The 144179-nt window shown below is 46.1% G+C and overlaps 1 protein-coding gene across 2 annotated transcripts; it reads right to left on the minus strand.

Moving 5' to 3' along the window:
* Nucleotides 1-9962: 9962 nt before the first annotated feature.
* Nucleotides 9963-62021, minus strand: LOC144888629 (globoside alpha-1,3-N-acetylgalactosaminyltransferase 1-like). Of its 2 annotated transcripts, none has more exons than XM_078767240.1 (9): nucleotides 61903-62021; nucleotides 60634-60738; nucleotides 38323-38358; nucleotides 32761-32793; nucleotides 24895-24927; nucleotides 19794-19829; nucleotides 19366-19500; nucleotides 14444-14729; nucleotides 9963-10453 (listed from the first exon to the last, which is right to left on the minus strand). In XM_078767240.1, the coding sequence occupies exons 2-9, from the start codon at nucleotides 60705-60707 to the stop codon at nucleotides 10037-10039; spliced, it is 1050 nt and encodes a 349-aa protein (XP_078623366.1). In that variant the 5' UTR covers nucleotides 60708-60738; nucleotides 61903-62021; the 3' UTR covers nucleotides 9963-10036. The 2 variants fall into 2 exon arrangements, with proteins under 2 accessions (XP_078623366.1, XP_078623367.1); XM_078767241.1 differs by lacking the exon at nucleotides 9963-10453 and adding an exon at nucleotides 12309-13534.
* Between the last annotated feature and the right edge of the window lie 82158 nt (nucleotides 62022-144179).

Consider the following 144179-nt stretch of genomic DNA (forward strand, 5'->3'; position numbering starts at 1 on the left):
ATTTTGGCAGTTTAACCATAAGAGGGTTGCTGGCAGATCTTGTGCGACCTGCAGGAATATTTGGGGGACAGAGCACAGACAGAGCTGGGGGAGCAAGGCCAGAGAGTAGTCGATAGAAGACAGAAAGACCACCAACCTGCCTGCGGTGAGTGAGTGAAAGGCCCTCGGAGTTAGCTTCATCGCGGGAGATTGCAATGATTCTGAAAGCTTTGGTTTCAACAGTGTGAAAACGAGCTAGGTGTGAGGCAGGAGCACCGGCCCAGAGGGGAGAGCAGTGTGCCAAGGAAGGACCTCGCACGATGGAGGATGCCCAGTCGGCGACTGGCTTTGGAGGCCAGCTTGGAAATGTGGTTTTCCCAGGAAAGATCATGGCAGATATTGAGTGACAGAACTTCTTGGAGAGGATTGTTCAGAAAGTAGATGGGAGGGTTGTCCAGTCGGTCTTTTCAGAGAGACATAGTAAGAGTGTGAGATTTGTCAGGATTGAAAGACATGTTCCACTTGTTTGACCAGTCTGTGATTTTGTCCAGGTCTGCAGAGAGTGAGGAGGCTGCAGACTGCCGATCTGAGAAATGAGCAATGGAGCGGCAGAGTGTGGAGTCATCAGCAAAGAGATAGAGAGGATTTTCAAGAGTCAGAGAGATCATTGATGAAGATCAGAGAAAGCAAAGGGCCACGAACACTGCCTTGAGGAACTCCAGCCTGAACAGGAAGAGGAGATGAGAGAAACCTCACCACGAGAGAGAAAAAAAATAAATTCAGGGCCACACGTTGAATACGACCAGAGAGGAAGTCCGCAAACCATGCGTGGAGATTTCCATGGATACCATAGGAGGAGAGTTTGGTGAGCAGAGCGGGGTGCCAGACCGTATCAAAGGCACGTGATATGTCAAGGGAGACAGCTCTGATTTCCTGTTTGGCATTGAGGACCTCCATCCATTGTTTAGACAGCAGAAGCAGCATGTCCAGAGTAGAGTGACCTGGTCTGAAACCAAATTGATGATCAGAGATCAAGTCATTGGAGAAGAGGAAAGATTTGATATCCAAAGCAATGATGGATTCCATGACTTTGCTGATAATTGGGAGAAGGCTGATTGGTCTGTCGTTGCAAGGATCTGTCTTTGCACCTTTTTTGTGTAAAGCGGTAATGTTGGCTGATTTCCAAGCTGATGGCAGATGGCCTTGAGCAAAAGAGAGGGTGAAGAGAACAGAGAGAAGGTGAGATAGTGAGGCAGAGCAGGATTTTAGGACCTGTGGGCTTATGCTGTCTGGTCCAGTTGCAGAATCAGAGTCGAGGATTGACAGAAACTTCTTCACCTTGTCAGGAGAAAAGGACACAGAGTCCAGGAGCAGCTGGGTATGACTGGGTATGGTGGATACAGAGAGGGACGGGTTTGGGACACAAGATTTTGAGGCAAACACAGAGTTGAGGCATTCAGCCTCGGTGGTGCAATACTTTTTGTTCAGTGCAATACTTTTCAGTGCAATACTTTTACAATACTACAGTGCAATACTACAATACTGCAATACTTTTACAATACTTTCAGTGCAATACTACAGAGAGGGACGGGTTTGGGACACAAGATTTTGAGGCAAACACAGAGTTGAGGCATTCAGCCTCGGTGGTGCAATACTTTTTGTTCAGTGCAATACTATTCAGTGCAATACTTTTTCACGTACGGAGTCAGTTATGTAGCCTTTTGAGGTAATGGAGGGGATGGAAGGGCAACAAACACCAGAAACAGATTTGACCAGGCGCCATCAAGATTTGGAGGAGCGAGACAGGTTTGAGAGTTCAGTCTTAAGAGTAGAGAGATATTGTTTCCTGGCTCTCCTGAGGGTAGACACACACTTGTTCCGAGCTTTGAGAAAGGAACTGAGATTTCCTTCAGTTGATTAGTTTTCCATGAGGTGAAGGCAAGTTGCTTCATGGCAACTGCCTCACCACAAGCTTCAGTGTACCATGGACGGGAGGGAGGGTATGACAACTGAAGACGAGATGGGATAAATCTGTGCATGAGAGAGAGCAGTTTGTTTTGGAAGAATTCCCAGGATGAGTTGATGTCAGAGGCAGTTGAGATGGGAGACCAGTCCAGATGATTGATGGCTGCTGGAAGACCGTGCCAGTCGGCCTGAGTGAAATGCCAGATTCGTCGGCACTGAGGAGGCTCTCTGAGAATGGCCAGTGAGATATCCACTTTAACAAGGAAATGATCAGAAGAACCGATTGGAGCAGGAGAACAGCAGACATTTGCAGGGAAGTTAGTCATAACCAAGTCTAGAAGAGAAGATACTCCATTGACTGAGATCCGGGCTGGGAAATTGACAGATTGTGTCAGTCCCAGTGAGTCGCAAAAGTCCTTTCCTGAGGTGCCATGGCTGCTGTGAGAGGAAGCCACACCGAGCCAGCTGGCATGATGACAGTTGAAGTCGCCACATATGAGGAAGAGAGAGTTGGGATGAGGGGATAGAAGTTGGTCCATGTTGTCAGACAGGGAGATGTAAATGGAGTCATCACTGTTTGGAGGACGGTACAGAACACATGAACAAAAGGTGGGAGCAGAGAGGACGCCGTAGCCAGGGGTACTCCTGGGGGTGGGGTGGAGAGAGGGCAGTGCAAGGAGAGTGAGGAAGAGAGTTTTTGATAAAGATAGCAACCCCACCACCAGGACGAGGCTCAGGTCTGTCATACCGGAGGAGGGAGTAACCAGGAAGAGATATTAAGGAATTGGAGACATCTTGAAGGAGGAAAGTTTATGTTAAGCAGATTACGTCTGGTTTGTCAGAAGCAACCTGTATGGAGAGATGAGTCAGATTAGAGCGAAGGCCCTGGATGTTTGAGGTCCATACCGTTAAGGAGGAGAGAGGGGGAGCATCGGGTACATGACAGGGGAGGGGAGGGATCGGGTAAGATGATGAGTGAGAGGGGGAGGTAGGGAGAGCTGTTGATATTTTTTGATTAATGTAATTTTATATGATTGTTATTATTTTAATATTGTTATGTTGTGGGGGTAGTGATATGTAGAGTCAAGTAGATTTGTGTTGGTGTCATGCTCCGACTGTCGTGAAGAAGTAGAACCACCCCATGTAATAAGTGGAGATCCTGTTTCGCCGAATGTTGGATTAAGTTGTATATTCGTCCCCGTCATGAGGGGGTGGGGCATGTTAACTAGATTATGGCAAAAGGGTAAATTATCCCTTGTAAGTCTTGCCCTATGTGATTTATCCTTTGTCCTTTATGGCACCACAATAGACACGAGTGAGAATGGCCATTACAACATAAATAACAATAAAACCCAACCGGAAGCCAGGCCTCAAGCACCAGGGCTAACAATCCCGCCTGGCAAGCACACATAGCTCAAGCAGGCCGAAGACACGCCCCGGAGACTCGTGATTGGCCAGGGCGGAGCAAGAAGTGACTCGCTATTGGGCGGGAGTCGACTAACCGGAAGGCCAGGTTAAGGAGGGACTCGCTGATTGGCCAGGGCGGAGCAAAAAGGACTCACCGATTGGGGTAAGAGGAGGAGCAATAAGCAGCGTGCCAATTGGCAAAGACCACCGCTGACGTCAGAGGCAGGCTGCACGCTGATAGGTGGAGAACTGGACAAGGTAGTGTTGGACTGCGCTGAGTGGAGGAGAAGTGCTGGTGATGTCACGAGACGGCCGATAAAAGAACTCCCTGGCCGACATTTTCGTTCTCTTCCCTCTTGCCCTCAGGTTTCCCGCCAACACCAGAGCCGCGTCAAGACTGCACGCTGGGGCCTGGACGATTGCCGACGAGGCACTGATTTGAGCTAAGTGCCACGATAAAATGAACATAATTTATTTTATCCAGTTTATCCTTTCCCTTTGTCTGTGTTATAAGTCTGGTGTCGGGACGTCCCGATTAGGAAATTTAGTTTTACCGTCGCGTTTCTTGTTATCAGCATTTCTTTTAATAAATCCTTTCATTCTTTTTCTGTGCATTCTCAATCCGTTTTTCGTGTGAGTTTATTTCCTGCAGGTTGGGACTGCCGGCAATCGCGACAGGTAAGCTTCAGCCTCCTCTTCTTCTTTCTTCCTCCACGCATATATAGTGAAATCCACTATTTGAACTGAATGCCTTTTGAGTTAAAGCTGGCTTTGGCTATCCGTGATTTCCCCGGTTTTAACCAAGGGGAGTCACGTGACAATATATATTTGTAAGTTTTATAAAATACTTTTATTATTGTAAACTTGACAAATTTCAGTCTTCGAACTGCCTTGTCCAGTGTTTATTTCAATAAACCGAAATGAAACGACACTTGTTTCACACCCATCTGAGGGACGACACGCAATGACGACCTGTGAAACATCAGGATGGCAGTTTATAGCTGGGTTGGGATTCAGGCTAGACAGTTTCGTGTCAAACGTGCGTATGTCTAGGTCTTGTCAGCCCCTGCCGAGAAGTAAGAATCAGCCGACGACTCCTCAATGCTGGACCAGCACGTCGTTGCATCCTTGGACGACTCAACACTGGACCAGCACGTCGCTGCATGCTTAGACGACTCCTCAATGCTGGCCCAGCACGTCGCTGCATCCTTGGACGACTCAACACTGGACCAGCACGTCGCTGCATCCTTGGACGACTCCTCAACGCTGGACCAGCACGTCGCTACATCCTTGGACGGAACACCATCCCGACACCACTGTGTGCTACAGAATGAGGTGTTTTTACAGCGGCCGGAGTGCAAATCCTGCCACCAACCTCCTTGAGAGAGGACCCAGTACCTTGGTTTGACTCATTTCGCCGATCTCGGAAGGCATGAACAGGCTGAGTCAACCCCACCTGGTATTGATTTCCACCGCTGAACAGGATTCGAACTCAGGACTTTAGGCATCCCAAGCTCACCGCCCTCACCATTAGGCCATCAGCACATTCAGTGTAATAATTTGTTGGGGATGTGGAGTGAATTTTGGCACGACCACAAGATGTTTTGTACTTTGTTTGTAAAAATAAGCTCACAGATAATGTCTCCAACACATTTATTACTCTCTGCATCCTCTTTACCCTCCCTCCCTCCTTCTGTGGCCAATGGTGAGCAAATATTTTCCAAGCTGAAGTTGATCAAAATATACATTTGTTTCTCAATGATGCAAAAAAACACTTGTTGGGCTATCCGTGAGGTATCCACCGGATTAAGAGGTGAAAGGCAATACACATACACAACCCAAGTTGGAGCACCACATTTATTTCAGAGTGATACTGCGCATGCGCATCACAGTAACTTTCACAGAACATGTCAAAATATCTCCCACCCCCGAAAAAATATTTCTTTTGACAGAGGATTCATGAATAACATCTTTCAGGTATGTTTTCTTGCATACATGTCCACTACCATCTCGATGTCTAACTCGATATCTTTGTGCACATACAACAACACCAAAGCATTGAGTCGGCTATTGTTGTTGTAATTTAAATGACAATAACAGAAACTACACCTAAAATACCTATTCAAATTTTTCACCAACGTTTAGTAACTAACACTCTTATTTTTAGCACAATGAATAAGTACACTTAAAAAAGTACCCTGAAATAATTTTCTTAAAGGTAATCGTTGCAGATTTTACGTTTCAATTTTTTAAACACGATGCAGTACTAGGTAGGCTTACAGTGAGTGCCTTCATAAAGTATTCACACCCCTTGACATTTTTTACATTTTCTTGTGTTATAGTCTGAATTTAAAATGGTTTAAATTGAGACTTTTTTTGGTCACTGATCTGCACGTGATACCCCATAATGTAAAAGTGGATTTTATTTTTTCTTTATGTTCACAAAATAATTAAAAACGAAAAGCTGAAATGTCTTGAGTCAATAAGTATTCAACACCTTTGCTATGCCACTCCAAGTTGAGCTCAGGTGCATCCAATTTCCTTTGATGATCCTTGAGATGTCTCTACAACTTGATTGGAGTCCACCTGTGGCCAATTCAATTGATTGGACATGACTTAGAAAGAAACACACCTTTCTATATAAGGTCCCACAGTTGACAGTGCGTGTCAGAGCAGAAACTCCACCATGAAGTCCAAGGAACTGTCCGTGGAACGCCGAGATAGAATTGTGAGGAGGCATAGATCTGGGGAAGGGTATAAACAATTTCTAGAGTATTTAAAGTTCCCAAGAGCACAGAGAGCTCCATCATTAAGAAATGGAAAGACTATGGAACTACCCAGACCAAACTGAGCAACCTGGCAAGAAGAACCTTCGTCAGGGAGGTGACCAGGAAACCAATAACCACTCAGACAAAACTACATAGTTCCTTGGCTGAGATGGGACAACCTGGCGGAAGGACAACAATCTCTGCAGCACTTCACAAATCCAGGCTTTATGGGAGATTGGCCAGATGGAAGCCACTCCTGAGAAAAAGGAACATGACAGCATGCCTAGAGTTTGCAAAAAGGCACATGAAAGATTCTGAGAGCATGAGGCAAAAGATTATGTGGTCTGATGAGACGAAAATTGAACTCTTTGGCCTGAATGAAAAGTGCTTTGTCTGGTGGAAACTGAGCACAGCTCATTACCGATCTAACACCATCCCTAGCTTGAAGCATGGTGGTGGCAGCATCATGCCATGGGGATGTTTTTCAGCAGCAGGGACTGGGAGACTTGTAAGGATCGAGGAAACAATGAATGGAGCCAAATATAGGAAAATCCTTGAGAAGCTGCATCAAAAGTGTGGTGAAGATTTACCTTCCAACAGAACAATGACCCCAAGTGTATAGCCAAAGCAACACTGGAATGACTTCAGAACAAGAACCTGAAAGTGTTTGAGTGGCCCCGTCAAACCCCAAACTTGAATCCCATTGAGAATCTGTGGAAAGACTTGAAGATTGCTGTTCACCAATGCTCCCCGTCCAACTTGACAGAGTTTGAGTAAATCTGCAAGGAAGAATGGGAGAAACTCCCCAAATCCAGATACCCAAGAAGACTAGAAGTTGTAATCACTGCCAAAGGCACTTCAATGAAGTATTGATTCAGGGGGTTTGAATACTTGTGTATATTAGATATTTCTGTATTTCATATTGAATTGTTTTGTAAAAATTTCGAAAAAAAAAATTCCACTTTGACATGATGGGGTATTACGTTTAGAGCAGGGAAAGAAAATCTCAATTTAATCCATTTTAAATTCAAGCTGTAACACAACAAAATGTGAAAAAGTCAAGGGGTGTGAATACTTTCTGAAGGCAATGCATGCCCGACGGCGTACATGTGGAATTGTTATTGCTGCTGCTCGGTCCATTTCATCCCGATTTAGCTTCTTCCGTGTTGTTTTTGTCGACGTGCTTTATGGCTCATAATGGAACTAAAATAAACAATATAAATACACACACGCACGTAATGGTTTGAGCTTTGATGGACGCTCTTACCATTCCACCGTTGAGATTGAGTTGTAATGCGTAGCTTGTTGCTACTTTCTGCGCATGCGCGCTTCACTTCGCCCACGGTAGCATTGCAGAGATTCCTAGTGTGATCTTCTTTGCTTATTAACATTTTGAAGGCGCATTGAATGAAAGGAGTGTTGTATATTATGTCAAACGTGTGGTATAAACATTTCAGATGGCCCGTCCACAACATCAAATGTCATTCATCACCTAAAAACTCACCTGCAGAAGTAAGTTTTCTCTTCCATTATTAGACGTTCTAACACGTTTCATGTCGAACTTTCTGACATTTTCATTACCTCCGCCATCGAAGGTGGATGCAGGTTATGTTTTCATCCCTGTCTGTCTGTGAACAAGATATCTCAAAAAGTTGTGGGCTGATTTGGACGAAATTTGTCAGAGATGTAGTGTATGTGAAAAGGAAGAAATGGTTCAATTTTGGTGACGATTCGGATCCGGCTACTAGAAATTTTAAAGTGATTCTTCACCATTGGGAGATAGGGTCAAAAACGATACATAGCAGGATATCTCAAAAAGTTATGGATGGATTTGGACGAACCTTGGTGGACCGGTTGGGTGTGTGACAAGGACAAATAGATTCAATTTTGGTGAAGATCTGTTTTTGACTTTATGGATTCGGATACGAGTATTATTTAATTTTAAGTGATTCTTCACCATTGAGAGATCGGGCGAAAAGCGATTATATAACATTGTAGCGGTTACCGCTGGATGCACACAATCGCCTTGCACCGGCCAGAACACGGCCAGACGCGCCGCTCCCGGGCATGCCCGGACTCACTGTTCCCGGGCACGCCCGAACCTCCCGGGCACGCCCGCTCTCGCCTTTCCAAGGCTCGCCCTTGACACCCGGGCATGCCCGGTATAGCTTTTGCCGGGCAAACTTCCCGACATAAATGTGTATATATATTGCTGCCCGATAAACGGGCTTGTCAGAATACCTGAGCTGTTTTGTTTCAATAAAGCAACTCGGACGAATTCCGTCTTTGGTCGCGTCAATTCTTTCGACTCGCGTTGGAGCGCAGCTCCTTCAACATGATATTTGAAAAAGTTGTCGATGAGTTATGACTAAACTTGGTGGATGAGTTGGTTAGGTGACAAGAACAAGCCAATTCGATTTTGGTTCAGGTCCGAATCCAGATCCGGCCTATCATTGGGATACAAACCATAAACTATTCAGCCTGGCGGAGGTATGCGCTCTACCGAGTCCCCTTCTAGTTTTTTCCATGTCATTTATTCCCTCATTTACCATTATATCACCCATTTATGTAATGTATTACCATTATATTACCCATTTATGTAATTTATTACCATTATATCACCCATTTATGTAATTTATTACCATTATATTACCCATTTATGTAATGTATTACCATTATATCACCCATTTATGTAATGTATTACCATTATATTACCCATTTATGTAATTTATTACCATTATATCACCCATTTATGTAATTTATTACCATTATATTACCCATTTATTTTACAGAGTACACATGCCCAAAAAAATCATCAAGCTCATACAAACAACCAGCTCATGACTCGTGTAAACCTTTTGAGATTAAAGGCTTACATGTAACCAAGGTCCATGACATATGACATTATGACGTGACACTTGACTTGAGACTTGCCCTCAAGACCTTGAGACTGGACTTGAGACTAATTTGAGACTTGGCTCAAGTGACTTGTTGACATCTCTGCTCGCGGCACAATCACTACAAGTTCAACCGCTTAGTTGCCTAACGCATGCGAGCATCGCATCGCAAAAGGGGTGACTGTGCTTGTAGAGTGCTGATAGTAGCAGACTTAGGAGGAACTGAAGAAGGGGGAAGAGAAGAGATGGGGAAGGAGGAGGCGGGAGCAGGAGGATGGTGAGCGGGGGAGTATGAGGGGAGATGAGTGGAGATCAGGAGGGGGGAGGGTAGGGAGCAGGTAGAGTGAGCAGGGAAAAAGAAGAGAGTGAGAGGGAAACAGGAGGAGAGCTGAGTGGGAAACAGTAGGAGGGGTGAGTGGAAAGCAGGAGGAGGGGTGAGCATGAATCAGGAGGAGGGGTGAGCATGGGTCAGGAAGAGGGGTGAGCGGAGAGCAAGAGGAGGGAGAGGGCAACAGGAAGAGACTGAGAGGGGAACAGGATGAGGGGTGAGAGAATATCAGTAGGAGGAGTGAGCAGGGAGCACGAAGAGGAGTGAGCGAGAGCAGGAGTGAGCAGGGAGCACAAAGAGGGGTAAGCGAGAGCAGGAGTGAGCAGGGAGCACGAAGAGGAATGAGCGAGAGCAGGAGTGAGCAGGGAGCACGAAGAGGGATGAGCGAGAGCAGGAGTGAGCAGGGAGCACGAAGAGGGATGAGCGAGTGCAGGAGTGAGCATGGAGCACAAAGAGGGATGAGTGAGAGCAGGAGTGAGCAGGGAGCACGAAGAGGGGTGAGCAGGAGTGAGAGGGGACAGGAGGAGGGGTGAGCAGGGATCAGTAGGAGGAGTGATCAGAGAGCAGGAGGAGGGGTGAGTGGGGAGCAAGGGATTTTGGTGAAGATTTTGATGAAGATTTTGGTGAGGCAGGAGGAGGTCAAGATTTATTTACATTCATGATTTATATTAATGGATGAACTTCAAGAACCGTTAGCGTTTTCCATGCAGTTTTGCGTTGTTTTTAGCGACAGAAAACACACGTGCAAAGTGCACCTGTGAAGGTAAGGCCCAATCAGATGCCCAGCAGTACTCGGGGGACAGCACAAGTGTGGGTGGACGTTTCAATGCAAAATAGTAGTTCATATGAGATTCCTCATTCCAGACGGCGGTTATGCCACGAGAGGCGTCATCCTGCAAGTTTGCCCAGCAATGACGGAGCATTGCAATGACAGACTCTGGGTGTCCCCCGTAAAGTGCACCACCGAAGTAGAACGTTCCCTGTGTTTGTGAAAGGTAGGCAAGTGAAGCCTTCCGTCGCTCGTATGGGAGGTGGGAACGGGAAGTTTGAAAGTAACCTGGGTGCATGAACGACACAAGATCTGAGAGGATCTCTGGGCCGACTTCAGCCTGGATTTTGAGGTATGAGGGAACAGAGAAAGAAAATTAAGGGTGAAACAACAGCGGAAGACACAATAATCGATGCTGGTCAAATGGAATTAAAAATAATGGAATAATGGACATATGACTGACCTTCATCATCTAGGGATAGAGTGTAAATTAAGAAAACATGTCCACATCTCCAATCTATCCATGAAACGCAACATCATGAAAATCAGAGCAAAATTAATCAAGTTATGATCAAAAAGGTGCTTTTTGTTAATTATGTTACAATCCGAAAAAAGTAGGTCAAGGACACTCATCAAACATCAGGTGCATAACTTTAATGCAGTTACACTACGATGAAAGAACCTCTTGGATTGCCAAGCGGCCTGACAATCCGCATTGGCAAAATTGAGCGATGACAAAAAAGTCGTTATTTTTTTTCAGACCGAGGGGTATGATAAACTCAGAGAAGAATGATGCAAATTGAGCGTAAATGCACCTTGCTCCAGGATATCTATAGAGGGTACCTTTGTTCCTGTCGGACAAACCTTAGAAGAGTTATGGTGAAAAATGTTAAAATGTCTATAATTAGGTAATGACCTTAAAATTAGGTCAAGGTCAAAAAATTGTCAACCACGCTTACTTTTTATTCCCATTATTTATGCAATTTTCATTCTGAAAGTCCCAACCGGCTCCGAGATACAGCTCAAACATTGGCAGAAAAAAAATAAAAAATTAGACATAATTGGCCGTCGACCGATTATGCCTCCATCCTCATTAAGTCTTTGCTTACTCCAACTTTGACCGAAAACCTCAAGACTGTTTGGCCTCAATATCTAATCTGTACATATGTATCACGGTACATGTTCTTAGTTTAGTTCAAATCCCATAGCCAATGGTATCACATAAACAGGAATTTTAATGTGACCTCTGACCCTTCACCTTTTAGTAACAAATAATCTATTGTAGCGGCTACCGCTGGGTTTTCACAATCGCCTTGCACCTATCAAGGACGCGGAGCGATCACCATGCCGGGCTCGTCCAGGACGCCCGGGCAGGCCCGCGCTCAACTTGCCAGGCCTCGGTCGGGACGCCCGGGCATGCCCGGGCATGCCCGGGCAGGCTCGCCCTCAACTTGCCAGGCCGCAGCCAGGACGCTGGGCCACGCCCCCTCTCGCCTTTCCTGGGCAAACGCTCCGGGATAATATGTATATATATTGCTGCCCGATAAACGGGCTTTTGAGAGTGCCTGAGTGTTTGGTTTGATTAAAGCAACTCGGATGAATTCCAGCTTTTTGTCGCGTCCATTCTTCCGATCGACGTGGGAGCCCCAGCTCCTTCACTATCATGGATGGATGCGCTGATGGAGGTTTTTACTATTTGTACCAAGTTTGATTAAAATCCCTTCAGCTTGTCTCAAGTATACTACCTTTGACCTTTGACCTTGATGCTGAAATCTAATCAGTTCATCTTTGCATTAAAATAAATACTTATACAAAATTTGGTCAAAATCCCATCACTGGTTCACAATTTAGCGTTGTAACATGATTTTTTATCCCAGCAGGACATATTACCGTTGACATCTTGACCCCATGATCCTAGTAGTTTATCTTTCCATCATATCTTTACATCATCATCTTTACATCATCACGGACGGACAAACCAAAAACATAATGCCTCCAGCGACTTCGTCGCAACGCACTATATATATATATATATATATATATATATATATATATATATATATATATATATATATATATATACTGTATATATATATGTATATGTATAAAAACCGAGAATGGTGGTTTGGTCTTGGGGACGAAGTAACTCTGAGGTACAGTCGTGGCCAGAAATATTGGCACCCTTGCACTTTTTTCAAATAATGCACCATTTATTCCAGAAAATTGTTGAAATAAAAAAATATTTTGGTATCCACATATGTACAGTATTTCTTTGGTTTGCAGTGGAACAAAACAAAAAAATCTGAAATAATTACTAAATCGCAGCGTATTCCACACAGACATCCTAAAATGGCCCGGACAATATTATTGGCACCTTTTAAAAGTTGTTCGAAATACTTCGATTTTAAGCAGGTGATTCGCCTTTAGATTGGATTTGAGCTCACCTGTGGTGCCTGCAATATAAAAATCACTCGTTCAACCAGTTTGAATAGAGAAAAGGAGTCACTGTGCAGTTTTGTGTCACTGTGTGCACCTCAATGAGCATGGAGAAAAGAAAGAAAACCAGAGAATTGTCTGAGGAGGTCAGACACGAGATTGCAGCCAAGCATGGACAATCTCAAGGCTACAAGTCCATCTCCAGAGACCTTGGTGTTACTTTGTCCACCGTACGCAATGTTATCAGGAAGTTTAAGGCCCATGGGACTGTAGCCAACCGCCTTGGACGTGACCGCAAGAGAAAACTTGATCGAAGATTACAGAAAATTGTTTGAATGATTGTTCGAATGGTGGAGAAAGGACCTCGATCAATTGCCAAACAGATTCAAGCCGACCTTCAGACACAAGGTACGACAGTTTCAACTCATACCATCCGGCGCCAACTCGATGAAAGGGAGTTCTATGGTAGGAGACCCAGGAAGACCCCACTGCTGAGAGAGAGAGAGAGACATAAAAAGCCTGACTGGAGTTTTCCAAAACACACCTGAACAAGCCAAAATCCTTCTAGGAGATTGTCCTGTGGACAGATGAGACCAAATTAGAGCTTTTTGGTAAAGCACATCATCTCTATGTTTACAGAAAACAAAATGAAGCCTTCAAAGAGAAGAACACCTTCTCTACAGTCAAACATGGAGGAGGTTCAGTGATGTTTTGGGGTTGCTGTGCTGCCTCTGGCACTTTGTGCCTTGAATGTGTGCATGGCATCATGAAATCAGAAGATTACCAAGGCATTTTGGAGCGCAATGTTCAACCCAGTGTCAGAAAGCTGGGTCTCCATCGAAGGTCATGGGTCTTGCAGCAGGACAATGACCCCAAACACACTTCAAAAAGCACCCAGGAATGGTTCAAGACAAAATGCTGGACTGTTCTGAAGTGGCCAGCAATGAGTCCAGATCTAAATCCCATTGAACACCTGTGGGGAGATCTGAAAACAGCAGTTGGGAGAAGGCACTCTTAAAATCTGGGATATTCAAACGGGATATTAATTATATGGATATTCAAACGAGGGATATAGATAATGATTTGGGAAGGGTAAATTGTGGGGCTATAAATGAGATTAGTCTCAAATAAAAGCATTCAAAGAAAATATCTATGGTGGTGACAGAATGTACACAAAAATCAAATGAAAAGGCAAACATCTCAATTTAGCTGCAGTTTGTTGAAATGCTGAATTCTGAATAAAAGGTGTCATCTCTTGGCAATTTGTGGGCTGCAGCTTAAATAACAGACTATGCCTCAATTTTGTAAATAAACTGGCTGACCTCTCTTCAATACATTGAACATCCCACATTACTTTTCAAAAAAGACAGGATTATTGTGTGTTGGAATTGTAACCAATTTCGAAATTCCTGTCTTGAAGTATTGATTGGAAGGAAATAGGACATTTATGTGGCATATTCTTTCCTCTGCAAACTACTTCAGCAAACATCTACTCTCCTTTAAAAAAAATCAGATTAGATGTTGAATTGCGGTCCAAGTTGTTCAGCTGCTTTGATTCAGCAATCCTATAACATCATATTTTCTTCGCTTATTGTATCGGTCATCATTGTAGAGACATCAACCCACACCGTGCTGTATCATTATTGTCTGCCACTCTGTCTGTATTGTTTATCAACCTCTTCACCAAGGACAGCTTGCTGCTAAATGCAGCACCTTTACGACTAATACGTGAGAACGGGAGTGTTTGTTGTAATCGAGTGTCATGGAGGTGTGGGTCCAACTCTGCCTACATTTTCAGATAAGCCAGGATTGGATGCATTCAAGCCCAAAAGTACTAAGTAAAATATATTTATGTAAAGTAACTCGAGGATGTATCATGAGTAGTGCCACACACCTTGAATAGCATATCGACATCGATGGTGAAGAAATAATCTGGCTTAAAGTCCAACTCATTGTCGTCAAGTATCTGCAGCAGCCGTGGCATACGATGGAGAGCATTTTCGCTCCATTTATTAAACTTCTCCGCCTTCATCATTTTCACTGTACGCCCAGCGCCACCGAGGGTCACATTTGGTGCTTTCTCACCCACACGATCCGTCAGCACCACAAAAGTCACGTTATAGCCGGGCATGAAGTACTTCCCAGCATTTTCCATAAACGGCAGCAGAAATGACCAATAGCTGCAGGTATTTAAGAAAAGTAGCATTAATCAAGATTTTGCAATCCAAATGTCTGTCCCATGAGGCAGACAACTCAAATTTTAATTTGTGTCACAGACATGCATCATCATCTCCATTTTTTTAAGATGTAGAAAAAAAAAACATCGAAAACACGACAAACTCGATGGTATTCATAGAATACTTACCCTGCGCAGTCAACTTATTGTGAGCCAACTCTTCTGTTTTTGAACATTTTTTTCTTTGATCCAATATGGCTGCCAGACCACGTGAGCGATGACTCATTAAATTTATATTCTCTAATATAATTGTTGCATAGATCACGCTCAAGACCTATCAAACTAATCAGACTAAGCATTGTCCCTGTCAAATTATGACATCATAATTATGGCAAAAATGATGTCATCATTAACAACATCTATTTCCCATATGGAGTTCCTTACAATGAGCCATGTTTCAATTTTTTCCATGCAGCGGTTTGGGAGATATAGAGGTGCAACATTTTTCAGTTTTTCCAAGATGGCGCCTGTACCACATGACCTATGACGTCATGATTATCATTAAAATATTCTACATGAGGAGGCGTTCCTATGGTGAAAATTTTGTGCCCATCAGACCAACAGTTGGTGAGAAAAAAAATTCACAATGATCAGATAAGTGTTGTACTTGTCGAATTATGACGTCATAACGAAGGCACCGATGACATCATCATCAACATATCTTATTCCCCAAGGGGAGTACTTGACAATGAGCCATGCTTCAATTTTTTCCATGGAGCAGTTTCAGAGATATAGAGGTGCAACTTTTTTCGATTTTTCCCAAGATGGCATCTGTACCACATGACCTATGACGTTATAATTATCATTAAAAAATTATACAGGAGGAGCCGCACATATTCTGAAAATTTCGTATCCATCGGCCTAACAGTTGCAGAGGAATTTTTGTTTTATTCATACTGATCAGATCAAGCGTTGTACTTGTCGAATTATGACGTCATAATTAAGGCGCCGATGACATCACCATCAACATATCTTATTCCCCATGGTGAGTACTTGACAATGAGCTATGTTTCAATTTTTTCAATCGAGCAGTTTGGGAGATATAGAGGTATAAGGTTTTTCAAAGATGGCGTCCACACCACGTGGCCTATGGCGTCATAATTATGAATAAAAAAATTCTAAGGGCGGAGGCACTTCTCGGGTAAACATTCGTCTCAATCGGACCAAGAGTTACCGAGAAAATGAATTTTTAAAATGCAGACACGTACGGCACACGGCACACGTACACACCTGAATGCTTAACCCAGCTCTTCGCTTCGTGAGCGCAGGGTAACTAGAATGGCACTTGGTGGAGCGCATACAGCTTAATATTATTATTTTTTGTATGTAAGATCGAGGCTCGTGTAAGAGCTAACATTAATCACAAAAAACATAAACGGATAATATATAAACCAGATAATAAAGGGAGCGGGAGACAAATGGGGAGAGGGAAGCACACAAGCACAGCAACGGTAGTGAACAGGGACATTGGGAGATCTGTGGGAGGGAGAGGGTTTGGGGGAGGGGGCAGAGGAAGGGTGGAGGGTGGGGTTGGGAAAGGCATACATCAAATGGACACTGCTTTGACTTCCAGGGAAGAGGTCTGGATTTCAAAAAGGGGAATCTGGGGTGAATTAATGGGGGTAGAAAAGATCAAGGTTTTGGATGGGGGAAGATAAAAGATGGTGGTGAACAGCTGTTTTAAAGACCTGGAGGGAGGAGTGGGATTGAAGAGAGTGAGGGAGTTTGTTCCAGAGGCGGGAGAAAAGAGGAATGAAAGAGTGGGGGTGAATAGGGAGTCTTGATTTTGGCAGTTTAACCTTAAGAGGGTTGCAGGCAGATCTTGTGCGATCTGTAGGAATATTTGGGTGACAAAGCACAGACAGAGCTGGGGGAGCTAGACTGGAGAAGAGTCGGTAGAAGACAGAAAGACCACCAACCTGCCTGCCGTGAGCGAGTGAAAAGCCCTCAGAAGCAGCTTCATCGCGGGAGATTCCAATGATTCTGAAAGCTTTGGTTTCTAGAGCGTGAAGCCGAGCTAGATGTGAGGCAGCATTACCAGGCCAGAGGGGAGTGCAGTATTCCATCAAACTGTGGATGAAAGCTTTTTATGTGGTGAGGAGATCAGGTGTGCTAAGGAAGGACTTCACACGACGAAGGATGCCCAGTCAGCGACTAGCTTTGGAGGCCAGATTGGAAATGTAGTTTTCCCAGGAAAGATCATGGCAGATAGTGAGACCCAAAAGCTTGAGTGACAGAACGTCTTGGAGAGGATTGTTGACAAAGTAGATGGGAGGGTTGTCCAGATGGTCTTTTCGGAGAGACATCGTGAGCGTGAGATTTGTCAGGATTGAAAGACATGTTCCACTTGTTTGACCAGTCTGTGATTTTGTCCAGGTCTGCAGAGAGTGAGGGGACTCTCTGCTCACTTTTAGTCCTTATTCCTCTTTTCTCCCGCCTCTGGAACAAACTCCCCCACTCCCTTCAATCCCACCCCTCCCTCCAGGTCTTTAAAACAGCTGTTCACCACCATCTCTTATCTTCCCCCATCCAAAACCTTGATCTTTTCTACCCCCACTAATTTCACCCCAGATCCACTTTTTAGAAATAACAACTATTTCCTGGAAGTCCTTGCAGTGTTCTTGTGTTTTACACTTCTCCCACCCCCCCCCCCCCCACCTTCCCACGCCTCCTCCCCCCAAGCCCTCTCCCTCCCACAGATCTCCAGATGTCCCTGCTCTCAAATGCTGTGTTTGTGTGCTTCCCCTCCTCTCCCCATCTTTTCTACCGCTCCCCTTATTATATTTGTTTTATGTGGCTGTTTGATTTTTTTTGTGTGATAAATGTTCGCTCTTTCACGAGCCTCGATCATGTACACAAAAAAAAAGGTGAAAAAAAATAACCACAAAAGGTCATTCACAATGAAAAAAGAAAAAGTAATATACAACCGGAACTCCTCAGACAAAGACCTTGAAAATGATCTGGCTTTTATGGTCCCTGGTCGAGTAGTTTAAGAGAAAATCATCAGAAAGACAGAAAAACGAAAAGAACTAGACAGGCTACCTACAATGGGCCATTATGACCAGGTTCCAAGCTGCCCAGCTTTGATACAACCCTGCTTTGATCATCTACGTCACCAATGATGTGCTCTTCTTCTTAAAATGCTTTAAAATATTCTGCCTGCCAGACCGTGCGACCGATCACGTTGAAAATTTTAACATGTTTTCCCCTTGACAACTAGATCATTCTTGCAAAGTTTGACTTGAATAGCTTTGGTGGTTTCAGGGCAATATTTATGTATTTTCCTTTGATCTAGCATGGCTGCCAGACCATGTGACCTATGATTTATTTGTGAACTCTGGTATCCCCAAGATTTGGGGAACATGTGTGTGAGGTTTCCACTCGATTGATCCGGCTGTTCTGGAGAAGAGGATTTTTAAAGGTTGCCTTCAAAAAAATCATACCTGTCAGACCATGTGACCTATGAGGTTAAAATTTCCAGCCTATATTCCCCAAGTCGAAAAGATCATGTGCATGAAGTTTTGCATTGATTTGGTCAGCCGTTCTGGAGAAGAAGATTTTAAACGTTTTAGTTTTTAATCCAACATGGCAGCCGAACCACGTGACCTATGATGTCATAAATTTACATTCTCCAATATAATTGTTGCATAGATCATGCTCAAGAAATTTCGAACTGATCAGATTAAGCATTGTGCTTGTCGAATTATGACGTCATAATGAAGGCACCAATGACGTCGTGGTTAACAACACGTATTCCCCATTCAGAGTACTTGACAATGAGCCATGATTCAATTTTTTCCATGGGGGTAGTTTTGGAAATATAGAGGTCCAAAGTTTTTCATTTTTTCCAAGATGGCACCGTACCATGTGACCTCTGACATCATAACCACCGTTTAGAGGCCATTTTTCCCCGCAAAGCGGGGGTTGGCCTTTTTCGGGGACCATGGTTGTTGTTGTTTTTTGGTCCCCTTTTTGAAGCAATGTTTTACAGCCGGTTGCCCTTCCTGCCGCCAACCCTGTTTGTCGCCTTTTTTACGACACACAGGGAATTACCAGTGAACTGGTACTCGATTAGCCGACCTCGGAAGGTATGACAGGCTGAGTCAACCCCCCTGGCGTTAATTCAGCGATCGGCCGGGATTCGAACCCAGGATCCTAGGATCCCAAGCTGGCACCCTAGCCGCTAGCCCAACACCAGGCTAGCCCAACACCTCTACGCTAGCCCAACACGCTAGCCCAACACCTCTGACATCATAACTATCACTAAAAAAAACCTACGTGAGTCGACATATAGAATGGTGAAACATTTGTTGCAATCGGACCAACGTTTGCCGAGAAAATGAATGTAAAGCGTGAAAGAAAATAATGTGAATAAAAACCATAACTTTCCCAGCATGGAATGCTTGGAACCCGGAAAAAGAAATGGTTACCAGGCTGCTTAGGCTTGGTACACTAATAACAAAGAGAATAAAATCAATAGGGCACCTGCCTATAAGGCTTGGTACCCTCATAAGCATATTATATTTATATAAAATAAGATAACAACCGAGTGCTACTTTCGGGTGCACTGGTAATCTTACTCTCCGACGACGAACACAGCGAGGACTATGGTGAGATTGTCCGGAGAGTGAAGGGCGTGAACAACAGCGGGATCAAACGTGCCATCCCACACAATGGGAGCCATCCAAGGAGTCAGTGTAAGAACATCAATTCGACTGCCAGGAAAAACAAGACAGACTTGGATAGCCATTTCCACCCATGAGATGACAACCCACAGTTTGCATTACAACAGCACAGTGAAGGGTTTGTTTTTTTAACTTTGGTAAGCAGCATTTTAAACTTGTGGGCTCTAAATGTGTTTATAAGTTACACGAGAGATATTTGATTCATCAACATTGTTGTTAGAAGGAGAAAAACTCAAAATGAATGAAACATTCCCTTAAACACAAAATGAAATTAATGTCACTCTTAATAAAATTAGTGATGCGCCAAAATAACCTTCACCTACTTTGGTTTAGCTGCTGTAAATTCGTCCATGTTGAACCTACAGGAATAAAAAGGAAAAACAACTGAGGCTTATATCTTGATTTCACAGCAAACTTGTAATTCGACTCACATAGTATGTACTGTAGATGCCCCTCAAGCAATCAATAAATTATTAAATTGTGCTATTTTTCCATGTTTGACGGATGAAGTGTTTAGTTGTTTTTTTCTCCTTTGTGTTTTTGGAGGTAATAAAAAACACGGCAGTGATTTTTTTTGCAGAATACACAATGTCAAAGTGATATCCATACTAATAAAGCAGCAGCAGCAGTGTTTATCAAAATCGATCCAGAAAACATTCTGCACCCGAAATAAAACATTTGGACATTTCATGATGGATTCAGAAAAACATAATCAAGGGGATGATTGTGGCTAGAACACAGAGAACAAGCGTTACGCCGAGGTCCCCCGTCGGGGAAGTGATGTGAGTTGACAAAGTGGAAGACGCAAGGCGGCCATCTTGGATTTTGACATGGCGACCCAATTTTCAATAGCTTTCTTCCTTATGCCTAGATACACCCACACACCAGGTTAGAAGTTGGTACTTCGCTTATTTTTCGAGATATTTCGCTCACAAGATTCAGACATACATGGCGGCGGCCATCTTGGATCTTGACGTGGCGACCCAATTTTCAATAGCGTCCTTCCGTGTGCCTAGATACACCCACACACCAGATTAGACGTTGGTACTTCGCTTATTTTTCGAGATATTTCGCTCACAAGGTTCAGACATATATATGGTGGCGGCCATCTTGGATTTTGACGTGGCCACCCAATTTTCAATAGCGTTCTTCCTTGTGCCTAGATACACCCACACACCAGATTAGACGTTGGTACTTCGCTTATTTTTCGAGATATTTCGCTCACAAGGTTCAGACATATATATGGTGGCGGCCATCTTGGATTTTGACGTGGCGACCCAATTTTCAATAGCTTTCGTCCTTATGCCGAGATACACCCACACACCAGATTAGAAGTTGGTACTTCGCTTATTTTTCAAGATATTTCGCTCACAAGGTTCAGACATATATATGGTGGCGGCCATCTTGGATTTTGACGTGGCGACCCAATTTTAAACAGCGTTCTTGCTTGTGCCGAGATACACCCACACACCAAATTAGAAGTTGGTACTTTGCTTATTTTTCAAGATATTCATCTCAAGTTTCAGACATACATGGTGGCGGCCATCTTGGCTTTTGACGTGGCGACCCGATTTTAAAAAGCGTTCTTCCTTGTGCCTAGATACACCCACACGCCAGATTAGACGTTGGTACCTCGCTTATTTTTCGAGATATTTCGCTCACAAGGTTCAGACATATATATGGTGGCGGCCATCTTGGATTTTGACGTGGCGACCCAATTTTCAATAGCTTTCGTCCTTATGCCGAGATACACCCACACACCAGATTAGAAGTTGGTACTTCGCTTATTTTTCAAGATATTCATCTCACAAGGTTCAGACATACATGGCGGCGGCCATCTTGGATTTTGACGTGGGTTGCACCCGCACACCAAATTCGAATGCGGTCCTTCACTTACGCACGCACCCATGCACGCCCGCACGCACGCACGCACGCACGCACGGACGGACGGACGGACACACGGACGGAGGGGAAAGCCATAGTCCCCCTTTCGCTCCGCTGAGCGACGGGGGACAAAAACGAGATCAGCAGATCGTTATGTTGATGTTCTTTTGCCAATCTCATCAGTAACTAAGTTTCTCCTGCCATGTTTTGAAGAAGAAGAAGACGAAGTAAAAGAACAAGTAAAAGCAGCGCTAATACTGTATTCACGCTGTTTCTCCCTATTCTGTTTGTTTGCAATCACAACAATGAAATGATGACAAATGGGAACAAAGCTGAAGCATTTTGCAACTTGACAAAACATCCACATGTACTATCCACATATACCACATGTATTGCTCTATATATACGTTTTGTTGTTCAAATACCATCTAAAAGAAGTAAAAAAATATCTCTTGGGAATTTCCTCAGACTGCCAACTAATTAATTACCTTTTTGCATTTTCTTGTGTAAATATGGAGGAGGAATGTCAGCCTTTCTTGGATATAGATAAACAAATACACTCAGTTATAATAATTACTGATTTCTTAAAATTTCAGACATGATTTTATGCTTCTATCAAAAAGTGAACAATTTTGCCATAACTCCATAAATAGTTATTAAAATCTTCAATTTCGCTCCTTATTTATGCTCTAATTTGTTAATTTTTTTGTCGTTACGAAAATCCGACCACTTTCTGTACTAATACAAATCCCCTTTACACTGTGACATGATTTGTTTTAAAATCTCACGTGGAGTTACAAAACCCTAACGCCAATAATAAATGAAGAGGTTCGGTTCTCACACGGAGGTTTATTGAGGTTACACCATTCGGTTCGAGGTCCAGCTGCCAATTGGCCATGAGCATGTGCAAAGTAGGTGGAAGGGAAGGAACAAACGCAAACACATCAGCAATGGTGTAACTGCCTCTTTTGTCTTCCTACAGGGTAATGAATAGACACTCACATGAACAACTAGAACGGCACTCAGTAGGGAGCATATACCTCCACCTGATTGGACATATCACTCAATGGTGAAGAATCACTTTAAATATTCTACGAGCTAGATCCGGATCTTCACCAAAATTGAATCGATTCTTCCTTGTCACACACACAACCTGTCCACCAAGTTTCGTCCAAATCCGTCCACACCTTTTTTCTCCATCCACCTGCTATGTATCGTTTTTGGCCCAATCTCCCAATGGTGAAGAATCACTTTAAAATTCTAGTAGCCGGATCCGAATCTGGATCTTCACCAAAATCGAATCATTTCGTCCTTGTCACATACGCTACATCTCTGCCAAATTTATACCGAATCCGTCCATAACTTTTTGAGATATTATGTTCACAGACAAACGGACAGAAAAACTGACAAACAGACAGGTGAAAACTTAATCTCCATCCACCTTTGGTGGCGGAGGTAATTAACAAAACCTTGAAGGGTCACAGTATCGTAGTGCGAAAAGGACATTATTCCGAGGAAACATTTTAAAGCCCCAGTGTCATACATAAATGGGGCAAGGAGACCTGGACTCTGTGTCCTTCTCTCCTGACAAGGTGGAGAAGTTTTTGTCAAACCTCGACTCTGATTCTGCAACTGGACCAGACGGCATCAGCCCACGGGTCCTAAAATCCTGCTCTGCCGCTCTATCTCACCCTCTCTCTGCTCTCTTCGCCCTCTCTTTTGCTCAAGGTCATCTACCATCAGCTTGGCAATCAGCCAACATTACCGCTTCACACAAAAAGGTGCAAAAACAGATCCTGGCAATTACAGAACAATCAGCCTGCTCCCAATTAACAGCAAAGTCATGTAATCCATCATTGCTTCGGATATAAAATCCTTCCTCTTCTCCAATGGCTTGATCTCTGATCATCAATTTGGATTCAGACCAGGTCACTCTACTCTGGACATTGGATGGAGGTCCTCAATGTCAAACAGGAAATTAGAGCTGACTCCCTTGACATATCACGTGCCTTCGATACGGTCTGGCACCCCGCTCTGCTCACCAAACTCTCCTCCTATGGTATCCATGGAAATCTCCACGCATGGCTTGCGGACTTCCTCTCTGGTCGTAGTCAACGTGTGGCCCTGAATGGATTTCTCTCATCTCCCTTTCCTTGTAAGGCTGGAGTTCCCCAAGTGTTCTGGGCCCTATGCTTTTTTTCTGGTCTTCATCAATGATCTCTCTGACTCTCTGGAAAATCCTCTCTATCTCTTTGCTGATGACTCCACTCTCTGCAGTTCCATACCTCATCCCTCAGATCGGCAGTCTGCAGCCTCCTCACTCTCTGCAGACCTGGACAAAATCACAGACTGGTCAAGCAAGTGGAACATGACTTTCAATCCTGACAAATCTCACACTCTTACGATGTCTCTCCGAAAAGACCGTCTGGACAACCCTCACATCTACTTTCTCAACCATCCTCTCCAAGAAATTCTGTCACTCAAGCTTTTGGGTCTCACTATCTGCCATGATCTTTCCTGGGAAAACCACATTTCCAAGCTGGCCTCCAAAGCCAGTCGTCGACTGGGCATTCTCCGTCGTGCGAGGTCCTTCCTTGGCACACCTGAGCTCCTCACCACATACAAGGCTTTCATCTGCAGCTCAATGGAATACTGCTCTCCCCTCTGGGCTGGTGCTCCCGCGTCACACCTAGCTCGTCTTCACGCTGTTGAAACCAAAGCTTTCAGAATCATTGGAATCTCCCGCGATGACGCTAACTCCGAGGGCCTTTCACTCACTCACCGCAGGCAGGTTGGTGGTCTTTCTGTCTTCTACCGACTCCTCTCTGGCCTTGCTCCCCCAGCTCTATCTGTGCTCTGTCCCCCAAATATTCCTTCAGGTCGCACAAGATCTGCCTGCAACCCTCTTCTGGTGAAATTGCCAAAATCAAGACTCTCTGCTCACCTTCACTCCTTCATTCCTCTTTACTCCCGCCTCTGGAACAAACTCCCTCACTCTCTTCAATCCCACTCCTCCCTCCAGGTGTTTAAAACAGCTGTTGAGCACAATCTCTTATCTTCCCCCATCCAAAACCTTGATCTTTTCTACCCCGGTTAATTTCACCGCAGATCCACTTTTTTCCTTGAAGTCCTCGCAGTATCCATGTGTTTTATACCTCCACCAATCCCCTCCGCCCCCCCCCCCCCTCCCGTGATATCTCAAAAAACATTTCGAGCAAGTTCAGACTAGATTTGTTGTGTCAGATCATATACACTTCTGCGTGCATGGCGTTGCAGAATTTGTGATTCCAACCCATCCAACTACTCTTAAGTCCTCAGTCCTTGTATTTTTTATATATTTATTTATCCCGAAGCTTCCTTCATCTGTAACTACACTCCCTCTACCCTTCCTTCACAAAATCTTACTCTTTGCAATCTACTTCGTCACAATTAATCTTGTATATGAAAACCAGTAAGATGACCAGTCAAAGCATAACGAACATTTCGTCAATTTGTTACAATTTCACTTGCAAAATGATCGATCATAGAAGTTTCACTTACACAGCTTTCAGCGATTTGATCTCGTCACCAAATCTGAAACAGAAACAATGTTCTTTCATTACTTTGCTTCACAGGATGTTCGTCATGTATAAAGTTCTGTTGTCTCTTTTTTTGGATACAGACTGGAAGAGTTAGAAAAGCTAGAACAGTCTTCTTCAGCAGAAAGATGCATGCAAGTATGGAATGCCATGACATCATCCGGCATGGTGAGTACTTTTACAAGCATCTACTTTTGTCTATGATGAACGGAATAAATAGAGTAGTTGGAAGTAAATTTAGATACAACATGGAATATTGAGGAGATTAATAATTATGCCAACTATGTTTTGTGACTAATCATGAAGCAGGAAGAGCGGAGAGAGCAACGTGATAAACAGAGACAGACACAGCTCACTTATATCCACCACTCACTATGGGGTGCTCTTCCGCAGAGACCAGTCGACATTACTCAAAGCTCTTAGACGTCTGTTTATTTTTCGTTATTTTGTTTCTTTAAAACTGCACATATGAGAGTCAGTTTGTTCAACATGAAACTTAAATCTCCCAGCATCCTTTGGGCTAGGGGTACACGGTATAAAACAAATTGACACAACTTGGAATTTCAGGAAAGAAGTTGGAGATTGAAAGAGGTGGATTTGCGGTGTTTTAACGGGGTTAGAAAAGATCAAGGTTTTGGGTGGGGGGAGATAAGAGATTGTGGTGAACAGCTGTTTTGAAGATCTGGACGGAGGAGTGGGATTGAAGAGAGTGAGGGACTTTGATCCAGAGGTGGGGAAAAAGAGGAATGAAGGAGTGAAGGTGAGCAGAAAGTCTTGATTTTGGCAGTTTCACCAGAAGATGGTTGCTAGTAGATCTTGTGCATCCTGCAGGAAAATTTGGCGGACAGAGCACAGACAGAGCAGGGGGAGTTGGCCGGAGAGGAGTCGGTAGAAGACAGAAGACCACCAACCTGCCTGCGGTGAGAGAGTGAAAGGCCCTTAGAATCAGATTCATCACGGGAGATTCCAATGATTCTGAATGCTTTGGTTTCAACATTGTGGAGCTGAACTCGGTGAGGCAGGAGCACCGGCCCAGAGGGGAGAGCAGTATTCCATTGAGCTGCGGATGAAAGGCTTGTATGTGGTGAGGAGCTCAGGTGTGCCAACAAAAGGACTTCGCACGACGGAGAATGCCCAGACGGCGACTGGCTTTGAAGGCCAGCTTGGAAATGTGGTTTTCCCAGGACAGATCATGGCAGATAGTGAGACCCAAAAGCTTCAGTGACAGAACTTATTTAAAAGGATTGTTCAGAAAGTCTATGGGAGGGTCGTTCAGACGGTCTTTACAGAGAGACAAAGTGAGAGTGTGAGATTTGTCAGGATTGAAAGACATGTTCCACTTGTTTGACCAGTTTGTGATGTTGTCCAGGTCTGCAGAGAGTGAGGAGCCGCAGACTGCCGATCTGAGGGTTGAGATATGGAGTGGCAGAGAGTGGAGTCATCAGCAAAGAGATAGAGAGGATTTTCCAGAGATTCGGAGAGATCATTGATGAAGACCAGAAAAAGCAGAGGGCCCAGAACACTGCCTTAGGGAACTCCAGCCTGAATAGGAAGGGGAGATGAGAGAATTCCATTCAAGACCACACTTTGACTGCGACCAGAGCGGAAGTCCGCAAGCCATGCGTAGAGGTTTCCATGGATACCATAGGAGGAGAGTTTGGTGAGCAGGGCGGGGTGCCAGACGGTATCGAAGGTCTGGCACCCCACCTTGCCCAAATTCACAATGACAAGAGGAAAATCAACACTGGATCCTCCAGTGCTTTGATGATGGTGTGGCAAGCATGCATGAGTCAAACAATGGGTAAGAAGGAAAGAAAGCAGACCTCCTCTTCCATGCCTTACCCTTGGAAATGTTTGTTCCATTAACAAAATTGATGAAATCCAAGCACACGTTAGATATCTCAATGACTTTAGGAACTCCAGCCTTCTGTGTTTCATCGAAACATGGTTACATCCAGGCATGGTTGCATCCCCCCAACAAAACTGTAGATATCAATGCATCCCACTTGATGGCTCATCCAAAAATACAGATAAAAGCCGTGGGGGTGGAGTGGTGGTGCAATAACTTCACAGCAAGGGCAGAAATCTGCAATTCGTGCTTTGAATTACTTTGTGTGTCCTTCAGACCTTATTACTTGCCCAGATAATGTAACCAAGTGCATGTATTTCTTGTGTAAATTTCACCCGATGCTGATGCCAACAAGGTACCTGGTGTGATCTATGACACGGTCCATGAAGGATTCATCACCAGACTCACCAAAGTTCATACTGGGTGACTTCAACCACTACAAATTCAATGGGATCTTGCCCCACTATTTTCAATGTGTAGACGAGGCTACACTGGGAAATAATGTCCTTGACCGCTATTACGGTTCAGTGAACTTGCAGGGGCGGATCCAGGAATTCCAAGGCGGGGGGGGGGGGGGGTGCATGAAACTATAGCGCTGGTGGGGAGGTAAAGGGGGGGGTCTGGGGGTCACCCCCACAGGAAATTTAAAAAATATTATCGTCAGAAACGGCATTTCGTGCGTTCTTGGAAGTTTCTACAGTTCCTTGTGTTCTTCCCTGGTCCAACAGTTCAGCAGATTCGCACCCCCTGCACCCTCATCCTGGATCGAAGGGGGGGTGCGCACCCCCTGCACCCCCCCCCTGGATCCGCCCCTGTGAAGGACCTTTACAAACCAATAGTAAGACCAGGTATTGGTCGTTCTGACCATAGCATTTTTCATCTTCTGCATAAGTACTTAAAAATGTAACCACAGAAAAAGGACATCAGGGTGTGGAGAAGTCCTCAATCGATAACTTGAGAACGTGTTTTGAAATCACTGATTAGGAAGTGCTTTTGAATAAAACAAAATATCGACGAGGCCATCAATATAATCAATAAATATGTGAATTTTTGTTTGGACCTTCATATCCTAGTACATAATGTAAAAATATATCTCAACGACAAGCCCTGGGTGTTGAAGGATTTAAAAGAGATCCTCTTTGTAAGGAACCAGGCTTTTCCAATGAAGGACAAAAAGAAACTTAAAATGCCAAAATTAAAACTATCGTTAACATTGAAAAACGCCAACGTAAACGACAAAAAAAGAATGGAAAACTGCTTCAGGACAAACAACCCACGAGAAGCCTGGCAGGGACTCCAAAATATCACAGGTTTCTCCAAAAAGGAAAAACACGATTCTTTCCTTCATTTAAGAAACGCAATGTTGATAAATTGGTTTAATCAATTTTACAGCCGCTTTGACTCGAATGATTTTAATGATCTGGTCTCAGCACAGTGTTATGGTCTATAACTCTATATGAAACAGAAGGCCAGTGTTTAGTCATCCAAGTCAACTCAGTGTAAAAACTGTTTAATAATTTAAATCTTCGCAAAGCAGTCGATCCAGATCAGATATGCGGCCGGATCCTTAAAGTATGCTCCAAACAGCTGGCAGTGCCCTACTCTGTTCTCTTCCAGCAGTCAGTGGATTTACATTCAATCCCATGGAGCTGGATATCTGCTATTGTTGTCATGGCCCCCAAGCGAGCACGGCCCTCTCAATTCAATGACTTCTGGTCGATTGCATTAACCTCATTGGTGATGAAGTGTTTGTACCAGGGGCAAATTTGAAAAAGAATGTTCTTCAAGATTGATTTGTATTTTAATAGACATTTCTGGGTTACTTTCTGTCGAGGAAACCGATTCTGACCATATTTAAACGATTTGGTAGCTAATTTAATCCATAAATAGTTATTAAAATCTTCAATTTCGCTCCTTATTTATGCTCTAATTTGTTAATTTTTTTGTCGTTAAGAAAATCCGACCACTTTCTGTACTAATAGATATCCCCTTTACACTGTGACATGATTTGTTTTAAAATCTCACGTGGAATTACAAAACCCTAACGCCAATAATAAATGAAGAGGTTCGGTTCTCACACGGAGGTTTATTGAGGTTACACCGTTTGGTTCGAGGTCCAGCTGCCAAGTGGCCATGAGCATGTGCAAAGTAGGTGGAAGGGAAGGAACAATCGCAAACACATCAGCAATGGTGTAACTGCCTCTTTTGTCTTCCTACAGGGTAATGAATAGACACTCACATGAACAACTAACAAAACCTGGAAGAGACACAGTATCGCAGTGTGAAAAGGACATTATTCCGAGGAAACATATGAAAGCCCCAGTGTCATACATAAATGGGGCAAGGAGACCGTGTTGTGGGAGGTACTACTGTTATGTGCTCCTCCCTAAACCCCAGTCACGGTGTACCTCCGAGCCCCGAAAGGAGTCACGGCAGAAAGATGTGCTATTATGTGTGCCAATGACCAATGGTGAAACCACACCAATCAGTTGTTACAAAAAACCAAGTATTGTATTAATATCACACAATAATAACAACTTGCACAAATACAATAAACCTCAATTGCACAACAAACACCAAATAATCCTATGATGGTACCACCAGTTTCTTAACTCAATAACTCACGGTACTCCACGTGAGCGAAATGTAACACCCCCTAAGTCACTGTCACGACACCAGGCCAAAGTCGATCCACGCTCCGGTGATCACAAGAAAAGGTCGTATTGAGACCTGAACACAGGACGGCCGACAGTCGATGCTGCCGAAGAGCCGCTTGGTGAGGTGTCGGGCCGACGTCGGTCAGGCAAAAGTTCATCCAAAAGGCGACTGGGAATTCACACCTTCGGTTCCCCAGACAACGACACTGACATGAACGAGCAGCGGCTCCAAAGCGGAAAACCACAAATTCCCAAGCGAAATCCACGACACACACGAGAAAACCAGGCTAACGGCTGGCGCGAGGTGCAATGACTGGTGCGAGGCGAAATGGCGGACGGGCCCGTAATGGAGGCGTACCGGCTATCCCGCGATGATTCACTTTTGGAACCAACCGCAAAACCCGTCACGCAGGTTTATCTGCCATAGCGATAACAACACTGTCAGAGGCACCCCCTTTTTTTTTTTCTTTTTTTTTGTATACTGAATCGAGGCTCGTGAAAGAGCTAACATTTACTTCACAAACAAATCAACCAGACAAACAAAACACACAAAAAGAGGGAGCGGAAAACAAGATGGGGAGAGAAGGGGAAGCACACAAACACAACATTTGAGAGCAGGGAGATGTGTGGAAGGGAGAGGGCTTGGGGGGAGGAGGCGTGGGAAGGGGGGGGGGGTGGAGGGAGAAGTATAAAACACAAGGACACCAAGGACTTCCAGGACAGAAGTTGGTATTTCAAAAAAGTGGAATTGGGGTGAAATTAACGGGGGTAGAAAAGATCAAGGTTTTGGATGGGGGAAGATAAGAGATGGTGGTGAACAGCAGTTTTAAAGACCTGGAGGGTGGAGTGGGATTGAAGAGAGTGAGGGAGTTTGTTCCAGAGGCGGGAGAAGTGAGGAATGAAGGAGTGAAGGTGAGCAGAGAGTCTTGATTTTGGCAGTTTGACCATAAGAGGGTTGCAGGCAGATCTTGTGCGACCTGTAGGAATATTTGCGGGACAGAGCCCAGAGAGAGCTGGGGGGGGGGGGGGGGGGCAAGGCCAGAGAGGAGTCGGTAGAAGATGGAAAGACCACCAACCTGCCTGCGGTGAGTGAGTGAGAGGCCCTTGGAGTTAGCTTCATCGCGGGAAATTCCAATGATTCTGAATGCTTTGGTTTCAACAGCGTGAAGACGAGCTAGGTGTGAGGCAGGAGCACCAGCCCAGAGGGGAGAGCAGTATTCCATTGAGCTGCGGATGAAAGCCTTGTATGTGGTGAGGAGCTCAGGTGTGCCAAGGAAGGACTTTGCACGACGGAGGATGCCCAGTCAGCGACTGGCTTTGGAGGCCAGATTTGAAATGTGGTTTTCCCAGGAAAGATCATGGCAGATAGTGAGACCCAAAAGCTTGAGTGACAGAACTTCTTGGAGAGGATTATTCAGAAAGTGGATGGGAGGGTTGTCCAGTCGGTCTTTTCGGAGAGACATCGTAAGAGTGTGAGATTTGTCAGGATTGAAAGACATGTCCACTTGTTTGCCCAGTCTGTGATTTTGTCCAGGTCTGCAGAGAGTGAGGAGGCAGCAGACTGCCGATCTGAGGGATGAAGAATGGAGCGACAGAGAGTAGAGTCATCAGCAAAGAGATACAGAGGATTTTCAAGAGAGTCAGAGAGATCATTGATGAAGACCAGAAAAAGCACAGGGCCCAGAACACTGCCTTGTGGAACTCCAGCCTGAACAGGAAGAGGCGATGAGAGAAACCCATTCAGGGCCACACGTTGACTACGACTAGAGAGGAAGTCCGCCAGCCATGTGTGGAGATTTCCATTGATACCAAAAGAGGAGAGTTTGGTGAGCAGAACGGGGTGCCAGACCGTATCGAAGGCACGTGATATGTCAAGGGAGACTGCTCTAATTTCCTGTTTGGCATTGAGGACCTCCATCCATTGTTGAGAAAGCAGAAGCAGCATGTCCAGAGTAGAGTGTCCAGGTCTGAAACCAAATTGATGATCAGAGATCAAGCCATTGGAGAAGAGGAAAGATTTCATATCTGAAGCAATGATGGATTCCATGACTTTGCTGATAATTGGGAGAAGGCTGATTGGTCTGTAGTTGCTGGGATCTGTTTTTGCACCTTTTTTGTGCAAAGCGGTGATGTTGGCAGATTTCCAAGCAGATGGAAGATGACCTTGAGCAAAAGAGAGGGTGAAGAGAACAGAGACAGGGAGTGAAAGAGCGGAAGAACAGGATTTTTGGACCCGTGGGCTGATGCCGTCAGGTCCAGTTGCAGAATCCGAGTCGAGGGTTGACAGAAACTTTTCCACCTTGTCAGGAGGAAAGGACACAGAGTCCAGGAGCAGCTGGGTACGACTGGGTATGGTGGGTACAGAGAGGGATGGGTTTGGGACAGAAGATTTAGAGGCAAACACAGAGTTGAGGCATTCAGCTTTTTCACGCGCGGAGTCAGCCGTGTGGCCATTTGAGGTGAGGGAGGGGATGGAGGGGGAACAAACACGAGAAACAGATTTGACCAGACGCCACCAGGATTTGGAAGAGGGAGACAGATAAGAGAGTTCGGTCCTGAGAATGGAGAGATATTGTTTCCTGGCTCTCCTGAGGGTGGACACACACTTGTTTCGGGCTTTGTGAAAGGAAATGACATTTCCTTCCGTTGGATTTGCTTTCCAGGAGACGAAAGCAAGTTGTTTCTGGGCAATAGCCTCACCACAAGATTCCGTGTACCATGGACGGGAGGAAGGGTAAGACAACAGAAGACGAGATACTACCCCGCCCTTTCCCGGGGAAACCAATATTCGCTCGTGACCAACGTCCACCAGCGTCCGCTCGACACCTCGAAGCCGATCGGCCTTTCTTTCCCGATCTCACTTGATCCGCCTCTTCTTCCTCCTCTTCCGGTTTCTCCCGATCCATTTCGTTTTTCTTTTAAAACACTAATTTTTACCTTTGAAGACAGTTATCTCCATTTCACACTCAAACTATAACAATAATAGTATATGAAACTAAAAATGCTTCCAGTGGATGAAAACCACAAAGACGGAAGTGACGAATCCGTAACACTACAGATACTTGTGACTGAGACCGAGTGGAATAAAACTGACGACATTAAAGTTGTCTTGGCCCTTCACTAGATTCCATGAGCCACTCATAACTACCCTCCCTCCACCCTTCCTTCACAAAATCTTAATATTTGTGGTCTACTTCGTCACACTTAATCTTGTAAACATAATATGAAAACCAGTAAGATGACCCGTCAAAGCATTACGAACATTTCGTCAATTTGTTACAATTTCACTTGCAAAATGATCGATCATAGAAGTTTCACTTACACAGCTTTCAGCGATTTGATCTCAACACCAAATCTGAAACAGAAACAATGTTCTTTCATTACTTTGCTTCACAGGATGTTCGTCATGTATAAAGTTCTGTGTCTCTTTTTTTGGATACAGACTGGAAGAGTTAGAAAAGCTAGAACAGTCTTCTTCAGCAGAAAGATGCATGCAAGTATGGAATGCCATGACATCATCCGGCATGGTGAGTACTTTTACAAGCATCTACTTTTGTCTATGATGAACGGAATAAATAGAGTAGTTGGAAGTAAATTTAGATACAACATGGAATATTGAGGAGATGAATAATTATGCCAACTATGTTTTGTGACTAATCATGGAGCAGGAAGAGCGGAGAGAGCAACGTGATAAACAGAGACAGACACAGCTCACTTATATCCACAACTCACCACTCACTATGGGGTGCTCTTCTGCAGAGACCAGTCGACATTACTCAAAGCTCGTAGACGTATGTTTATTTTTCGTTATGCTGTTTGTTTAAAATTGCACAAATCAGAGTCAGTTTGTTCAACATGATTCTTAAATCTCCCAGCATCATTTGTAATATGGTGTGCTGCAATGTTCGTGCTCCTACTGGTTTGCTGGAGTTTTGATGGTCTGAGTGACTCATCGCTGCCGATTACATACGATCTGCATTTTCTCCATCTGCTTGCTGATCCGGTAACATCTAAGCACATATACCTGCAGCCTTGCCCAAATTCACACCGACAAAACACGATTCTTTCCTTCATTTAAGAAACGCAATGTTGATAAATTGATTTAATCAATTTTACAGCCTCTTTGACTCGAATGATTTTAATGATTTGGTCTCAGCACAGTGTTATGGTCTATAACTCTATATGAAACAGAAGGCCAGTGTTTAGTCATCCAAGTCAACTCAGGGTAAAAACTGTTTAATAATTTAAATCTTCGCAAAGCAGTCGATCCAGATCAGATATGCGGCCGGATCCTTAAAGTATGCTCCAAACAGCTGGCAGTGCCCTACTCTGTTCTCTTCCAGCAGTCAGTGGATTTACATTCAATCCCATGGAGCTGGATATCTGCTATTGTTGTCATGGCCCCCAAGCGAGCACGGCCCTCTCAATTCAATGACTTCTGGTCGATTGCATTAACCTCATTGATAATGAAGTGCTTGTGGTGAATTATCACGAGATTTCTTCTCACTATATACAAGTAAAAATTTGAGAATTTGTGCTTATATAAAATGTTGGAAGCATTTCGTGTTAAAAGTGGTTAAACAAGTTTTTTAGGATAATTCGAGGGTGTTGAATTCAAAAATGCTGTTTAACCGGTTCAATTTTGGAGTCTTAACCTTCAAATTGTAAAAAACAAAATGGCCGCCATTTTCAGCATATTTTTTGCCATAACTTGTTTTAAGCAACATAGAAGGCTCAAAATAGTGGCAATACCCATGTTTGTGATCCTGAGGGTTCCAAATTTACTGTTACCTAAGTTGTAACTAGTTTGGTTTCGCCGCCATGTTGAATTCCAAGATGGCCGCCATATTGATCATCAAGATCATCAAGACTCTACAGTTACTTAGACGAGCATGATAAAGAGTTGAAGGAACAACTGCAGAGCACTTTGCAATCCAACGACTATTATTTTGCAGAGCTGCTGGATACATTCTCTACAGAGGACTTCCGTAATCACATGGATACCTTTAGTCACAAACTATAGGAAGACAATCCAAATTCTCAGTTCTGGTGGCAATATATGGACATGGTCAGCATTCTTTTGCTTTTCATCAGAGCACAGCGTGATGGTGTCTGGGACCTCCACATGTATGCCTTCAGGAGGATGCTACCTTTCTTCTTTAGGTATGACCACACTCATTATGCTAGATGGGGAACCATTTACCTGGCAGAAATGAACTGCCTTCCACCAGAAGTCCTTCAGGAATTCCAGGCAGGAAATTTTGTTGTAAAGGAGTCCGGCCGGAAATTCAATCAAGTATCACCTGATCATAGCCAAGAATGGCTGAATGGCACTGGAAAGAAGAGCGGTGGCATTGTGGGCATCACAAGAAGTATCTCTGCATTTGGCAGATGGGCACTATCATATAACTTGAGAACTTGCATATCGAGTAAAACTAGACAAATGCTGATGATCGAAGGGGAGGAAAGTGAGTATGTGTACAACGAGCTTACACCTTCCAGGAAAGGGCGTGACAACCTTGATGAGGAGAAAGTCGTCTCAGCTTTCCGACGATTCGATGTATTCAGTGAGGGAATGTCATCTTCTGTACTGCAGAATATTGCTACCAAGGATTTGGCATCGGAGAGCATTCAACATTCTTTGCTTAATGCAGAAAAACTTGGACAGGTGCAGCTGGATGAGTTTGTTGATCAGCGCCTTCTTCAGCCTCCTGATGGCACATGTCATATCAATTTCAATGCCGCTTTACGTAGGAACAAAGCACAGACTTTCTCGTCTCTGTATGCTGTAGACTGCAAAGAAAGCAAAGGCAAAGAAACGACCATCAAGGCAGATAGAAACATTCTACAGCGACTTGTGACAGCTTCCAAAGCAGGGCGTGTGATAAACCTGGACCTGATTCTGCAGTATGAGCTTATGCCTGTGCCAATTTCACTTGCTGCCATGAATGGGAGTCTACATACAGGCAGTAGCGGTAAATCTCGACTGGCAAATGGGTTGATTCAAGATGTCTCAACCCCAGAACAAGTGACATTAACTGGAAGTACTTGCTTAGTAATTGATGGTCAAGCACTGGTGATGGCTCTTGGAAAGCCCAGCGGAATAACCACATTTGGTGAATATGCAGATGCGTTTGTGAATTCAGTGTTTGCCATGGGGAAAAAATTTGAGAGAGTTGACGTAACTTTCGACCGATACCAGCAGGATTCCATCAAGACTGGAACCAGAATGAAACGTACCCGGGCCTCTCGACCAATACGTCGGGTAATAGAAAACCAAAACGTTCCTCTACCAGACAAATGGACCAACTTTCTCTCACTTGGAGAGAATAAGGCAAATCTAGCAGAGTTTCTTTCACAGCAGCTCATGACAAATGCGGTGTCTATTGCACCCACAACACTTGTAGTGGCTGGAGGATTTGCACAGATCACAGACGTGAAATCTTCAGATCCAGAGATGGACACATCATCCCTACAGGCCAACCATGAGGAGGCGGACACACGACTTGTTCTTCATTGCGTCGACACAAATGCTGAAACAGTGGTGGTTTTAGTGCGTGACACTGACGTGCTGGTCTTGTTAGCTGCTCATTTTGATAAGATGCCATGCACTCAGCTGTGGATGAAGGCAGGAACTCTTAAGAAGCCAAAATACATTCCCATCCACAAACTCCACCAGAAACTGCCACCTTGCCAAGTGGAAGCGTTGCTGCCATTCCATGCAATTACTGGTTGTGACAGTGTGTCACAGCTTGCTGGCCACGGCAAAAAGACAGCCTGGAAGGTGTTTCAAACACACAGCCAATTGTTGACAGATCTAGGCACAGAAGATATCACTGAAGAAGTAATCAACGATGCAGAAAATTTCATATGCCGTCTTTACAAGGTACCCGATGATGTGGACAGATGCGACAAGGCACGTGTAATACTCTTCTCTAAGGGTTGTCCACAGGAGACTCTGCCACCAACATCAGATGCAGTGAGACTACACATAAGGCGCGCACATTACCAGGCTTTTATTTGGAAGCGCGCAACCATCGCTACTCTAGTACTCCCCCAAGTAACAGACATCGGATGGACATACATCGATGGGAACTTGGTGCCGAAGTTGATGACGCTATCTCCAATTCCTAAGGCGTGTCGCGAGATAGTAACATGCGGATGTACCAAAGGATGTATAAATGGCCGTTGCAGCTGCAGAAAAGCTGGGCTAACATGCACAGGAGGATGTGCATGTGCATACAACAGACAACCAGAATGCAGAAACAGAACAGACTAAGATAGACAGGTAAACATTTGAGAATGCCAATATTGAGCTATACGGTATTTATAAAGTATAATTACTAAAAGACAGCCATTTTGGAACTTTACCCCTTTTTTAAATGCACTTTAGAAATGATTTAATATCATTTTTTTTGTTCTAAAGAAATTAAAAGCGCATTTGACCAGTGAAAGTGATGTACATAAAAAAATACACCCCAGAAATTACCAAAAATATGGCGGCCATCTTGGAATTCAACATGGCGGCGAAACCAAACTAGTTACAACTTAGGTAACAGTAAATTTGGAATCCTCTATCACAAACATGGGTATTGCCACTATTTTGAGCCTTCTATGTTGCTTAAAATTCAAGTTATGGCAAAAAATATGCTGAAAATGGCGGGCATTTTGTTTTTTACAATTTGAAGATTAAGACTCCAAAATTGAACCGGTTAAACAGCATTTTTGAATTCAGCACCCTCTAATTATCCTAAAAAACTTGTTTAATCACTTTTAACACAAAATGCCTACACTATTCAAAAATTCTCAAATTTTTACTCGTCTACTAGTGAATCACAAAGACACAATTCAATTTGCCTATCAACCAGGAAAATCTGTGAAAGACCTAGTCCTGAATCCATTTGCCTGAAGAATGCAGTGCAACAACACCTTGCTATCTGCATTCAACAAAACAGGTTATTCGATAAACTGCAAAAACCTGAACGTTAATCCATCTCTCCTGCTATGGATCAGCGACTTCCTACAGGATCGGACTCAGCAGGTACAAGTGAAGAATACTCCATCAGAACAGATGAACACAAGGGCCCCACGAGGATGTGTTCTTTCCCCGCTGCTTTTTATTCTATTTCACACTCAACGTCAGCATCTTTAAATATGCAGATGACAATGTGATTGTCGGTTTTCTTAAAAATAGTGAACTGGATTATGGAAACACAATCCCAAATTTTGTTACATGTTGTCGTGAAAATTCTCTTTTAAATTGAACACCCAAAAGACTAAATAGATGATTTTTGACTTCAGGAAATCTAAATCTCAGTTATTCCCAGTCACAGTGAACAATGTTGATGTAGTCAGGTTCACCAAGTTAACAAATATAATTTCGTTCAAAGTTTTGGGAGATTAGCAAATCTGTACAATTTTGGAATCATCAGAGCATGGAGAATCCGAAAATCAATGTTGGCATTTGCACAGACACCTGCATGGCCGCCATTTTGGATTTTCAAAATGGCCGCCATAAAATACATATTTTGCGCTATCTCGGCTTCTAGTCAACCTAGAAAGTTAATTAAATATGCTAATCCTATGTTTTCTGGGTCCCTCGGATGTGCATCGAGTTGTGTATCCTGACTGCTAACACATTAGTTGGTGGATGGTAAAGATCCTCCGGTGTCTTTCCTGAAGAGTAGCCAAGTTATCAGTGGCACCCTGGAATAAATTACAAATTCCTGCCCAGATCACCTTCAATCGAACATCAAACCTGGCCACCTTGTTCGTGAAAGACTTGGGCCAAAAACTTTTCCTGTCTGACCCTACAAGAAGGTGGCAATAATGTTGGGCTTTAGAGTAGGAAGAAAAGAGTAGTAGGAGAACAAATTTTACTTACCCAGGTGTCAGAAAAATATTTTCCTTGCATGTGTATCTGAAATGAGGGAAAAAAACCCAGATTATTTCTTTTTTTCTTGAAGGAAAGCATTGGTTAATCCCACCTTCCCCCACCACAGCCTCAATATATGTGCACATTGCCCTTGGTTATCTTGCCCTATCTACACCATAACACTTGCGCACATTGCCATATCTACACCATAACACTTGCTGACATCTTTCCCCACCTTAATCAACTGTGTACAGTGGCTTCAGAAAGTATTCACACCCTTTGACTTTTTCCATATTTTGTTGTGTTACAGGCTGAATTTAAAATGGATTAATTTGAGATTTTTTTTGTCACTGATCTGCAAATAATACCCCATAATGTCAAAAATGGAATTTTTTTTGGACATTTTTACAAGTTCATTAAAAGTGAAAAGTTTAAATGTCTTGAGTTAATAAGTATTCAACCCCTTTGCTATGACAATCCAAATTGAGATCAAGTGCATCCAATTTCCTTTGATCATCCTTGAGATGTCTCCACAACTTGATTGGAGTCCACCTGTGGTGAATTAAATTGATTGGACACTATTTAGAAAGAAACACACCTTTCAAAATAAGATGCCACAGTTGACAGTGCATGTCAGAGCAGAAATTCTACCATGAAGTCCAAGGAACTATCCGTGGAACTCCGTGATAGAATTGTGAGGAGGCATAGATGTGGGGAAGGGTATAAAACAATTTATAAAGTGTTGAAAGTTCCCAAGAGCACAGAGAGCTCCATCATTAGGAAATAGAGATCATAGGGAACTACCCAGACTCTTTCTAGAGCTGGCCGTCCGACCAAACTGCGCAACCTGGCAAGAAGGACCTTGATCAGGGAGGTAACTAAGAATCCAATGACCATTCTGACAGAACTACAGAGTTCCTTGGCTGAGGTGGGAGAGCCTGCTGGAAGGACAACGATCTCTGCAGCACTTCACAAATCTAGGCTTTATGGGAGATTTGTCAGACGGAACCTATTCCTGAGGAAAAAGCACATGACCGACCGCACGTGTGGATTTTGCAAAAAGGCATGTGAAAGACTCAGAGAGCATGAGGCGAAAGATTCTGTGGTCTAATGAGACGAAAATTGAACTCTTTGGCCTGAATGCAAAGTGCTTTGTCTGGCGGAAACCGAGCACAGCTCATCACCGATCGAACACCAAACATCCCGACCGTGAAGCTTGCTATGGGGATGCTATGCTTTTCAGCAGCAGGGACGGGGGCCGGAGACTTGTAAGGATAGAGGGAAAAATGAATGGAGCCAATCCTTGAGAAGAACCTCCAAAAGACCTTAGACTGCGGCGAAGATTTATGCTCCAACAGGCCAATGACCCCAAGCATCCAACTTGACAGAGCTTGAGCAAATCTGCAAGGAACAATGGGAGGAACTCCTCAAATCCAGATGTGCAAAACCGATACCGACATACCCAAGAAGGCTCGAAGCTATAATCACTGCCAAAGTCACTTCTACGAAGTATCGACTCAGGGGATTGAATACTTATGTAAATGAGATATTTCTGTGTTTCATTTTTTATGATTTTGTGAACAATTATAAAAACATGTTTTCACAATGCCATTATGGAATATTTTGTGTAGATCGGTGACAAAAAATTTACATTAATCCATTTTAAATTCAGGATGTAACTCTGCGATAATGAAAATCCAGTGAAATACTTGTCTAAGTCCAAGATCAAGAGTGAGGGACTTCTCAACATATGTTGTGAAAGGAGACTTGTTAACAGTTTGCAGGCTAACATAACTGCTGGCAGTGATGACCGGTTTCTTCCGCCTTCCCGCTTTCATTGGACAAGCTATGATAGAACCCCGCTTTCTTTGGACACGCTTTGATACAACCCCGCTTTGATACAACCTTGCTTTGATACAACCCCACTTTGATACACTCTCGCTTTGATACAACCCCATTTTCATCGGATACGCTTTGATACAACCCCATTTTCATCGGATACGCTTTGATACAACCCCACATTGATACAATCTTGCTTTCATACAACCCCAAAGAACTGTGAAGTGGCCATGTGCTGTGTGCAGGAAGGGTGTCGGAGTGAACTTCATTCAATGTACAATGTGCGCTGAGTGGGTTCATCAAAAATGCAGTGGTCTGAGAGGGTCATTAACCAGTGTGGCAGCTACATTCAAATGTAAGATGTGCACAGAGGGAGCTGCAGATGGAGGAAATGTTGAGTTGGATCTTGGAGACGGCGTGAAGCTGGAAGGTGTGAAAATATTTTGCTACCTAGGCGACATGCTGAATGGAGAAGGTGGATCAGACTCGGCAACGGTTGATAGAGTGAGATGTGCATGGAAGAAGTTTCGGGAACTGAGTGGCGTGCTGATGAGGAGAGGAGTGTCGTTGAAGCTGAAGGGAAAGGGGTATGCTGCATGTGTGAGAAGTGTTATGATTTATGGGAGCGAGACATGGGTAATGAATGTAGAGCACAAACGAAGGCTGGAAAGGGTGGAAATGCGAATGGTTCGGTCGATGTGTGGAGTATCGTTGAGAGAGAGGAAGACAAATGATGAATTATGAAAGATGATGGGAATAGAGCCTGTGATTGATGCTGTGAAGAGAAACAGGTTTTTTTTGTATACTGAATCGAGGCTCGTGAAAGAGCTGACAACCGCGAGGGAAAGACAGCACAGGGGGACCACGAGGGAAAGACAGCACAGGGGGACCACGAGGGAAAGACAGTACAGGGGGACCATGAGGGAAAGACAGTACAGGGGGACCTCGAGGGAAAGACAGTACAGGGGGACCACGAGGGAAAGACAGCACAGGGGGACCATGAGGGAAAGACAGTACAGGGGGACCACGAGGGAAAGACAGCACAGGGGGACCGTGAGGGAAAGACAGTACAGGGGGACCGTGAGGGAAAGACAGTACAGGGGAATCGCGAGGGAAAGACAGTACAGGGGGACCACGAGGGAAAGACAGCACAGGGGGACCACGAGGGAAAGACAGTACAGGGGGACCACGAGGGAAAGACAGTACAGGGGGACCTCGAGGGAAAGACAGTACAGGGGGACCACGAGGGAAAGACAGCACAGGGGGACCATGAGGGAAAGACAGTACAGGGGGACCACGAGGGAAAGACAGCACAGGGGGACCGTGAGGGAAAGACAGTACAGGGGGACCGCGAGGGAAAGACAGTACAGGGGGACCACGAGGGAAAGACAGCACAGGGGGACCACGAGGGAAAGACAGTACAGGGGGACCACGAGGGAAAGACAGCACAGGGGGACCGCGAGGGAAAGACAGTACAGGGGGACCGCGAGGGAAAGACAGTACAGGGGGACCGCGAGGGAAAGACAGTACTGGGGGACCACGAGGGAAAGACAGCACAGGGGGACCGCGAGGGAAAGACAGCACAGGGGACTGCGAGGGAAAGACAGCACAGGGGGACCACGAGGGAAAGACAGCACAGGGGGACCGCGAGAGAAAGACAGCACAGGGGGGCCGCGAGGGAAAGACAGCACAGGGGGACCTCGAGGGAAAGACAGCACAGGGGGACCGCGAGGGAAAGACAGCACAAGGGGACCGCGAGGGAAAGACAGCACAGGGGGACCGCGAGGGAAAGACAGTACAGGGGGACCGCGAGGGAAAGACAGTACAGGGGGACCGTGAGGGAAAGACAGTACAGGGGGACCGCGAGGGAAAGACAGCACGGGGGGACCGCGAGGGAAAGACAGCACAGGGGGACCACGAGGGAAAGACAGCACAGGGGGACCGCGAGGGAAAGACAGCACAGGGGGACCGCGAGGGAAAGACAGTACAGGGGGACCTCGAGGGAAAGACAGCACAGGGGGACCGCGAGGGAAAGACAGTACAGGGGGACCATGAGGGAAAGACAGTACAGGGAGACCGCGAGGGAAAGACAGCACAGGGGGACCGCGAGGGAAAGACAGCACGGGGGGACCACGAGGGAAAGACAGCACAGGGGAACAGTGAGGGAAAGACAGCACAGGCGGACCGCGAGGGAAAGACAGCACAGGGGGACCGTGAGGGAAAGACAGCACAGGGGACCGCGAGGGAAAGACAGTACAGGGGGACCGTGAGGGAAAGACAGCACAGGGGGACCGCGAGGGAAAGACAGCACAGGGGGACCACGAGGGAAAGACAGTACAGGGGGACCACGAGGGAAAGACAGCACAGGGGACCGTGAGGGAAAGACAGTACAGGGGGACCGTGAGGGAAAGACAGCCCAGGGGGACCACGAGGGAAAGACAGTACAGGGGGACCGTGAGGGAAAGACAGCACAGGGGGATCATGAGGGAAAGACAGTACAGGGGGACCGCGAGGGAAAGACAGCACAGGGGGATCACGAGGGAAAGACAGCACAGGGGGACCGCAAGGGAAAGACAGTACAGGCGGACCGCGAGGGAAAGACAGCACAAGGGGACCGCGAGGGAAAGAAAGCACAGGCGGACCGTGAGGGAAAGACAGCACAGGGGGACCGTGAGGGAAAGACAGCACAGGGGGACCGCGAGCGAAAGACAGCACAGGGGGACCGCGAGGGAAAGACAGCACAGGGGGACCGCGAGGGAAAGACAGCATAGGCGGACTGCGAGGGAAAGACAGCACAGGGGGACCGTGAGGGAAAGACAGTACAGGGAGACCTCGAGGGAAAGACAGTACAGGGGGACCGTGAGGGAAAGACAGTACAGGGGGACCACAAGGGAAAGACAGCACAGGCGGACCGCGAGGGAAAGACAGTACAGGGAGACCACGAGGGAAAGACAGTACAGGGGGACCGTGAGGGAAAGACAGTACAGGGGGACCACGAGGGAAAGACAGCACAGGCGGACCGCGAGGGAAAGACAGTACAGGGGGACCATGAGGGAAAGACAGCACAGGGGGACCACGAGGGAAAGACAGCATAGGGGGACTGCGAGGGAAAGACAGCACAGGGGGACCACGAGGGAAAGACAGCACAGGGGGACCACGAGGGAAAGACAGTACAGGGGGACCGCGAGGGAAAGACAGCACAGGGGGACCCCGAGGGAAAGACAGCACAGGGGGACCACGAGGGAAAGACAGCACAGGGGGACCACGAGGGAAAGACAGTACAGGGGGACCGTGAGGGAAAGACAGCACAGGGGGACTGCGAGGGAAAGACAGCACAGGGGGACCACAAGGGAAAGACAGCACAGGGGGACCGCGAGGGAAAGACAGCACAGGGGGACCGCGAGGGAAAGGCAGAACAGGGGGACCATGAGGGAAAGACAGCACAGGGGGACCGCGAGGGAAAGACAGCACAGGGGGACCGCGAGGGAAAGACAGCACAGGGGAACCACGAGGGAAAGACAGCACAGGGGGACCGCGAGGGAAAGACAGCACAGGGGGATCACGAGGGAAAGACAGCACAGGGGGACTGCGAGGGAAAGACAGTACAGGGGGACCGCGAGGGAAAGACAGCACAGGGGGATCACGGGGGAAAGACAGCACAGGGGGACCGCGAGGGAAAGACAGCACAGGGGGACCGCGAGGGAAAGACAGCACAGGGGGACCGCGAGGGGAAAGACAGCACAGGGGGACCGCGAGGGAAAGACAGTACAGGGGGACCGCGAGGGAAAGACAGTACAGGGGGACCGCGAGGGAAAGACAGTACAGGGGGACCACGAGGGAAAGACAGCACAGGGGGACCGCGAGGGAAAGACAGCACAGGGGACCGCGAGGGAAAGACAGCACAGGGGGACCGCGAGGGAAAGACAGCACAGGGGGACCGCGAGGGAAAGACAGCACAGGGGGACCGCGAGGGAAAGACAGCACAGGGGGACCGCGAGGGAAAGACAGCACAGGGGGACCGCGAGGGAAAGACAGCACAAGGGGACCGCGAGGGAAAGACAGCACAGGGGGGCCGCGAGGGAAAGACAGTACAGGGGGACCACGAGGGAAAGACAGTACAGGGGGACCGCGAGGGAAAGACAGTACAGGGGGACCGCGAGGGAAAGACAGCACAGGGGGACCGCGAGGGAAAGACAGCACAGGGGGACCGCAAGGGAAAGACAGTACAGGCGGACCGCGAGGGAAAGAAAGGGAAAGAAAGACTTGGCTGACAGCACAAGGGGACCGCGAGGGGAAGAAAGCACAGGCGGACCGTGAGGGAAAGACAGCACAGGGGGACCGTGAGGGAAAGACAGCACAGGGGGACCGCGAGGGAAAGACAGCACAGGGGGACCGCGAGGGAAAGACAGCACAGGGGGACCGTGAGGGAAAGACAGCACAGGTGGACCGCGAGGGAAAGACAGCACAGGGGGACCGCGAGGGAAAGACAGCACAGGGGGACCGCGAGGGAAAGACAGCACAGGCGGACCGCGAGGGAAAGACAGCACAGGGGGACCGTGAGGGAAAGACAGCACAGGGGGACCGCGAGGGAAAGACAGCACAGGGGGACCGCGAGGGAAAGACAGCACAGGGGAACCGCGAGGGAAAGACAGCACAGGCGGACCGCGAGGGAAAGACAGCACAGGGGGACCGCGAGGGAAAGACAGCACAGGGGGACCGCGAGGGAAAGACAGTACAGGGGGACCGTGAGGGAAAGACAGTACAGGGGGACCACGAGGGAAAGACAGCACAGGGGGACCACGAGGGAAAGACAGTACAGGGGGACCGCGAGGGAAAGACAGCACAGGGGGATCACGAGGGAAAGACAGCACAGGGGGACCGTGAGGGAAAGACAGTACGACAGCACAGGGGGACCACGAGGGAAAGACAGTACAGGGGGACCGCAAGGGAAAGACAGCACAGGGGGATCACGAGGGAAAGACAGTACAGGGGGACCGCGAGGGAAAGACAGCACAGGGGGATCACGAGGGAAAGACAGCACAGGGGGACCGCAAGGGAAAGACAGTACAGGCGGACCGCGAGGGAAAGACAGCACAAGGGGAAGACGAGGGAAAGAAAGTACAGGCGGACCGTGAGGGAAAGACAGCACAGGGGGACCGCGAGGGAAAGACAGCACAGGGGGACCGCAAGGGAAAGACAGCACAGGGGGACCATGAGGGAAAGACATCACAGGGGGACCGCGAGGGAAAGACAGCACAGGGGGACCGTGAGGGAAAGACAGCACAGGGGGACCGCGAGGGAAAGACAGCACAGGCGGACCACGAGGGAAAGACAGCACAGGGGGACCGCAAGGGAAAGACAGCACAGGGGGACCGTGAGGGAAAGACAGCACAGGAAGGTTGAGATGGTTTGGTCATGTGTTGAGGAAGGATGAAAGTGACTGGTTGAGAAGAGTGATGGAAATGAATGTAGAAGGAAGTAGAGGACGGGGAAGACCGAGAAAGACTTGGCTGAAGATGGTGGAAGAAGAAATGCGGGCAAGGGGGTTAACAAGGAGAGATGCAGAAAATAGGGCAAAATGGAGAAGATTGTCATGGGGACCGCAAGGCTAACCCCCGCTCCAGCAGGGAAAATGGCCTTAAAATGCATGTTGTGTTGTTTGTTGTAAACCTACACCGAAAAGTCACATGGCTGGAGAAGATAAAATAAAGTTTCTTCTTCTTCACACAATAACAACTGCTACCTTCCAGACCGTACAACCAATCATGCTGAAATTTTTAACACTTGTTTCTTCCACTTGATGACACTACATGAAGTTAAAGTTAAATGTTGATCAATCAAGCGGTTCAAGATAAATAAATAAAATTATATTTCCTTTCAATTATCTATGGCTGCCAAAACCGAACAAACAATCATATTGAAATTTTATAGACTTATTCCACTTGACGCCTTCTACATGACTGTAAAGTTTCACATCGATCAATGAAGCAGTTCAGTAGATACAAGGTTTTTAAGATATCCATTGAATTATTTATCACTGCCAAACCATGTGACCTATCGCAAATTCCAAAAGGTCCTTTTAGCACTCAGACATGCGGAACATATGTGTGAAGTTTCCACTCAATATGATCAAAATGAGGGAGGAGGTAGGTTTTAAAGGTTATGCTTAAAAAACTATAGCTCCCAAACCATGTGACCTATGACGTCATGATCGCTGAACCTTTTGTTCGTCATGGGTATGCGGTCACGCATGTGAAGTTTTTGGTCTCAATTTGTTTAGCCGTTTCGGAGAAAAAGGGGTTTTAGTGTTTTTCACGAAAAACAATATGGCGGGCGAACCATGTGGTGCTTGACGTCAAAATTTTCTTGGCCCTAAATTTTATTTCACTTCGGTCATGCATAAAAAAATATCATATTCGTGGCATCAAGGATTCTGTTTGTCGAATTCTAACCTCGTAACGTTAACATTTTTAATATCCTAAATAAACATATTTTTTGGTCCCAATACAGAGTTCTTCAGAACGAGCCATGACTCAATTTTCTCCATTGAGCCGTTTCGGAGATATAAAGGGGCAAAGTTGAAGGTTTTTTTTCCAAGATGGCGCCCATACCACGTGACCTATGACATCATAATTAGCAGAACAAATTCTACATGTATAGCCAATCACTTGGTGAAAATTTCGTGCCAATCGGACCAACAGTTGCTGAGAACATTGATTTTAAAGTTTTCGAACGAAGAAAGTGGCGGAAAAAAAAAGTAGGGGTGAAGAAAAATTCTAGTAAAAACAATAGGTATTCCTCTGCACTGTATGTAGAGGAAACCTAATAAATGTTCATTGGAGAAAATACATCTTCACCTCCATAAAACACAAGCCATGCGGGAATGATTATATGAAACAAAACACCGAGCAATATTCTGAAATCAAAATAACTCGTGAAAAATCTGTGATAATACATTAGAGGCCTCAAAAGAAAGCACCTCTGAAAGGATGGTCGACCTCACGAGATTTTGTAGGGTTCCGCATGAATGTTTCAGAGCTCCCTATGGCAGAACACGGCAATTGCTTATTTTTCGTTGTTATCTCTGGCAATAGTTTGCTACCTTGTCTCTGGTTTGCTACCAACAATAGTCTCTGGTTTGCTACCTAGGAGACATGCTGAATGGAGAAGGTGGATCGGACTCGGCAGCGGTTGCTAGAGTGAGATGTGCATGGAAGAAGTTTCGGGAACTGAGTGGCGTGCTGATGAGGAGGGGAGTGTCGTTGAAGCTGAAGGGAAAGGTGTATGCTGCACGTGTGAGAAGTGTCATGATTTATGGGAGCGAGACATGGGTAATGAACGTAGAGCAGCAACGAAGGCTGGAAAGGGTGGAAATGCGAATGGTTCGGTGGATGTGCGGAGTATCGTTGAGAGAGAGGAAGACAAATGATGAATTGCGAAAGATGATGGGAATAGAGCCTGTGATTGATGCTGTGAAGAGGAACAGGTTGAGATGGTTTGGTCATGTGTTGAGGAAGGATGAAAGTGACTAGTTGAGAAGAGTGATGGAAATGAATGTAGAAGGAAGTAGAGGACGGGGAAGACCGAGAAAGACTTGGCTAAAAATGTTGGAAGAAGAAATGCGGGAAAGGGGGTTAACAAGGGGAGATACAGAAAATAGGGCAAAATGGAGAAGATTGTCATGGGGACCGCAAGGCTAACCCCTGCTCTAGCAGGTGTGGGAAATGGACTTTAAATGCCTGTTGTTGTTGTTTGTTGTTGTATCTCTGGCACCAAAAGTGAACGGAGGTTACGTTTTCACCCCTGTCTGTTTGGTTGTCTGTCCGTAAGCAGGATATCTCAAAAATTTATGGATGGATTTGGACGAAATTTGGTGGAAAGGTTGGGTGTAGACGAATTCATTAGATTTTGGGCCTATCAGTGGAATAGAATACTTAAACTGTTCAGCCTTGTGGAGATATGCGCTCTACCGAGTGCCGTTCTAGTTACCTCTGCCATAGAAGGTGGACAGAGGTTATGTTTTCATCCCTGACGCTTGTTATTTGCTAAATGGAATATTCACAATTATATTGGTTTTTCTGGTCTGTGATTCTGTCTGTTTGTTATTCTGTCAAGTATGTTGATCACTCCGGTTTGTGTGTGTGTTTGTCTGTCCGCTCACCTATACTTGCCTACAGCTCACAATTTTAAACTCATCGTTACAAAACTTCATGAAATAGTAGAGTTGATTATAAACAAGAAGTCAACATAGGCTAAAGGTCAACAACTTTGTCAGATTTCCAAAATAATCAATTTTCATACGATTGACTTGAAATTAGCAGAGGCTTTGCATTTTGCATCAATGAATTCAACCACTAATTAATTGAATTCAACCACTAATCTTTCAAAGTTGCCATTGGCCTCTTGGTGGCCTCTGATCAGTCTCCTCCTTGCTTGGTCATCCAGTTTGGAGGGACGGTCTGATCTAGGAATGTTATTTGTGGTACCATACGCCTTCCACTTCTTAATGATTGTCTTGACTGTGCTCCAAGGGGTATTCAAGGCCTTTGAATTTTTTTTTATACCCATCCCCTAATCTGTTCCTTTCCACAACTTTATCCCGGAGATCTTTTGGAAGCTCCTTGGTGCTCATGGTTGAGCCTTTGCTTCGAAATGAGCTGGAACAGACCTTGGTTGCTCATGGTTGAGCCTTTGCATACCTGTCTCCCTCGACATATCACGTGCCTTCGATACGGTCTGGCACCCCGCTCTGCTCACCAAACTCTCCTCCTATAGTATCCATGGAAATCTCCACGCATGGCTTGCGGACTTCCTCTCTGGTCATAGTCAACGTGTGGCCCTGAATGGTTTTCTCTCATCTCCCCTTCCTGTTCAGGCTGGAGTTCCCCAAGGCAGTGTTCTGGACCCTGTGCTTTTTCTGGTCTTCATCAATGATCTCTGGTGTTGGTGTTGGGTGTTGGGCTAGCTAAACCCTGGTGTTGGGCTAGCGGCTAGGGTGCCAGCTTACGGATCCCAGAGATCCTGGGTTCGAATCCCGGTCGATCGCTGAATTAACGCCAGGGGGGGTTGACTCAGCCTGTCATCCTTCGGAGGTCGGCTAATTGAGTACCAGTTCACTGGTAATTCCCTGCTTGTCGTAAAAGGCGACAAAAAGGGTTGGCGGCAGGAAGGGCATCCGGCCGTAAAACATTGCTTCAAAAAGGGGACCAAAAAACAACAACAACCATGGTCCCGAAAAAGGCCAACCCCCGCTTTGCGGGGAAAAATGGCCTCTAAATGTGGTTATTTTATTATTTATCAATGATCTCTCCGCCTCTCTGGAAAATCCTCTCTATTTCTTTGCTGATGACCACTCTCTGCTGCTCCATACCTCATCCCTCAGATCGACAGTCTGCAGCCTCCTCACTCTCTGCAGACCTTTACAAAATCACAGACTGGTCAAACAAGTGGAACATGACTTTCAATCCTGACAAATCTCACACTCTTACTATGTCTCTCCGAAAAGACCGACCGGACAACCTTCCCATGTACATTCTCAACAATCCTCTCCAATAAGTTCTGTCGTTCAAGCTTTTGGGTCTCACTATCTGCCATGATCTTTCCTGGGAAAACCACATTTCCAAGCTGGCCTCCAAAGCCAGTCGCCGACTGGGCATCCTCCGTCGTGCGAAGTCCTTCCTTGGTACACCTGAGCTCCTCACCACATACAAGGCTTTCATCCGCAGCTCAATGGAATACTGTTCTCCCCTCTGGGCCGGTGCTCCTGCCTCACACCTAGCTCGACTTCACGCTGTTGAAACCAAAGCTTTCAGAATCATTGGAATCTCCCGCGATGAAGCTAACTCCGAGGGCTTCACTCACTCACCACAGGCAGGTTGGTGGTCTTTCTGTCTTTTACAGACTCCTCTCAGGCCTTGCTCCCCCAGCTCTCTCTGTGCTTTGTCCCCCAAATATTCCTACAGGTCGCACAAGATCTGCCAGCAACCCTCTTCTGGTTAAACTGCCAAAATCTAGACTCTCTATTCACCTTCACTCTTTCATTACTCTTTACTCCCGCCTCTGGAACAAACTCCCTCACTCTCTTCAATCCCACTCCTCCCTCCAGGTCTTTAAAACAGCTGTTCACCACCATCTCTTATCTTCCCCCATCCAAAACCTTGATCTTTTCTACCCCCGTTAATTCACCCCAGATCCACTTTTTTGAAATACCGACTTCTTTCCTGGAAGACTGAGCAGTGTCCATGTGTTTTTTTTTTTTTTTACCTCTCCCCCCTCCACCCCTCTCCTTCCCAGACCTCCTCCCCCCAAGCGCTCTCCCTAACACAGATCTCCCGATGTCCCTGCTCTATCTTGTCTCCCGCTCCCTTTATCATATGTTTTATGTGTCAGTTTGTCTTTTTGTGATCAATGTTAGCTCTTACACGAGCCTCGATCTTGTGTACAAAAAAAAAAAACAAGTGCTACCCAGCAGAGGAAACCTTCAGGAACAGCTGATTTTATTTGGAAATAATCAGAATCACTACAATTTAACACATGTGGAGGCCAATTAACTTGGTATGTGATTTTGAAGGTGATTGGTTACACCTGAGCTAATTTACAATTGCTATTATAAGGGGCTGGACACTTATCCAACCCAGATATTCTCGTTTTGTATTTTTAATTAATTTTCTGAAATTTGTGGAATTTGTTTTTAACTTGGAAGTTGTGGGGTTACGATGTGTAAATAAAGGTGGAAAGCGTCTGATGCATTTTAATTCACTACGTGATGCCCAACCGAAAGGCCAATTGTCACCTCAGCATATGCTGATGATGTGTGTGTTGTGGTGTGTCGCAGTGATGATGTCACTATGCTTCGAAACAATTTGGAAAAAATTTCTTCGGCATGCACAAATGCAATAAATTGGAATAAATGTAAAGCTTTATAGATTGGCCTTTCGTGATTCCCTCTGGGCACCATTCCTCCCACACCATTGATTTGCCTTCTCTGCCCAGATGTTGCAGTGGGAGAAGGAAGGCATCCATTATCTAGGTGTGTGCATTGGCACCCCAGTTTTCATGGCAAAGAACTGGTTTAATGTAGTTAATAAAATTTATAACAGACTAGAGAAGTGGAGAGGAATAATATCTACATTGTCGTACAAAGGTCGTGCCTTAGTAATTAATAATGTAGTGACTTCCTTGTGGCACAAAATGATTGCTTTGCACCCTCCTGAAGCACTGTTGCTGACAATCCAGAAACATCTGCTTGATTTATTCTGGGGTGGCAAGCATTGGGTCAAGCCTGAAGTCCTTTACCTTCCATTGGCAGAAGGTGGCCATGGTCTCATTGACATTGTCAGCCGACTAATGGCTTTTCGAGTCGCCACTGTTCACCGTTTTCTTTTTTTCACTTAGTTGCCGTTGCGGCTCACTGCCAACTACCTGTTGATTGTTGCCTGGGCTGGCATGCTTGATTTCAACAAGGAACTTTTTCTCATGGACCTGCAACATGTTGACATCTCCCCATTGCCTCTGTTTTACCAAGACCTGCTGCAAGCCTGGCAGCCTCTCGTGATGCACCGATAAATGGTTCATTACAACACCAACAACTTCCTTAACGAGCCTATCTTTTACAATGCACTCTTTCCCAACATACCTCGATCACGTGCTGATGTGCAATATTTCACAAGTTCTGGTGTGCATGTCATACGAGACATGCGGAATAACCAGAATGAAACTTGGCACTCAGCAGGGCATATTGCAACAGCTGTTGGAATGCACTCTGTAAGAGCTGTCTCCCAGCTTATTCAAGAAGTGTTGCATACATTTAGAGGACTGGGTCTCCATTTTGATGCCAACAACAATGACCCTGCAATGCATGTTCTCTCCCTTCATCAGGTGCAAATATCATCAGCTGCATTAACAGAATTTGTGTGCCTTTCTTCCTCTCCACTTCCAAGTGCTACAAAAAAAGTACCACCTCTGTTTTACCATTCGGCATCCTTACGTGTGCAAAGTTAGGTTTGGATCCCAATGGATAGGGATGCTACCGCCGGGGTCTCCCCCTTGCCCACAATGGGTCACCATGTATGCCCCGCCGATTGTAAAAGGGACTGGTGATATCTCTTGGAGAATTGTACATATGATTTTACCTACCAATGTTTTATTACACTGTTTTAGTGTTTTAAATTCTGTTTCATGCCCCTTTTGTACGGCCTCTGAAGATTTACATCACGCTTATGTTGACTGTGCAAGGCTGTCCCCACTTTTTACTTTGCTGTCACAATTGTGCTGCTATATAAATGGGTCTTTTTCTTTACGTATGTTTCTTTTTGGTTTGCCGTTAAATCCCAAAAATGCTGCCATATCTGTACTCACCAATTTTTTAATAGCCCAAGGAACCACCTTTAGAGGCCATTTTTCCCCGCAGAGCAGGGGTTGGCCTTTTTCAGGCACCATGGTCCCCTTTTTGAAGTAATGTATTACGGCCGGATGCCCTTCCTGCCACCAACCCTTTTAGTCGCCTCTTGCGACACACAGGGAATTACCAGTGAACTGGTACTCAATAGCCCAAGGGAAGCTAGCACTTTATAAAACAAGGAAAGCTAAACTTCTTGCCAACCCTGATGCTGGCTGGCTACAAAGTTTTAACAGTTTTTAAGGCCCTTACCATGGCCAGGCTACGTGCAGAGTTTTATTTTCACCAAAACTTAAATAATTTAGACATTTTAAAGCAAAAATGGTGTTACAATAACATACTGTGTAAAGTAGTCTATAATGATCACACGTTTTTATTTTAAAGTTGCACTTGTACTATTTTATTTTTTTCATCTTTTACCTTCCTTTTATGATTGTTGTTCATTGGTTGTCTAACTGGTTTTTTCTAACTTTGTTTAAATAAAGGTACATACAAAAGTCAGTCTCTCTCTCTCTCTCTCTCTCTTTCTCTCTTTCTCCCCTGCCCTCTCTCTCTCTCCCCCACCCTCTCTCTCTCTCTCCCCCACCCTCTCTCTCCCCCCCACCCTCTCTCTCTCCCCCACCCTCTCTCTCTCTCCCCCACCCTCTCTCTCTCCCCCACCCTCTCTCTCTCTCCCCCACCCTCTCTCTCTCCCCACCCTCTCTCTCTCCCCCACCCTCTCTCTCTCCCCCACCCTCTCTCTCTCTCTTCCCCACTCACCTGTCCTTTCTCCACACCCCTCTGTCTACCACCCCTCTCTCCACTCCCACCACTCCCCGTCGTACCTTAATGCACGGTTATTAAAGAAACTTTGATTCCATGTTGTACCGGTATGTATTACGATACGTTAAAAATGTATAATAAAAGTAAATCCAAAAGCCAAAAAGACGACAACAGATGTCCCTGGACGGTGTGAAACAAATCAAACATATAATTACCTTTGAAAGAGTGAAAAAATGAACTTCGGAGTCATTTTACCTCACGTCTCGTGGAACCTATTATTTAATTATCTGATGAGCTTTTTCCTAATTTTGTTCCCATTTCACTCTAGATTTCAGCATAATTATTGAGGCCATGAGTTCCGATCGTGAAATATGGAATCAGATTTTGAATGTCAGCTTTTAATAAGCCGATACAACATAGTGTTGCGGATATGGGATTTGCATCCATCCATATCCGCTTGTAAATATTCCCCTATTTCTTCAATACTTCCCAACTCTCCCCAATCCCCCATTCCCTAGTCCCATTTTCTGTAAACAACACTCTGTAGACCCGACCTCCCCCTATTTCCCCCCATTAAATGTCGCATCCAGGTCCACCGCATCTCACGTAGACAACTATAGGACATCTTGCTAGTTATTCTTAGTCTATGTCAGTTAAGGATTCGTTTCCATTAATTCTGACCCTTCGTTGCACCAGAATGTGATTGTATGGCCCGTTAGGAAGTTTAGGACCTCCCAATACCTCGCGCAGCTCTTCCTCACAGTTCTCTTCAGCAACAACAACAACAACAACAACAACAACAACGAGCGCAGGGAGTGCGCGTCCTCACTCCGGCTTGGTTGGTAGGAGTGGTGGGAGGGCACCAGGCCTTCCCAACGAGCCGCCATCGGACATGTGCTCGACGGGGTTACCCAACAGGGGCAGGACATGGCTCCCTGTCGGCTCCTCGTCAAGGGCGGAGCCCGGTAACCCCCGCACCCAATGGAAGCAGCGGACCGGCCCCAGTTGGGGCGGAACCAACCAGCCGAGGGCGTGTCACTCCCCGTTGAGGATGCGCAGTGAGAGAGAGGTGACGTCAGATGCGCGCTGAGCTTGGAGCAAGCAAGACGTACCCTCCGAGCGCTGTGAGACCTCCCTGCATCTTTGGACCGTGCCTTATCCTGTCCCCGAGCCAAGGTGCACCTTGTGCCATCGACCTACCTGTCCATTCCTGCCATCAACCCCTGTGTGAGTCTACCTTGTCCGTTTGTCCGTGGTCTGTCTGGGAAAAAATAAGCCTGTATTTAAGTGCCCATCTCTTCTGTGTCTTTACCTCACTCTGCCTTGTAATCTACCCCTTTTTTCCACCACTGTAATTACACCCTCCTCCGGAGGTCTTGAGAACTGTACCCCCTTGCGTCGTTTCATCTTTCCCAGTCGTCGTGTCCTTTCTATCATTGATTTAGCATAGCGCGATTTGGCCAACGTTATAATCGGGTGTAGTTGTTAATGGTTCGAACTACGGGTTGCTAAACCCGCTCGGTAACCTAAAACCGTAGCTCGAACGGCCGTCTCTTCCCTGTCTCACGACCGAGCGTTGCACTCAGGTCCCGGGAAGGCCATTCCGACTTTCTGGCCTGAATACCCTGGCGGCGCTGCGGGCGGGAGGGAGCGTTGGGACGACCAGGAACGGAGAGTGGTTAGTAGAAGGAACGGCGGGTTGATCTCCGCAGGGCAACGAGAGAAGCCCTCTCCGGTTCCGTAACAATATTATTCAATCTTGCCAGGAGGCAATCACATTGCACCTAACACCACACAACCAATCAGCATAACCGCGAATGAACATCCATATTGTACGCCGCTCCTTTCCTATGCCATCTCCAGGCATTGCAAAACGTCATTGCCGGGCACCGAAGGGGGCTCGGCAGTGACGCACGCTGAAAGGGAGTACTCAGTTTTCACTCTGTTTGTTTGTTTTCTTTCTTGTTTGTTTGTTTGTCCAGACGATATCTCAGCCATCCTTTGAGCTAGGAAGCTGAAATTTCGGCACAGTAGTGAGCAAGTCCTTTGTCAAAAACGGTATTGTACACCGCTCCTTTCCTATGCCATCTCCAGGCATTGCAAATCGTCATTTCTGGGCACCGAAGGGGGCTCGGCAGTGACGCATGCTGAAAGGGAGTACTCAGTTTTCACTCTGTTTGTTTGTTGTACACCGCACCTTTCCTATGCCATCTCCAGGCATTTCAAATCGTCATTGCTGGGCACCGAAGGGGGCTCGGCAGTGACGCACGCTGAAAGGGAGTACTCAGTTTTCACTCTGGTTGTTTGTTTTCTTGTTTTCTTGCTTTCTTGTTTGTTTGTCCGGGCGATATCTCAGCCATCCTTTGAGCTAGGAAGCTGAAATTTCGGCACAGTAGTGAGCAAGTCCTTTTTCAAAAACGTTATTTTTTGTTTTTTGAATAATCAATTAATTGAGGAGTTATTTAATTATTAGCGATTAATTAAGTACTTATTTAATTAATCAAATTTCCTTTCTCTTCTGACCATTAACTCAGGCACCTTTTGAGTTAGGAAGCTGATATTTGGACATGCCAATGACCAGGTGATTTGGCTCCAAAGGCTATTTTGATTTATTAATTAATCAATTAATCAATTAATCGATTAATTATTTAATTATTCGATAAATGACTACAAATTTTTTTTTTTTAGTTACAGATTCCGATGAAATGGTGGTGGTTCATGTGTTCTCTGACCGAATTGATTAATAATTTAATTTTTTAATGATTATCATTTATTTATTTTCATTATTAATCATATATTTATTTTCTTTCTCATTTGGCCAATATCTCAGGCACCTTTTGAGCTGGGAAGCTAATATTTGGACATGAAAGTGACCAAGTGATGTGGCTATCAAGGATATTTTTGATTTCTTGATTAATCATTTAATCGATTAATTATTTATTGATTAATTGATTAATTATTTATTGATTAATCAAGTAATTTTTTAATTTTTTATTAATGACTTATTCAATTAAATTTCTAAAAGACATCTTCGGATGAAGCACTGGTGGTTTAGTTATGCTATTGGCCAATTGATTAAGAAAATATTTTGTGATAATCTTTTATTGATTTTAATTATACAATTAATCAATCAATTAGTGTACACCTCTCCCTCCCAATGCAGCCACTATGAGCTGCACTGAGGTATTGCCGGGTGCCGGAGGCGCCCCGGCAATGGCGCGCTGTAGGATCTTTAATTATTTGGCATGGGGGCGGTGTACTTTGAAAGTATGTGTACTTGTTTTTTGTTTTTTGAATAATCAATTAATTGAGGAGTTATTTAATTATTAGCGATTAATTAAGTACTTATTTAATTAATTAAATTTCATTTCTCTTCTGACCATAAACTCAGGCACCTTTTGAGTTAGGAAGCTGATATTTGGACATGCCAATGACCAGGTGATTTGGCTGCAAAGGCTATTTTTGATTTATTAATTAATCAATTAATCGATTAATTATTTAATTATTCGATTAATGACAAAAAATTTTTTTGTTTTTTTTAAAGTTACAGATTCTGATGAAATGGTGGTGGTTTATGTGTTCTCTGACCAAATTGATTAGTAATTTAATTTTTTTATGATTATTATTTCTTTATTTTCATTATTAATCATTTATATATTTTCTTTCTCATTTGGCCAATATCTCAGGCACCTTTTGAGCTCAGAAGCTAATATTTCGACATGAGTGACCAAGTGATGTGGCTATCAAGGATATTTTTGATTTCTTAATTAATCAATTAATCGATTTATTATTTTCGATTAATTACTAAAAAAAAACTATTTTTTGTTACAGATTCTGATGAAATAGTGGTGGTTTATGTGTTCTGTGACCGAATTGATTAATAATTTAATTTTTTCATGATTATTTATTTATTTTCATTATTAATCATTCATTTATTTTCTTTCTCATTTGGCCAATATCTCAGGCACCTTTTGAGCTGGGAAGCTAATATTTGGACATGACAGTGACCAAGTGATGTGGCTATCAAGGATATTTTTGATTTATTGATTAATCATTTAATCGCTTAATTATTTATTGATTAATTATTTATTGATTAATCAATTAATTATTTAAATTTTTTATTATTGACTTATTTAATTAAATTTCTAAAAGATACGTCTTCGGATGAAGCACTAGTGCACTATTTAGTGCCTCATCCTCATGCCTCATCTAACTTCGGATGAAGCACTATTTAGTTATGCTATTAGCCAATTGATTAAGAAAATATTTTGTGATAATCTTTTATTGATTTTAATTAAGATTTAATTCATCAATTAGCATACACCTCTCCCTCCCAATGCAGCCTCTATGAGCTGCACTGCGGTATTGCCGGGCGCCGGAGGTGCCCCGGCAATGCTGCGTTCGTTGCAGGATATTTAATTATTTGGCAAGGGGGCGGTGTACTTTGAATGTATCTGTACTTGTTGTACACCGCTCCTTTCCTATGCCATCTCCAGGCATTGCAAATCGTCATTGCCGGGCACCAAAGGGGGCTCGGCAGTGACGCACGCTGAAAGAGAGTACTCAGTTTTCACTCTGGTTTCTTTCTTGTTTGTTTTCTTTCTTGTTTGTTTTCTTTCTTGTTTGTTTGTCCGGACGATATCTCAGCCATCCTTTGAGCTAGGAAGCTGAAATTTCGGCACAATAGTGAGCAAGTCCTTTTTCAAAAACGTTATTTTTTTTTTTTGATTAATCAATAAATTGAGGAGTTATTTAATTATTAGCGATTAATTAAGTGCTTATTTAATTAATCAAATTTCCTTTCTCTTCTGACCATTAACTCAGGCACCTTTTGAGTTAGGAAGCTGATATTTGGACATGCCAATGACCAGGTGATTTGCCTGCAAAGGCTATTTTTGATTTATTAATTAATCAATTAATCGATTAATTATTTAATTATTCGATTAATGACAAAAATGTTTTTTTTTTTAAAGTTACAGATTCTGATGAAATAGTGGTAGTTTATGTGTTCTCTGACCAAATTGATTAATAATTTAATTTTTTTATGATTATTATTTATTTATTTTCATTATTAATCATTTATTTATTTTCTTTCTCATTTGGCCAATATCTCAGGCACCTTTTGAGCTGGGAAGCTAATATTTGGACATGAGTGACCAAGTGATGTGGCTATCAAGGGTATTTTTGATTTATTGATTAATCATTTCATCTATTAATTATTTATTGATTAATCGATTAATTATTTATTGAGTAATCAATTAATTATTTATTTTTTTATAAATGACTTATTTAATTAAATTTCTAAAAGATACATCTTCGGATGAAGCACTAGTGGTTTAGTTATGCGATTAGCCAATTGATTATGAAAATATTTTGTGATAATCTTTTATTGATTTTAATTATACAATTAATCAATCAATTAGTGTACACCTCTCCCTCCCAATGCAGCCTCAATGAGCTGCACTGCGGTATTGCCGGGCGCCGGAGGCGCCCCGGCAATGCCGCGCTGCAGCATATTTAATTATTTGGCATGGGGCAGTGTACTTTGAATGTACATGTACTTGTTTGTTTTCTTGTTTGTTTTCTTGGTTGTCCGGGCGATATCTCAGCCATCCTTTGAGCTAGGAAGCTGAAATTTCGGCACAGTAGTGAGCATGTCCTTTGTCAAAAACGCTATTTTTTGTTTTTTGAATAATCAATTAATTGAGGAGTTATTTAATTATTAGCGATTAATTAAGTACTTATTTAATTAATCAAATTTCCTTTCTCTTCTGACCATTAACTCAGGCACCTTTTGAGTTAGGAAGCTGATATTTGGACATGCCAATGACCAGGTGATTTGGCAGCAAAGGCTATTTTTGATTTATTAATTGATTAATTAATCGATTAATTATTTCATTATTCGATTAATGACTAATTTTTTTTTTTTTAAAGTTACAGATTCTGATGAAATGGTGGTGGTTTACGTGTTTTATTACCGAATTGATTTATAATTTAATATTTTTATGATTATCATTTATTTATTTTCATTATTAATCATTTATTTATTTTCTTTCTCATTTGGCCAATATCTCAGGCACCTTTTGAGCTCGAAGCTAATATTTGGACATGAGTGACCAAGTGATGTGGCTATCAAGGATATTTTTGATTTATTGATTAATCAATTAATCGATGTAATTATTTAGTTATTCGATTAATTACTTTAAAAAAAGAAAAATTCAGTTGCAGATTCTGATGAAATGGTGGTGGTTTATGTGTTCTGTGACCGAATTGATTAATAATTTAATTTTTTAATGATCATTATTTATTTATTTTCATTATTAATCATTTATTTATTTTCTTTCTCATTTGGCCAATATCTCAGGCACCTTTTGAGCTCGGAAGCTAATATTTGGACATGAGTGACCAAGTGATGTGGCTATCAAGGATATTTTTGATTTATTGATTAATCGATTAATTATTTATTGATTAATCGATTAATTATTTATTGATTAATCAATTAATAATTTAGTTTTTTATTAATGACTTATTTAATTAAATTTCTAAAAGATACATCTTCGGATGAAGCACTAGTGTTTTTGTTATGGTATTAGCCAATTGATTAAGAAAATATTTTGTGATAATCTTTTATTGATTTTAATTATACAATTAATCAATTAATTAGTGTACACCTCTCCCTCCCAATGCAGCCTCTATGAGGTACACTGTGGTATTGCCGGGCGCCAGAGGCGCCCCGGCAATGCCGCGCTGTAGGATATTTAATTATTTGGCATGGGGGCGGTGTACTTTGAATGTATCTGTACTTGTTTGTTTTATATTTATATATCACACACACACACACACACACACACACACACACACACACACACACACACACACACACACACACACACACACACACACGTGCGTGAAGGTGGATACTTTGAGACCTGGGAGGGCTATGTTCCACCTTTTGAAACCTGCATGTGGAGGTAACAACCAACAACACACACCCACACTCACATCTATTATTATGGATAACCTTTCACATAGCTACAAAGGCTGAGGCACAAAATTCAACGAAACCAAAATTAAAGAAAAATCACAAATTAAAGAGAAATCCACAAAAACTTCTACTTTTTCTTTTTAATCTTTTTTTTGCCTAAAACACTCGACAGCATTCACTAATGAACCCCTGAAAGTTTGATGAATATCTGTTCAGCCATCTCTGAGAAAAATGGCGACCCACACATTCACACACAAACGGCTCTCTTATAGTATCGATAACCCACCTTCTAGAAAATATACAAGAGAATTGACGTTCGAAAAACAAAACGACATACTTTGGGAATAAATGTGCCAGAAGCAGAACCAAGGTGATAAGAACCACAATCAAGAAACATGTCTTGTTCTCCATCGCTCTTCACACGCCTCGTCGATACGAATCGCTACCTGTAAGGAAAATGCCATAAGGAACTGTAATGAACAGCAGACACAGGGTGTGTGGTGTGTCTGTAAATATTGTGTCACGCCAGTGAAAGACAAACCCTTCTTGATGTAAGCGTGGTCAAAATGAAGATCATATGTAGGCAAATGGCGTGAACATGTACAGTGCATTCAGAAAGTATTCAGACCCCTTCACTTTTTTCACATTTTATGTTGCAGCCTCATGCTGAAAATCATTTAAATTCATTTTTTCCCTCATCAATCTACACTCAATACCCCATAATGACAAAGAGAAAACAGGATTTTAGAAAGTTTTGCAAATTTATTAAAAAGAAAAAACTGAAATATCAAATTGGGATAAGTATTCATACCCTTTGCTATGACACTTGAAATTTAGCTCAGGTGCCTCCCATTTCTCTTGATCATCTTTGACATGTTTCTACACCTTGATTGGAGTCCAATCAATACTTAAGCAAAGGGTATGAATACTTAATTAAATGTGATATTTCAGTTTTTTCTTTTTAATAAGTTTGCAAAACTTTCTAAAATCCTGTTTTCTCTTTGCCATTATGGGGTATTGAGTGTGGATTGATGAGGGAAAAAATGAATTTAAACGATTTCAGCATAAGGCTGCAACATAACAAAATGTGAAAAAAGTGAAGGGGTCTGAATACTTTCTGAATGCACTGTGTGTAACATGTGGAGTTAACACCCAAAACCCAATTTTGACCATTTTGGTGTTGGCTGTGAAGTAATTTGTTCCGCATTATCCTGGTAATCGTGAGCCTGGTGTTGGCTTAATGATCGAGGTGACTTGCTTAAGATCTCAGTGTCTTGAGTTTGAGCTCCACACAAATATTTTTTATACATTTAAATGGCGCCCGGCAATGCCGCGTTGAGCGTATTTAATTATTTGGCATGGGGCGGTGTACTTCGAATGTATCTGTACTTGTTTTTTTTTGTTTTTTTTAACTATGAAGAATGGGAGGCTGAGTGTTAATTAACAACCACCTGGTGTTAATTCAACGTCTCACAGGGGCTTGAAATCAGGACCTTGCGATCTCCAGGTATCCACCTTAACCGTGAAAGCAACACTGAGGTATCATGTGAGACATGCATCAGTTTCCTCATCAAATAGAGATTCAAACAATGGCTATGTTATACACCAACCTTTATTTGATGAAATGTAATCTTTCTCGCTGTGGTGTCCACGGATATTCGATCCAGCTGTGGTAATCGCGCATTTCTCTGAAGACGCCGAACCGCGCGAAAATTGCCTCAGTCTGGACTCTGAACCAGGAAATCGTCGATAAATACTTACGATAAACACCCGGAAAATTAGGTGAGTGCGTGGGAAAATAATATTTCATGCAAACGATGCTCCAAAATAGCGTTGTAACGCCTATTTATGTTTATTTGTGTGCTTCCGGCTCAATACGCAGTTCCTTCCGGCTCGATTATCGTCCTTCGGCCTCTTTCATTTCCACAATGAGGGTTCGATGTATTCTCATTTCAGTGGTTGTGTGTGTCCCTCCTGCACTGTCGTCTTCATTCATATCTCCATAGGATAGAGTGTCACTCTACTGAGACCTGCGATACTTGTCTTTAATTTTTAAAAATGTCCTTTCGTCCGCGTTTTCGATGTACACTGTATTAAAAGCTGTCGAGTGCGTAAGCCACGAGAACTAGAAACTTTAGACCGGCAGCCCAGGGCCTTGAGCTCAAACGAACGAGGTACCGATGTCTGAGCACAGGGGCAATTACTGAATTAGGGAGTAACATGAGACCATGAGACATGAGACCATATAACTGTAACATGAGATTGGTACCTGAACACATCCCAGATTAATTACATGGCGACGAGGCTAAACATATATGTATATATACTAGCGTGACTCCGTGCGCTCCACGCGCTTCACCACGTCGTTTCAGAGGGATATGCATCTTTGACTATTTCGTTGTCTTTTGGGTCTTTTGAGTCTTCAGGGTCTTTTGGATCCTCTGGGCCTTTAAGGGTATTTTTAGTCTTTGGGGTATTTTGGGTCTTCAGTGTTTTCAGGAACTTTTGGGTCTGAAGGGTCCTTTGGTTCCTCTGGGTCTTTAAGGGTATTTTGGTATTTTTGGGTCTTCGGGGTGTTTTGGGTCTTCGGGGTGTTTTGGGTTTTCAGGGCATTTTGGGTCTTCAGGGTCTTTTTGAGCCTCAGGGCCTTCAAGGGTATTTTGGGTCTTTGGGGTGTTTTGGGTCTTTGGGGTGTTTTGGGTCTTTGGGGTGTTTTGGGTCTTCGGGGTATTTTTGGTCTTTAAGGGTATTTTGGGTCTTGGTGGTCTTAAGGGTCTTGGGGGAATTAAAGGGTCGTCAAAGGTCTGAGGGGTCTCACCAGTCTAAACGTAATTAAGAGGGTTAATGAAGAGGGTGTTAATTTTAATTGAAGAAGAACAAGACGTTTTCGTCGCATATAAACATAACCATATGCGTTTGCTCTATTATAATAAGACTAGTGGGGTCACCTGTGGGAATCCCACGGGCATGGCCGTGTATGACATTCCGACATATTGAGTTCGATGCTGCACCTGCACATTCAGTTTCACAAAATGGTTACTGGCAATTTATCAGATGCACAAAGAATGTAATCTACACAATGTATTTACTTCTGATAACATGTGAATGCATGTGCGTGCACATGGGAAATACAGTTTGAAATGTGTTATTACATCTCATGTAAAATGTACACATGTACACACATGTACACACACACACACACACACACACACATATATATATATATATATATATATATATATATATATATATATATATATATATATATATATATATATATGTACTGTACACATATACACATCTATACATCCACACACACACGTACACACACATGCACACCCACATACATGCACACCCACACACATGCACACACATATACACATATACACAATTACACATACACACATATATACACATACACACACACACACATATATATACACAAACACACACACACACACACACACACACACACACATACACACACACACACACACATACACACACACGCACATACACACACACACACATATACACATATACACATACAGACACACACATATATACACACACACACACACACACACACACACATGTACACCGACACATATACACATACACACATATACACACACACATATATACACATACACACACACACACATACACACACACACACACACACACATATACACACACATACACACACTTGTACACCGACACACATGCACACACATACACATATACATATACACACATGCATATACATATACACACACACACATATATACACATATACATATACACACACACACACACACATATATACACATATACATAAACACACACACACACACACACACACACACACCCACATGTCCCACATGTATATATCCCACATCCCACATGTATATACATGTTTAAAGTGTGTGTGCACATGACTAATAAAATAAAAACGAAGAAATATCTCTCGGCAATTTCCCGTCTGTTAATTTATTTATTTTACATATGTGAATTGCACGTCCATGCACACGTGGAATGGAGTTTGTTTTTTGCACACATGGAAAGAACACGTGAACCTTTACTTCCGGATAATAATGTTGAATGAAGCTACCTCCGAGGGCCTGTCACTCACTCACCGCAGGCAGGTTGGTGGTCTTTCTGTCTTCTACCGACTCCTCTCCGGCCTTGCTCCCCCAGCTCTCTCTGTGCTCTGTCCCCCAAATATTCCTATAGGTCGCACAAGATCTGCCAGCAACCCTCTGATGGTTAAACTGCCGAAATCTCGGCTCTCACCTTCACTCTTTCATTCCTCTTTTCTCCCGCCTCTGGAAACAAACTCCCCCACTCTCTTCAATCCCACTCATCCCTCCAGGTCTTTAAAAGAGCTGTTCACCACCATCTCTTATCTTCCCCCATCCAAAACCTTGATCTTTTCTACCCCCGCTAATTCACCCCAGATCCACTTTTTTGAAATTCCAACTTCTTTCCTGGAAGTCCTTGCAGTATCTGTAGTGAAAATGTATATCAAAGTTGAACCCAGGAGTGATGCCCACTTAAACCGCAGAGGGGCGTCTATAAGACCTCGGACGTCCGCGACGCTGAGCCACTCCTGTGACATTTTACTATGACATGTAGTCCTGAACGGTACGTACTCGCACATGTATTATAGGCTTGCTTGCATTGACTAATATAATCGATCCTCCCCATATGATGCCAAGATCCTGATATCTATTGCATGATTGTATTTTGCAGGATGATGCTAAAGATCTGATTGAGATTAAACCTACCTATGGGACAAAGTTGTGGATTTGGTTTATTTTCACAACATTTAATCTCAATCAAGATCTACGGAAATGGCGGGACACAGGATGATCCATGTACCGACCTTCAGCGCTGACCCACAAGCTGTGGATTCGGGCTCGGAGTTAACTCACTGGCTCAGGTCACTGAAGAACCAGTTCAAAGCCCAGGAGACCGTTCCCACTGCTGAAACGAAACTGGACGTTCTGCAGACTAAAGTGGAACACCACGTCTACCGGAGCATTGAACGATGTACGACGTACGATGCCGCTGTGGCGGAGCTAAAGCGTATTTACATTAACAAACGGAGCGTGGTATACACCAGGTATCTGCTCTCATCGCGGCGGCAACAGCCCACTGAGACGATAGACCGCTTCGCCCAGGAGCTATGACAACTACTTGCGGACAGTACCCAAGAGGTCCGCACTCACGAGCAAGTCCAGGACGATCTTGTCCGAGACGCTTTCGTCTCTGGGATCGGCTCTCCTGCTCTTAGGCTAAGACTTTTGGAGACGGCTGACCTGACGTTCGCGGAGGCTCTACGGGTGGCTCACGTCTTCACTGACGCCCGGGAACAATCTACCGCCTATGACCACACGTCGTGGGGACTTCTCAACTCGCGCGACCGGAGAGGGCTACTGCCGAGGATATGGGAGCGGACCCGACCACGCTAGCGGAGCCCTTGGTCGCTCCCGAGGTGGACTCAGATTCCGGCTTGGCCGCGGCTACGGCGGCCAGGCCAAGGCCTGTACGAAATGCAATGTGTTACTTCTGTGGCAACCGACAGCATCCCAGGTCAGCGTGTCCGGCTCGGGAAGCAATATGCCATTTGTGTTCGACTAAAGGACATTTTGCAAAAGTCTGCCGGAAGACCACGCGGGGCGCACGAACTCGCGCGACCTTGAATGGGCTTATCGCCGAGCCAACGGACCGAGCACAGAGCGGGGTGCCTCACCCGACTTTGATGAGCGGTCCTCCTCCTCCTGGGCCCCTGGCTGCACGCTCGACCTTGGTGAGATACATCGGGCCGCCAAAACAAATGGCGCGAACGCGACCGACCGCGGAGCGACCGTCCTTGACTGGAATCCGAACGCCCTCCGACGGCGACTCAAACAAACGACAAGCTCCCGCTTTGACGCAAACAATGCACGTGACACGAGCGCCCTCTGACGGCAGCTCGTACGAACTATGCACTCTTGCCTCAGCACGTGAAACTACAGATGGCTGCGATCCTTCTCGCGTGACACGAGCGCCCTCTGACGGCTGCTCGTACGGACTACAAGCTCCTGAAGCTCCTGCTTTGGCACGACCAAAAGCTCCAACTATGCCTTTGACACGGGGGCCCTCCGGAGGCCGCTCAAACGCCCGGAAAATTGCAGCCGGCGTGGGCTCCACACGCGAGGCGCGATCTTTTCGCCTGGATGGCTCAATACCTGCCGGATCTTCCGGCCTTGCTCAGGCCATTATTCCACTCATGGTCGAAGGCATTTTTGCACGGGCTTTAGTCAACACGGGGTCTACGGATAGTTTTATCGATCAACAACTGGTGCGTAAACATGGGTGGCCGGTCCTCGGGACAACATGACGGATCTTCATGGCCTCCCAGGGGCTTCGGCTCAGCACAAAAGGGGAATGTCGATTGAAACTTGTGATAAAGGGACGCATGTTTCCAGATGTACATCTCATGGTCTTGCCTGCTTTATGTGCTGACATTCTGTTAGGACACGATTTTCTTAAGCGGCATGGACGTTTGGAAATGGAATTCGGTGGGACTAACATGCTTGCTGTGTGTGCACTAGCGAAAATGGAAATTGAGCCTCTTTCGCTGTTCCCCAACCTGACCACTGACTGCACTCCTGCAGCGGTGAAATCACGGCGCTACTCACGAGCGGACGCGCAATTCATTGCGGAAGAAACGGCCCAGCTCTTAAAGGAGGGTATCATAGAACCTAGCCGGTCGCCGTGGCGGGCCCAGGTCTAAGTGGTGCGAAGTGAAGCCCATCGCCGACGCATGGTAATCGACTATTCACAGACAGTTAATCGCTTTACACAGCTGGATGCCTACCCGTTACCGGGGATGGACGCGCTGGTACGACAGGTGGCCCAGTACTCAGTCTACAGCACTCGCGATCTGCGTAGTGCGTATCATCAGATCCCCATCTCTAGGGCTGATCGCATCTATACCGCCTTTGAATCGGGTCAAAGGTTATACCAGTTCACCCGACTACATTTTGGGGTGACGAACGGGGTCCCCTGTTTTCAGAGGGTATGGACGACCTTGTTACTAAGGAGAACTTGACAGATGTCTTTGTATATCTGGACAATCTTACTGTTTGTGGGTATGACCAGGGGCATCATGATGCTAATCTGAAGCGCTTCCTCGAGGTCGCGCAGAGGTATCGCCGAACCATGAATGAGGCTAAGTGTCGTTACTCTCTACGCACGATAGATCTTCTGGGGTACACCGTGACCCATGGCTCTGTCGCTCCAGATAAGGAGCGTCTGCGACCTTTGCTCGATATGGCTCCGCCTAGCGATCGAGCTTCGCTGAAGCGCGCTCTCGGGCTGTTCGCCCACTATTCGAAGTGGGTGCAAAATTTCTCCGCGAAGCTCCGCCCCCTTGTGGCCTGCGACACGTTCCCCATGGGCCCAGCCGCCTTGGCAGCCTTCGGGGGCATTAAGGCCGACATCGCTGGTGCCGCTGTGGCGACGATCGACGAGAGTGAATCTTTCGTCTTAGAAAGTGATGCCTCGGATCATGCGATAGCGGCGACACTCTCCCAGGGGGGGGGGGGGCGCCCAGTGGCTTTCTTTTCGCGGACTCTCACCTCCGCTGAGCGGAGGCATTCGTCTGTCGAAAAGAAAGCGTACGCCATCGTTGAGTCGATTCGGCGATGGCGACCGTACTTACTTGGGCGATGCTTCCAAATCATCACGGACCAACAAAGCGTAGCGTTCATGTACGACACCTTACATGCTCAACGCATTAAGAATGAGAAAATCACTCGCTGGCATATCGAACTCTCCGACTTCTGCTACACCACCAAATATCGCCAGGGGAAGGATAACCTGGTCGCCGACGCCTTATCGAGGCTGGCTACGTGTGCGGGTATCGTAACTCTGGAGGGTCTTCTAGGGTGGTGGAACAGTCTCTCGTGAGGAGTCTCATGAGGGAAAGACAGCACAGGGGGACCGCGAGGGAAAGACAGTACAGGGGGACCATGAGGGAAAGACAGTACAGGGGGACCGTGAGGGAAAGACAGCACAGGGGGACCACGAGGGAAAGACAGTACAGGGGGACCACGAGGGAAACTCTGGAGGGTCTGCGCGCTTTGCACGGCACTATGTGTCATCCTGCGGTGACGCGTTTCGCTCATTTTGTGTGTAGTGGTAATCTGCCATACTCGATTGAGGACATCCGCCGGATCTGCCGCGACTGCGCTATATGTGCGGAACTCAAACCGCGTTTTTACAACCCTCCCATGGGGACGCTGGTTAGGGCTACTAGACCATGGGAGAGATTGGCAATGGATTTCAAGGGGCCGCTGGCGGTGTCGAGTAACTCTCGTTGTCTGCTCACTATCGTTGATGAGTACTCGCGATTCCCTTTTGCTTACATGTGCATGGATATGACGGCTGCCACGGTCATACGGTGCCTGCAGAATTTGTTTTCTATGTTCGGGTATCCGGCCTACGTGCATACCGATCGGGGTGCGGTGTTCCTGTCCCAGGACGTGAGGGGTTACTTGCTCCAAAATAATGTCGCTTCGAGTTACACCACACCGTACAGGCCCCAGGCGAATGGGCAGGTCGAACACTTCAATGGGATAATATGGAGGGCCGTCATGCTAAGTCTCAGGACCCTCGGCCGTGGCCTCGATAAATGGGCTTGGTCGCTACCTGCGGCGCTGAACTCGATCAGGGCTCTACTATGTACGGCCACCAACCAGACTCCTCACGAGAGACTGTTCCACCACCCTAGAAGCTCGGGTAGTATCCGATCTTTACCCAGTTGGCTCGCTGAGCCGGGGCCGGCCTATCTCAAACGTGCGGGTCGCACAAGCAAGTACGACCCCTTAGTGGATAAGGTGCAGGTACTCCAGGCTAATCCCGAGCATGCTCGTGTGATGACGGCCGATGGACGTGAGTCCACTGTCTCCGTACGCCATCTCGCCCCATGTGGGGTCATCGACCCTTATGGGGATATCGACGAAGCGATCTATGAGTCTATGGACTCCCCCGAAGCTTCCTCTATGGAACATCTGCCGTCCCTTCCTTCGTCAAATACACCCCTGCATGAAGGCCCTGAGGTGCCCCCTCCGACACCTGCCTCCAGCAGCTACTCCGATGCAGGGGACTCTGGGCTTGGGGAGGCCGTACCCAGTAGTTTCCGGACCCGTGCTGGCAGAGTAATTCGCAACCCTGACCGCTACGGATGGACCGACTGACACGGAATGACGTCCCCAATCAATTAATGCTGACGCACGCTTGATTCCTGCCTAGCGGCAGTGTAGTTCTAACGGCGGGGAGAATGTAGTGAAAATGTATATCAAAGTTGAACCCAGGAGTGATGCCCACTTAAACCGCAGAGGGGCGTCTATAAGACCTCGGACGTCCGCGACGCTGAGCCACTCCTGTGACATTTTACTATGACATGTAGTCCTGAACGGTACGTACTCGCACATGTATTCTAGGCTTGCTTGCATTGACTAATATAATCGATCCTCCCTATATGATGCCAAGATCCTGATATCTATTGCATGATTGTATTTTGCAGGATGGTGCTAAAGATCTGATTGAGATTAAACCTACCTATGGGACAAAGTTGTGGATTTGGTTTATTTTCACAACAGTATCCATATGTTTTATACCTCTCCCACCTCCCTCCCACAGTTCTCTCGATGTCCCTGCTCTCAAATGTTGTGTTTGTGTCCTTCCCCCTCTCTTCCCATCTTGTCTACCGCTCCCCTTATTTTGTGTTTTATGTGTCGGTTTGTGTCGGTTTGACTTTTTGTGTGATTAATGTTAGCTCTTTCACGAGCCTCGATCTTGTATACAAAAAAAACAAAACAAAAAAGAAAGAAAATAACAGTTTGAAATTAGATATGGGACCATGTCGATCTATTTTTTAAAGCCTACAATGGTCTTGCTTGTGGGGTGATAGAGTAATTAATTGTAATCTAGTTTAATTCAAAACAGTTGATGTGGTGTGTAAATTATACTTCTTATGTTTCTTACAGGTGTTAATAACTCATCATTTGACAGCATGGACACTCATGTTTCTTATTTTCAACAATAAATATTCCTTGGTATTGTTTCATTAGATTGATTTGTGTTTTGACATCAAACTATTGGAAACCATTAAAACCAAATTAATTTGCTCATATTACTGTACAACAAAAACATTACGAATTATTCTCAAAGCTGTGTATATCCTGAAAGTGAATTTGGTTTACAATGCACATAATTGTCTGTTACTTATTGACTTAACTATCCACTGAAGTTCTATCTGCGACCTATGAGCAGAATTACTGAAGTAAAATATGGAGACGTAATTTATTTGAAGAAACCTTGTTTATTTCAGTCATAATGCCACGCCCTGCAGTGGCAGCTACATTCAAATGTAAGGTGTGCACAGAGGGAGCTGCAGATGGAGGAAATGTTGAGTTGGATATTGGAGACGGCGTGAAGCTGGAAGGTGTGAAAACATTTTGCTACCTCGGAGACATGCTGAATGGAGAAGGTGGATCAGACTCGGCAACGGTTGCTAGAGTGAGATGTGCATGGAAGAAGTTTCAGGAACTGAGTGGCATGCTGATGATGAGGGGAGTGTCGTTGAAGCTGAAGGGAAAGGTGTATGCTGCATGTGTGAGAAGTGTTATGATTTATGGTAGCGAGACATGGGTCATGAATGTAGAGCAGCAACGAAGGCTGGAAAGGGTGGAAATGCGAATGGTTCAGTGGATGTGCGGAGTATCGTTGAGAGAGAGGAAGACAAATGATGAATTGCGAAAGATGATGGGAATATAGCCTGTGATTCCTGTACTGTCCTGAAAGACAGTACAGGGGGACCGCAAGGGAAAGACAGCACAGGGGGACCATGAGGGAAAGACAGCACAGGGGGACCACAAGGGAAAGACAGTACAGGGGGACCGCGAGGGAAAGACAGCACAGGGACACCACGAGGGAAAGACAGCACAGGGGGACCACGAGGGAAAGACAGCACAGGCGGACCATGAGGGAAAGACAGTACAGGGGGACCGCGAGGGAAAGACAGCACACGGGGACCACGAGGGAAAGACAGCACAGGGGGACCACGAGGGAAAGACAGCACAGGGGGACCACGAGGGAAAGACAGCACAGGGGGACCACGAGGGAAAGACAGCACAGGGGGACCGCGAGGGAAAGACAGCACAGGGGGACCGCGAGGGAAAGACAGCACAGGGGGACCGCGAGGGAAAGACAGCACAGGGGGACCACGAGGGAAAGACAGTACAGGGGGACCGCGAGGGAAAGACAGCACAGGGGGATCTCGAGGGAAAGACAGCACAGGGGGACCGAGAGGGAAAGACAGTACAGGGGGACCGCGAGGGAAAGACAGCACAGGGGGATCACGAGGGAAAGACAGCACAGGGGGACCGCGAGGGAAAGACAGCACAGGGGGACTGCAAGGGAAAGACAGCACAGGGGGACCGCGAGGGAAAGACAGCACAGGGGGACCGCGAGGTAAAGACAGTACAGGGGGACCGTGAGGGAAAGACAGTACAGGGGGACCGCGAGGGAAAGACAGCACAGGGGGACCGCGAGGGAAAGACAGCACAGGGGACCGTGAGGGAAAGACAGCACAGGGGGACCGTGAGGGAAAGACAGCACAGGGGGACCGCGAGGGAAAGACAGCACAGGGGGACCGCGAGGGAAAGAGAGCACAGGGAGACCGCGAGGGAAAGACAGTACAGGGGGACCGCGAGGGAAAGACAGCACAGGGGGACCGCGAGGGAAAGACAGCACAGGGGGACCGCGAGGGAAAGACAGCATAGGGGGACTGCGAGGGAAAGACAGCACAGGCGGACCGCGAGGGAAAGACAGCACAGGGGGACCACGAGGGAAAGACAGCACAGGGGGACCGCGAGGGAAAGACAGCACAGGCGGACCGCGAGGGAAAGACAGCACAGGGGGACCGCGAGGGAAAGACAGCACAGGGGGACCGCGAGGGAAAGACAGCACAGGGGGACCGCGAGGGAAAGACAGCACAGGGGGACCGCGAGGGAAAGACAGCACAGGGGGACCGCGAGGGAAAGACAACACAGGGGGACCGCGAGGGAAAGACAGTACAGGGGGACCGTGAGGGAAAGACAGCACAGGGGGACCGTGAGGGAAAGACAGCACAGGGGGACCGCGAGGGAAAGACAGCACAGGGGGACTGCGAGGGAAAGACAGCACAGGCAGACCGCGAGGGAAAGACAGCACAGGGGGACCGCGAGGGAAAGACAGCACAGGGGGACCGCGAGGGAAAGACAGTACAGGGGGACCGTGAGGGAAAGACAGTACAGGGGGACCGCGAGGGAAAGACAGCACAGGGGGACCACGAGGGAAAGACAGTACAGGGGGACCGCGAGGGAAAGACAGCACAGGGGGATCACGAGGGAAAGACAGCACAGGGGGACCGCAAGGGAAAGACAGTACAGGCGGACCGCGAGGGAAAGACAACACAAGGGGACAGCGAGGGAAAGAAAGCACAGGCGGACCGCGAGGGAAAGACAGCACAGGGGGACCGCGAGGGAAAGACAGCACAGGGGGACCACGAGGGAAAGACAGCACAGGCGGACCGTGAGGGAAAGACAGCACAGGGGGGCCGCGAGGAAAAGACAGCACAGGGGGACCGCGAGGGAAAGACAGCACAGGAAGGTTGAGATGGTTTGGTCATGTGTTGAGGAAGGATGAAAGTGACTGGTTGAGAAGAGTGATGGAAATGAATGTAGAAGGAAGTAGAGGACGGGGAAGACCGAGAAAGACTTGGCTGAAGATGGTGGAAGAAGAAATGCGGGCAAGGGGGTTAACAAGGAGAGATGCAGAAAATAGGGCAAAATGGAGAAGATTGTCAAGGGGACCGCAAGGCTAACCCCCGCTCCAGCAGCGAAATTGGCCTTAAAATGCATGTTGTGTTGTTTGTTGTAAACCTACACCGAAAAGTCACATGGCTGGAGAAGATAAAATAAAGTTTCTTCTTCTTCACACAATAACAACTGCTACCTTCCAGACCGTACAACCAATCATGCTGAAATTTTTAACACTTGTTTCTTCCACTTGATGACACTACATGAAGTTAAAGTTAAATGTTGATCAATCAAGCGGTTCAAGATAAATAAATAAAATTATATTTCCTTTCAATTATCTATGGCTGCCAAACCGAACAAACAATCATATTGAAATTTTATAGACTTATTCCACTTGACGCCTTCTACATGACTGTAAAGTTTCACATCGATCAATGAAGCAGTTCAGTAGATACAAGGTTTTTAAGATATCCATTGAATTATTTATCACTGCCAAACCATGTGACCTATCGCAAATTCCAAAAGGTCCTTTTAGCACTGACATGCGGAACATATGTGTGAAGTTTCCACTCAATATGATCAAAATGAGGGAGGAGGTAGGTTTTAAAGGTTATGCTTAAAAAACTATAGCTCCCAAACCATGTGACCTATGACGTCATGATCGCTGAACCTTTTGTTCGTCATGGGTATGCGGTCACGCATGTGAAGTTTTTGGTCTCAATTTGTTTAGCCGTTTCGGAGAAAAAGGGGTTTTAGTGTTTTTCACGAAAAACAATATGGCGGGCGAACCATGTGATGCTTGACGTCAAAATTTTCTTGGCCCTAAATTTTATTTCACTTCGGTCATGCATAAAAAAATATCATATTCGTGGCATCAAGGATTCTGTTTGTCGAATTCTAACCTCGTAACGTTAGCATTTTTAATATCCTAAATAAACATATTTTTTGGTCCCAATACAGAGTTCTTCAGAACGAGCCATGACTCAATTTTCTCCATTGAGGCGTTTCAGAGATATAGAGGGGCAAATTTGAAGGGTTTTTTCCAATATGGCGCCCATACCACGTGACCTATGACATCATAATTAGCAGAACAAATTCTACATGTATAGTCAATCACTTGGTGAAAAATTCGTGCCAATCGGACCAACAGTTGCTGAGAACATTGATTTTAAAGTTTTCGAACGAAGAAAGTGGCGGAAAAAAAAAGTAGGGGTGAAGAAAAATTATAGTAAAAACAATAGGTATTCCTATGCACTGTATGTAGAGGAAACCTAATAAATGTTCATTGGAGAAAATACATCTTCACCTCCATAAAACACAAGCCATGTGGCAATGATTATATGAAACAAAACACCGAGCAATATTCTGAAATCAAAATAACTCGTGAAAAATCTGTGATAATACATTAGAGGCCTCAAAAGAAAGCACCTCTGAAAGGATGGTCGACCTCACGAGATTTTGTAGGGTGCCGCATGAATGTTTCAGAGCTCCCTATGGCAGAACACGGCAATTGCTTATTTTTCGTTGTTATCTCTGGCAATAGTTTGCTACCTTGTCTCTGGTTTGCTACCAACAATAGTCTCTGGTTTGCTACCTAGGAGACATGCTGAATGGAGAAGGTGGATCAGGCAGCGGTTGCTAGAGTGAGATGTGCATGGAAGAAGTTTCGGGAACTGAGTGGCGTGCTGATGAGGGGAGTGTCGTTGAAGCTGAAGGGAAAGGTGTATGCTGCATGTGTGAGAAGTGTTATGATTTATGGGAGTGAGACATGGGTAATGAACGTAGAGCAGCAACGAAGGCTGGAAAGGGTGGAAATGCGAATGGTTCGGTGGATGTGCGGAGTATCGTTGAGAGAGAGGAAGACAAATGATGAATTGCGAAAGATGATGGGAATAGAGCCTGTGATTGATGCTGTGAAGAGGAACAGGTTGAGATGGTTTGGTCATGTGTTGAGGAAGGATGAAAGTGACTGGTTGAGAAGAGTGATGGAAATGAATGTAGAAGGAAGTAGAGGACGGGGAAGACCGAGAAAGACTTGGCTAAAAATGGTGGAAGAAGAAATGCGGGAAAGGGGGTTAACAAGGGGAGATGCAGAAAATAGGGCAAAATGGAGAAGATTGTCATGGGGACCACAAGGCTAACCCCCGCTCTAGCAGGTGTGGGAAATGGACTTTAAATGCCTGTTGTTGTTGTTTGTTGTTGTATCTCTGGCACCAAAAGTGAACGTAGGTTACGTTTTCACCCCTGTCTGTTTGATTGTCTGTCCGTAAGCAGGATATCTCAAAAATTTATGGATGGATTTGGACGAAATTTGGTGGAAAGGTTGGGTGTAGACGAATTCATTAGATTTTGGGCCTATCAGTGGAATAGAATACTTAAACTGTTCAGCCTTGTGGAGATATGCGCTCTAACGAGTGCCGTTCTAGTTACCTCTGCCATAGAAGGTGGACAGAGGTTATGTTTTCATCCCTGACGCTTGTTATTTGCTAAATGGAATATTCACAATTATATTGGTTTTTCTGGTCTGTGATTCTGTCTGTTTGTTATTCTGTCAAGTATGTTGATCACTCCGGTTTGTGTGTGTGTTTGTCTGTCCGCTCACCTATACTTGCCTACAGCTCACAATTTTAAACTCATCGTTACAAAACTTCATGAAATAGTAGAGTTGATTATAAACAAGAAGTCAACATAGCCTAAAGGTCAACAACTTTGTCAGATTTCCAAAATAATCAATTTTCATACGATTGACTTGAAATTAGCAGAGGCTTTGCATTTTGCATCATTGAATTCAACCACTAATTAATTGAATTCAACCACTAATCTTTCAAAGTTGCCATTGGCCTAATGGTGGCCTCTGATCAGTCTCCTTGCTTGGTCATCCAGTTTGGAGGGACGGTCTGATCTAGGAATGTTATTTGTGGTACCATACGCCTTCCACTTCTTAATGATTGTCTTGACTGTGCTCCAAGGGGTATTCAAGCCCTTTGAATTTTTTTTATACCCATCCCCTAATCTGTTCCTTTCCACAACTTTATCCCGGAGGTCTTTTGGAAGCTCTTTGGTGCTCATGGTTGAGCCTATGCTTCGAAATGAGCTGGAACAGACCTTGGTTGCTCATGGTTGAGCCTTTGCATACCTGTCTCCCTCGACATATCACGTGCCTTCGATACGGTCTGGCACCCCGCTCTGCTCACCAAACTCTCCTCCTATAGTATCCATGGAAATCTCCACGCATGGCTTGCGGACTTCCTCTCTGGTCATAGTCAACGTGTGGCCCTGAATGGTTTTCTCTCATCTCCCCTTCCTGTTCAGGCTGGAGTTCCCCAAGGCAGTGTTCTGGACCCTGTGCTTTTTCTGGTCTTCATCAATGATCTCTGGTGTTGGTGTTGGGTGTTGGGCCAGCTAAACCCTGGTGTTGGGCTAGCAGCTAGGGTGCCAGCTTAGGATCCCAGGATCCTGGGTTCGAATCCCGGTCGATCGCTGAATTAACGCCAGGGGGGGTTGACTCAGCCTGCCGACCTTCCGAGGTCGGCTAATTGAGTACCAGTTCACTGGTAATTCCCTGCTTGTCGTAAAAGGCGACATAAAAGGGTTGGCGGCAGGAAGGGCATCCGGCCGTAAAACATTGCTTCAAAAAGGGGACCAAAAAACAACAACCACGGTCCCTAAAAAAGGCCAACCCCCGCTTTGCGGGGAAAAATGGCCTCTAAATGTGGTTATTTTATTATTTATCAATGATCTCTCCGACTCTCTGGAAAATCCTCTCTATTTCTTTGCTGATGACTCCACTCTCTGCTGCTCCATACCTCATCCCTCAGATCGACAGTCTGCAGCCTCCTCACTCTCTGCAGACCTTTACAAAATCACAGACTGGTCAAACAAGTGGAACATGACTTTCAATCCTGACAAATCTCACACTCTTACTATGTCTCTCCAAAAAGACCGAGCGGACAACCTTCCCATGTACATTCTCAACAATCCTCTCCAATAAGTTCTGTCGTTCAAGCTTTTGGGTCTCACTATCTGCCATGATCTTTCCTGGGAAAACCACATTTCCAAGCTGGCCTCCAAAGCCAGTCGCCGACTGGGCATCCTCCGTCGTGCGAAGTCCTTCCTTGGTACACCTGAGCTCCTCACCACATACAAGGCTTTCATCCACAGCTCAATGGAATACTGTTCTCCCCTCTGGGCCGGTGCCCCTGCCTCACACCTAGCTCGACTTCACGCTGTTGAAACCAAAGCTTTCGGAATCATTGGAATCTCCTGCGATGAAGCTAACTCCGAGGGCCTTTCACTCACTCACCACAGGCAGGTTGGTGGTCTTTCTGTCTTTTACAGACTCCTCTCCGGCCTTGCTCCCCCAGCTCTCTCTGTGCTTTGTCCCCCAAATATTCATACAGGTCGCACAAGTTCTGCCAGCAACCCTCTTATGGTTAAACTGCCAAAATCTAGACTCTCTATTCACCTTCACTCTTTCATTCCTCTTTACTCCCGCCTCTGGAACAAACTCCCTCACTCTCTTCAATCCCACTCCTCCCTCCAGGTCTTTAAAACAGCTGTTCACCACCATCTCTTATCTTCCCCCATCCAAAACCTTGATCTTTTCTACCCCCGTTAATTCACCCCAGAGGCACTTTTTTGAAATACCGACTTCTTTCCTGGAAGACTGAGCAGTGTCCATGTGTTTTTTTTTTTTTTACCTCTCCCCCCTCCACCCCTCTCCTTCCCATACCTCCTCCCCCCAAGCGCTCTCCCTAACACAGATCTCCCGATGTCCCTGCTCTATCTTGTCTCCCGCTTCCTTTATCATATGTTTTATGTGTCAGTTTGTCTTTTTGTGATCAATGTTAGCTCTTACACGAGCCTCGATCTTGTGTACAAAAAAAAAAAAGTGCTACCCAGCAGAGGAAACCTTCAGGAACAGCTGATTTTATTCGGAAATAATCAGAATCACTACAATTTAACACATGTGGAGGCCAATTAACTTGGTATGTGATTTTGAAGGTGATTGGTTACACCTGAGCTAATTTACAATTGCTATTATAAGGGGGTGGACACTTATCCAACCCAGATATTCTCGTTTTGTATTTTTAATTAATTTTCTGAAATTTGTGGAATTTGTTTTTAACTTGGAAGTTGTGGGGTTACGATGTGTAAATAAAGGTGGAAAACGTCTGATGCATTTTAATTCACTACGTGATGCCCAACCGAAAGGCCAATTGTCACCTCAGCATATGCTGATGATGTGTGTGTTGTGGTGTGTAGCAGTGATGATGTCACTATGCTTCGAAACAATTTGGAAAAAATTTCTTCGGCATGCACAAATGCAATAAATTGGAATAAATGTAAAGCTTTATAGATTGGCCATACCCACACCATTGATTTGCCTTCTCTGCCCAGATGTTGCAGTGGGAGAAGGAAGGCATCCATTATCTAGGTGTGTGCATTGGCACCCCAGTTTTCATGGCAAAGAACTGGTTTAATGTAGTTAATAAAATTTATAACAGACTGGAGAAGTGGAGAGGAATAATATCTACATTGTCGTACAAAGGTCGTGCCTTAGTAATTAATAATGTAGTGACTTCCTTGTGGCACAAAATGATTGCTTTGCACCCTCCTGAAGCACTGTTGCTGACAATCCAGAAACATCTGCTTGATTTATTCTGGGGTGGCAAGCATTGGGTCAAGCCTGAAGTCCTTTACCTTCCATTGGCAGAAGGTGGCCATGGTCTCATTGACATTGTCAGCCGACTAATGGCTTTTCGAGTCGCCACTGTTCACCGTTTTCTTTTTTTCACTTAGTTGCCGTTGCGGCTCACTGCCAACTACCTGTTGATTGTTGCCTGGGCTGGCATGCGTGATTTCAACAAGGAACTTTTTCTCATGGACCTGCAACATGTTGACATCTCCCCATTGCCTCTGTTTTACCAAGACCTGCTGCAAGCCTGGCAGCCTCTCGTGATGCACCGATAAATGGTTCATTACAACACCAACAACTTACTCAACGAGCCTATCTTTTACAATGCACTCTTTCCCAACATACCTCGATCACGTGCTGATGTGCAATATTTCACAAGTTCTGGTGTGCATGTCATACGAGACATGCGGAATAACCAGAATGAAACTTGGCACTCAGCAGGGCATATTGCAACAGCTGTTGGAATGCACTCTGTAAGAGCTGTCTCCCAGCTTATTCAAGAAGTGTTGCATACATTTAGAGGACTGGGTCTCCATTTTGATGCCAACAACAATGACCCTGCAATGCATGTTCTCTCCCTTCATCAGGTGCAAATATCATCAGCTGCATTAACAGAATTTGTGTGCCTTTCTTCCTCTCCACTTCCTAGTGCTACAAAAAAAGTACCACCTCTGTTTTACCATTCGGCATCCTTACGTGTGCAAAGTTAGGTTTGGATCCCAATGGATAGGGATGCTACCGCCGGGGTCTCCCCCTTGCCCACAATGGGTCACCATGTATGCCCCGCCGATTGTAAAAGGGACTGGTGATATCTCTTGGAGAATTGTACATATGATTTTACCTACCAATGTTTTATTACACTGTTTTAGTGTTTTAAATTCTGTTTCATGCCCCTTTTGTACGGCCTCTGAAGATTTACATCACGCTTATGTTGACTGTGCAAGGCTGTCCCCACTTTTTACTTTGCTGTCACAATTGTGCTGCTATATAAATGGGTCTTTTTCTTTACGTATGTTTATTTTTGGTTTGCCGTTAAATCCCAAAAATGCTGCCATATCTGTACTCACCAATTTTTTAATAGCCCAAGGAACCACCTTTAGAGGCCATTTTTCCCCGCAGAGCAGGGGTTGGCCTTTTTCAGGCACCATGGTCCCCTTTTTGAAGTAATGTATTACGGCCGGATGCCCTTCCTGCCACCAACCCTTTTAGTCGCCTCTTGCGACACACAGGGAATTACCAGTGAACTGGTACTCAATAGCCCAAGGGAATCTAGCAATTTATAAAACAAGGAAAGCTAAACTTCTTGCCAACCCTGATGCTGGCTGGCTACAAAGTTTTAACAGTTTTTAAGGCCCTTACCATGGCCAGGCTACGTGCAGAGTTTTATTTTCACCAAAACTTAAATAATTTAGACATTTTAAAGCAAAAATGGTGTTACAATAACATACTGTGTAAAGTAGTCTATAATGATCACACGTTTTTATTTTAAAGTTGCACTTGTACTATTTTATTTTTTTCATCTTTTACCTTCCTTTTATGATTGTTGTTCATTGGTTGTCTAACTGGTTTTTTCTAACCTTGTTTAAATAAAGGTACATACAAAAGTCAGTCTCTCTCTCTCTCTCTCTCTCTCTCTCTCTTTCTCTCTTTCTCCCCTGCCCTCTCTCTCTCTCCCCCACCCTCTCTCTCTCTCTCCCCCACCCTCTCTCTCTCTCCCCCACCCTCTCTCTCTCTCTCCTCCAACCTCTCTCTCTCTCCCCCACCCTCTTTCTCTCTCCCCCACCCTCTCCCTCTCTCCCCCACCCTCTCTCTCTCTCCCCCACCCTCTCTCTCTCTCCCCCACCCTCTCTCTCTCCCCCACCCTCTCTCTCTCTCCCCCACCCTCTCTCTCTCTCCCCCACCCTCTCTCTCTCTCCCCCACCCTCTCTCTCTCTCCCCCACCCTCTCTCTCTCTCCCCCACCCTCTCTCTCTCTCCCCCACCCTCTCTCTCTCTCCCCCACCCTCTCTCTCTCTCCCCCACCCTCTCTCTCTCCCCCACCCTCTCTCTCTCTCCCCCACCCTCTCTCTCTCCCCCACCCTCTCTCTCTCTCCCCCACCCTCTCTCTCTCCCCCACCCTCTCTCTCTCCCCCACCCTCTCTCTCTCTCTCTCCCTCCCTCCCCCACCCTCTCTCTCCCTCCCCCACCCTCTCTCTCTCCCTCCCCCACCCTCTCTCTCTCTCCCCCACCCTCTCTCTCTCCCTCCCCCACCCTCTCTCTCTCCCTCCCCCACCCTCTCTCTCTCCCTCCCCCACCCTCTCTCTCTCCCTCCCCCACCCTCTCTCTCTCCCTCCCCCACCCTCTCTCTCTCCCTCCCCCACCCTCTCTCTCTCCCTCCCCCACCCTCTCTCTCTCCCTCCCCCACCCTCTCTCTCTCCCTCCCCCACCCTCTCTCTCCCCCTCCCCCACCCTCTCTCTCTCCCTCCCTCCCCCACCCTCTCTCTCTCCCTCCCCCACCCTCCCCCACCCTCTCTCTCTCCCTCCCCCACCCTCTCTCTCTCCCTCCCCCACCCTCTCTCTCTCCCTCCCCCACCCTCTCTCTCTCCCACCCTCTCTCTCTCCCTCTCCCACCCTCTCTCTCTCCCCACCCTCTCGCTCTCGCTCTCTCTCTCGCGCCCCCTGCTGGCCGTTAGCTGTTGGGCGTGGCAAGATGGCAGCCGTGCATGTGTGGTGAGGTGTGAGCTGCTCCAACCTTTGATCTTTCTACCCCCCCCTTGCTCGTTGTCTTTCTTATTTTCTGTTCTTCCACTTTTCTTCTTATCCTCACGTTGTCTACTCTCTGTCTGCCCCCACCACCCCAGTTCAACAACCCGCTGCTGCAACTCCTCATCCTACCCGTTCTGCCCTCCCTCTGCCCGCTCCCCCGCACACCCCTCCCTTCCCCCCCCACCCCCTCCCTTCCTTCCCCCCCACACTCCTCCCTTCCCCCCTATTACATCCCTCGCATGTGTTGCTGTCTCGATTCTTTCTCTTCCAGCTTTTTCTACTTTTTCCTCTGAGATACAGAGAGAGAGAGAGCCCACACCTTTCGGTGAGGTCGACGGGTGAGTCGTATTCCTATCGACACTCTAAGGAGTTGCGACGGGTTTTCGCCCCTTTCCTCATTAAGAGGTGTGTTTTTGCCGCGTTCGTTTTCTCGTGCTGGTACATGCCGAGTGGCGTTTTCTTTGCGGTTTTTTCCCCCTTGCTTTACAGAAAACTGCACCCGACCAGCCCCTTTTTCCCCCGACCCCTTTCTTTTCCCCCGACCTCAACTCGGCTTAGCCCGGGTAATTTGAATTAGTAAAATGTCGACACGTTCCCCGTATGCGGCTTTCGAAGCTCTCACACGGAAGCATGGCGTGGTGTGCGTTCCTCCCGATGAGGTTAGTGTGGAACACATTGTTATTGCTATTGGGAATATCATTGGGATGGAAAAGATCCGTGCAGCGTCACGGATGAATAAACGTATCGTTGTTTTTTTAGCCGAGGAAAGCCTCGTGCATGAGGTTGTCGCGGCTGGTCTGTCCACAGACAATGGACATTTCGTCTTAGTTTCCCCACTCGATACCCCAGCTGTCAGAATACTCCTATCCAACGTCCCCCCGTTTGTAAAAAATGAGTCGCTGTTAGCGGAACTATCGCGCTATGGTACAGTCGTGTCCCAGATCAAGATGCTGCCGCTGGGCTGTCGGAGTGAACAGGCGAAGCACGTCATGTCTTTCCGACGCCAGGCATACATTGTACTTCCCACATCCAACGTGGATAAAGTATTAAACGTGGTAATTAAATTCCGTATAAAAGATCACGACTACCAAGTATATGCGTCAACCGAGACATTAAAATGCTTCACTTGTGGAAAGTTCGGACATTTAAAACGTTTCTGTCCCCGAACTGCACCCTCTGTGATCGAGCAGACAGGCTCTCTGGACAATACTGTGCCCCCTCTACCTCTCAACACTGACGGACAAACAACCCCAACTACTGTCCCAGACCCCCCACTACCTCCCAACACTGACGGACAAACTACCCCAACTACTGTCTCAGACCCCCCACTACCTCCCAACACTGACGGTCAAACTCCCCCAACTACTGTCTCAGATGACATCGCACCAAATTTAACGACCGCTGATAAAACGAACATGAACATCTGGGATGGGCTTACACTTGTTTCCTCATTAAGGAAGAGAAAAACACCCCAGGATTCAGTTACACCTCGTAACGAAAAGGTGGTAGTTTTTCAGTCAAACATTGCGGGAATGCCTCTGTCCGACCAAACTACTACCAGCAACCGGTACGAACTGCTCATGCATGAGAATGTAGATCCCCAGCCCTTACCTGAGACTTTCCCCCACAATGCAACGGAGGGGAATTACATCCCTCCTCAAGGGAAAATTAAAGCTGTTCCATATCCTTCTGTGAATGATGCCGAAGTGCATCAAGACCCGATCGTAAAAATAGGAGGAAACGTGATAGCAGAAAACCTGATCGTACTTCCAGCGGCCCCAATTTCTGAGCACAATGAAAATATTCTAACCCCAGCAGTACCTGTGCTGGCGGTCTTACATAACATGCCTGAGCACATTGGTAAAACTGATGGAGAACCTCAAATTGTCAAACCGGTGACGGTTTCCCCCGCACCCCTCCCACTACCCGAAGCTCCTTCAATTCCACTACCCCCTCCTGCTCCTATTAATATGGAGCAGGATGACACCTGCACAGCACAAGTTACCTCAGAGCCCCAAGAACCAGGAATTGAAAGTTTCCCAGACAGTGGTTCCGACATGTCAGATGAGGAATCTTACGAAATTGAGGAGTTCCCTACAACAAGCGAATCCAACGTTTTACCAGCCCAAATATTGAAATTCCTCAACCACACTTTTAGAAAGAGACACGTAGACATTAAAGATCACTTTTCTGACCTGCACGGGTTTATCGACACGGCAAGAAACATCATCCGCCGGCCTAGCGACCACCATTTCACAGAAGCCCAATGTAGCAGGCTGAAAAAGTACATTGTGAGAGCAAAAGATGAACAAAAAAAATGAGATTTGGAAGCTTAAATATAAATGGTGGCGCGAGTCAGCTGCACAAACTCCAAGTGGTGAACCTTGCACTACAGAAAACATTAGACGTACTTTTCTTACAGGAAACCCACACTATGCCAGCATCCCATGCAGAATGGAACCGGATGATGAAAACGACCAATTTTTTTAGTGATTCCAATTCCCGAACTGCGGGAGTGGCTTTTCTTTTGAATCCCCATTTCCATCCATCAAAACTTTCCTTTAAAAACATAATCCCAGGGCACCTAGCCTCCCTAGAATTTGTTATTAATAACACAAATTTTATTTTGTTGAACGTTTATGCCCCTTCAAATAGCACTGAGCGGCAACGCTTCTATGCTAGATTAGGGCCTTATATGAGGCAAATAGACCTGCACAGGTGTATTGTAATGGCAGGTGACTTTAACTGCATTCTACAACCAAACCTAGATAGGAACGGTGCGGAACCCCATCCCGGACCAGCTAAATTATTAGCAGAGATAATAAGGGATTTTAAGCTTCAGGATCTTTGGCGGCAACAAAATCCCACGACGCATCAATTTACCTGGAGCAAGATCACAAACAACCAAGTATCCCTAGCTAGGCTCGACCGGATCGAAAAAATTCACCATTTTTTAATCTCTCCCCTACCACTGGAATTTTGCCTTCTGGTTTTTCAGATCACCATTTAATTACTGTGAATTACCATTCACATCTGTCCTTGAATCGCCATTCTTTCTGGAAGCTTAATGTCACCATCTTAGAAAACCCCTCCTTTAGGGCTGCTTTCAAAGACGTATGGTCTGTTCTATTAAATCAAAAACACCAGTTTACAGATCAGCGTTTGTGGTGGGACAACATAAAGGCCCAATGTAGAGGATTTTGTCAACAATTTTGTTTCCTAAGAACACAAGAGGAACGTAGAACAAAGGCTACCTTAGAAAAGGAAATTCTACAAATTCAAACAAATTTAAAAACTCACTCTTCTCCCCAACAAGAACTGAGACTGAAAGAAAAGAAAGCTTTCCTTAATACAATAATTGAGAACCAAACCCAAGGGGCATTAAAAAGATTACGGTTTCAGCAGCTCAATCTTTTGGACACGCCAACCCGATACTTCTTTGATTTTGAATCGAAGGCTCCTCACCCCCAAATTACTGCTCTAAAACGCCCTGACAATTCTGTCATCACTCACCCTGAAGGAATCAAGAGGGAAGCGAGACTCTTTTTCTCCAACCTTTACAAAACAAAAGAAGTTGACTTAAATGGTGTCTCTCACTTATTTGACGGTGTTTCCACCTTAACCCCAGAGCAAAGGCAGAGCCTGGAGAAACCACTCACACTTGAGGAACTCTCCATCGCATTAAAGAGCCTTGGCAAAGGAAAATCACCTGGCATCGACGGTCTACCGTCAGAATTTTTCGAATCTTTCTGGGACCTAATTGGCCCTGAACTGCTATCAGTCTTCCAGGAAAGCTTCGAAAAGAAGGAACTCCCTCTGAGCTGCAGAAGAGCAGTACTTACCTTGCTTCCAAAGAAAGGCGACCCTTTACTCATCTCCCAGTGGAGGCCAATATCACTACTATGTACTGATTACAAGATCTTTTCCAAAGCTATTGCCTTACGTTTTTCACCCTTCCTAAAGAACATTGTAGACATGGACCAAACTTATTGTGTTCCTGGTCGTAATATCCATGACAGTATTTCTGTTATTCGCGATTTGATTGATGTTTGTGATATTCATCATGAAAGTGTTGGCCTTGTTTTCCTAGATCAGGAGAAGGCTTTTGATTACGTTTCGCATGAATACTTGTCCGAAGTCTTAAATCGATTTGGTTTTGGACCCTTTATTTTATCATGTATACATATGTGTTACTCAAACGTATCTGCCCTGCTAAACATAAATAATGAGCTTGTGCCCCCCTTTTGTATTAAAAGAGGTGTTAGGCAGGGCTGCCCACTGTCAGGTGCTTTGTACACCCTTTCCCTTGAACCCCTCTTAAACATGCTTCGAAAGTCTTTGACTGGTTTCACTGTGAGATGTTGAAACCACACTATAAAGACTATTGCCTACGCTGATGATATATGTGTGTGTATCAAAAACTCTGATGATATTGCTAAGATGATGCATGCTTTAGCACTTTTTAACAGAGCCTCGTCAGCAAAAATCAATTGGAAAAAGACTGAGGCACTGTGGCTCGAATCCCCTTCCCACCCCCCATTCTCCCCACCCCCCCTTCACCCCCGCTTCTCCCCGCAAATATTGCTTGGAGAAGAGATGGGATCAAGTTTTTGGGAGTTTTTCTAGGTCCTGGAGATTTCATCAGGCATAACTGGGAAGGTTTGCCTGAACGCATTGAACTGCTTTTAATAAAATGGAAAGGCCTACTCCGCCAATTGTCTTACCGTGGCAGAGTATTGGTCATAAACAACCTGGTTACCTCCATTCTGTGGCACAAGGTCTTGGCTCTGCAACCACCTGCTGGGTTAATCGACAGAATACAGAAGAGCGTCACTCATTTCTTCTGGTCTGGAATGCATTGGCTTCGACTGGAGAGATGAAATTTGCCGATACCTGAGGGTGGTCAAGGACTTGTCAATGTAAAATGCCGAATCATGGCTTTTCGTCTACGCACGATATGGTCCATTTTGCACGAGCCTGTTGTGCTTTGGAGGCAACTTGCATGCTGCATTTTGGGTCGTTTTGAGAATTTCGGTCATGCTAAGGAGCTTTTCCTAATGGACTTGACAATGTTTGATCTCTCTTCACTCCCCTCTTTCTACCGAAGTTTGTTAAATGCATGGCAAGCTCTCAAAAGCCACCGGGATCATTCTACGTACGAGAGATCCATGTTCTTCAATGAGCCACTGTTTTGCAACTCACTTTTTGAAGGTTTTGGAAGCAGCAGGGCCTTCATTCAAAAGTTTGTGGCTGCATCAATAACCAAAGTGTGCCACCTTAGAGACAATGCAAATGACAAGTGGCTAAGTGTTGCTGCTATTGCCTTGGCGACTGGCGTCAGATCATCTCGCCAACTAGACAGATGTCTAAGGGTGGTGCTTTGTGCCTACGGTACCTCCCAACCTTGGTTGGTTCGTCCTGTACCTCCCTCTGAGCCGAGCCTCTCTCCTTTCCCCAACCTTCTTTTGTCGGCCTCTGAAAACTTGGAGCCAATAAATTTTGGCCGTTCATTTTCCTCTTCCAGTGGTAACCGCAAAACCTTATATTTCCAATGTTTAAAAGCTCTTTTCCCTTCCTTGTCTGCCCCAGCACCTTGCAAGTGGTCTGCAGTCCTGCCACACACTCCTCCTTTCTCCCCAAACTGGGGATGGTATTATAAAAATCCTGTGCCAAAACGTGCTGGTGATCTGCAATGGAGAATCGCACATTGGATAATACCCACAAACTCTCTCATTCACCGCTTTTCACAAGCGACAAGTGATCAGTGTCCCTTTTGTGGACAGAGAGAAGCCTTGGCCCATGCGTATATTCAATGCAGTCGTTTAACTCCTCTCTTTGTTTTCTTGAAAGTGCTATTTGCACGTCTTTCCATTGATTTCAATTTTCCAATGTTTATTAACGCACAGGTTGTAAACCTGGTGCGTTATAGCGTTTGCCTGGGAATTTCTGTCTCTCCAAAAGTGAAGCTCCGTTTCTGTCGCTCAGATGTGTAGCCAGTTTCTGTCGCTCAGATGTGTAAACATGACGTCATCAAATCTATATTTAGGCGAACCATGGGCTACCCCTTTGGCTGGTACGCGGCCGCTCGCTAGTACATAATATAGGATATATTTGTTATATGTTATGTTATAGGATATATAGGATATATGTTATATGATATAGGATATATATAGGATAGGTTATAGGATATATATGTTATAGGATAGGAATATAGGACCCAAATGACCCAGAGGACCCAAATGACCCAGAGGACCCAAATGACCCAGAGGACCCAAATGACCCAGAGGACCCAAATGAACCAGAGGACCCAAATGACCCAAATGACCCAAATGACCCAGAGGACCCAAATGACCCAGAGGACCCAAATGACCCAGAGGACCCAAATGACCCAGAGGACCCAAATGACCCAGAGGACCCAAATGACCCAGAGGACCCAAATGACCCAGAGGACCCAAATGACCCAGAGGACCCAAATGACCCAGAGGACCCAAATGACCCAGAGGACCCAAATGACCCAGAGGACCCAGAGGACCCAAATGACCCAGAGGACCCAAATGACCCAGAGGACCCAAATGACCCAGAGGACCCAAATGACCCAGAGGACCCAAATGACCCAAATGACCCAAATGACCCAAATGACCCAAATGACCCAGAGGACCCAAATGACCCAGAGGACCCAAATGACCCAGAGGACCCAAATGCCCCAGAGGACCCAGAGGACCCAGAGGACCCAAATGACCCAGAGGACCCAAATGACCCAGAGGACCCAAATGACCCAGAGGACCCAAATGACCCAGAGGACCCAAATGACCCAGAGGACCCAAATGACCCAGAGGACCCAGAGGACCCAAATGACCCAGAGGACCCAAATGACCCAGAGGACCCAAATGACCCAGAGGACCCAAATGACCCAGAGGACCCAAATGACCCAGATGACCCAAATGACCCAGAGGACCCAAATGACCCAGAGGACCCAAATGACCCAGAGGACCCAAATGACCCAGAGGACCCAAATGACCCAGAGGACCCAAATGACCCAGAGGACCCAAATGACCCAGAGGACCCAAATGACCCAGAGGACCCAAATGACCCAGAGGACCCAAATGACCCAAATGACCCAGAGGACCCAAATGACCCAGAGGACCCAAATGACCCAGAGGACCCAGATGACCCAAATGACCCAGAGGAGCCAAATGACCCAGAGGACCCAAATGACCCAAATGACCCAGAGGACCCAAATTCTATGTATGTTTCTATGATGATGTATGTTTTGGTGAAAGTACATAATGTGAATACTAGTAGCAATTTTACAAAAACCATGGCATAATTTCAAATCTTGACCCGAGATGATAATTATGCTACATCATAATTTCCATGTGCCAACCTGGGCGGAATCCAAGTGGATTCACTTGTTTTAGGGCCAAGTGGCCCCTTAAACATCCAAGCAACAATTCTTGCAAACCTCTTCATCTCCCAAGCAAAATTGGCAATTTACAAAACCAGAAAATCAAAGATAAAGAATGACTTGTACAGTACAGATACTGTAGCAATGCTCAGAGCTTTTTGCGAGAGCCGGATAAAACTTGATTTTTACTGTTATTCGCTTTCCAGCCAACTTGAACTTTTTGAAAGAATGTGTTGTGTGAAGGATTTTTGTGAAATATCTGAGGGTCATTTGGTGCTTTCTCTCTAGTCTTTATTAAATATCCTTCTGTGTTTTTTTGGTAGCTTAACGGTTTGTTGGTTTTGACTTCCCCGATGGTAAAATTGCATGTAACTGTTTTGTTTATTTTGTTTTGACTGTAAAAAATCTTCATTTTATACTTTTGTAATAAAAGGACATAAAAGTCTCTCCCTCTCTCTCTCTCTCTCTCTCTCTCTCTCTCTTCCCCACTCACCTGTCCTTTCTCCACACCCCTCTGTCTACCACCCCTCTCTCCACTCCCACCACTCCCCGTCGTACCTTAATGCACGGTTATTAAAGAAACTTTGATTCCATGTTGTACCGGTATGTATTACGATACGTTAAAAATGTATAATAAAAGTAAATCCAAAAGCCAAAAAGACGACAACAGATGTCCCTGGACGGTGTGAAACAAATCAAACATATAATTACCTTTGAAAGAGTGAAAAAATGAACTTCGGAGTCATTTTACCTCACGTCTCGTGGAACCTATTATTTAATTATCTGATTAGCTTTTTCCTAATTTTGTTCCCATTTCACTCTAGATTTCAGCATAATTTATTGAGGCCATGAGTTCCGATCGTGAAATATGGAATCAGATTTTGAATGTCAGCTTTTAATAAGCCGATACAACATATTCAATCTTGCCAGGAGGCAATCACATTGCACCTAACACCACACAGCCAATCAGCATAACCGCGAATGAACATCCATATTGTACGCCGCTCCTTTCCTATGCCATCTCCAGGCATTGCAAAACGTCATTGCCGGGCACCGAAGGGGGCTCGGCAGTGACGCACGCTGAAAGGGAGTACTCAGTTTTCACTCTGTTTGTTTGTTTTCTTTCTTGTTTGTTGTACACCGCACCTTTCCTATGCCATCTCCAGGCATTGCAAATCGTCACTGCCGGGCACCGAAGGGGGCTCGGCAGTGACGCACGCTGAAAGGGAGTACTCAGTTTTCACTGTCGTTTGTTTTCTTTCTTGTTTTCTTGGTTGTCCGGGCGATATCTCAGCCATCCTTTGAGCTAGGAAGCTGAAATTTTGGCACAATAGTGAGCAGGTCCTTTATCAAAAACGGTATTTTTTTGTTTTGGATTAATCAATTAATTGAGGAGTTATTTAATTATTAGCGATTAATTAAGTACTTATTTAATTAATCAAATTTCCTTTCTCTTCTGACCATTAACTCAGGCACCTTTTGAGTTAGGAAGCTGACATTTGGACATGCCAATGACCAGGTGATTTGGCTGCAAAGGCTATTTTTGATTTATTAATTAATCAATTAATTATTTAATTATTTGATTCATGACGATTTTTTTTAAGTAACAGATTCTGATGAAATGTTGGTGGTTTATGTGTTCTTTGACCGAATTAATTAATAATTAAATTTTTTAATGATTATTATTTATTTATTTTCATTATTAATCATTTATTTATTTTCTTTCTCATTTGGCCAATATCTCAGGCACCTTTTGAGCTGGGAAGCTAATATTTGGACATGAGTGACCATGTGATGTGGCTATCAAGGATATTTTTGATTTATTGATTAATCATTTAATCGATTAATTATTTATTGATTAATCGATTAAGAAAAGATCGACTGGACAACCCTCCCATCTACTTTCTCAACAATCCTCTCCAAGAAGTTCTGTCACTCAAGCTTTTGGGTCTCACTATCTGCCATGATCTTTCTTGGGAAAACCACATTTCCAAGCTGGCCTCCAAAGCCAGTCGCCGACTGGGCATCCTCCGTCGTGCGAAGTCCTTCCTCGGCACACCTGAGCTCCTCACCACATACAAGGCTTTCATCCGCAGCTCAATGGAATACTGTTCTCCCCTATGGGCTGGTGCTCCTGCCTCACACCTGGCTCGGCTTCACGCTGTTGAATCCAAAGCTTTCAAAATCATTGGAATCTCCCGCGATGAAGCTATCTCTGAGGGCCTTTCACTCACTCACCGCAGGCAGGTAGGTGGTCTTTCTGTCTTCTATCGACTCCTCTCCGGCCTTGCTCCCCCAGCTCTCTCTGTGCTCTGTCCCCCAAATATTCCTACAGGTCGCACAAGATCTGCCAGCAACCCTCTGATGGTTAAACTGCCGAAATCTCGGCTCTCTGCTCACCTTCACTCTTTCATTCCTCTTTTCTCCCGCCTGTGGAACAAACTCCCACACTCCCTTCAATCCCTCTCCTCCCTCCAGGTCTTTAAAACAGCTGTTCACCACCATCTCTTATCTTCCCCCATCCATAACCTTGATCTTTTCTACCCCCACTAATTCACCCCAGATCCACCTTGTTTGAAATTCCAACTTATTTCCTGGAAATCCTGGCAGTGTCCATATGTTTATACCTCTCCCACCCCCCCCCTTCACATGCCTCCCCCCCTTCACATGCCTCCCCCCTTCACATGCCTCCCCCCCAAAGCCCTCTCCCTCCCACAGATCTCTCGATGTCTCCATGTCTCTCGGTCCCTGCTCTCAAATGTTGTGTTTGTGTCCTTCCCCCTCTCTCCCCATCTTGTCTACCGCTCCCGATGTTATTTGTTTTATGTGTCTGTTTGTCTTTCTGTGTGATTAATGTTCGCTCTTTCACGAGCCTCGATCTTGTATACAAAAAACAAAAAAAAAACAAAAAAAAAAAAATTTATTTATTGAGTAATCAATTAATTATTTAATTTTTTATAAATGCCTTATTTAATTAAATTTCTAAAAGATACATCTTCGGATGAAGCACTAGTGGTTTAGTTATGCGATTAGCCAATTGATTATGAAAATAATTTGTGATAATCTTTTATTGATTTTAATTATACAATTTTTTTATTTTTTATTTTTTTATTTTTTTTTGTATACAAGATCGAGGCTCGTGAAAGAGCGAACATTAATCACACAGAAAGACAAACCGACACATAAAACATATAACATCGGGAGCGGTAGACAAGATGGGGAGAGAGGGGGAAGGACACAAACACAACATTTGAGAGCAGGGACCGAGAGACATGGAGAGATCTGAGAGAGGGCGAGGGCTTTGGAGGGGGGGGGGGGGGGGGGCATGGGAAGGGGGCGGTGGGAGAGGTATAAAACATATGGACACTGCCAGGACTTCCAGGAAAGAAGTTGGAATTTCAAACAAGGTGGATCTGGGGTGAATTAGCGGGGGTAGAAAAGATCAAGGTTTTGGATGGGGGAAGATAAGAGATGGTGGTGAACAGCTGTTTTAAAGACCTGGAGGGAGGAGTGGGATTGAAGGGAGTGAGGGAGTTTGTTCCAGAGGCGGGAGAAAAGAGGAATGAAAGAGTGAAGGTGAGCAGAGAGCCGAGATTTCGGCAGTTTAACCATCAGAGGGTTGCTGGCAGATCTTGTGCGACCTGTAGGAATATTTGGGGGACAGAGCACAGAGAGAGCTGGGGGTGCAAGGCCGGAGAGGAGTCGGTAGAAGACAGAAAGACCACCTACCTGCCTGCGGTGAGTGAGTGAAAGGCCCTCAGAGATAGCTTCATCGCGGGAGATTCCAATAATTCTGAAAGCTTTGGTTTCAACAGCGTGAAGCCGAGCTAGGTGTGAGGCAGGAGCACCGGCCCATAGGGGAGAACAGTATTCCATTGAGCTGCGGATGAAAGCCTTGTATGTGGTGAGGAGCTCAGGTGTGCCGAGGAAGGACTTCGCACGATGGAGGATGCCCAGTCGGCGACTGGCTTTGGAGGCCAGCTTGGAAATGTGGTTTTCCCAAGAAAGATCATGGCAGATAGTGAGACCCAAAATCTTGAGCGACAGAACTTCTTGGAGAGGATTGTTGAGAAAGTAGATGGGAGGGTTGTCCAGTCGATCTTTTCGGAGAGACATAGTAAGAGTGTGAGATTTGTCAGGATTGAAAGACATGTTCCACTTGTTTGACCAGTCTGTGATTTTGTCCAGGTCTTCAGAGAGTGAGGAGGCAGCAGACTGCCGATCTGAGGGAAGAGGAATGGAGCGGCAGAGAGTGGAGTCATCAGCAAAGAGATAGAGAGGATTTTCGAGAGAGTCAGAGAGATCATTGATGAAGACCTCAGGCCCGCTCCCGTTGTTTGCGGCGGTGGCTGTTTGCCGCTGTGGTCTTGATTAGCGGCTGCAGTCGTTTGCCGCTGCGTTTGCCGCTTTGCCTCCTCGACCTTGGCCTCGTACTCGTCCCTTCGCTCCTGCCTGGCATGGCTCTGAGGTACTCCGCCGCAAGGCTTCTTCTGCTCAATACCCGCTCCACCCCATCATGCATCTCTGCCATCAAATCAAATGGACTCCTCCGACGACCCAGGTACATTCACCGTGGCTCCGGTCGTAAGTTTGTTTATTTGCAATCAGGTCACTCCATCCCCGTCCTCTGGTCGGCTCAGCGCACTCTCACTCTTCGTCCCAGCGCACCTGGTCACAGCAACGCACACGATCGCACCTCCTGCCTACGAACCCTGGCTAAATCACCTGAATTCATCCCTGCTGTTCAAAACAACATCAAGCTCACCCTGTTCAACACCCGGTCCCTCAACAACAAATGCCTCATCCTGAACGAATACATCCTGGATAACAAACTGGACTTTCTCTGTCTCACCGAAACCTGGCAACAACCTCTGGACTACTACACACTTAACCTCACCACACCCAATGGATATTCCTACGTCAATAAACCACGCTCGGAGGGCCGAGGTGGTGGAATTGCCGTTATCCACCGTCAAGACATCAAGACCAACCTCATCTCCATCTCATCTGCTCCATCATTTGAACACCTGGCTTTAAAACTCTCTGGTCGCACACAGTCAGTCATGGCTGTCGTCTACCGCCCTCCCAAACCACACCCATCATTCCTGTCTGACTTCTCCTACTTTCTGACCCAGCTATGTTCCCTCTCCCCCTCAATCCTCCTCCTTGGTGATTTCAATATCCACATGGACTCCACTGACTCCACAATAACCACTGACTTCACTGATTTACTCACCTGCTTTAACCTCACTCAACATGTCGACTTTCCTACCCATATCCGTGGTCACATTTTGGACCTTGTCTGCTCCACTGGATTAAATTTGCACCATCTCTATGGCTCTGACCTCACCCTCTCTGACCACTTAGCCATCACTCTGACCATCAACATCCCCGCCCCAACACCAAGGCATTATCGCACAATCAACTTCCGTAAGCTAAACGCTCTTTCACCTACCTCATTCTCATCCACCCTCTCTGAAAAAATGTCCACTTCTCCCTTCATTGACCTCCACACCCCTTCTGACCTCACTGACTACTACAACCACACTCTCTCCTCCTGCCTTGACCAGCTTGCGCCTGTAAAAACCAAAACAGTTTCTTTCACCCATTCTGCTCCCTGGTTTACCCCTGAACTCCACCTGATGAAAACTCGTGCTCGCCAACTTGAAAGACTCCGCAATAAAACGGGTCTCACAGTTCACTCCCAAGCCTACAAGGACCACCTACAACACTACAAAGATGCCCTCTCCCGCGCCCGCTCTGCCTACTACTCTCAAATTATCCACTCTGGCTCCGGAAACCCAAAAGCACTCTTCTCGACAATAAACAAACTCCTCCGCCCCCTGAACACCACCACCCAGTCATTCACAGTAGACAACTGCATCTCCTTCCTCTCTTTCTTCCAACGCAAAATTGACAACATCTACAACAGCTTGACCACCGCCGCACCCGCTCCCCCTCCAACCACCTGCCCCCCCTTGTCCTGCCATCCCCTGTCTCGGTTCTCCCCAATCTCCCCTACTGACCTCTCTGAACTCCTCATAGGAATGAAAACTGCCACCTGCACTCTTGACCCCATCCCCTCCAGCTTTGTCAAGGCCTCCCTCCCTGCTCTCTCTCCACTTATCATTGCAACAATAAACTCCTCCCTGTCTACAGGCATCGTCCCACCTTCCCTCAAAATTGCTGCTGTTACCCCCATTCTAAAAAAACCTGGTCTAAACCCTGACACCCTAAACAACTTCAGACCCATCTCCAACCTACCCTTTCTGTCAAAAGTTTTGGAACGCGCTGTAGCCACTCAACTCAAACATCATCTCTCTGCCAATAACCTGTATGAAACATTCCAATCCGGATTCCGGTCCAACCACAGTACTGAAACTGCTCTCCTCAAAATCACCAACGACCTTCTCCTCTCCTCTGACGCTGGCAACCTCAACATTCTCGTCCTCCTCGACCTCAGCGCTGCCTTTGACACCATCGATCACACTATCCTCCTCACCCGACTTGAATCCACCTTTAACGTTACCGGCACTGCCCTCTCTTGGATTAAATCATACCTCTATGACAGATGCCAGTTCATCTCCATCAATAACTGCAAATCCCCCACTGCTCCCCTCCCCCAAGGTGTCCCCCAAGGTTCAGTTCTTGGCCCCCTCCTCTTCATCCTTTACCTGTCCCCGCTCGGTCACTTAATCCGCCGTCATGGTCTCCAATTCCACTGCTTCGCCGATGACATCCAGCTTTTCATCTCCACCAAGTTCGTCTCCACCGACACCCACTCTATCCTGACAAACTGCATCACTGAAATAAAATCCTGGCTTCAAATCAACTTCCTCAAGCTTAACTGTGATAAATCTGAAATAATCATCATTGGCCCAAAAACGCTCACAAAATCCACCCATAACTTTGCCCTCAACATCGACGGTATCCCAGTATCCACCTCCCCTCACATCCGGAATCTTGGCGTCATCTTTGACCAAACCCTTTCCTTCGACAAATACACTAAACAGATCACAAAGTCAGCTTTCTTTCACCTGAAAAACATTGCCCGTCTCCGCTCATCCCTCTCCTCCACGGCTGCAGAAACCCTCATCCACGCCTTCATCACCTCCCGTCTGGACTACTGCAATAGCCTCCTCTATGGTTCACCCTCAAAAATCACCAATAAACTCCAATACATTCAGAACTCCGCTGCCCGTCTACTCACCCATTCCCGGACCCGTGACCACATCACCCCCGTCCTTTACAAGCTTCACTGGCTCCCCATCCCCCAGAGAATCCAGTACAAAATCCTCCTCTTGACATACAAAGCCCTCCATAACCTGGCCCCATCCTACCTGGCTGACCTCCTCTCCAGACACACTCCCACCCGCAACCTCCGCTCTGCTGGTACAAACCTCCTGACCCCCTCCATCCGGACCAAATTCAGATCCTGGGGGGACAGGGCCTTCTCCATCGCTGCGCCCACCCTCTGGAACTCACTACCTCACACCATCAGAGACTCCTCCTCACTCACCACATTCAAAACATCACTAAAGACCCACCTGTTCAACACTGCATTCAACATTCAACCCACAGCATTTAACCCCTGACTATCTCTTCTCCTTCTCCCTCCTTTTGCTTTAAATATTTCCCTATTGATTCTTGTCTTTTTTGAAATTGTTGTTTTCATGTATTGTTATGCATTATGTTTGCCACTCTGTCAAAGCGCCTTTGGGCTTCTGGAAAAGCGCTATACAAAATAAATGAATTATTATTATTATTATAAGACCAGAAAAAGCACGGGGCCCAGAACACTGCCTTGGGGAACTCCAGCCTGAACAGGAAGAGGAGATGAGAGAAACCCATTCAGGGCCACACGTTGACGACGACTAGAGAGGAAGTCCGCCAGCCATGCGTGGAGATTTCCATGGATACCAAAGGAGGAGAGTTTGGTGAGCAGAGCGGGGTGCCAGACCGTGTCGAAGGCACGTGATATGTCGAGGGAGACAGCTCTAATTTCCTGTTTGGCATTGAGGACCTCCATCCATTGTTGAGACAGCAGAAGCAGCATGTCCAGAGTAGAGTGACCTGGTCTGAAACCAAATTGATGATCAGAGATCAAGCCATTGGAGAAGAGGAAAGATTTCATATCCGAAGCAATGATGGATTCCATGACTTTGCTGATAATTGGGAGAAGGCTGATTGGTCTGTAGTTGCTAGGATCTGTTTTTGCACCTTTTTTGTGCAAAGCGGTGATGTTGGCTGATTTCCAAGCAGATGGCAGTTGACCTTGAGCAAAAGAGAGGGTGAAGAGAACAGAGAGAGGGTGAGATAGAGCAGCAGAGCAGGATTTTAGGACCCGTGGGCTGATGCCGTCGGGTCCAGTTGCAGAATCAGAGTCGAGGGTTGACAGAAACTTTTCCACCTTGTCAGGAGGAAAGGACACGGAGTCCAGGAGCAGCAGGGTACGACTGGGTATGGTGGGTACAGAGAGGGATGGGTTTGGGACACAAGATTTAGAGGCAAACACAGAGTTGAGGCATTCAGCTTTTTCACGTGCGGAGTCAGCTGTGTAGCCGTTTGAGGTAAGGGAGGGGATGGAGGGGGAACAAACACCAGAAACGGATTTGACCAGACGCCACCAGGATTTGGAAGAGGGAGACAGATAAGAGAGTTCGGTCTTGAGAATGGAGAGATATTGTTTCCTGGCTCTCCTGAGGGTGGACACACACTTGTTTCGGGCTTTGTGAAAGGAAATGAGATTTCCTTCCGTTGGATTTGCTTTCCAGGAGACGAAGGCAAGTTGTTTCTGGGCAACAGCCTCACCACAAGATTCCGTGTACCATGGACGGGAGGAAGGGTATGACAACTGAAGACGAGATGGGATAAATCTGTGCATGAGAGAGAGCAATTTACTTTGGAAGAATTCCCAGGATGAGTTGATGTCAGAGGTGGTAGAGATGGGAGACCAGTCCAGATGATTGATGGCTGCTTGAAGACCGTGCCAGTTGGCCTGAGTGAAATGCCAGACTCGTCGACGCTGAGCAGGCTCCCTGAGGATGGTCAGAGAGATGTCCACTTTAACAAGGACATGATCAGATGATCCGATCGGAGCAGAAGAAGAGCAGCAGACATTTTCAGGGAAGTTAGTCATAACCAAGTCCAGAAGAGAAGATGTTCCGTTGACTGAGATCCGGGTCGGGAAATTGACAGATTGTGTCAGTCCCAGTGAGTCGCAGAAGTCCTTTGCTGAAGAGCCATGGCTGGTGAGAGAGGTACCCACACCCAGCCAACTGGCATGGTGACAATTGAAATCACCACATATGAGGAAGAGAGAGTTGGGATGAGTAGATAGAAGTTGGTCCATATCATCAGACAGCGAGATGTAGATGGAGTCATCACTGTTTGGTGGACGGTACAACACACATATGAACAAGAGGTGGGAGCGAAGGGGAAGCCGTAGCCAGAGGTATTCCTGGGGGTGAGGTGGAGAGAGTGCAGTGCAGGGCGAGTGAGGAAGAGAGTTTTTGATAAAGATAGCAACCCCGCCTCCAGGACGAGGCTCAGGTCTATCATACCGGAGGAGGGAGTAGCCCGGGAGAGATACTATGGAATCAGAGACATCATAAAGGAGGAAAGTTTCTGTTAAGCAGATCACGTCTGGTTTGACAGAAGCAACCTGTATGGAGAGATCAGTTAAGTTTGAACGAAGGCCCCGGATATTTGAGGTCCATACCGTTAATGAAGAGGAAGGGGGAGCATCAGATACAGAACAGGGGGGAGGAGGGGTAGGGTAAGATGTGGAAGAGGTGGAAGAGATAGGGAGAGCTGTTGAAGGTGTGTCAGAGATTTCAGAATAGCTCGGAGAAAGGGAAGGATGGGGCGGACAAAAGGTTTGATGGTGATTGGGTGAGCCACAATGAGGTGTTATTTGAGGAGGGGGAAGAGCGAGGCAGAAGGTTGGGGGAGATGGGGGTGAGAGTTTGAAGGGGGAAGAAGCGGGGAGGACGCTTTGAGGAGGGGGAGTGAGAGGGGGGAAATTGAGAAGCAATGAGGGTGGGGAGATTTGAAGGGGAGGGGTGAGGGGGGAGTTTGGGAGGGAAGGGACAAGGGGAGGGATTTGAAAGGGATGGGATATGGGGGAGATTTGGAGGGGAGGGGTGAGGCAGGAGTCTAGGAGGGGAGGGGCGAGGGGGCGTCTTGGCGGGGAGGGGTGAGAGGGTAGTTTAGGAGGGAGGGGGCAAGGGGGGAGATTTGAAAGGGATGGGTGATGGGGAAGATTTGGAGGGGAGGGGTGATGGGGAAGATTTGGAGGGGAGGGGTTATGGGGAAGATTTGGAGGGGAGGGGTGAGATTGGATTTTTGAAAGTGTACGATTTATGGGAAACGAACATTTATTGCAAAATGAGTTTCTTGTGACCTTCGAGTTAAAAATACGTTTAAGGACGCTGGATGGAGGATGGAGTGCAGGAGAGTTTAGGGAATGTAGAAAAAAGGCACTATAGGAGATGGATATTTTTTTTGGGATGAATTGATTTGGTGAGCAAGTCGAAAGCAGCCTTTTAAAGAAGAAGAAGAAAAAGGTGTTATAAAATATGACGGAATACATAACTTGAGGGGAAAGTGTAAACATTGAAGGTTAATGAGTGAAAACTATCTGGGGAAATGGGGGAGAAACACGTGGTCGAAGAACGAACGAACGAATAAGAATGAATAAACGAATGAGAACAGAGAAGGAAATGTTTTTTTTTTTTTTTTTTTTTTTTTTTTTTTTTGAGTTGAGATTTACACAAGGAAGTGGGCTATGGGTGAAAAGCCTGGGAATTCAGAGAACGAAAGTTATTGGATCACAAACGACGGACCGCTGAGAGAAAAACAAAGCCTCAAGGTTGTACAGTGCACACTGTACAAGGCCTCAAGACACGACACGGCAAACAGACGATCAATTTATGAAAGATAAACACCGAGAAACAACCAAAGTTGCACACAATAACTTCACACACCGAAAGATAAATACAGTTTCGACAAAATACAATTGTGAACAGACTTAACTTCGAAAAACGTGGAGACCGTGTGGAGCTTCGAAAAGCAATTAATCAATTAATCAATCAATTAGTGTACACCTCTCCCTCCGAATGCAGCCTCAACGAGCTGCACTGCGGTATTGCCGGGCGCCAGAGGCGCCCCGGCAATGCCGCGCTGCAGCATATTTAATTATTTGGCATGGGGCGGTGTACTTTGAATGTATCTGTACTTGTTGTACACCGCTCCTTTCCTATGCCATCTCCAGGCATTGCAAATCGTCATTGCCGGGCACCAAAGGGGGCTCGGCAGTGACGCACGCTGAAAGAGAGTACTCAGTTTTCACTCTGGTTTCTTTCTTGTTTTCTTTCTTGCTTTCTTGCTTTCTTTCTTGTTTGTTTGCCCGGGCGATATCTCAGCCATCCTTTGAGCTAGGAAGCTGAAATTTCGGCACAATAGTGAGCAAGTGACACAATCTGTCAATTTCCCGACCCAGATCTCAGCCAATGGAGTTTCTTCTCTTCTAGACTTGGTTATGACAAACTTCCCTGCTAATGTCTGCTGCTCTTCTTCTGCTCCAATCGGTTCTTCTGATCATGTGCTTGTCAAAGTGGACATCTCTCTGGCCATTCTCAGAGAGCCTCCTCAGCGTCGAAGAGTCTGGCATTTCACTCAGGCCGACTGGGACAGGCTTCAAGCAGCCATCAATCGTCTGGATTGGTCTCCCATCTCCACTGCCTCTGACATCAATTCTTCCTGGGAATTCTTCCAAAGCAAACTGATCTCTCTCATGCACAGATTTATCCCATCTCGTCTTCAGTTGTCTTACCCTTCCTCCCGTCCATGGTACACCGAATCTTGTGGTGAGGCAGTTGCCCTGAAACAACTTGCCTTTGCCTCTTGGAAGGCTAATCCAACTGAAGGCAATCTCAGTTCCTTCCACCAAGCTCGGAACAAGTGTGTGTCTACCCTCAGGAGTGCCAGGAAGCACTATCTCTCCTCACTCAAGAACGAACTCTCAAACCTGTCTCCTTCCTCCAAATCCTGGTGGCGTCTGGTCAAATCCGTTTCTGGTGTTTGTTCCCCCTCCATCCCCTCCCTTACCTCAAATGGCCACACAGTTGACATCGCACGTGACAAAGCCGAATGCCTCAACTCTGTGTTTGCCTCAAAATCTTTAGTCCCAAACCCATCTCTCTCTGTTCCCACCTTTCCCAGTCGAACCCAACTGCTCCTGGACTCTGTGTCCTTCTCTCCTGACAAGGTGGAGGAGTTTTTGTCTAACCTCGACTCTGATTCTGCAACTGGACCAGACGGCATCAGCCCACGGGTCCTAAAATCCTGCTCTGCCGCTCTATCTCACCCTCTCTCTGTTCTTTTCACCCTATCTTTTGCTCAAGGTCATCTGCCAGCATCCTGGAAATCAGCAAACATTACCGCTTTACACAAAAAAGGTGCAAAAACAGATCCTTTTAACTACAGACCAATCAGCCTGCTCCCAATTATCAGCAAAGTCATGGAATCCATCATTGCTTCGGATATGAAATCTTTCCTCTTCTCCAATGGCTTGATCTCTGATCAGCAATTTGGATTCAGACCAGGTCACTCTACTCTGGACATGCTGCTTCTCCTGTCTCAACAATGGATGGAGGTCCTCAATGCCAAACAGGAAATCAGAGCTGTCTCCCTTGACATATCACATGCCTTCGATACGGTCTGGCACCCAGCTCTGCTCACCAAACTCTACTCCTATGGTATCCATGGAAATCTCCATGCATGGCTTGCGGACTTCCTCTCTGGTCGTAGTCAACGTGTGGCCCTGAATGGATTTCTCTCATCTCCCCTTCCTGTTCAGGCTGGAGTTCCCCAAGGCAGTGTGCTGGGCCCTGTGCTTTTTCTGGTCTTTATCAATGATCTCTCCGACTCTCTGGAAAATCCTCTCTATCTCTTTGCTGATGACTCCACTCTCTGCCGCTCCATTCCTCTTCCCTCAGATCGGCAGTCTGCAGCCTCCTCACTCTCTGAAGACCTGGACAAAATCACAGACTGGTCAAACAAGTGGAACATGTCTTTCAATCCTGACAAATCTCACACTCTTACTATGTCTCTCCGAAAAGATCGACTGGACAACCCTCCCATCTACTTTCTCAACAATCCTCTCCAAGAAGTTCTGTCGCTCAAGCTTTTGGGTCTCACTATCTGCCATGATCTTTCTTGGGAAAACCACATTTCCAAGCTGGCCTGCAAAGCCAGTCGCCGACTGGGCATCCTCCGTCGTGCGAAGTCCTTCCTAGGCACACCTGAGCTCCTCACCACATACAAGGCTTTCATCCGCAGCTCAATGGAATACTGTTCTCCCCTATGGGCTGGTGCTCCTGCCTCACACCTAGCTCGGCTTCACGCTGTTGAAACCAAAGCTTTCAGAATCATTGGAATCTCCCGCGATGAAGCTATCTCTGAGGGCCTTTCACTCACTCACCGCACGCAGGTAGGTGGTCTTTCTGTCTTCTACCGACTCCTCTCCGGCCTTGCTCCCCCAGCTCTCTCTGTGCTCTGTCCCCCAAATATTCCTACAGGTCGCACAAGATCTGCCAGCAAGCCTCTGATGGTTAAACTGCCGAAATCTCGGCTCTCTGCTCACCTTCACTCCTTCATTCCTCTTTTCTCCCGCCTCTGGAACAAACTCCCACACTCCCTTCAATCCCACTCCTCCCTCCAGGTCTTTAAAACAGCTGTTCACCACCATCTCTTATCTTCCCCCATCCAAAACCTTGATCTTTTCTACCCCCACTAATTCACCCCAGATCCACCTTGTTTGTAATTCCAACTTCTTTCCTGGTAGTCCTGGCAGTGTCCATATGTTTTATGCCTCTCCCATCCCCTTTCCCATGCCTCCCCCCCAAAGACTTCTCCCTCCCACAGATCTCTCGATGTCTCCATGTCTCTCGGTTCCTGCTCTCAAATGTTGTGTTTGTGTCCTTTCCCCTCTCTCCCCATCTTGTCTACCGCTCCCGATGTTATTTGTTTTATGTGTCGGTTTGTCGGTTATGTGTCGGTTTGTCGGTTTGTCTTTCTGTGTGATAAATGTTCGCTCTGTCACGAGCCTCGATCTTGTATACAAAAACAAACAAACAAACAAACAAAAAAAAAACGTCGTTTGTCAAAAACGGTATTTTTTTTATTTAAATAATCAATAAATTGAGGAGTTATTTAATTATTAGCGATTAATTAAGTACTTATTTAATTAATCAAATTTCCTTTCTCTTCTGACCATTAACTCAGGCACCTTTTGAGTTAGGAAGCTGACATTTGGACATGCCAATGACCAGGTGATTTGGCTGCAAATGATATTTTTGATTTATTAATTAATCAATTAATCGATTAATTATTTAATTATTCGATTAATGACAAATAAATTTTTTTTTTTTTAAGTTACAGATTCTGATGAAATAGTGGTAGTTTATGTGTTCTCTGACCAAATTGATTAATAATTTAATTTTTTTATGATTATTATTTATTTATTTTCATTATTAATCATTTATTTATTTTCTTTCTCATTTGGCCAATATCTCAGGCACCGTTTGAGCTGGGAAGCTAATATTTGGACATGAGTGACCAAGTGATGTGGCTATCAAGGATATTTTTGATTTATTGATTAATCATTTCATCTATTAATTATTTATTGATTAATCGATTAATTATTTATTGAGTAATCAATTAATTATTTAATTTTTTATAAATGACTTATTTAATTAAATTTCTAAAAGATACATCTTCGGATGAAGCACTAGTGCTTTAGGTATGCTATTAGCCAATTGATTAAGAAAATATTTTATGATCATTTATATATTTTAATTTCACAATTAATCAATCAATTATTGTACTCCTCTCCCTCCCAATGCAGCCTCAATGAGCTGCACTGCGGTATTGCCGGGCGCCAGAGGCGCCCCGGCAATGCCGCGCTGCAGCATATTTAATTATTTGGCATGGGGCGGTGTACTTTGAATGTATGTGTACTTGTCAAATTTCCTTTCTCTTCTGACCATTAACTCAGGCACCTTTTGAGTTAGGAAGCTGAGGACCAGGTGATTTGGCTGCAAAGGATATTTTTGATTTATTAATTCATCAATTAATCGATTAATTATTTAATTATTCGATTAATGACAAAAAATTTTTTTTTTTTAAAGTTACAGATTCTGATGAAATAGTGGTAGTTTATGTGTTCTCTGACCAAATTGATTAATAATTTAATTTTTTTATGATTTTTTTAAAATTTATTTTCATTATTAATCATTTATTTATTTTCTTTCTCATTTGGCCAATATCTCAGGCACCTTTTGAGCTGGGAAGCTAATATTTGGACATGAGTGACCAAGTGATGTGGCTATCAAGGATATTTTTGATTTATTGATTAATCATTTCATCTATTAATTATTTATTGATTAATCAATGAATTATTTATTGAGTAATCAATTAATTATTTAATTTTTTATAAATGACTTATTTAATTAAATTTCTAAAAGATACATCTTCGGATGAAACACTAGTGGTTTAGTTATGCGATTAGCCAATTGATTATGAAAATATTTTGTGATAATCTTTTATTGATTTTAATTATACAATTAATCAATCAATTAGTGTACACCTCTCCCTCCCAATGCAGCCTCAATGAGCTGCACTGCGGTATTGCCGGGCGCCTGAGGCGCCCCGGCAATGCCGCGCTGCAGCATATTTAATTATTTGGCATGGGGCGGTGTACTTTGAATGTATTTGTACTTGTTTGTTTTTTGTTTGTTTTCTTGGTTGTCCGGGCGATATCTCAGCCATCCTTTGAGCTAGGAAGCTGAAATTTCGGCACAGTAGTGAGCATGTCCTTTGTCAAAAACGGAATTTTTTGTTTTTTGAATAATCAATTAATTGAGGAGTTATTTAATTATTAGCGATTAATTAAGTACTTATTTAATTAATCAAATTTCCTTTCTCTTCTGACCATTAACTCAGGCACCTTTTGAGTTAGGAAGCTGATATTTGGACATGCCAATGACCAGGTGATTTGGCTGCAAAGGCTATTTTTGATGTATTAATTAATTAATTAATCAATTAATCGATTAATTATGTCATTATTCGATTAATGACTAATTTTGTTTTTTTTAAAGTTACAGATTCTGATGAAATGGTGGTGGTTTACGTGTTTTATTACCGAATTGATTAATAATTTAATATTTTTATGATTATTATTTATTTATTTTCATTATTAATCATTTATTTATTTTCTTTCTCATTTGGCCAATATCTCAGGCACCTTTTGAGCTCGAAGCTAATATTTGGACATGAGTGACCAAGTGATGTGGCTATCAAGGATATTTTTGATTTTTTGATTAATCAATTAATCGATTTAATTATTTAATTATTCGATTAATTACTAAAAAAAAAGAAAAATTCATTTGCAGATTCTGATGAAATGGTGGTGGTTTATGTGTTCTGTGACCGAATTGATTAATAATTTAATTTTTTAATGATAATTATTTATTTATTTTCATTATTAATCATTTATTTATTTTCTTTCTCATTTGGCCAATATCTCAGGCACCTTTTGAGCTCGGAAGCTAATATTTGGACATGAGTGACCAAGTGATGTGGCTATCAAGGATATTTTTGATTTATTGATTAATCGATTAATTATTTATTGATTAATCGATTAATTATTTATTGATTAATCAATTAATAATTTAGTTTTTTATTAATTACTTATTTAATTAAATTTCTAAAAGATACATCTTCGGATGAAGCACTAGTGTTTTTGTTATGGTATAAGCCAATTGATTAAGAAAATATTTTGTGATAATCTTTTATTGATTTTAATTATACAATTAATCAATGAATTAGTGTACACCTCTCCCTCCCAATGCAGCCCCTATGAGGTGCACTGTGGTATTGCCGGGCGCCAGAGGCTCTCTATTCACCTTCACTCTTTCATTCCTCTTTACTCCCGCCTCTGGAACAAACTCCCTCACTCTCTTCAATCCCACTCCTCCCTCCAGGTCTTTAAAACAGCTGTTCACCACCATCTCTTATCTTCCCCCATCCAAAACCTTGATATTTTCTACCCCCGTTAATTCACCCCAGATCCACTTTTTTGAAATACCGACTTCTTTCCTAGAAGACTGAGCAGTGTCCATGTGTTTTTTTTTTTTTTACCTCTCCCCCCTCCACCCCTCTCCTTCCCATACCTCCTCCCCCCAAGCGCTCTCCCTAACACAGATCTCCCGATGTCCCTGCTCTATCTTGTCTCCCGCTCCCTTTATCATATGTTTTATGTGTCAGTTTGTCTTTTTGTGATCAATGTTAGCTCTTACACGAGCCTCGATCTTGTGTACAAAAAAAAAAATGTGCTACCCAGCAGAGGAAACCTTCAGGAACAGCTGATTTTATTCGGAAATAATCAGAATCACTACAATTTAACACATGTGGAGGCCAATTAACTTGGTATGTGATTTTGAAGGTGATTGGTAACACCTGAGCTAATTTACAATTGCTATTATAAGGGGGTGGACACTTATCCAACCCAGATATTCTCGTTTTGTATTTTTAATTAATTTTCTGAAATTTGTGGAATTTGTTTTTAACTTGGAAGTTGTGGGGTTACGATGTGTAAATAAAGGTGGAAAACGTCTGATGCATTTTAATTCACTACGTGATGCCCAACCGAAAGGCCGATTGTCACCTCAGCATATGCTGATGATGTGTGTGTTGTGGTGTGTAGCAGTGATGATGTCACTATGCTTCGAAACAATTTGGAAAAAATTTCTTCGGCATGCACAAATGCAATAAATTGGAATAAATGTAAAGCTTTATAAATTGGCCATACCCACACCATTGATTTGCCTTCTCTGCCCAGATGTTGCAGTGGGAGAAGGAAGGCATCCATTATCTAGGTGTGTGCATTGGCACCCCAGTTTTCATGGCAAAGAACTGGTTTAATGTAGTTAATAAAATTTATAACAGACTAGAGAAGTGGAGAGGAATAATATCTACATTGTCGTACAAAGGTCGTGCCTTAGTAATTAATAATGTAGTGACTTCCTTGTGGCACAAAATGTTTGCTTTGCACCCTCCTGAAGCACTGTTGCTGACAATCCAGAAACATCTGCTTGATTTATTCTGGGGTGGCAAGCATTGGGTCAAGCCTGAAGTCCTTTACCTTCCATTGGCAGAAGGTGGCCATGGTCTCATTGACATTGTCAGCCGACTAATGGCTTTTCGAGTCGCCACTGTTCACCGTTTTCTTTTTTTCACTTAGTTGCCGTTGCGGCTCACTGCCAACTACCTGTTGATTGTTGCCCGGGCTGGCATGCGTGATTTCAACAAGGAACTTTTTCTCATGGACCTGCAACATGTTGACATCTCCCCATTGCCTCTGTTTTACCAAGACCTGCTGCAAGCCTGGCAGCCTCTCGTGATGCACCGATAAATGGTTCATTACAACACCAACAACTTCCTCAACGAGCCTATCTTTTACAATGCACTCTTTCCCAACATACCTCGATCACGTGCTGATGTGCAATATTTCACAAGTTCTGGTGTGCATGTCATACGAGACATGCGGAATAACCAGAATGAAACTTGGCACTCAGCAGGGCATATTGCAACAGCTGTTGGAATGCACTCTGTAAGAGCTGTCTCCCAGCTTATTCAAGAAGTGTTGCATACATTTAGAGGACTGGGTCTCCATTTTGATGCCAACAACAATGACCCTGCAATGCATGTTCTCTCCCTTCATCAGGTGCAAATATCATCAGCTGCATTAACAGAATTTGTGTGCCTTTCTTCCTCTCCACTTCCTAGTGCTACAAAAAAAAGTACCACCTCTGTTTTACCATTCGGCATCCTTACGTGTGCAAAGTTAGGTTTGGATCCCAATGGATAGGGATGCTACCGCCGGGGTCTCCCCCTTGCCCACAATGGGTCACCATGTATGCCCCGCCGATTGTAAAAGGGACTGGTGATATCTCTTGGAGAATTGTACATATGATTTTACCTACCAATGTTTTATCACACTGTTTTAGTGTTTTAAATTCTGTTTCATGCCCCTTTTGTACGGCCTCTGAAGATTTACATCACGCTTATGTTGACTGTGCAAGGCTGTCCCCACTTTTTACTTTGCTGTCACAATTGTGCTGCTATATAAATGGGTCTTTTTCTTTACGTATGTTTATTTTTGGTTTGCCGTTAAATCCCAAAAATGCTGCCATATCTGTACTCACCAATTTTTTAATAGCCCAAGGAACCACCTTTAGAGGCCATTTTTCCCCGCAGAGCAGGGGTTGGCCTTTTTCAGGCACCATGGTCCCCTTTTTGAAGTAATGTATTACGGCCGGATGCCCTTCCTGCCACCAACCCTTTTAGTCGCCTCTTGCGACACACAGGGAATTACCAGTGAACTGGTACTCAATAGCCCAAGGGAATCTAGCAATTTATAAAACAAGGAAAGCTAAACTTCTTGCCAGCCCTGATGCTGGCTGGCTACAAAGTTTTAACAGTTTTTAAGGCCCTTACCATGGCCAGGCTACGTGCAGAGTTTTATTTTCACCAAAACTTAAATAATTTAGACATTTTAAAGCAAAAATGGTGTTACAATAACATACTGTGTAAAGTAGTCTATAATGATCACACGTTTTTATTTTAAAGTTGCACTTGTACTATTTTATTTTTTTCATCTTTTACCTTCCTTTTATGATTGTTGTTCATTGGTTGTCTAACTGGTTTTTTCTAACCTTGTTTAAATAAAGGTACATACAAAAGTCAGTCTCTCTCTCTCTCTCTCTCTCTCCCCCACCCTTTCTCTCTCTCCCCCACCCTCTCTCTCTCTCCCCCACCCTCTCTCTCTCTCCCCCACCCTCTCTCTCTCCCCCACCCTCTCTCTCTCTCTCCCCCACCCTCTCTCTCTCTCCCCCACCCTCTCTCTCTCCCCCACCCTCTCTCTCTCTCACCCACCCTCTCTCTCTCTCCCCCACCCTCTCTCTCTCTCCCCCACCCTCTCTCTCTCTCCCCCACCCTCTCTCTCTCTCCCCCACCCTCTCTCTCTCTCCCCCACCCTCTCTCTCTCTCCACCACCCTCTCTCTCTCTCCCCCACCCTCTCTCTCTCTCCCCCACCCTCTCTCTCTCTCCCCCACCCTCTCTCTCTCTCCCCCACCCTCTCTCTCTCTCCCCCACCCTCTCTCTCTCTCCCCCACCCTCTCTCTCTCTCCCCCACCCTCTCTCTCTCTCCCCCCCACCCTCTCTCTCTCTCCCCCACCCTCTCTCTCTCTCCCCCACCCTCTCTCTCTCCCCCACCCTCTCTCTCTCCCTCCCCCACCCTCTCTCTCTCCCTCCCTCCCCCACCCTCTCTCCCTCCCCCACCCTCTCTCTCTCCCTCCCCCACCCTCTCTCTCTCCCTCCCCCACCCTCTCTCTCTCCCTCCCCCACCCTCTCTCTCTCCCTCCCCCACCCTCTCTCTCTCCCTCCCCCACCCTCTCTCTCCCTCCCCCACCCTCTCTCTCTCCCTCCCCCACCCTCTCTCTCTCCCTCCCCCACCCTCTCTCTCCCTCCCCCACCCTCTCTCTCTCCCTCCCCCACCCTCTCTCTCTCCCTCTCCCTCCCCCACCCTCTCTCTCTCTCCCTCTCCCTCCCCCACCCTCTCTCTCTCCCTCTCCTTCCCCCACCCTCTCTCTCTCTCCCTCTCCCTCCCCCATCCTCTCTCTCTCCCTCACCCTCTCTCCCTCCCCCCCACCCTCTCTCCCTCCCCCCCACCCTCTCTCCCTCCCCCCCACCCTCTCTCCCTCCCCCCCACCCTCTCTCCCTCCCCCCCACCCTCTCTCCCTCCCCCCCACCCTCTCTCCCTCCCCCCCCACCCTCTCTCCCTCCCCCCACCCTCTCTCCCTCCCCCCCCCACCCTCTCTCCCTCCCCCCCACCCTCTCTCCCTCCCCCCCCACCCTCTCTCCCCCCCCACCCTCTCTCCCTCCCCCCCACCCTCTCTCCCTCCCCCCCCACCCTCTCTCCCTCCCCCCCCACCCTCTCTCCCTCCCCCCCACCCTCTCTCCCTCCCCCCCCACCCTCTCTCCCTCCCCCCCCACCCTCTCTCCCTCCCCCCCCACCCTCTCTCCCTCCCCCCCACCCTCTCTCCCTCCCCCCCACCCTCTCTCCCTCCCCCCCACCCTCTCTCCCCCCCCACCCTCTCTCCCTCCCCCCCACCCTCTCTCCCTCCCCCCCACCCTCTCTCCCTCCCCCCCACCCTCTCTCCCTCCCCCCCCACCCTCTCTCCCTCCCCCCACCCTCTCTCCCTCCCCCCACCCTCTCTCCCTCCCCCCCACCCTCTCTCCCTCCCCCCCACCCTCTCTCCCTCCCCCCCACCCTCTCTCCCTCCCCCCCACCCTCTCTCCCTCCCCCCCACCCTCTCTCCCTCCCCCTCCACCCTCTCTCCCTCCCCCCCACCCTCTCTCCCTCCCCCCCCCACCCTCTCTCCCTCCCCCCCACCCTCTCTCCCTCCCCCCCACCCTCTCTCCCTCCCACCCTCTCTCCCTCCCCCCCTCTCTCTCCCTCTCCCCCCCACCCTCTCTCCCTCTCCCCCCCACCCTCTCTCCCTCCCCCCCATCCTCTCTCCCTCTCCCCCCCACCCTCTCTCCCTCTCCCCCCCACCCTCTCTCCCTCTCCCCCCCACCCTCTCTCCCTCTCCCCCCCACCCTCTCTCCCTCTCCCCCCCACCCTCTCTCCCTCCCCCCCCACCCTCTCTCCCTCCCCCCCACCCTCTCTCCCTCCCCCCACCCTCTCTCCCTCCCCCCCACCCTCTCTCCCTCCCCCCACCCTCTCTCCCCCCCCCACCCTCTCTCCCTCCCCCCCACCCTCTCTCCCTCCCCCCCACCCTCTCTCCCTCCCCCCCACCCTCTCTCCCTCCCCCCCACCCTCTCTCCCTCCCCCCCACCCTCTCTCTCTCCCCCCCCCACCCTCTCTCTCTCCCCCCCCCCCAACCCTCTCTCTCTCTCCCCCCCCCACCCTCTCTCTCTCCCCCCCCCCACCCTCTCTCTCTCTCCCCCCCCCAACCCTCTCTCTCTCCCCCCCAACCCTCTCTCTCTCCCCCCCCCAACCCTCTCTCTCTCCCCCCCCACCCTCTCTCTCCCCCCCCACCCTCTCTCTCTCTCCCCCCCACCCTCTCTCTCTCTCCCCCCCCCACCCTCTCTCTCTCCCCCCCACCCTCTCTCTCTCCCCCCCACCCTCTCTCTCTCCCCCCCCACCCTCTCTCTCTCCCCCCCCACCCTCTCTCTCTCTCCCCCCCCACCCTCTCTCTCCCCCCCCACCCTCTCTCTCTCCCCCCCCCCCACCCTCTCTCTCCCCCCCCCCACCCTCTCTCTCCCCCCCCACCCTCTCTCTCCCCCCCCCACCCTCTCTCTCCCCCCCCCACCCTCTCTCTCCCCCCCCCACCCTCTCTCTCCCCCCCCCCACCCTCTCTCTCTCTCCCCCCCACCCTCTCTCTCTCTCCCCCCCCACCCTCTCTCTCTCTCCCCCCCCACCCTCTCTCTCTCCCCCCCCACCCTCTCTCTCTCTCCCCCCCCCACCCTCTCTCTCCCCCCCCACCCCCTCTCTCTCCCCCCCCACCCTCTCTCTCCCCCCCCACCCTCTCTCTCTCTCCCCCCCCACCCTCTCTCTCTCTCCCCCCCCACCCTCTCTCTCTCTCCCCCCCCCCACCCTCTCTCTCTCTCCCCCCCCACCCTCTCTCTCTCTCCCCCCCCACCCTCTCTCTCTCTCCCCCCCCCCACCCTCTCTCTCTCTCCCCCCCCCACCCTCTCTCTCTCTCCCCCCCCCACCCTCTCTCTCTCCCCCCCCCACCCTCTCTCTCTCTCCCCCCCCCCACCCTCTCTCTCTCTCCCCCCCCCACCCTCTCTCTCTCCCCCCCCCACCCTCTCTCTCTCCCCCCCCCACCCTCTCTCTCTCTCCCCCCCCACCCTCTCTCTCTCCCCCCCACCCTCTCTCTCCCCCCCCCACCCTCTCTCTCCCCCCCCCCACCCTCTCTCTCTCCCCCCCCCACCCTCTCTCTCTCCCCCCCCCACCCTCTCTCTCTCCCCCCCCCACCCTCTCTCTCTCCCCCCCCACCCTCTCTCTCTCCCCCCCCCACCCTCTCTCTCTCCCCCCCCCACCCTCTCTCTCTCCCCCCCACCCTCTCTCTCTCCCCCCCCACCCTCTCTCTCTCCCCCCCCCACCCTCTCTCTCTCCCCCCCCACCCTCTCTCTCTCCCCCCCCACCCTCTCTCTCTCCCCCCCCCACCCTCTCTCCCCCCCCCACCCTCTCTCTCTCCCCCCCCACCCTCTCTCTCTCCCCCCCCACCCTCTCTCTCCCCCCCCCCACCCTCTCTCTCTCCCCCCCCCCACCCTCTCTCTCTCCCCCCCCCCACCCTCTCTCTCTCTCCCCCCCCCACCCTCTCTCTCTCTCCCCCCCCCCACCCTCTCTCTCTCTCCCCCCCCCACCCTCTCTCTCTCTCCCCCCCCCCACCCTCTCTCTCTCTCCCCCCGCACCCTCTCGCTCTCGCTCTCTCTCTCTCTCGCCCCCTGCTGGCCGTTAGCTGTTGGGCGTGGCAAGATGGCAGCCGTGCATGTGTGGTGAGGTGTGAGCTGCTCCAACCTTTGATCTTTCTACCCCCCCCCCCCCCCCCCTTGCTCGTTGTCTTTCTTATTTTCTGTTCTTCCACTTTTCTTCTTATCCTCACGTTGTCTACTCTCTGTCTGCCCCCACCACCCCAGTTCAACAACCCGCTGCTGCAACTCCTCATCCTACCCGTTCTGCCCTCCCTCTGCCCGCCCCCCGCACACCCCTCCCTTCCCCTCCCACACCCCTTCCTCCCCCCCCACACCCCTCCCTTCCTTCCCCCCCACACCCCTCCCTTCCCCCCTATTACATCCCTCGCATGTGTTGCTGTCTCGATTCTTTCTCTTCCAGCTTTTTCTACTTTTTCCTCTGAGATACAGAGAGAGAGAGAGCCCACACCTTTCGGTGAGGTCGACGGGTGAGTCGTTTTCCTATCGACACTCTAAGGAGTTGCGACGGGTTTTCGCCCCTTTCCTCATTAAGAGGTGTGTTTTTGCCGCGTTCGTTTTCTCGTGTTGGTACATGCCGAGTGGCGTTTTCTTTGCGGTTTTTTCCCCCTTGCTTTACAGAAAACTGCACCCGACCACTCCCCTTTTTCCCCCGACCCCTTCCTTTTCCCCCGACCCCAACTCGGCTTAGCCCGGGTAATTTGAATTAGTAAAATGTCGACACGTTCCCCGTATGCGGCTTTCGAAGCTCTCACACGGAAGCATGGCGTGGTGTGCGTTCCTCCCGATGAGGTTAGTGTGGAACACATTGTTATTGCTATTGGGAATATCATTGGGATGGAAAAGATCCGTGCAGCGTCACGGATGAATAAACGTATCGTTGTTTTTTTAGCCGAGGAAAGCCTCGTGCATGAGGTTGTCGCGGCTGGTCTGTCCACAGACAATGGACATTTCGTCTTAGTTTCCCCACTCGATACCCCAGCTGTCAGAATACTCCTATCCAACGTCCCCCCGTTTGTAAAAAATGAGTCGCTGTTAGCGGAACTATCGCGCTATGGTACAGTCGTGTCCCAGATCAAGATGCTGCCGCTGGGCTGTCGGAGTGAACAGGCGAAGCACGTCATGTCTTTCCGACGCCAGGCATACATTGTACTTCCCACATCCAACGTGGATAAAGTATTAAACGTGGTAATTAAATTCCGTATAAAAGATCACGACTACCAAGTATATGCGTCAACCGAGACATTAAAATGCTTCACTTGTGGAAAGTTCGGACATTTAAAACGTTTCTGTCCCCGAACTGCACCCTCTGTGATCGAGCAGACAGGCTCTCTGGACAATACTGTGCCCCCTCTACCTCTCAACACTGACGGACAAACAACCCCAACTACTGTCCCAGACCCCCCACTACCTCCCAACACTGACGGACAAACTACCCCAACTACTGTCTCAGACCCCCCACTACCTCCCAACACTGACGGTCAAACTCCCCCAACTACTGTCTCAGATGACATCGCACCAAATTTAACGACCGCTGATAAAACGAACATGAACATCTGGGATGGGCTTACACTTGTTTCCTCATTAAGGAAGAGAAAAACACCCCAGGATTCAGTTACACCTCGTAACGAAAAGGTGGTAGTTTTTCAGTCAAACATTGCGGGAATGCCTCTGTCCGACCAAACTACTACCAGCAACCGGTACGAACTGCTCATGCATGAGAATGTAGATCCCCAGCCCTTACCTGAGACTTTCCCCCACAATGCAACGGAGGGGAATTACATCCCTCCTCAAGGGAAAATTAAAGCTGTTCCATATCCTTCTGTGAATGATGCCGAAGTGCATCAAGACCCGATCGTAAAAATAGGAGGAAACGTGATAGCAGAAAACCTGATCGTAATTCCAGCGGCCCCAATTTCTGAGCACAATGAAAATATTCTAACCCCAGCAGTACCTGTGCTGGCGGTCTTACATAACATGCCTGAGCACATTGGTAAAACTGATGGAGAACCTCAAACTGTCAAACCGGTGACGGTTTCCCCCGCACCCCTCCCACTACCCGAAGCTCCTTCAATTCCACTACCCCCTCCTGCTCCTATTAATATGGAGCAGGATGACACCTGCACAGCACAAGTTACCTCAGAGCCCCAAGAACCAGGAATTGAAAGTTTCCCAGACAGTGGTTCCGACATGTCAGATGAGGAATCTTACGAAATTGAGGAGTTCCCTACAACAAGCGAATCCAACGTTTTACCAGCCCAAATATTGAAATTCCTCAACCACACTTTTAGAAAGAGACACGTAGACATTAAAGATCACTTTTCTGACCTGCACGGGTTTATCGACACGGCAAGAAACATCATCCGCCGGCCTAGCGACCACCATTTCACAGAAGCCCAATGTAGCAGGCTGAAAAAGTACATTGTGAGAGCAAAAGATGAACAAAAAAAATGAGATTTGGAAGCTTAAATATAAATGGTGGCGCGAGTCAGCTGCACAAACTCCAAGTGGTGAACCTTGCACTACAGAAAACATTAGACGTACTTTTCTTACAGGAAACCCACACTATGCCAGCATCCCATGCAGAATGGAACCGGATGATGAAAACGACCAATTTTTTTAGTGATTCCAATTCCCGAACTGCGGGAGTGGCTTTTCTTTTGAATCCCCATTTCCATCCATCAAAACTTTCCTTTAAAAACATAATCCCAGGGCACCTAGCCTCCCTAGAATTTGTTATTAATAACACAAATTTTATTTTGTTGAACGTTTATGCCCCTTCAAATAGCACTGAGCGGCAACGCTTCTATGCTAGATTAGGGCCTTATATGAGGCAAATAGACCTGCACAGGTGTATTGTAATGGCAGGTGACTTTAACTGCATTCTACAACCAAACCTAGATAGGAACGGTGCGGAACCCCATCCCGGACCAGCTAAATTATTAGCAGAGATAATAAGGGATTTTAAGCTTCAGGATCTTTGGCGGCAACAAAATCCCACGACGCATCAATTTACCTGGAGCAAGATCACAAACAACCAAGTATCCCTAGCTAGGCTCGACCGGATCGAAAAAATTCACCATTTTTTAATCTCTCCCCTACCACTGGAATTTTGCCTTCTGGTTTTTCAGATCACCATTTAATTACTGTGAATTACCATTCACATCTGTCCTTGAATCGCCATTCTTTCTGGAAGCTTAATGTCACCATCTTAGAAAACCCCTCCTTTAGGGCTGCTTTCAAAGACGTATGGTCTGTTCTATTAAATCAAAAACACCAGTTTACAGATCAGCGTTTGTGGTGGGACAACATAAAGGCCCAATGTAGAGGATTTTGTCAACAATTTTGTTTCCTAAGAACACAAGAGGAACGTAGAACAAAGGCTACCTTAGAAAAGGAAATTCTACAAATTCAAACAAATTTAAAAACTCACTCTTCTCCCCAACAAGAACTGAGACTGAAAGAAAAGAAAGCTTTCCTTAATACAATAATTGAGAACCAAACCCAAGGGGCATTAAAAAGATTACGGTTTCAGCAGCTCAATCTTTTGGACACGCCAACCCGATACTTCTTTGATTTTGAATCGAAGGCTCCTCACCCCCAAATTACTGCTCTAAAACGCCCTGACAATTCTGTCATCACTCACCCTGAAGGAATCAAGAGGGAAGCTAGACTCTTTTTCTCCAACCTTTACAAAACAAAAGAAGTTGACTTAAATGGTGTCTCTCACTTATTTGACGGTGTTTCCACCTTAACCCCAGAGCAAAGGCAGAGCCTGGAGAAACCACTCACACTTGAGGAACTCTCCATCGCATTAAAGAGCCTTGGCAAAGGAAAATCACCTGGCATCGACGGTCTACCGTCAGAATTTTTCGAATCTTTCTGGGACCTAATTGGCCCTGAACTGCTATCAGTCTTCCAGGAAAGCTTCGAAAAGAAGGAACTCCCTCTGAGCTGCAGAAGAGCAGTACTTACCTTGCTTCCAAAGAAAGGCGACCCTTTACTCATCTCCCAGTGGAGGCCAATATCACTACTATGTACTGATTACAAGATCTTTTCCAAAGCTATTGCCTTACGTTTTTCACCCTTCCTAAAGAACATTGTAGACATGGACCAAACTTATTGTGTTCCTGGTCGTAATATCCATGACAGTATTTCTGTTATTCGCGATTTGATTGATGTTTGTGATATTCATCATGAAAGTGTTGGCCTTGTTTTCCTAGATCAGGAGAAGGCTTTTGATTACGTTTCGCATGAATACTTGTCCGAAGTCTTAAATCGATTTGGTTTTGGACCCTTTATTTTATCATGTATACATATGTGTTACTCAAACGTATCTGCCCTGCTAAACATAAATAATGAGCTTGTGCCCCCCTTTTGTATTAAAAGAGGTGTTAGGCAGGGCTGCCCACTGTCAGGTGCTTTGTACACCCTTTCCCTTGAACCCCTCTTAAACACGCTTCGAAAGTCTTTGACTGGTTTCACTGTGAGATGTTGAAACCACACTATAAAGACTATTGCCTACGCTGATGATATATGTGTGTGTATCAAAAACTCTGATGATATTGCTAAGATGATGCATGCTTTAGCACTTTTTAACAGAGCCTCGTCAGCAAAAATCAATTGGAAAAAGACTGAGGCACTGTGGCTCGAATCCCCTTCCCACCCCCCATTCTCCCCACCCCCCCTTCACCCCCGCTTCTCCCCGCAAATATTGCTTGGAGAAGAGATGGGATCAAGTTTTTGGGAGTTTTTCTAGGTCCTGGAGATTTCATCAGGCATAACTGGGAAGGTTTGCCTGAACGCATTGAACTGCTTTTAATAAAATGGAAAGGCCTACTCCGCCAATTGTCTTACCGTGGCAGAGTATTGGTCATAAACAACCTGGTTACCTCCATTCTGTGGCACAAGGTCTTGGCTCTGCAACCACCTGCTGGGTTAATCGACAGAATACAGAAGAGCGTCACTCATTTCTTCTGGTCTGGAATGCATTGGCTTCGACTGGAGAGATGAAATTTGCCGATACCTGAGGGTGGTCAAGGACTTGTCAATGTAAAATGCCGAATCATGGCTTTTCGTCTACGCACGATATGGTCCATTTTGCACGAGCCTGTTGTGCTTTGGAGGCAACTTGCATGCTGCATTTTGGGTCGTTTTGAGAATTTCGGTCATGCTAAGGAGCTTTTCCTAATGGACTTGACAATGTTTGATCTCTCTTCACTCCCCTCTTTCTACCGAAGTTTGTTAAATGCATGGCAAGCTCTCAAAAGCCACCGGGATCATTCTACGTACGAGAGATCCATGTTCTTCAATGAGCCACTGTTTTGCAACTCACTTTTTGAAGGTTTTGGAAGCAGCAGGGCCTTCATTCAAAAGTTTGTGGCTGCATCAATAACCAAAGTGTGCCACCTTAGAGACAATGCAAATGACAAGTGGCTAAGTGTTGCTGCTATTGCCTTGGCGACTGGCGTCAGATCATCTCGCCAACTAGACAGATGTCTAAGGGTGGTGCTTTGTGCCTACGGTACCTCCCAACCTTGGTTGGTTCGTCCTGTACCTCCCTCTGAGCCGAGCCTCTCTCCTTTCCCCAACCTTCTTTTGTCGGCCTCTGAAAACTTGGAGCCAATAAATTTTGGCCGTTCATTTTCCTCTTCCAGTGGTAACCGCAAAACCTTATATTTCCAATGTTTAAAAGCTCTTTTCCCTTCCTTGTCTGCCCCAGCACCTTGCAAGTGGTCTGCAGTCCTGCCACACACTCCTCCTTTCTCCCCAAACTGGGGATGGTATTATAAAAATCCTGTGCCAAAACGTGCTGGTGATCTGCAATGGAGAATCGCACATTGGATAATACCCACAAACTCTCTCATTCACCGCTTTTCACAAGCGACAAGTGATCAGTGTCCCTTTTGTGGACAGAGAGAAGCCTTGGCCCATGCGTATATTCAATGCAGTCGTTTAACTCCTCTCTTTGTTTTCTTGAAAGTGCTATTTGCACGTCTTTCCATTGATTTCAATTTTCCAATGTTTATTAACGCACAGGTTGTAAACCTGGTGCGTTATAGCGTTTGCCTGGGAATTTCTGTCTCTCCAAAAGTGAAGCTCCGTTTCTGTCGCTCAGATGTGTAGCCAGTTTCTGTCGCTCAGATGTGTAAACATGACGTCATCAAATCTATATTTAGGCTAACCATGGGCTACCCCTTTGGCTGGTACGCGGCCGCTCGCTAGTACATAATATAGGATATATTTGTTATATGTTATGTTATAGGATATATAGGATATATGTTATATGATATAGGATATATATAGGATAGGTTATAGGATATATATGTTATAGGATAGGAATATAGGACCCAAATGACCCAGAGGACCCAAATGACCCAGAGGACCCAAATGACCCAGAGGACCCAAATGACCCAGAGGACCCAAATGAACCAGAGGACCCAAATGACCCAAATGACCCAAATGACCCAGAGGACCCAAATGACCCAGAGGACCCAAATGACCCAGAGGACCCAAATGACCCAGAGGACCCAAATGACCCAGAGGACCCAAATGACCCAGAGGACCCAAATGACCCAGAGGACCCAAATGACCCAGAGGACCCAAATGACCCAGAGGACCCAAATGACCCAGAGGACCCAAATGACCCAGAGGACCCAGAGGACCCAAATGACCCAGAGGACCCAAATGACCCAGAGGACCCAAATGACCCAGAGGACCCAAATGACCCAGAGGACCCAAATGACCCAGAGGACCCAAATGACCCAAATGACCCAGAGGACCCAAATGACCCAGAGGACCCAAATGACCCAGAGGACCCAAATGCCCCAGAGGACCCAGAGGACCCAGAGGACCCAAATGACCCAGAGGACCCAAATGACCCAGAGGACCCAAATGACCCAGAGGACCCAAATGACCCAGAGGACCCAAATGACCCAGAGGACCCAAATGACCCAGAGGACCCAGAGGACCCAAATGACCCAGAGGACCCAAATGACCCAGAGGACCCAAATGACCCAGAGGACCCAAATGACCCAGAGGACCCAAATGACCCAGAGGACCCAAATGACCCAGAGGACCCAAATGACCCAGAGGACCCAAATGACCCAGAGGACCCAAATGACCCAGAGGACCCAAATGACCCAGAGGACCCAAATGACCCAGAGGACCCAAATGACCCAGAGGACCCAAATGACCCAGAGGACCCAAATGACCCAGAGGACCCAAATGACCCAAATGACCCAGAGGACCCAAATGACCCAGAGGACCCAAATGACCCAGAGGACCCAGATGACCCAAATGACCCAGAGGAGCCAAATGACCCAGAGGACCCAAATGACCCAAATGACCCAGAGGACCCAAATTCTATGTATGTTTCTATGATGATGTATGTTTTGGTGAAAGTACATAATGTGAATACTAGTAGCAATTTTACAAAAACCATGGCATAATTTCAAATCTTGACCCGAGATGATAATTATGCTACATCATAATTTCCATGTGCCAACCTGGGCGGAATCCAAGTGGATTCACTTGTTTTAGGGCCAAGTGGCCCCTTAAACATCCAAGCAACAATTCTTGCAAACCTCTTCATCTCCCAAGCAAAATTGGCAATTTACAAAACCAGAAAATCAAAGATAAAGAATGACTTGTACAGTACAGATACTGTAGCAATGCTCAGAGCTTTTTGCGAGAGCCGGATAAAACTTGATTTTTACTGTTATTCGCTTTCCAGCCAACTTGAACTTTTTGAAAGAATGTGTTGTGTGAAGGATTTTTGTGAAATATCTGAGGGTCATTTGGTGCTTTCTCTCTAGTCTTTATTAAATATCCTTCTGTGTTTTTTTGGTAGCTTAACGGTTTGTTGGTTTTGACTTCCCCGATGGTAAAATTGCATGTAACTGTTTTGTTTATTTTGTTTTGACTGTAAAAAATCTTCATTTTATACTTTTGTAATAAAAGGACATAAAAGTCTCTCCCTCTCTCTCTCTCTCTCTCTCTCTCTCTCTTCCCCACTCACCTGTCCTTTCTCCACACCCCTCTGTCTACCACCCCTCTCTCCACTCCCACCACTCCCCGTCGTACCTTAATGCACGGTTATTAAAGAAACTTTGATTCCATGTTGTACCGGTATGTATTACGATACGTTAAAAATGTATAATAAAAGTAAATCCAAAAGCCAAAAAGACGACAACAGATGTCCCTGGACGGTGTGAAACAAATCAAACATATAATTACCTTTGAAAGAGTGAAAAAATGAACTTCGGAGTCATTTTACCTCACGTCTCGTGGAACCTATTATTTAATTATCTGATTAGCTTTTTCCTAATTTTGTTCCCATTTCACTCTAGATTTCAGCATAATTTATTGAGGCCATGAGTTCCGATCGTGAAATATGGAATCAGATTTTGAATGTCAGCTTTTAATAAGCCGATACAACATATTCAATCTTGCCAGGAGGCAATCACATTGCACCTAACACCACACAGCCAATCAGCATAACCGCGAATGAACATCCATATTGTACGCCGCTCCTTTCCTATGCCATCTCCAGGCATTGCAAAACGTCATTGCCGGGCACCGAAGGGGGCTCGGCAGTGACGCACGCTGAAAGGGAGTACTCAGTTTTCACTCTGTTTGTTTGTTTTCTTTCTTGTTTGTTGTACACCGCACCTTTCCTATGCCATCTCCAGGCATTGCAAATCGTCACTGCCGGGCACCGAAGGGGGCTCGGCAGTGACGCACGCTGAAAGGGAGTACTCAGTTTTCACTGTCGTTTGTTTTCTTTCTTGTTTTCTTGGTTGTCCGGGCGATATCTCAGCCATCCTTTGAGCTAGGAAGCTGAAATTTTGGCACAATAGTGAGCAGGTCCTTTATCAAAAACGGTATTTTTTTGTTTTGGATTAATCAATTAATTGAGGAGTTATTTAATTATTAGCGATTAATTAAGTACTTATTTAATTAATCAAATTTCCTTTCTCTTCTGACCATTAACTCAGGCACCTTTTGAGTTAGGAAGCTGACATTTGGACATGCCAATGACCAGGTGATTTGGCTGCAAAGGCTATTTTTGATTTATTAATTAATCAATTAATTATTTAATTATTTGATTCATGACGATTTTTTTTAAGTTACAGATTCTGATGAAATGTTGGTGGTTTATGTGTTCTTTGACCGAATTAATTAATAATTAAATTTTTTAATGATTATTATTTATTTATTTTCATTATTAATCATTTATTTATTTTCTTTCTCATTTGGCCAATATCTCAGGCACCTTTTGAGCTGGGAAGCTAATATTTGGACATGACAGTGACCATGTGATGTGGCTATCAAGGATATTTTTGATTTATTGATTAATCATTTAATCGATTAATTATTTATTGATTAATCAATTAATTTTTATTATTATTATTAATGACCTATTTAATTAAATTTCTAAAAGATACATCTTTGGATGAAGCACTGGTGGTTTAGTTATGCTATTAGCCAATTGATTAAGAAAATATTTTGTGATAATCTTTCATTGATTTTAATTATGCAATTAATCAATCAATTAGTGTACACCTCTCCCTCCGAATGCAGCCTCTATGAGCTGCACTGCGGTATTGCCGGGCGCCAGGGGCGCCCCGGCAATGCCCCGCTGTAGGATATTTAATTATTTGGCATGGGGGCGGTGTACTTTGAATGTATCTGTACTTGTTGTACACCGCTCCTTTCCTATGCCATCTCCAGACATTGCAAATCGTCATTGCCGGGCACCGAAGGGGGCTCGACAGTGACGCACGCTGAAAGAGAGTACTCAGTTTTCACTCTGGTTGTTTTCTTGTTTGTTTGTTTGTTTGTCCGGACGATATCTCAGCCATCCTTTGAGCTAGGAAGCTGAAATTTCGGCACAGTAGTGAGCAAGTCCTTTGTCAAAAACGGTATTGTACACCGCTCCTTTCCTATGCCATCTCCAGGCATTGCAAATCGTCATTGCTGGGCACCGAAGGGGGCTCGGCAGTGACGCACGCTGAAAGGGAGTACTCAGTTTTCACTCTGGTTGTTTGTTTTCTTGCTTTCTTGTTTGTTTGTCCGGGCGATATCTCAGCCATCCTTTGAGCTAGGAAGCTGAAATTTCGGCACAATAGTGAGCAAGTCCTTTGTCAAAAACGGTATTTTTTTTTTTGATTAATCAATAAATTGAGGAGTTATTTAATTATTAGCGATTAATTAAGTACTTATTTAATTAATTGTACACCGCTCCTTTCCTATGCCATCTCCAGGCATTGCAAATCGTCATTGCTGGGCACCGAAGGGGGCTCGGCAGTGACCCGCGCTGAAAGAGAGTACTCAGTTTTCACTCTGGTTTCTTGTTGTACACCGCTCCTTTCCTATGCCATCTCCAGGCATTGCAAATCGTCATTGCCGGGCACCAAAGGGGGCTCGGCAGTGACTCACGTTGAAAGAGAGTACTCAGTTTTCACTCTGGTTTCTTGTTGTACACCGCTCCTTTCCTATGCCATCTCCAGGCATTGCAAATCGTCATTGCCGGGCACCAAAGGGGGCTCGGCAGTGACGCACGCTGAAAGAGAGTACTCAGTTTTCACTCTGGTTTCTTGTTTGTTTTCTTTCTTTCTTGTTGTACACCGCTCCTTTCCTATGCCATCTCCAGGCATTGCAAATCGTCATTGCCGGGCACCAAAGGGGGCTCGGCAGTGACGCACGCTGAAAGAGAGTACTCAGTTTTCACTCTGGTTTCTTGCTTTCTTATTTTCTTTCTTGTTTGTTTGTCCGGACGATATCTCAGCCATCCTTTGAGCTAGGAAGCTGAAATTTCGGCACAATAGTGAGCAAGACCTTTGTCAAAAACTGTATTTTTTTTTTTCATTAATCAATAAATTGAGGAGTTATTTAATTATTAGCGATTAATTAAGTACTTATTTAATTAATCAAATTTCCTTTCTCTTCTGACCATTAACTCAGGCACCTTTTGAGTTAGGAAGCTGATATTTGGACATGCCAATGACCAGGTGATTTGGCTGCAAAGGATATTTTTGATTTATTAATTAATCAATTAATCGATTAATTATTTAATTATTCGATTAATGCCAAAAAATTTTTTTTTTTTAAAGTTACAGATTCTGATGAAATAGTGGTAGTTTATGTGTTCTCTGTCCAAATTGATTAATAATTTAATTTTTATATGATTATTATTTATTTATTTTCATTATTAATCATTTATTTATTTTCTTTCTCATTTGGCCAATATCTCAGGCACCTTTTGAGCTGGGAAGCTAATATTTGGACATGAGTGACCAAGTGATGTGGCTATCAAGGATATTTTTGATTTATTGATTAATCATTTCATCTATTAATTATTTATTGATTAATCGATTAAGAAAAGATCGACTGGACAACCCTCCCATCTACTTTCTCAACAATCCTCTCCAAGAAGTTCTGTCACTCAAGCTTTTGGGTCTCACTATCTGCCATGATCTTTCTTGGGAAAACCACATTTCCAAGCTGGCCTCCAAAGCCAGTCGCCGACTGGGCATCCTCCGTCGTGCGAAGTCCTTCCTCGGCACACCTGAGCTCCTCACCACATACAAGGCTTTCATCCGCAGCTCAATGGAATACTGTTCTCCCCTATGGGCTGGTGCTCCTGCCTCACACCTGGCTCGGCTTCACGCTGTTGAATCCAAAGCTTTCAAAATCATTGGAATCTCCCGCGATGAAGCTATCTCTGAGGGCCTTTCACTCACTCACCGCAGGCAGGTAGGTGGTCTTTCTGTCTTCTATCGACTCCTCTCCGGCCTTGCTCCCCCAGCTCTCTCTGTGCTCTGTCCCCCAAATATTCCTACAGGTCGCACAAGATCTGCCAGCAACCCTCTGATGGTTAAACTGCCGAAATCTCGGCTCTCTGCTCACCTTCACTCTTTCATTCCTCTTTTCTCCCGCCTGTGGAACAAACTCCCACACTCCCTTCAATCCCTCTCCTCCCTCCAGGTCTTTAAAACAGCTGTTCACCACCATCTCTTATCTTCCCCCATCCATAACCTTGATCTTTTCTACCCCCACTAATTCACCCCAGATCCACCTTGTTTGAAATTCCAACTTATTTCCTGGAAATCCTGGCAGTGTCCATATGTTTATACCTCTCCCACCCCCCCCCTTCACATGCCTCCCCCCCTTCACATGCCTCCCCCCTTCACATGCCTCCCCCCCAAAGCCCTCTCCCTCCCACAGATCTCTCGATGTCTCCATGTCTCTCGGTCCCTGCTCTCAAATGTTGTGTTTGTGTCCTTCCCCCTCTCTCCCCATCTTGTCTACCGCTCCCGATGTTATTTGTTTTATGTGTCTGTTTGTCTTTCTGTGTGATTAATGTTCGCTCTTTCACGAGCCTCGATCTTGTATACAAAAAACAAAAAAAAAACAAACAAAAAAAAAATTATTTATTGAGTAATCAATTAATTATTTAATTTTTTATAAATGCCTTATTTAATTAAATTTCTAAAAGATACATCTTCGGATGAAGCACTAGTGGTTTAGTTATGCGATTAGCCAATTGATTATGAAAATAATTTGTGATAATCTTTTATTGATTTTAATTATACAATTTTTTTTTTTTTTATTTTTTTATTTTTTTTTGTATACAAGATCGAGGCTCGTGAAAGAGCGAACATTAATCACACAGAAAGACAAACCGACACATAAAACATATAACATCGGGAGCGGTAGACAAGATGGGGAGAGAGGGGGAAGGACACAAACACAACATTTGAGAGCAGGGACCGAGAGACATGGAGAGATCTGAGAGAGGGCGAGGGCTTTGGAGGGGGGGGGGGGGGGGGGGCATGGGAAGGGGGCGGTGGGAGAGGTATAAAACATATGGACACTGCCAGGACTTCCAGGAAAGAAGTTGGAATTTCAAACAAGGTGGATCTGGGGTGAATTAGCGGGGGTAGAAAAGATCAAGGTTTTGGATGGGGGAAGATAAGAGATGGTGGTGAACAGCTGTTTTAAAGACCTGGAGGGAGGAGTGGGATTGAAGGGAGTGAGGGAGTTTGTTCCAGAGGCGGGAGAAAAGAGGAATGAAAGAGTGAAGGTGAGCAGAGAGCCGAGATTTCGGCAGTTTAACCATCAGAGGGTTGCTGGCAGATCTTGTGCGACCTGTAGGAATATTTGGGGGACAGAGCACAGAGAGAGCTGGGGGTGCAAGGCCGGAGAGGAGTCGGTAGAAGACAGAAAGACCACCTACCTGCCTGCGGTGAGTGAGTGAAAGGCCCTCAGAGATAGCTTCATCGCGGGAGATTCCAATAATTCTGAAAGCTTTGGTTTCAACAGCGTGAAGCCGAGCTAGGTGTGAGGCAGGAGCACCGGCCCATAGGGGAGAACAGTATTCCATTGAGCTGCGGATGAAAGCCTTGTATGTGGTGAGGAGCTCAGGTGTGCCGAGGAAGGACTTCGCACGACGGAGGATGCCCAGTCGGCGACTGGCTTTGGAGGCCAGCTTGGAAATGTGGTTTTCCCAAGAAAGATCATGGCAGATAGTGAGACCCAAAATCTTGAGCGACAGAACTTCTTGGAGAGGATTGTTGAGAAAGTAGATGGGAGGGTTGTCCAGTCGATCTTTTCGGAGAGACATAGTAAGAGTGTGAGATTTGTCAGGATTGAAAGACATGTTCCACTTGTTTGACCAGTCTGTGATTTTGTCCAGGTCTTCAGAGAGTGAGGAGGCAGCAGACTGCCGATCTGAGGGAAGAGGAATGGAGCGGCAGAGAGTGGAGTCATCAGCAAAGAGATAGAGAGGATTTTCGAGAGAGTCAGAGAGATCATTGATGAAGACCAGAAAAAGCACGGGGCCCAGAACACTGCCTTGGGGAACTCCAGCCTGAACAGGAAGAGGAGATGAGAGAAACCCATTCAGGGCCACACGTTGACGACGACTAGAGAGGAAGTCCGCCAGCCATGCGTGGAGATTTCCATGGATACCAAAGGAGGAGAGTTTGGTGAGCAGAGCGGGGTGCCAGACCGTGTCGAAGGCACGTGATATGTCGAGGGAGACAGCTCTAATTTCCTGTTTGGCATTGAGGACCTCCATCCATTGTTGAGACAGCAGAAGCAGCATGTCCAGAGTAGAGTGACCTGGTCTGAAACCAAATTGATGATCAGAGATCAAGCCATTGGAGAAGAGGAAAGATTTCATATCCGAAGCAATGATGGATTCCATGACTTTGCTGATAATTGGGAGAAGGCTGATTGGTCTGTAGTTGCTAGGATCTGTTTTTGCACCTTTTTTGTGCAAAGCGGTGATGTTGGCTGATTTCCAAGCAGATGGCAGTTGACCTTGAGCAAAAGAGAGGGTGAAGAGAACAGAGAGAGGGTGAGATAGAGCAGCAGAGCAGGATTTTAGGACCCGTGGGCTGATGCCGTCGGGTCCAGTTGCAGAATCAGAGTCGAGGGTTGACAGAAACTTTTCCACCTTGTCAGGAGGAAAGGACACGGAGTCCAGGAGCAGCAGGGTACGACTGGGTATGGTGGGTACAGAGAGGGATGGGTTTGGGACACAAGATTTAGAGGCAAACACAGAGTTGAGGCATTCAGCTTTTTCACGTGCGGAGTCAGCTGTGTAGCCGTTTGAGGTAAGGGAGGGGATGGAGGGGGAACAAACACCAGAAACGGATTTGACCAGACGCCACCAGGATTTGGAAGAGGGAGACAGATAAGAGAGTTCGGTCTTGAGAATGGAGAGATATTGTTTCCTGGCTCTCCTGAGGGTGGACACACACTTGTTTCGGGCTTTGTGAAAGGAAATGAGATTTCCTTCCGTTGGATTTGCTTTCCAGGAGACGAAGGCAAGTTGTTTCTGGGCAACAGCCTCACCACAAGATTCCGTGTACCATGGACGGGAGGAAGGGTATGACAACTGAAGACGAGATGGGATAAATCTGTGCATGAGAGAGAGCAATTTACTTTGGAAGAATTCCCAGGATGAGTTGATGTCAGAGGTGGTAGAGATGGGAGACCAGTCCAGATGATTGATGGCTGCTTGAAGACCGTGCCAGTTGGCCTGAGTGAAATGCCAGACTCGTCGACGCTGAGCAGGCTCCCTGAGGATGGTCAGAGAGATGTCCACTTTAACAAGGACATGATCAGATGATCCGATCGGAGCAGAAGAAGAGCAGCAGACATTTTCAGGGAAGTTAGTCATAACCAAGTCCAGAAGAGAAGATGTTCCGTTGACTGAGATCCGGGTCGGGAAATTGACAGATTGTGTCAGTCCCAGTGAGTCGCAGAAGTCCTTTGCTGAAGAGCCATGGCTGGTGAGAGAGGTACCCACACCCAGCCAACTGGCATGGTGACAATTGAAATCACCACATATGAGGAAGAGAGAGTTGGGATGAGTAGATAGAAGTTGGTCCATATCATCAGACAGCGAGATGTAGATGGAGTCATCACTGTTTGGTGGACGGTACAACACACATATGAACAAGAGGTGGGAGCGAAGGGGAAGCCGTAGCCAGAGGTATTCCTGGGGGTGAGGTGGAGAGAGTGCAGTGCAGGGCGAGTGAGGAAGAGAGTTTTTGATAAAGATAGCAACCCCGCCTCCAGGACGAGGCTCAGGTCTATCATACCGGAGGAGGGAGTAGCCCGGGAGAGATACTATGGAATCAGAGACATCATAAAGGAGGAAAGTTTCTGTTAAGCAGATCACGTCTGGTTTGACAGAAGCAACCTGTATGGAGAGATCAGTTAAGTTTGAACGAAGGCCCCGGATATTTGAGGTCCATACCGTTAATGAAGAGGAAGGGGGAGCATCAGATACAGAACAGGGGGGAGGAGGGGTAGGGTAAGATGTGGAAGAGGTGGAAGAGATAGGGAGAGCTGTTGAAGGTGTGTCAGAGATTTCAGAATAGCTCGGAGAAAGGGAAGGATGGGGCGGACAAAAGGTTTGATGGTGATTGGGTGAGCCACAATGAGGTGTTATTTGAGGAGGGGGAAGAGCGAGGCAGAAGGTTGGGGGAGATGGGGGTGAGAGTTTGAAGGGGGAAGAAGCGGGGAGGACGCTTTGAGGAGGGGGAGTGAGAGGGGGGAAATTGAGAAGCAATGAGGGTGGGGAGATTTGAAGGGGAGGGGTGAGGGGGGAGTTTGGGAGGGAAGGGACAAGGGGAGGGATTTGAAAGGGATGGGATATGGGGGATATTTGGAGGGGAGGGGTGAGGCAGGAGTCTAGGAGGGGAGGGGCGAGGGGGCGTCTTGGCGGGGAGGGGTGAGAGGGTAGTTTAGGAGGGAGGGGGCAAGGGGGGAGATTTGAAAGGGATGGGTGATGGGGAAGATTTGGAGGGGAGGGGTGATGGGGAAGATTTGGAGGGGAGGGGTTATGGGGAAGATTTGGAGGGGAGGGGTGAGATTGGATTTTTGAAAGTGTACGATTTATGGGAAACGAACATTTATTGCAAAATGAGTTTCTTGTGACCTTCGAGTTAAAAATACGTTTAAGGACGCTGGATGGAGGATGGAGTGCAGGAGAGTTTAGGGAATGTAGAAAAAAGGCACTATAGGAGATGGATATTTTTTTTGGGATGAATTGATTTGGTGAGCAAGTCGAAAGCAGCCTTTTAAAGAAGAAGAAGAAAAAGGTGTTATAAAATATGACGGAATACATAACTTGAGGGGAAAGTGTAAACATTGAAGGTTAATGAGTGAAAACTATCTGGGGAAATGGGGGAGAAACACGTGGTCGAAGAACGAACGAACGAATAAGAATGAATAAACGAATGAGAACAGAGAAGGAAATGTTTTTTTTTTTTTTTTTTTTTTTTTTTTTTTTTTTTTTGAGTTGAGATTTACACAAGGAAGTGGGCTATGGGTGAAAAGCCTGGGAATTCAGAGAACGAAAGTTATTGGATCACAAACGACGGACCGCTGAGAGAAAAACAAAGCCTCAAGGTTGTACAGTGCACACTGTACAAGGCCTCAAGACACGACACGGCAAACAGACGATCAATTTATGAAAGATAAACACCGAGAAACAACCAAAGTTGCACACAATAACTTCACACACCGAAAGATAAATACAGTTTCGACAAAATACAATTGTGAACAGACTTAACTTCGAAAAACGTGGAGACCGTGTGGAGCTTCGAAAAGCAATTAATCAATTAATCAATCAATTAGTGTACACCTCTCCCTCCGAATGCAGCCTCAACGAGCTGCACTGCGGTATTGCCGGGCGCCAGAGGCGCCCCGGCAATGCCGCGCTGCAGCATATTTAATTATTTGGCATGGGGCGGTGTACTTTGAATGTATCTGTACTTGTTGTACACCGCTCCTTTCCTATGCCATCTCCAGGCATTGCAAATCGTCATTGCCGGGCACCAAAGGGGGCTCGGCAGTGACGCACGCTGAAAGAGAGTACTCAGTTTTCACTCTGGTTTCTTTCTTGTTTTCTTTCTTGCTTTCTTGCTTTCTTTCTTGTTTGTTTGCCCGGGCGATATCTCAGCCATCCTTTGAGCTAGGAAGCTGAAATTTCGGCACAATAGTGAGCAAGTGACACAATCTGTCAATTTCCCGACCCAGATCTCAGCCAATGGAGTTTCTTCTCTTCTAGACTTGGTTATGACAAACTTCCCTGCTAATGTCTGCTGCTCTTCTTCTGCTCCAATCGGTTCTTCTGATCATGTGCTTGTCAAAGTGGACATCTCTCTGGCCATTCTCAGAGAGCCTCCTCAGCGTCGAAGAGTCTGGCATTTCACTCAGGCCGACTGGGACAGGCTTCAAGCAGCCATCAATCGTCTGGATTGGTCTCCCATCTCCACTGCCTCTGACATCAATTCTTCCTGGGAATTCTTCCAAAGCAAACTGATCTCTCTCATGCACAGATTTATCCCATCTCGTCTTCAGTTGTCTTACCCTTCCTCCCGTCCATGGTACACCGAATCTTGTGGTGAGGCAGTTGCCCTGAAACAACTTGCCTTTGCCTCTTGGAAGGCTAATCCAACTGAAGGCAATCTCAGTTCCTTCCACCAAGCTCGGAACAAGTGTGTGTCTACCCTCAGGAGTGCCAGGAAGCACTATCTCTCCTCACTCAAGAACGAACTCTCAAACCTGTCTCCTTCCTCCAAATCCTGGTGGCGTCTGGTCAAATCCGTTTCTGGTGTTTGTTCCCCCTCCATCCCCTCCCTTACCTCAAATGGCCACACAGTTGACATCGCACGTGACAAAGCCGAATGCCTCAACTCTGTGTTTGCCTCAAAATCTTTAGTCCCAAACCCATCTCTCTCTGTTCCCACCTTTCCCAGTCGAACCCAACTGCTCCTGGACTCTGTGTCCTTCTCTCCTGACAAGGTGGAGGAGTTTTTGTCTAACCTCGACTCTGATTCTGCAACTGGACCAGACGGCATCAGCCCACGGGTCCTAAAATCCTGCTCTGCCGCTCTATCTCACCCTCTCTCTGTTCTTTTCACCCTATCTTTTGCTCAAGGTCATCTGCCAGCATCCTGGAAATCAGCAAACATTACCGCTTTACACAAAAAAGGTGCAAAAACAGATCCTTTTAACTACAGACCAATCAGCCTGCTCCCAATTATCAGCAAAGTCATGGAATCCATCATTGCTTCGGATATGAAATCTTTCCTCTTCTCCAATGGCTTGATCTCTGATCAGCAATTTGGATTCAGACCAGGTCACTCTACTCTGGACATGCTGCTTCTCCTGTCTCAACAATGGATGGAGGTCCTCAATGCCAAACAGGAAATCAGAGCTGTCTCCCTTGACATATCACATGCCTTCGATACGGTCTGGCACCCAGCTCTGCTCACCAAACTCTACTCCTATGGTATCCATGGAAATCTCCATGCATGGCTTGCGGACTTCCTCTCTGGTCGTAGTCAACGTGTGGCCCTGAATGGATTTCTCTCATCTCCCCTTCCTGTTCAGGCTGGAGTTCCCCAAGGCAGTGTGCTGGGCCCTGTGCTTTTTCTGGTCTTTATCAATGATCTCTCCGACTCTCTGGAAAATCCTCTCTATCTCTTTGCTGATGACCCCACTCTCTGCCGCTCCATTCCTCTTCCCTCAGATCGGCAGTCTGCAGCCTCCTCACTCTCTGAAGACCTGGACAAAATCACAGACTGGTCAAACAAGTGGAACATGTCTTTCAATCCTGACAAATCTCACACTCTTACTATGTCTCTCCGAAAAGATCGACTGGACAACCCTCCCATCTACTTTCTCAACAATCCTCTCCAAGAAGTTCTGTCGCTCAAGCTTTTGGGTCTCACTATCTGCCATGATCTTTCTTGGGAAAACCACATTTCCAAGCTGGCCTGCAAAGCCAGTCGCCGACTGGGCATCCTCCGTCGTGCGAAGTCCTTCCTAGGCACACCTGAGCTCCTCACCACATACAAGGCTTTCATCCGCAGCTCAATGGAATACTGTTCTCCCCTATGGGCTGGTGCTCCTGCCTCACACCTAGCTCGGCTTCACGCTGTTGAAACCAAAGCTTTCAGAATCATTGGAATCTCCCGCGATGAAGCTATCTCTGAGGGCCTTTCACTCACTCACCGCACGCAGGTAGGTGGTCTTTCTGTCTTCTACCGACTCCTCTCCGGCCTTGCTCCCCCAGCTCTCTCTGTGCTCTGTCCCCCAAATATTCCTACAGGTCGCACAAGATCTGCCAGCAAGCCTCTGATGGTTAAACTGCCGAAATCTCGGCTCTCTGCTCACCTTCATTCCTCTTTTCTCCCGCCTCTGGAACAAACTCCCACACTCCCTTCAATCCCACTCCTCCCTCCAGGTCTTTAAAACAGCTGTTCACCACCATCTCTTATCTTCCCCCATCCAAAACCTTGATCTTTTCTACCCCCACTAATTCACCCCAGATCCACCTTGTTTGTAATTCCAACTTCTTTCCTGGTAGTCCTGGCAGTGTCCATATGTTTTATGCCTCTCCCACCCCCTTTCCCATGCCTCCCCCCCAAAGACTTCTCCCTCCCACAGATCTCTCGATGTCTCCATGTCTCTCGGTTCCTGCTCTCAAATGTTGTGTTTGTGTCCTTTCCCCTCTCTCCCCATCTTGTCTACCGCTCCCGATGTTATTTGTTTTATGTGTCGGTTTGTCGGTTATGTGTCGGTTTGTCGGTTTGTCTTTCTGTGTGATAAATGTTCGCTCTGTCACGAGCCTCGATCTTGTATACAAAAACAAACAAACAAACAAACAAAAAAAAAACGTCGTTTGTCAAAAACGGTATTTTTTTAATTTAAATAATCAATAAATTGAGGAGTTATTTAATTATTAGCGATTAATTAAGTACTTATTTAATTAATCAAATTTCCTTTCTCTTCTGACCATTAACTCAGGCACCTTTTGAGTTAGGAAGCTGACATTTGGACATGCCAATGACCAGGTGATTTGGCTGCAAAGGCTATTTTTGATTTATTAATTAATCAATTAATTATTTAATTATTTGATTCATGACGATTTTTTTTAAGTTACAGATTCTGATGAAATGTTGGTGGTTTATGTGTTCTTTGACCGAATTAATTAATAATTAAATTTTTTAATGATTATTATTTATTTATTTTCATTATTAATCATTTATTTATTTTCTTTCTCATTTGGCCAATATCTCAGGCACCTTTTGAGCTGGGAAGCTAATATTTGGACATGACAGTGACCATGTGATGTGGCTATCAAGGATATTTTTGATTTATTGATTAATCATTTAATCGATTAATTATTTATTGATTAATCAATTAATTTTTTTTATTATTATTAATGACCTATTTAATTAAATTTCTAAAAGATACATCTTTGGATGAAGCACTGGTGGTTTAGTTATGCTATTAGCCAATTGATTAAGAAAATATTTTGTGATAATCTTTCATTGATTTTAATTATGCAATTAATCAATCAATTAGTGTACACCTCTCCCTCCGAATGCAGCCTCTATGAGCTGCACTGCGGTATTGCCGGGCGCCAGGGGCGCCCCGGCAATGCCCCGCTGTAGGATATTTAATTATTTGGCATGGGGGCGGTGTACTTTGAATGTATCTGTACTTGTTGTACACCGCTCCTTTCCTATGCCATCTCCAGACATTGCAAATCGTCATTGCCGGGCACCGAAGGGGGCTCGACAGTGACGCACGCTGAAAGAGAGTACTCAGTTTTCACTCTGGTTGTTTTCTTGTTTGTTTGTTTGTTTGTCCGGACGATATCTCAGCCATCCTTTGAGCTAGGAAGCTGAAATTTCGGCACAGTAGTGAGCAAGTCCTTTGTCAAAAACGGTATTGTACACCGCTCCTTTCCTATGCCATCTCCAGGCATTGCAAATCGTCATTGCTGGGCACCGAAGGGGGCTCGGCAGTGACGCACGCTGAAAGGGAGTACTCAGTTTTCACTCTGGTTGTTTGTTTTCTTGCTTTCTTGTTTGTTTGTCCGGGCGATATCTCAGCCATCCTTTGAGCTAGGAAGCTGAAATTTCGGCACAATAGTGAGCAAGTCCTTTGTCAAAAACGGTATTTTTTTTTTTGATTAATCAATAAATTGAGGAGTTATTTAATTATTAGCGATTAATTAAGTACTTATTTAATTAATTGTACACCGCTCCTTTCCTATGCCATCTCCAGGCATTGCAAATCGTCATTGCTGGGCACCGAAGGGGGCTCGGCAGTGACCCGCGCTGAAAGAGAGTACTCAGTTTTCACTCTGGTTTCTTGTTGTACACCGCTCCTTTCCTATGCCATCTCCAGGCATTGCAAATCGTCATTGCCGGGCACCAAAGGGGGCTCGGCAGTGACTCACGTTGAAAGAGAGTACTCAGTTTTCACTCTGGTTTCTTGTTGTACACCGCTCCTTTCCTATGCCATCTCCAGGCATTGCAAATCGTCATTGCCGGGCACCAAAGGGGGCTCGGCAGTGACGCACGCTGAAAGAGAGTACTCAGTTTTCACTCTGGTTTCTTGTTTGTTTTCTTTCTTTCTTGTTGTACACCGCTCCTTTCCTATGCCATCTCCAGGCATTGCAAATCGTCATTGCCGGGCACCAAAGGGGGCTCGGCAGTGACGCACGCTGAAAGAGAGTACTCAGTTTTCACTCTGGTTTCTTGCTTTCTTATTTTCTTTCTTGTTTGTTTGTCCGGACGATATCTCAGCCATCCTTTGAGCTAGGAAGCTGAAATTTCGGCACAATAGTGAGCAAGACCTTTGTCAAAAACTGTATTTTTTTTTTTCATTAATCAATAAATTGAGGAGTTATTTAATTATTAGCGATTAATTAAGTACTTATTTAATTAATCAAATTTCCTTTCTCTTCTGACCATTAACTCAGGCACCTTTTGAGTTAGGAAGCTGATATTTGGACATGCCAATGACCAGGTGATTTGGCTGCAAAGGATATTTTTGATTTATTAATTAATCAATTAATCGATTAATTATTTAATTATTCGATTAATGCCAAAAAATTTTTTTTTTTTTAGTTACAGATTCTGATGAAATAGTGGTAGTTTATGTGTTCTCTGTCCAAATTGATTAATAATTTAATTTTTATATGATTATTATTTATTTATTTTCATTATTAATCATTTATTTATTTTCTTTCTCATTTGGCCAATATCTCAGGCACCTTTTGAGCTGGGAAGCTAATATTTGGACATGAGTGACCAAGTGATGTGGCTATCAAGGATATTTTTGATTTATTGATTAATCATTTCATCTATTAATTATTTATTGATTAATCGATTAAGAAAAGATCGACTGGACAACCCTCCCATCTACTTTCTCAACAATCCTCTCCAAGAAGTTCTGTCACTCAAGCTTTTGGGTCTCACTATCTGCCATGATCTTTCTTGGGAAAACCACATTTCCAAGCTGGCCTCCAAAGCCAGTCGCCGACTGGGCATCCTCCGTCGTGCGAAGTCCTTCCTCGGCACACCTGAGCTCCTCACCACATACAAGGCTTTCATCCGCAGCTCAATGGAATACTGTTCTCCCCTATGGGCTGGTGCTCCTGCCTCACACCTGGCTCGGCTTCACGCTGTTGAATCCAAAGCTTTCAAAATCATTGGAATCTCCCGCGATGAAGCTATCTCTGAGGGCCTTTCACTCACTCACCGCAGGCAGGTAGGTGGTCTTTCTGTCTTCTATCGACTCCTCTCCGGCCTTGCTCCCCCAGCTCTCTCTGTGCTCTGTCCCCCAAATATTCCTACAGGTCGCACAAGATCTGCCAGCAACCCTCTGATGGTTAAACTGCCGAAATCTCGGCTCTCTGCTCACCTTCACTCTTTCATTCCTCTTTTCTCCCGCCTGTGGAACAAACTCCCACACTCCCTTCAATCCCTCTCCTCCCTCCAGGTCTTTAAAACAGCTGTTCACCACCATCTCTTATCTTCCCCCATCCATAACCTTGATCTTTTCTACCCCCACTAATTCACCCCAGATCCACCTTGTTTGAAATTCCAACTTATTTCCTGGAAATCCTGGCAGTGTCCATATGTTTATACCTCTCCCACCCCCCCCTTCACATGCCTCCCCCCCTTCACATGCCTCCCCCCTTCACATGCCTCCCCCCCAAAGCCCTCTCCCTCCCACAGATCTCTCGATGTCTCCATGTCTCTCGGTCCCTGCTCTCAAATGTTGTGTTTGTGTCCTTCCCCCTCTCTCCCCATCTTGTCTACCGCTCCCGATGTTATTTGTTTTATGTGTCTGTTTGTCTTTCTGTGTGATTAATGTTCGCTCTTTCACGAGCCTCGATCTTGTATACAAAAAACAAAAAAAAAACAAACAAAAAAAAAATTATTTATTGAGTAATCAATTAATTATTTAATTTTTATAAATGCCTTATTTAATTAAATTTCTAAAAGATACATCTTCGGATGAAGCACTAGTGGTTTAGTTATGCGATTAGCCAATTGATTATGAAAATAATTTGTGATAATCTTTTATTGATTTTAATTATACAATTTTTTTATTTTTTATTTTTTTATTTTTTTTTGTATACAAGATCGAGGCTCGTGAAAGAGCGAACATTAATCACACAGAAAGACAAACCGACACATAAAACATATAACATCGGGAGCGGTAGACAAGATGGGGAGAGAGGGGGAAGGACACAAACACAACATTTGAGAGCAGGGACCGAGAGACATGGAGAGATCTGAGAGAGGGCGAGGGCTTTGGAGGGGGGGGGGGCATGGGAAGGGGGCGGTGGGAGAGGTATAAAACATATGGACACTGCCAGGACTTCCAGGAAAGAAGTTGGAATTTCAAACAAGGTGGATCTGGGGTGAATTAGCGGGGGTAGAAAAGATCAAGGTTTTGGATGGGGGAAGATAAGAGATGGTGGTGAACAGCTGTTTTAAAGACCTGGAGGGAGGAGTGGGATTGAAGGGAGTGAGGGAGTTTGTTCCAGAGGCGGGAGAAAAGAGGAATGAAAGAGTGAAGGTGAGCAGAGAGCCGAGATTTCGGCAGTTTAACCATCAGAGGGTTGCTGGCAGATCTTGTGCGACCTGTAGGAATATTTGGGGGACAGAGCACAGAGAGAGCTGGGGGTGCAAGGCCGGAGAGGAGTCGGTAGAAGACAGAAAGACCACCTACCTGCCTGCGGTGAGTGAGTGAAAGGCCCTCAGAGATAGCTTCATCGCGGGAGATTCCAATAATTCTGAAAGCTTTGGTTTCAACAGCGTGAAGCCGAGCTAGGTGTGAGGCAGGAGCACCGGCCCATAGGGGAGAACAGTATTCCATTGAGCTGCGGATGAAAGCCTTGTATGTGGTGAGGAGCTCAGGTGTGCCGAGGAAGGACTTCGCACGACGGAGGATGCCCAGTCGGCGACTGGCTTTGGAGGCCAGCTTGGAAATGTGGTTTTCCCAAGAAAGATCATGGCAGATAGTGAGACCCAAAATCTTGAGCGACAGAACTTCTTGGAGAGGATTGTTGAGAAAGTAGATGGGAGGGTTGTCCAGTCGATCTTTTCGGAGAGACATAGTAAGAGTGTGAGATTTGTCAGGATTGAAAGACATGTTCCACTTGTTTGACCAGTCTGTGATTTTGTCCAGGTCTTCAGAGAGTGAGGAGGCAGCAGACTGCCGATCTGAGGGAAGAGGAATGGAGCGGCAGAGAGTGGAGTCATCAGCAAAGAGATAGAGAGGATTTTCGAGAGAGTCAGAGAGATCATTGATGAAGACCAGAAAAAGCACGGGGCCCAGAACACTGCCTTGGGGAACTCCAGCCTGAACAGGAAGAGGAGATGAGAGAAACCCATTCAGGGCCACACGTTGACGACGACTAGAGAGGAAGTCCGCCAGCCATGCGTGGAGATTTCCATGGATACCAAAGGAGGAGAGTTTGGTGAGCAGAGCGGGGTGCCAGACCGTGTCGAAGGCACGTGATATGTCGAGGGAGACAGCTCTAATTTCCTGTTTGGCATTGAGGACCTCCATCCATTGTTGAGACAGCAGAAGCAGCATGTCCAGAGTAGAGTGACCTGGTCTGAAACCAAATTGATGATCAGAGATCAAGCCATTGGAGAAGAGGAAAGATTTCATATCCGAAGCAATGATGGATTCCATGACTTTGCTGATAATTGGGAGAAGGCTGATTGGTCTGTAGTTGCTAGGATCTGTTTTTGCACCTTTTTTGTGCAAAGCGGTGATGTTGGCTGATTTCCAAGCAGATGGCAGTTGACCTTGAGCAAAAGAGAGGGTGAAGAGAACAGAGAGAGGGTGAGATAGAGCAGCAGAGCAGGATTTTAGGACCCGTGGGCTGATGCCGTCGGGTCCAGTTGCAGAATCAGAGTCGAGGGTTGACAGAAACTTTTCCACCTTGTCAGGAGGAAAGGACACGGAGTCCAGGAGCAGCAGGGTACGACTGGGTATGGTGGGTACAGAGAGGGATGGGTTTGGGACACAAGATTTAGAGGCAAACACAGAGTTGAGGCATTCAGCTTTTTCACGTGCGGAGTCAGCTGTGTAGCCGTTTGAGGTAAGGGAGGGGATGGAGGGGGAACAAACACCAGAAACGGATTTGACCAGACGCCACCAGGATTTGGAAGAGGGAGACAGATAAGAGAGTTCGGTCTTGAGAATGGAGAGATATTGTTTCCTGGCTCTCCTGAGGGTGGACACACACTTGTTTCGGGCTTTGTGAAAGGAAATGAGATTTCCTTCCGTTGGATTTGCTTTCCAGGAGACGAAGGCAAGTTGTTTCTGGGCAACAGCCTCATCACAAGATTCCGTGTACCATGGACGGGAGGAAGGGTATGACAACTGAAGACGAGATGGGATAAATCTGTGCATGAGAGAGAGCAATTTACTTTGGAAGAATTCCCAGGATGAGTTGATGTCAGAGGTGGTAGAGATGGGAGACCAGTCCAGATGATTGATGGCTGCTTGAAGACCGTGCCAGTTGGCCTGAGTGAAATGCCAGACTCGTCGACGCTGAGCAGGCTCCCTGAGGATGGTCAGAGAGATGTCCACTTTAACAAGGACATGATCAGATGATCCGATCGGAGCAGAAGAAGAGCAGCAGACATTTTCAGGGAAGTTAGTCATAACCAAGTCCAGAAGAGAAGATGTTCCGTTGACTGAGATCCGGGTCGGGAAATTGACAGATTGTGTCAGTCCCAGTGAGTCGCAGAAGTCCTTTGCTGAAGAGCCATGGCTGGTGAGAGAGGTACCCACACCCAGCCAACTGGCATGGTGACAATTGAAATCACCACATATGAGGAAGAGAGAGTTGGGATGAGTAGATAGAAGTTGGTCCATATCATCAGACAGCGAGATGTAGATGGAGTCATCACTGTTTGGTGGACGGTACAACACACATATGAACAAGAGGTGGGAGCGAAGGGGAAGCCGTAGCCAGAGGTATTCCTGGGGGTGAGGTGGAGAGAGTGCAGTGCAGGGCGAGTGAGGAAGAGAGTTTTTGATAAAGATAGCAACCCCGCCTCCAGGACGAGGCTCAGGTCTATCATACCGGAGGAGGGAGTAGCCCGGGAGAGATACTATGGAATCAGAGACATCATAAAGGAGGAAAGTTTCTGTTAAGCAGATCACGTCTGGTTTGACAGAAGCAACCTGTATGGAGAGATCAGTTAAGTTTGAACGAAGGCCCCGGATATTTGAGGTCCATACCGTTAATGAAGAGGAAGGGGGAGCATCAGATACAGAACAGGGGGGAGGAGGGGTAGGGTAAGATGTGGAAGAGGTGGAAGAGATAGGGAGAGCTGTTGAAGGTGTGTCAGAGATTTCAGAATAGCTCGGAGAAAGGGAAGGATGGGGCGGACAAAAGGTTTGATGGTGATTGGGTGAGCCACAATGAGGTGTTATTTGAGGAGGGGGAAGAGCGAGGCAGAAGGTTGGGGGAGATGGGGGTGAGAGTTTGAAGGGGGAAGAAGCGGGGAGGACGCTTTGAGGAGGGGGAGTGAGAGGGGGGAAATTGAGAAGCAATGAGGGTGGGGAGATTTGAAGGGGAGGGGTGAGGGGGGAGTTTGGGAGGGAAGGGACAAGGGGAGGGATTTGAAAGGGATGGGATATGGGGGAGATTTGGAGGGGAGGGGTGAGGCAGGAGTCTAGGAGGGGAGGGGCGAGGGGGCGTCTTGGCGGGGAGGGGTGAGAGGGTAGTTTAGGAGGGAGGGGGCAAGGGGGGAGATTTGAAAGGGATGGGTGATGGGGAAGATTTGGAGGGGAGGGGTGATGGGGAAGATTTGGAGGGGAGGGGTTATGGGGAAGATTTGGAGGGGAGGGGTGAGATTGGATTTTTGAAAGTGTACGATTTATGGGAAACGAACATTTATTGCAAAATGAGTTTCTTGTGACCTTCGAGTTAAAAATACGTTTAAGGACGCTGGATGGAGGATGGAGTGCAGGAGAGTTTAGGGAATGTAGAAAAAAGGCACTATAGGAGATGGATATTTTTTTTGGGATGAATTGATTTGGTGAGCAAGTCGAAAGCAGCCTTTTAAAGAAGAAGAAGAAAAAGGTGTTATAAAATATGACGGAATACATAACTTGAGGGGAAAGTGTAAACATTGAAGGTTAATGAGTGAAAACTATCTGGGGAAATGGGGGAGAAACACGTGGTCGAAGAACGAACGAACGAATAAGAATGAATAAACGAATGAGAACAGAGAAGGAAATGTTTTTTTTTTTTTTTTTTTTTTTTTTTTTTTTTGAGTTGAGATTTACACAAGGAAGTGGGCTATGGGTGAAAAGCCTGGGAATTCAGAGAACGAAAGTTATTGGATCACAAACGACGGACCGCTGAGAGAAAAACAAAGCCTCAAGGTTGTACAGTGCACACTGTACAAGGCCTCAAGACACGACACGGCAAACAGACGATCAATTTATGAAAGATAAACACCGAGAAACAACCAAAGTTGCACACAATAACTTCACACACCGAAAGATAAATACAGTTTCGACAAAATACAATTGTGAACAGACTTAACTTCGAAAAACGTGGAGACCGTGTGGAGCTTCGAAAAGCAATTAATCAATTAATCAATCAATTAGTGTACACCTCTCCCTCCGAATGCAGCCTCAACGAGCTGCACTGCGGTATTGCCGGGCGCCAGAGGCGCCCCGGCAATGCCGCGCTGCAGCATATTTAATTATTTGGCATGGGGCGGTGTACTTTGAATGTATCTGTACTTGTTGTACACCGCTCCTTTCCTATGCCATCTCCAGGCATTGCAAATCGTCATTGCCGGGCACCAAAGGGGGCTCGGCAGTGACGCACGCTTAAAGAGAGTACTCAGTTTTCACTCTGGTTTCTTTCTTGTTTTCTTTCTTGCTTTCTTGCTTTCTTTCTTGTTTGTTTGCCCGGGCGATATCTCAGCCATCCTTTGAGCTAGGAAGCTGAAATTTCGGCACAATAGTGAGCAAGTGACACAATCTGTCAATTTCCCGACCCAGATCTCAGCCAATGGAGTTTCTTCTCTTCTAGACTTGGTTATGACAAACTTCCCTGCTAATGTCTGCTGCTCTTCTTCTGCTCCAATCGGTTCTTCTGATCATGTGCTTGTCAAAGTGGACATCTCTCTGGCCATTCTCAGAGAGCCTCCTCAGCGTCGAAGAGTCTGGCATTTCACTCAGGCCGACTGGGACAGGCTTCAAGCAGCCATCAATCGTCTGGATTGGTCTCCCATCTCCACTGCCTCTGACATCAATTCTTCCTGGGAATTCTTCCAAAGCAAACTGATCTCTCTCATGCACAGATTTATCCCATCTCGTCTTCAGTTGTCTTACCCTTCCTCCCGTCCATGGTACACCGAATCTTGTGGTGAGGCAGTTGCCCTGAAACAACTTGCCTTTGCCTCTTGGAAGGCTAATCCAACTGAAGGCAATCTCAGTTCCTTCCACCAAGCTCGGAACAAGTGTGTGTCTACCCTCAGGAGTGCCAGGAAGCACTATCTCTCCTCACTCAAGAACGAACTCTCAAACCTGTCTCCTTCCTCCAAATCCTGGTGGCGTCTGGTCAAATCCGTTTCTGGTGTTTGTTCCCCCTCCATCCCCTCCCTTACCTCAAATGGCCACACAGTTGACATCGCACGTGACAAAGCCGAATGCCTCAACTCTGTGTTTGCCTCAAAATCTTTAGTCCCAAACCCATCTCTCTCTGTTCCCACCTTTCCCAGTCGAACCCAACTGCTCCTGGACTCTGTGTCCTTCTCTCCTGACAAGGTGGAGGAGTTTTTGTCTAACCTCGACTCTGATTCTGCAACTGGACCAGACGGCATCAGCCCACGGGTCCTAAAATCCTGCTCTGCCGCTCTATCTCACCCTCTCTCTGTTCTTTTCACCCTATCTTTTGCTCAAGGTCATCTGCCAGCATCCTGGAAATCAGCAAACATTACCGCTTTACACAAAAAAGGTGCAAAAACAGATCCTTTTAACTACAGACCAATCAGCCTGCTCCCAATTATCAGCAAAGTCATAGAATCCATCATTGCTTCGGATATGAAATCTTTCCTCTTCTCCAATGGCTTGATCTCTGATCAGCAATTTGGATTCAGACCAGGTCACTCTACTCTGGACATGCTGCTTCTCCTGTCTCAACAATGGATGGAGGTCCTCAATGCCAAACAGGAAATCAGAGCTGTCTCCCTTGACATATCACATGCCTTCGATACGGTCTGGCACCCAGCTCTGCTCACCAAACTCTACTCCTATGGTATCCATGGAAATCTCCATGCATGGCTTGCGGACTTCCTCTCTGGTCGTAGTCAACGTGTGGCCCTGAATGGATTTCTCTCATCTCCCCTTCCTGTTCAGGCTGGAGTTCCCCAAGGCAGTGTGCTGGGCCCTGTGCTTTTTCTGGTCTTTATCAATGATCTCTCCGACTCTCTGGAAAATCCTCTCTATCTCTTTGCTGATGACTCCACTCTCTGCCGCTCCATTCCTCTTCCCTCAGATCGGCAGTCTGCAGCCTCCTCACTCTCTGAAGACCTGGACAAAATCACAGACTGGTCAAACAAGTGGAACATGTCTTTCAATCCTGACAAATCTCACACTCTTACTATGTCTCTCCGAAAAGATCGACTGGACAACCCTCCCATCTACTTTCTCAACAATCCTCTCCAAGAAGTTCTGTCGCTCAAGCTTTTGGGTCTCACTATCTGCCATGATCTTTCTTGGGAAAACCACATTTCCAAGCTGGCCTGCAAAGCCAGTCGCCGACTGGGCATCCTCCGTCGTGCGAAGTCCTTCCTAGGCACACCTGAGCTCCTCACCACATACAAGGCTTTCATCCGCAGCTCAATGGAATACTGTTCTCCCCTATGGGCTGGTGCTCCTGCCTCACACCTAGCTCGGCTTCACGCTGTTGAAACCAAAGCTTTCAGAATCATTGGAATCTCCCGCGATGAAGCTATCTCTGAGGGCCTTTCACTCACTCACCGCACGCAGGTAGGTGGTCTTTCTGTCTTCTACCGACTCCTCTCCGGCCTTGCTCCCCCAGCTCTCTCTGTGCTCTGTCCCCCAAATATTCCTACAGGTCGCACAAGATCTGCCAGCAAGCCTCTGATGGTTAAACTGCCGAAATCTCGGCTCTCTGCTCACCTTCACTCCTTCATTCCTCTTTTCTCCCGCCTCTGGAACAAACTCCCACACTCCCTTCAATCCCACTCCTCCCTCCAGGTCTTTAAAACAGCTGTTCACCACCATCTCTTATCTTCCCCCATCCAAAACCTTGATCTTTTCTACCCCCACTAATTCACCCCAGATCCACCTTGTTTGTAATTCCAACTTCTTTCCTGGTAGTCCTGGCAGTGTCCATATGTTTTATGCCTCTCCCACCCCCTTTCCCATGCCTCCCCCCCAAAGACTTCTCCCTCCCACAGATCTCTCGATGTCTCCATGTCTCTCGGTTCCTGCTCTCAAATGTTGTGTTTGTGTCCTTTCCCCTCTCTCCCCATCTTGTCTACCGCTCCCGATGTTATTTGTTTTATGTGTCGGTTTGTCGGTTATGTGTCGGTTTGTCGGTTTGTCTTTCTGTGTGATAAATGTTCGCTCTGTCACGAGCCTCGATCTTGTATACAAAAACAAACAAACAAACAAACAAAAAAAAAACGTCGTTTGTCAAAAACGGTATTTTTTTTATTTAAATAATCAATAAATTGAGGAGTTATTTA

The sequence above is a fragment of the Myxine glutinosa genome, chromosome 13, assembly GCF_964187855.1.
Source record: "Myxine glutinosa chromosome 13, kmMyxGlut1.1, whole genome shotgun sequence".
In the NCBI taxonomy this organism is placed as follows: Eukaryota; Metazoa; Chordata; class Myxini; order Myxiniformes; family Myxinidae; genus Myxine; species Myxine glutinosa.

Coding starts and splice junctions, on each gene's coding strand:
- LOC144888629 (XM_078767240.1), bottom strand. CDS start 60,707: ATGGAGAACAAGACATGTTTCTTGATTGTGGTTCTTATCACCTTGGTT. Junction 24,928..32,760: donor ATCAAATCGCTGAAAGCTGT/GTAAGTGAAACT, acceptor TTTCTGTTTCAG/ATTTGGTGACGAGATCAAAT. Junction 19,830..24,894: donor ATCAAATCGCTGAAAGCTGT/GTAAGTGAAACT, acceptor TTATTCCTGTAG/GTTCAACATGGACGAATTTA.